Below are 140,065 nucleotides of genomic sequence, written 5' to 3'. Positions count from 1 at the left end.
TGTGGGCCTCTGGTGTCCAGCACGTATACCTGCCCCTTCTGAGCGGGGTCCCGATTCCTGGCTGAGCCCTGGGGGTGGGGGCACCGCACAGGCTGGATGCAGAGGCTACGCAGGCGAGGTGAGGGAGGCCCACGAGGGTGGCCAGGGCGCAGCATGTCTGGGCTGCTTACCCTGCCTCTCCCTCCACTGACGGGGCTGTGAGCTCCCCTCGGCCTCGGTTCTCCTGTCTGTAAAGTGGTGACAAGCGCCGCCTTGCAGAGCCGGAGAGGGATGTCAGTGAGGTGTCAGGCCTGGGCTCGGGGTGACCTCCCGGGCGACTCCTGCAACTGCCTCAGTCTGCTCAGCTCTCCTGGGCCTGTGGGGCCTTAGGGAGCCGGGTGGACCTCACAGCTGCTCCTTCACCATCCCCCTCAGGGGCCTGGAGCAGGCTCTCGGGGCCTGTGGGACAGCCGGTCTCCCCGGGTCACCTGGAGAGTGCCCTAGAGCTCGGGCAGCTAATCTGAAGTGGAAAGACGCCGGCCAAGAGGAGCCTCGGTGGGTCCTAAGCTTCGAGCAGGCACGGAAGTTGGCAGGCTCCCAGGAGCCCGTGTGTGGCTGAGGCGTCATGTCCTGGGCGCTGCTGCAGTCTATGGGCTGAGGTTCTGTTTTTAATGTATGTTCTGGCCGTTGCTCTTCTGTCTGTTCAGTCTCTCAGTGTGTGTGAGTGACAGAAAATTCTGAACATGTAACTGAACTCCTTGAGGACATGGACGTTTGATATCTCTCCATAGAGCCTTCTTGCAGAGAAGCCCAAAGCGTGACTTGAACTCAGCAGCTGTGTTCCCAGAAACGTACCTGAGAAGCAACAGCTGCTGCTATTTAAAAGCTTCCTTCAGACCCACTGCCCAGAAGGCCGAGCTGGTGGAGGTGCGGGTGCCCTGGCCCGGAGCCCGCGTCCCCGGGCACCCTCTGCTCCTTGCCTGCCGTCAGGCCCAAGATCACAGAACTGGAAGGGCCCCAAAAGCGACTCGTCCAGCCCCTGCCCCGGAAGAGCATTTGTAAACAGTTTTTTTAAATAAGTCCAGCTGAGATCGAGACACGATCATGTCACTTGGCAGTGGCTGAGCGTGGGATTATAACTTCCAGAAAGTCAAATGGAAAAAGCCGCCATGAAAGGAGGAGATGAGAGGCCATGACTCCGCGGGGAGGAGCGTGCGGCTGCCTGAGGCGGGCAGGCTTGTGGAGACAGTGCAGTTGTCGTGTGTTGCTGTGTAGTTGCTCCGTTGTGTCCGACTCTGCGACCCCACAGACTGTAGCCCCCCAGGCTCCTCGGTCCATGGGAGTCTCCAGGCCAGAATCCTGGAGTGGGTTGCCATTCCCTTCTCCAGGGGACCTTCCCAACCCAGGCATCGAACCCAGGCATCCTGCCTTGGCAGGCGGAGTCTTTACCGCTGAGCCTCCTGGGAAGTCCAGGCTGCACGGAGGGTGTTCACTCAGCACACCGCCCCTCACCAGCCAACTTTGCAGCCGCATTCACAGCCTCTTGGCTAAACACGTGCGTTCCTAACCCCTGTTTAAGCTTTCACTCCCTTCACTTCAGTTCACTTCAGGTCAGTTGCTCAGTAGTGTCCTTTAGCAGCAGGCAACTCCATTTATTTTTTTTTAATTAACAACAAAATAATCTTAAACTTACATAAAGAGTGCAGTAGTAGTACAATACAGCGTTTTTCCTGAAGCATTTGAGAGTGAGTTGCGGTTGTGATACTCCACCACTCTGAAGTGCTTCATTATGGTTTGTTTTTTTTTTACAAACAATGCCTACATGACTCTAAAATTCTATCAGAATCAGGAAAGTAGCATTGATGTGTTAAATGTTGTGCAGTAACACATTCCTTAAAATTACCACTATCTAATCTTCAACCCCATTTGCAATTAACCCTTAAACTTCAAGTTTATAATTGTAATAAAATCAGGTAAATAGCTTTTCTATATCTTAGTACCATTCAACTATAAGATGTGATAAAAATAGTCTTCACATAATAGCAAAAGCTATACCAGATGAGTGATGTCACCGTAAAACACCCAAGATATACAGAGTAATTTTGTATATACAAAAGATGTCTCTGTGGGGGGAATGTAATGAAGTGAGGTGTTTCCTTTTAATCACCCAGAAATGGGCCCAAAGTTGACAGGAGAATAAGAAACGGAAGCACAAACTCCATCACATCAAATATGAAGACATTGAAACGCTAACCCTTTGAACAGGAGAAAGCGCTACTTAAGGCAGTGATGATCTCATAGGTGTAGGGATCCAAGTGTGCAGTTAAAAAATAAATACAAACGGACGTTGCAGAGCTGTTTTTAACGTATCATTAAGTTTATGGGCTAAAAAAACCCACACAAAATGACACTCCATATTTGAATCTACTTTGCATTTTCTCCGAGCACGTATGCTTGCAAATGTATAAAAGATCTGAAAAAAGCACAGCAAGTTGATGAGACTAGCAGGGTGGGGGAGTAGGGGAGGGACACGGCTGTCGTTTATTATTACATTTTAGCTTTTTGGCACTGTTCAAAATGCACTTGAATTGCTCATATAGTTAAATTTTGATTAGAAAGATAATTCTAAAAATTACCAATTCTTTCTCCTGTTGTCAAACAATAGCAATCAGACCAGGCCAAATTCTTTTCCTTTTCTGGGTCTCCCATTGACTTGAACTTGCAGAAATGTAGCTAAAGATGGTCTGAAACGACTAAATAACTCTGGGAGAAATAGGAAATAACCCTCTTGTGACTGGAGAAGTAGTTACTCCAACCACATCCGTGGATAGAGATGTTCATGGCTCAAGTCAGGGTGAGACACAGGCTGGATGCAAAAGAACTTCAGTAACGATTTCAGACACAGCAGGCCGGTCTGGGCTTCCTCGGGGCGTGGTGGCTGGGTTCCCAGAGCAGGTGCCTCAGAAGAGCCCAGTCAAAATGCAGGACGTTTTTACAGCATCACCTAGCCTCGGAGGTCACCTCACATCAATCCAGCCACACTCTGCTGGTCAGCACCTCACAGAGTCGGCCCAGAGTCAAGTGCAGGAAACGGCTGACTCGAGAGAAGAGCGTTGAGGTCACACTGTTTGAAAAAAAAAAACAAAAACCTTGGGATGAGAGATACTGTGGCTATTCTTGGAAATTACAACCTGCTACTGAACCGTATGCAAAAGAGTGCTTGACAAAGATTCCAGACATCTGTGCTTCCCAGGGAGCAGGAAGCACGGACCATCCTTGTGAAGTGAGTTATGACAGTGAGGCATTTCGGTGTACACTTACTAGTTCGCTGACTATAGGCAGGCTTCCTTGGTGGCTCAGCAGTGAAAAATCTGCAATACAGAAGGATGCTAGTTCAGTCCCCAAGTTGGGAAGATCCCCTGCAGAAGGAAATGGCTACTTGCTCCAGTATCCTTGCCTGGGAGATCCCATGGACAGAGGAGCCCGGCATGTTGCAGTCCACGGGGTCACAAAAGGCCAGACACGACTTAGTGACTAAATAGCAACACCACTGATACAAAAACGAGATAAAACAAGAGAAGCCATCACAGTTCAGTGACTTTTTTGGATTCATAAAATGTGTAAAAAAGCTGTGGGGTGGTAAATAGAATCATTTTGTGCCTCTGCAGTTAGAACTTTGCAGGGCTTGGCTCCCTTTGCTCCCAGCCTGGGTGGTCTCTCTGAGGTTGTCAAGGGCTCCAGGGAGGGTCAACCTCAGCTTAAAGCATCCAGGCTCCTGCCCTTTAGAATCCAGCTTTGGTGGCAAGAATAAAGAAAATACCACCTTCTGAAACAAATACTGCGCCAGTATGTAACCAGTAAAGTAATGCTCAAAATTCTCCAAGCCAGGCTTCAGCAATATGTGAACCGTGAACTTCCTGATGATCAAGCTGGTTTTAGAAAAGGCAGAGGAACCAGAGATCAAATTTCCAACATCCGCTGGATCATGGAAAAAGCAAGAGAGTTCCAGAAAACCATCTATTTCTGCTTTATGGACTATGCCAAAGCCTTTGACTGTGTGGATCACAATAAACTGTGGAAAATTCTGAAAGAGATGGGAATACCAGACCACCCGATCTGCCTCCTGAGAAACCTGTATGCAGGTCAGGAAGCAACAGTTAGAACTGGACGTGGAACAACAGACTGGTTCCAAATAGGAAAAGGAGTTCATCAAGGCTGTATATTGTCACCCTGTTTATTTAACTTATATGCAGAGTACATCATGAGAAACGCTTAACTGGAAGAAACACAAGCTGGAATCAAGGTTGCCGGGAAAAATATCAATAACCTCAGATATGCAGATGACACCACCCTTATGGCAGAAAGTGAAGAGGAACTCAAAAGCCTCTTGATGAAGGTGAAAGTGGAGAGTGAAAAGGTTGGCTTAAAGCTCAACATTCAGAAAACGAAGATCATGGCATCCAGTCCCATCACTTCATGGGAAATAGATGGGGAAACAGTGGAAACAGTGTCAGACTTTATTTTTCTGGGCTCCAAAATCACTGCAGATGGTGACTGCAGCCATGAAATTAAAAGACGCTTACTCCTTGGAAGGAAAGTTATGACCAACCTAGATAGCATATTCAAAAGCAGAGACATTACTTTGCCAACAAAGGTCCGTCTAGTCAAGGCTATGGTTTTTCCTGTGGTCGTGTATGGATGTGAGAGTTGGACTGTGAAGAAGGCTGAGCGCCGAAGAATTGATGCTTTTGAACTGTGGTGTTGGAGAAGACTCTTGAGAGTCCCTTGGACTGCAAGGAGATCCAACCAGTCCATTGTGAAGGAGATCAGCCCTGGGATTTCTTTGGAAGGAATGACGCTAAAGCTGAAACTCCAGTACTTTGGCCACCTCATGGGAAGAGTTGACTCATTGGAAAAGACTCTGATGCTGGGAGGGATTGGGGGCAGAAGGAGAAGGGGACGACAGAGGATGAGATGGCTGGATGGCATCACCGACTCGATGGACGTGAGTCTGGGTGGACTCCGGGAGTTGGTGATGGACAGGGAGGCCTGGCGTGCTGCGATTCATGGGGTCGCAAAGAGTCGGACAGGACTGAGCAACGATCTGATCTGATGTAACCACGTGTGAGAGAATGGGCTCTCTGATACAGCTGGCTCAGGCTGGGGCAGGCGGGGGTGCGGGCTTTTCAGATCCGTGTCGACACTGCTGATCCCCACTCTTGCCCTTGCACCAGCTCAGTGTACACGGTCCGTCCCTCCACTGGCTCTGCCTGCTTCTCATCAAGGCTGTTCATTTTCTTTGACAAAGTGCTTTGGACCCGCTCTGCCGGCTCCCACCTTCCTGATCTAGAAGAAGTTGCTTTCCCATCTGTGCTCTGGAGGCCAGCTCAGTGAGGCTGTGTTTTTCTAGATGAAATTGGGGCTAGAGTCCTCCCGTGCTCCAGGGGTGTTGAGACCGCCGTCTTGATGCAGGCTCGGCGCCGCCTGGGTTCCTGCCACTGGCATCTCAGCCCAGCTGCCTCTAGCTGCTGGGATGGCCGCTCTGACTCCGGGGCTCCCTCCTTGCCTGACTCCCAGGGCACAGGGGTGACTGAGATTTCTGTGGGCACCGTGCCCTCTGGACAGAGTCCAGGCCACCGAGAGGACGTTTATGGGCCAGTGGCGCCCAGCACAGACCTGACTAGGTATCATCATCATTAGTCTCTGCTTCTCCCTTTCTGTGAGGGGTAGAAAAATGAGCCGACCCATCCCCCTGCCCGGACCCCCTTCAGAGCGCCACCCCGCCTCCAAAGGCTTTCTAGAGCGCCCTCAGATGCTGCTGCTGTAAGAATCGAGGCCTTCTTGCAGATGCTGCTTTGACATTCTTTGCATCTTACCCCTCGCCTTCCCCTGTAGACAGAGGACAACTGAGGCCCCAAGACAAAGTCGTGCTCTTCGTAAAGCGACTGATTTTGGCTTCTGGAGATGAACACAAGTCAGAACTCCAGAATTAGAATCACCGATTAGACCAAATGAATGTAAATCAATCACCTTTGACAGTACGTTCGATTGTTTTAAAGAATTTTCTTTATTTCCTCGCTGGCTGCACGGGGTCTTTGCTGCTCTGCAGGCTTCTCTGCAGTTGCAGCGAATGGGGGCTAGGCTCTGGTTGCGGCGGCTCCTCTTGCTTCAGGGCCTGTCGGCTCAGTAGTTGTGGCCCACAGGCTTAGCTTCTCCGCAGCACATGGGCTCTCTGCCAACCAAGGCTCGAGCCCTGTCTCCTGCATTGGCAGGTGGGTTATTTACCGCTGAGCCACCAGGGAAGCCTGGGTTTGATTTTCAGAGTGTTTAAGTTTAAACGTCTAGTCCTTTCTTGATGATCACTTTTTAAAGTTCTCTGCATCAAAGCTCTAACCCCAGAATGAGGACCTAGCTCTCGGGGCCTGCTCCCGAGACGCGCATCCTGTGCCCGGCATGCAGGTGACTCCTTAGTGGGGGCTGCGTGACATCACCGCCTCTCCCCCAGCCTCTCCCCCAGCCCTTGCCCTGCTTTTAACAGTTGTTTCTCTGGCAAGAGTCCGTTTGCTGAACGACAGACCCCCTGCCGTGCTCCTCGGCCTGGATAGAACCAGGCGTCGCCCCGTTGGAAAGGGCAGAGAGCTTGTTCCCGGAGGCCCAGCCTTCCTGGGTGAGCGGGCAGCCGGAGGGACACAGCTGGCCCACAGGAAGCGGCAGAAATCCCAGCTTGCTCACGGCTCACCCAGGCCCCACAGGCCCAGCTGTCCCCTGATCTGAACCAGTGACCTCGAAACCTGAGTATTCTCCCAGCAGGAACATCCCGTCACATGCTGTTCTATTTTAAACTCTGGCTTCCCTGCAGAGCCTTGTGCTCAGATGCCCCGCAGGGTCAGACGGTGACGGGTACCGCCTGCCCAGGGCCCCGTGGCCACGGTGGCCGGGGCCGCAGGCTCCTCACTAGCGCCTGGGGTGAGCCCCTGTCTCGCTCCGGGGGACGAGCACCCAGCGGGCCCTGCTCGGGACTGGCCCCGCCCCGCAGGCCCAGCCTGGCGAGTGTAGGAGGTCAAGAGTGGCTGCCCCTCGCCCCCCATATACCCAAAGTGGCTCCCCAGCCAGTCCCCCAACCCCGATCAACCTGGCCCTTCCCGCACACCCCCGACGGGACTTGAATGAGAACTCTTAGGACAGCGGAGACTGGAGAGGCTTCCAGCTTGCCCCCAGCCCCCGCCCATCGCTGGTCCTCCCCGCTCTGGGGGCCCCCCCGGGCCTCCCATTAGGATGGTGACTCAGGCCCTCGAGCCTGGTCACACCCTCAGGGCTCTGCTCCCTGGGGGATGGCATCCAAGGGTACGTCAGGCCTGCCTGGCTTCTGGAATTCTCTCCCTGGGGCCACAGCGTCCCGCCCGCTGGGCCGGCTGTGAGTCCCTGGAGCTTGCCCCGCTCCCTCCTACGAAGGCCACTGATGTTGGGGACGCTGGTGCAGAGGTCACATCCTCCCCCCAGGCCCTGTCTGAGACGGGTGCTCAGGAACTGGACAGATTGTATTATTGATCAAGCTGGACTTGAGACCAGAGCTTGGACCTGAGCGCCCAGCCTGCACCAAGACGGTGGGCTGAGTCACAGGCCGGCCAGACTGCCGCAGCTGGGTCCCGGGGAGGGAGGCGCCCGTGAGCCTGTCCTCTCTGGGGAGGGACGATCAGGGAGGGAGAGGAAGCCGTTTCCCCATTCGCCGCAAGGAGGCAGAACTCCGATTGCAGAACCGCCATGCGTTGAGCAGGGTCGCCCGGCTTCCCGTCCACCCCAAACCTCAGAATGTCCGAAATGGGGTCTGCGCTGAGGCTCTGGAGAGGAGATGGTCCTGGACTGGGGTGGGCCCTCAGTCCGGCGGCTGGTGTCCCTGTAAGAGGAGGAGGACATGTAGTCGCAGAGGGTGGGCGGCCGAGTGAAGCGGGCAGCAGAGCAGGGGTGACGCGGCCTCAGTCCTCGGAAGCCTGGGCCCGGGAGCTAGGGGAGCGAGAGGAACCCCCTGCCGAGACCGCAGGGGCGCGCAGCACACTGTGATCTGGGACTTCTGAGCTCCAGACCTGTCGGGGGACGCACCCCTGCCCTGTGTGGTCACCCGTGTCTGGCTCTTCGCCGTGGCGGCCTTTACTGCTGTTGCTCAGTCACTCACGAATGTCCAACTCTTTGCAGCTCCATGGCCTGCAGCAGCCAGGCCTCCCTGTCCTTCACCGCCTCCCAGAGTTTGCTCAAGTTCCACCGAGTTGGTGAAGCCATGCTGCCACCTCATCATGGCAGCCTTGGGTAACTAGTAAAGGAGCCAAGGCAGAAATAAGGAACGGTCAGCGGGCGGCTGTTCTCTGCGTAAAACCTCAGGGCCCACAGCCTTGGGCGTCAGGCCCAACCCCTCCAGCCACGGGGGCGCCCGCCTGTCGTGTGACCCTCAGTGGGCTGTTGGGTCTAGAGCTCCCTGCTACCCCTCTTGGGAACCTTGTCTTGCGGTGAGTCCTGCACGCAGGGTGGCTCTGCAGAGAGCCCTGGGCTGGTCACTGCAGCCTGAGGTGCCCCTCCTCAGGGACAGGGAAGAGGGGCACCCCTCCCCCGAGTCGCCCCCCCCGCCCCATTCTGTGTGAGGTCCTCATTCACGGATCCTCAGGGCCCACCCAGCCTCAGAACTGCTTCCAACAATCTGTTCCACAAGAATGCTTTCCCCATCAGGGGTGAGTCATAATACTGAGTCACAATCTGTATTAAAGCTGTGATTCCCGATTCCAACATACTTGGAAGTTTACTAATCCACCCTTAGAGTTGATTTAAGGTTTTTTCCACGGTAAGAATCTGGCTCCAAAGCCATCATGCTGGCATCTTGGAGGTGACTCATCTTGGTGGGAACAGGAAGAAGAAAAAAAACTCGGGCAGAGCACCGTCTGCCTGGAAGCGTTTCCTGGTCCCGGTCAGCTCTGGCCCCTGTCCTGAGCCAGTAGGAAGTGAGAGGCCAGCCCATGTGACTGAGTTAAGCGTGAGAACGTTCAAGAACATTCTTTCGTCCCCACACTAATCAGCACACATTCTTCCCAAGCCGTTTCACAGCGTCTGTAGACGAGTCTGACTCCTGTCCTCAACCCAACAGCTAGGAAACACCCCCATCACCCCTCAAGCTCTCCGGAAGATGTACAATTACTGGGTGATTTGGAGCTTTGTCCTTTGGGATCGTTTTGAACGAGGAGGATTTTCTTTGCTTGAGTTTTGCAGATGAGCTGTTTGCTTCAAGTTCTGGTGTAAATTATCTCTCAGCCTCTGAACTTTTGAAGACAGGGTCTTTTGACTGTGTTCTGCCAGGACGTTCTCCGTGGAGGGGCTGCCCTGGGCCGTGGGGCGTGTGGCGGCGTCGTTAGTCACTAATCACCACAGCAGAGGCCTAGCCCGCCTGGTGCAGCCTCGTCTGATTGTTGGGAAGCCTTCCTGCGGTTTCTCTACCCCTGAATCCCCTTTCGGGCCTCCCTGGTGGCTCGGTGGTAGAGAACCCGCCTGCCAACGCAGGAGATGCGGGTTTGATCCCTGGGTCGGGAAGATCCCTGGAGAAGGGCATGGCAACCCACTCCAGTAGTCTTGTCTGGGAAACCCCACGGACAGAGGAGCCTGGCGGGCTACAGTCCACCGGGTTGCAAAGAGTCGGACACAACTGAAGCAACTGGGCATGAACCCCTTTTGCCTGGAAGGGGCCAGCTTTGGTATACGTGGGCATCTTGCCAAAGCGACCTCTGAGCACTCTGTAAGCTCACCGGTCCGGGGCAGCTGCTGTAGACCCCACCCTCCTACTGCGCAGGTGAAGCTCCGTGGGCAGGTGCCCACCTCCACAGCACACCCGTGCTCTGCCTTGACCACCCAGCAAGGCAGCCGTGCGCCTGGCTCCACCCCTGTTGACTGTCCAGGACTCTCTGCCGCCTGAGGCAGTCCGGCTCATTTTCTGCCATTGAGGGCAAGTGCTGTAGCTGGACAGGGCAGCCGTGGGCCTGACGGGTCTCCACGCCTGTTTGCTTTCAGAATTCCTCGGAGACACCTTGCAGGGAAAACCGCAGCTTCTTGGCAGGTGTGATCACAGCTGATGACTGACATTCGCATCTGAACCTTGAGCTCTTCCGAGAAGGACAAGCGTATGTAAAACAACCAGCTACCTGGAGTCTAGATTGCTGGCCTCGGCTGGGACTCAGGTGTGTTTAGATCACATTGGCTGGTGAAGTGACTCCATCTTCTGGCAAAAATCGGCTTCACTTTGTGCCCTGAAGCAACTTTTGGCTGAAATACGCCACCCAGCCAAGCCCACCCAGCCAAGTGCGTTTGGAAGTGTGCATCTTGCCCTCGCCCACAGTCAGAAAAGCTTCCCGAGGAAAATGCGTTTACGAAAGCGGCTGAACTTCTGGTCAAGAGTGACCCGTCGTGGGGAGTGTTAATTCTGAGTCGAACAGGGGTAACGGGGGCTGAACAAAAGCCAAATCTGGGTGATTCGTGACGGCTTTCATGACAGCATGTGCGTGATACACCGTCTCACGGAAAGACTCTGCACACGCTTGCTGCTTGTTAGATGCTAGTCTAATGGGTTTTCTATTTTTAGAGACTAACTACGTCATCCAGTGGAAAAAGAAACCACACTCAGTAAATTCCACAGCTTTAAATATCTTATTTCCCAAAAGGGTTACGTTAAGACCTTCCGACCTCCTTAACTGTGGTTTAAAGTTTTCACAAGTGACTCTGTGTGACATTATCTGGCTCGTATTTTTATGTCTTTATCGCCAGTGCTGTGATGTGCTCAGTTATGTCCGACTCTCTGTGACCCCATGGACTGTAGCCCGCCAGGCTCCTCTGTCCACCGGATTCTCCAGGCAAGAGTACTGGAGTGGGTTGCCATTTCCTCCTCCAGGGGATCTGCCCCACCCAGGGATCGAAGCCGCATCTCCTGCGTCTCCTGCATGGGCAGTGGGTTCCTTACCACTGAGCCCACCTGGGAAGCCTGGATGGCCAGTATCTTGAGCAAAATATCTTAAAGTGTGGGTGACAAATTAGATGGTGAGGGGACAGAGATATACGAAATCAACAACGCTTAGACCAGGTTCTCTCAGACGAAATTTTGAAGGGAAACTGGTAGATTTGACTGTCTAGTCAAACAACTAGACATTTTAAAATAACTGATTAATGATTCATTCCATTTTCAAACTTGTTCAATACGTTTTAACATTTAAAAAGATTGGTTTGAATGATGTATACAAATGAATAAACACATCTCCGGGGAGACTGGAAACTCTCAGAGGAGCAGAAATAACGGAGTGAGAAGACCATCACTTACAACCATCACGGTAACCAGGCCAGGGGCTCAGCCTGCTGAGCTGTGGGCTCTTGACCGCCTCTCAAACTATCGGTCCATCCCCACAAAATACTGATTACAGAGAAGAGAAAGAATCTGGCAGACACCCTCCGGGAATCCTGCCTGGAGAATCCCATGGACAGAGGAGGCTGGCGAGCTATAGTCCGTGGGGTCACAGAGTTGGACACGACTGAGCGAGTAACACGCACACACGTTGAAGAGACACGCTCAGCCACTGGCAAACGGCCGGGGTGCACCTACCACGGGGCTGAGTGCGTCACCAGGGCTCAAAAAATCGTGGGGCCCTTCGCTGTTCACCCGAGACTGTCACAACATTGTTAATTGTAAAACAATACAAAATAAAAGCTTTTTTTTTTTTTAAATTTCAATCACGGGGCAGAAACGAATCGACAGAACGAGGCTGTGTTTGAAGCAGCTGAGAGCACAGGACCCACCACCCCGGGCTGTGCCTGCGACCTGTGGTTCCGTTTTGCACGTCGGCCCGGCTGCGGTCCCGCCCCGTCCGGCCTGACCCGGCGCCGGGCTCAGTGAGGTGTCCGCGAGGCCGGCGGGGCCGGGCCAGGCGGGCTTCCTTCCGAGAGCGGCAGCTGTCCCAGCTGCTGCCAGCGCCTCCGCACCTGCCCCTCTCATCCACGTCCTCGGACGCTTCACCGCGTCCCCAAACCACCCCTGAGCAGCTGGGCCGCCCGGCGCCTCTGCTGATCTTTCTCAGCCGCCTGGGGGCGGGGGGTGGGGTGGAGGGGGCGAGTTCTGGCTGTGCCCGCCCTGGGTTCCGCTCTCCGGCCCCGCTCCCTCTGTCCGGAGGTGGGGATGTCGCCCGCAACTTTGGGACACAGCCTCCCTGACAGCGACTCATGTCACTTTGAACTCCTCTGCGGTGGCACGGGGCTGCGACTGAGTTCTGTTTCACCTGAACACCTCGCAAAGAGCAAACAGCAGCTTTAAACTGAAAGATATAGGTTAGCTGTTTTTGTTCTTTTTAAATGTTTCTTGTCCCATAAAATGGAAACCATCACATTTTATCTCTTTATCACAGACACGCTTTGCCGATCTCCTATAAATATGTACACAACTTCAGTAAAAATCAAACATGGAACTCAGGTTGAGGGAGAAAAGTCTCCACGATGCTCTGGACTCTGCATCAGAGTGAGAGAGCCTGAGCCAGCTCTTGTTCCCAGTAAATTAAAACCAGAGACGCAGACATTCGCCAAGAGCACGTGAAGTGTGACATGACGTCATTGATTTTAAAGCACCCAGTTCACACGAGAAATGAGACGCTGAGGCCTGTAAATGGGGCCTGAGCCGCAGTGTCGGGGACACAGGGCACCCAGGGCGCAGACCGCAGCCGCCTGGTCGCCAGGTGCGCCCAGCTCCGGCACCAAGCCTGACGCATAGTGGGTGCTCAGGAAAGGCCCCTTAGACTGTCAGTAACTAGATGCGAGAGAACGGCCCGGTCACCACGGCGCTGCTTTTTCCAAGTGTTGACTCTACAAAATGGGAAATCATACTTCTCATCCACAAGAAAATGCCAATTTATGGCCATAATTGGTTATGAAATAGAAATATGAGCTGAGAAAATGCGGAGCTTGGCAAGATGAATCTGGAGCTCTTTGTGGGTATCTTCTGTCCTTTGCTGTTTAAAACATGTTTCTAAAGTCTGCAGCTTTCTCTCTCTCTTAGGAACACAATTCAGACCTCAAGACACCTACCAGGTGGGGAAACCTCACCCTCCAGACCAGTCACGTTGGCGCAGGGCCCTCCCTGCTCGGACACGAGCTTGTGTCACCTACAGAGGTTCTGGGGGTCGGGATGCGATCCTGTTCTTTTAGGGACACCACTGCTGTTAGTCACTCATCTGTGTTTGACTCTGTGACCCCAAGGACTGAAGCCCGCCAGGCTCCTCTGTCCATGGGATTCTCCAGGGAAGAATGCGGCAGTGGGTTGCCATGCCCTCCTCCAGGGGATCTTCCCAACCCAAGGATCGAACCCGGCTCTCCTGCGTCTCCTGCATTGGCAGGTGGATTCTTTACCACTGAGCCCCTGGAAAGCCTTTTCGGGGTGCAGTTCAGTCCATCACATGCATCCCTGGGGCCCCTTTCCCCTCCCTCTGGTCATGTAGGGACCCCAGAGCCTCCCGGCTCAGCGCAGCCCTGCCCTCTCTCAGGACTCAGGGCCCAGTCCTCCCCCGCCGCCTGTAAGCTGCCCCTCCTCACCTGCCAACTGTTGACTCAGGAACTCCTCGCTTCCTTAGAAGCCCGGGGGGGTCCCCGGGGCCCGGTCAGTCATCTTGTCTCCTTGGAGGATAAAAGATGCAGTGGTCCCGGTGGGGACACTTCACTTTGCTTAAGGCATGTCCACCCACTCCGTCCTGTTTTGTGGAAACACTAGAGATAACTACTCCCTGGGGCTCAGGGGGGCACCGGTGAGTGAACCCCACAGAGAGACCTGGCACTGACCGCCGGGCAGGCCACACACGACCGGCCGGGTTCTCCGAGAGTCATCCCTACCCGTGGCTCCTTAGAGGTCCCTTCCAGTGAGGCCATGGAACATGGGAGTAAGGCAGAAAACCAGGAGAGGGGGAATGAACTGCATTGGAGCAGCAGGCGGGAAGGACTAGGGAGCAACGGATTAAAGCAGAGAGGAAGACAGAAACATCACAAAGAGACAGGACGGGGGAGGGGTCACGAAACAAACACTACAGGAACAGGCAGAGTTTGTTAAAAGTTCCGGCCAGCCTTTCTTGTTAAAAATAAACATAAAACAACAAGCCAGTCACAAAAAGACAAATCTGTGTGACTCCACGTTTATGAGACCACGGAGTCGTCGCACTGAGCAGCTGATGCAGGAGCGGACTGCAGACTCGAGAAGGACGAGGTCCCTCTCTGGTGACTGCGTGCCGTGTCCAGTGTGGGAACCGAGGGGTTTGGACCGTGAGCGCCAGACGGTTAAATGAGAGACCCAGATGTTCTGAATCACAGATGCAGCTGTTACAGCTCTGTCCACTCATCAGAGAGCATTTTCACAGCCCCAACCTCTTCCCGCGTTCCTACTAAACTTTAATGCTGATTTGTAGCTCCTATGAGCAAAGGTGGTGTCAGGGCTCACAACCATTGGTGATCTCCTGTATTGATTCTACCTGCACTTACCACTGATGGCCAATAGGGGGTGTTAATCCACAGCTTTATTCCTATTCTGCTCAGTGATATCAATCAAAAAGCATACCAACGTGTCAAATTTCAACACATTTATTAAAACATAAATATTTAACTTCTTGAATCTCATAGGACTTTTATCATTCTCATTAACTTTACTTATGTAGTCTTAAGTCTCAAAGCTAATTCTCCTTAATGTCTACAAATGCACTTTAAAGGATATGGACGCATTTTAAAGTCAACATCTAAATGGAAACAGCTTATGTACAGAAAAGCTCAGAAATCCTAAATGTACCACTAGAAGAATTGTTTACACAGGTGCTGCGACTGTGGGGACACCGGGACAAGATCCAGGGTGCTCCCTCCTACCCCTGCCAGTCATCGCTGCTGGAGAGTAAGCGCTTCCTCGGTTGGCTTCGTTGCAGGGGTCTTGCTGTTCTTAAACATGGAAAAAACTACTATACTGTGTGTCCGAATTCTTCTCAGTATCATGTCCACGAGATTGTCCATATTTTGAGTGAAGCAGTGTTGCATGGTAGTATGCATGCAGCACACATGTGGTATATATGGAGCACGCACACAACACACATGTGGTATATGTTAGCATGTGTGCACTGCCATGCAGCACACACAAGGCAACATATGTGTGGTGTGTGACACACATGTACTATGCACGCGCCACACACGTGTGTAGAGCATGTGTGAAACACACATGTGGCATATGTGGGCTGTGTGTGCAGTACAAATGTAGTTTATATGTAGCGTGCATGCAGTGCACATATGCAGCGTGTTGTGGGTTCACAGATCATCACAGGATAACGTCTGCAGCCTGAATACACCGCGTTCATTTATCCCTCCTACTGCAAGCCGGCAACATGGCTGCTCCCAGCACTGGCTGTTACGAGTGATGTGGTTGTGAACATTTCATACTTGTGTTTTGGTGCACACTTGTAAGTATTTCTGAGAACTATATATTTAGGAGTAGAATTGCTGAACAGGTCTCCTGAGAGGTGGTATGAATTTACGCTCCCACCAGCTGCAATTTTTCTTGCTGCACATCCTTACCAACGTTTGATATCATAATCTATTTTTCATCGTATGACATTTTTGCTACTCGATATACAGTTTTCCCACGGTTTTCCAAACAGTATAACTTTAGCTGGATATGAGGAAAAGAGTGATGACGATCAGGAGCTGTGTAATTATGAGCACGGGGCTTCCCGGGTGGCTCAGTGGTAAAGAATCCACCTGTCAGTGCAGCAGACACAGCTTCCATCCCGGGGCTGGGAAGACCCCCTGCAGAAGGAATGGCAACCCACTCCAGTATTTTGCCTGGAGAATTCCACGGACAGAGGAGCCTGGTGGGCTACAGTCCACGGGGTCTCAAAGGGTCAGACTCTACTTGGTGACTAAACAGCCACAGTAACGCTTACGAGCTCTCAGAATTCTTATGCAGCAATAGAAAATTCTGACGGAACTCTCGGGACCTTGCTCGTTAGGGAGATGGGGGATGCTGTGGATACAGTCCTTTATCCATACTCATGTTAAGCCCGCGTTACATTTAAGTTGCTGCCGTGCTAACCCCCGGCCCTGAGGCCATCAGCACTGGGGTGGACCGAGAGCATCTAACACCAGTGGGAGAACGGCCCTTCCTCGCCCAAGCGGGCGTCACAAGCTCAGCCTCAGTCCCGTCACCAGTCACGGGCCCAGAGGTGACTTTCGTGTTAGGATGCCGACGTCTTTTCAGTGCCGCTTGCAGTTGAGGTCAGGAGGCGATGGGCTGCTGAGTGTCCAGTGTGTAAGCGAGTGGGGCTGGTTTTGTCTTTTCTTTGGACTTTTACTGTTTTCACAAGTGTGGATGCTGGGGTTCTGCCTGGGCCAGGTCTCTCCACGAGTGTGGACAAGTTAGAGAAGCTTCCAGAATCATGATGTTCACTTTTCTTAGCACAAACGATTGACTTCAACAGACAACGGGTTTCTTAGGCGTTCCATCTTTCTTGCAGACTTCTGTAGTTCTCTGAGCAGAGGTCAGCACATCTGCCCAATCTTTCAGTTGGCCCACCGCCTCTGGGTCACGGCCGCTTCCGGTCACGGCCGCCCCACCCTCCCACCTGCGGCTGTCCTGCCCGGCCCTTCCGGCGGGGGAGTGGACCCTGACGAAGGGGCCCAGCGGCACAGCCGACTCATCCGCGGCTGGGGCGGATTTCCAGGATAAGCGGCTCCTCTGATGCGCATCCGCGCCCGTCGTGTGTTTGCAGAACTCCCGGCTCAGGAGTCCAGAGGGGTCCTCTCTCCACAGCGGCGGCGCTGCTGGCCCCCCAGAAATCAGTCTTTCAGGACCAGGTTGGGCTTCCCTCGTAGCTCAGTCAGTAAAGAATCTGCCTGCAATGCAGGAGACCCTGGTTTGACCCCTGGGTTGGGAAGATCCTCTGGAGAAGGGAATGGCAACCCACTCCAGTGTTCTTGCCTGGAGAACCCCGGGGACGGAGGAGCCTGGTGGGCTGTAGTCCGTGGGGTCGCAGGAGTTGGCCACGACTTGGTGACTAAACCACCGCCACGGGACCAGGTTGTGCCAGGTTCTGCCTAAATGGGCTCATCAGACATAGAACACGCTTTTTGGAACCAAAATAAGGTTTTTTCCCCTGTGTTTAGAAAGTCAGTTGTAATGAATTTTTTTATTATAGTAAAATATTGTTGTTGTTTAGTCACTAAGCCATGTCCAACTTCTTGTGACTCCATGGACCACAGCACACAGCAAAATATACAAAATGTGAAATTTGGCATTTTAACCATTTAGGTGTACAGTTCAACGGCACTGAATACATCCACACTGCTGGGTGACCGTTACCACCGTCAGGTCCAGAACTGCCTCATCTTCCCAACCTGAAAATCTGCCCCTGTTAAACAGCGGCTCCCAGTGCCTCCCCCGGCAGGCAGCCACTGTCTACTTACTTCTCTGCTGACGTGACTCCTCTTGCTGCTGTTGTCCAGTCGCTAAGTCACGTCTGACTCATTGCGACCCCCTGGGCTGCAGCATGCCAGGCCTCCCTGGCCCTCACGATCTCCCTGAGTTTGCCCAAGTGGCACCTGTGATGCCATCCAACCACCTCGTCCTCTGCCGCCCTCCTCTAGAGACCTCGTCTTAGTGGATTAGGCAGTGTCTGTCCTCTCCTGTCTGGCCCGTTTCACTCAGCATCGTGTCTTCCAGGTTCATCCGTGTCAGGGCCTGTCTCAATCTTCTTTCTCTTTAAGGCTGGATGATATGCCCTTGTATAGATTTTGCTTATTCATCCAGCTGTTGATGGACACTTGAGTTGTTTCCGTCTCTCAGCTGTTGAGAATATTGCTGCTGTGAATGAGGGTGGACAAGTATCTGTCTGAGTTCTTGCTTTACAGTCTTTTGGGTCTATATACTAAGAAGGCTTCCCAAGTGGCACTTGTGATAAAAGACCCACCTACCAATGCAGGAGACTCAAGAGATGCACGTTTGATCCTGGGTCGGGAAGATTCCCCAGAAGAGGAAATGGGAGCCCACTCCAGTACTCTTGCCTGGAAAATCCCATGGACAGAGGAGCCTGGCGGGCTATGGTCCATAGGGTTGCAAAAGAGCCAGACAGCACTGAACGACTAAGCATGCGCACCAGGAAGTGGAACTGCTATGGTAATTCTGTTTACCTTTTTGAGGTAGCACCATGCTTTTTTCCACAGTGGCTGTACCATTTCACATTCCCGCGTTAAGAATTCTAATTGTGTTGCCAGGGCCTTTCTTTTCTTGTTCGAAGGTTTTTAATTATAAGTTCAGTTTATTTAATAGATATCAGGCTGTTCAGATGATCTCTTCTTGCACAGGCTCTGCTGTTGCAGCTTCCCACGTCACGCGTGTAGTGCACATTATCGCCGCGCAGAACTCGTTGCTGTTTCTTTCTGCGGACAAGGTCTCTCAGCACCTGCTCGGATAAACCTGGTGCCCGCAGTGCCCCCAGGGGGTCGGGTGGGGCCCGTGGACGCTCAGCCTCACGGGAGCACCAGGGGCCTCTCACAGAAGGACGGGGGCAGGCGCACATGGACTCCCAGCGCCCAGAGCAGAGTCAGGCTCCGTCCCCCGGGGGGAGTCCTCGCAGGGTCTGTAAAGCGGCTCGGGGACCCTTCCCCAGCCCCCAAGGCTCAGACCAAGGCGGGACGAGGAGCAACACAGACCCTGCATCCGACTGGCGGCCGGGAGCAGCCTTGGTGAGGGGTGGGGCGTCCAGGGCGTTCTCACGAGCTCCTGGTCGCCTACTGGGTTAGGAGAGGCCACCTGCCTGCACACCAGACGGCAGCCATGGTCAGCGATGCTCCCAGCGGTGGGAGGTGTGGAGGGGGGACAGAACACAGTCCTCAGGGCCACACAGGAGGGAGCAGAGGGAACTGGGGGCTGAGAGAGGCAGATGCTGCAATAAAGAGAGGGTGGGGCCCCAGGACACGACTGGGCTGGCAGGGAGGTTGAGGACAGGGGGTGGAGGGGAGCATGTGCAGCTCAGCCGCCGGGGATAGCCGTCAGGGCCCTTTCCTGTGCGTGAGGGGCTGGGGGCAGAGCTGCTGAGGCCGGGGGTTGCACAGTCAGGCCTCTAGGGCCCCGTGAGGCTCAGAGAGGCCAAGGTAGTTCGTGGAATTTCAAGTCTCACACACAGGGCGCTGACGTGCCCAGCTAGAGGTGGCCCCACCCCGGGGCCCCTCCCCATCCAGATGCAGGGAGGTCATTCCTGTCACCAGCACAGGTACCTGGGGACACAGGTGACACCTGGGTACCGCTTTCGGGGGCACAGCCGTGAAGTGAACCCAAGGTCGCGTTTCCAGAGTCAGGGAGAAACACGGACGCACACGCTGACCTGCGTCTCAGGCTGGCGATAGGCAATATTGACACGCAGACGCGTGGGTGAGTCGAAAACTGAGGCAGCGCCTCCGCCTCCGTCATCTCCAGAGTGACCTTTACACGTAACACTCAGGCGTACAAACTGGTGTGCCGCGCTGTCCTTATCAGCTGTGAACGGAAAAAACTACAACGATACAATCTAGAATAAACGCTTTTGACACCTACGGCTTTTTGATCACATCAAAAATATGTATTTCTATTTGTATGTGTATTTTGTATGCAGAGAAGTATGCCCGAGTGATTAGTAAAAGTCTCTAATATAAAAGGATAACACATTAAATTTAAAAGTAAGTTACACTAGACAAAGGGCAGTACCAGTGAATGCTACACTTTGTTGTACAATCTTCCTATTTCTCTTGTTTTCGGATATTTTATCCAGGCATTGGGACCCATTTCTTTTTTGTTTGTTTTTTTTTAGGACTCCGTAGAATTAATTGCTTCTAATATTTTGTCATTATAAATAATGCTGCAATAACTAAAGTCTTACAAATGTTATCTCACATTTGAAAGTTGAACTTAAATTCCTAGAAGTGGAATTACTGATTTAAAGAATAAATCCCTTTGTAATTGTGAGAGACTTGGCCATATTACATTTGGCAGACGTTGTGTCAATATATACACCACTTTCTGTGGAGAAAGTATATTAAAAATACAATTTTAAGGGAAAGAAGTAAAATGTAAATTTAGACCTTTGAAGAAGACCTTAGTGCATTTTAAAATGAATAAAAGTGGGTGTGAATTTTTATGGTTAGAGATGCCATTAAATACCAAGGAGGGACCTGATTTTATTGTTAAGCCAATGTTTACAATTCACTGAACATTACATTCTTAAACTTTTAGAAATCAACTTAAAAATTTGCAAGGCTACAGTAGTTTTTTTCACGAGTAAAAATACATGAAAACCACTGCTCTAAACCCCAGTTTATACCTGGTTTGGTGGCTGGATTTTGAGGTCTGACAGGGCTGATACCAAACACTTCAGCCATCAGCTGTTGTCCTGACGTGAGCCCTCGTTCTCTCCTTGAGCAGCTGACCCGAGGGGCTCCTAGCCCTGGATGGCTGTTTGTGCACCTGTGTCAGACACATCTATTATTTTATAACAGTAAACGTTAGCTTGAGGACAGACATTAAAATTATTAAGTTGTAAGACAGACAGGCGTGCTGCGATTCATGGGGTCGCAAGGAGTCGGACACGACTGAGTGACTGAATTGAACTGAAGATAGACAGGCACATGGAGAATAATTGTAAGGTGTCTGTGAGAATGAATTTCAAGTCTTATCTGTCAGTCTGGGTTTTAGACACCTGTGTGTGTTAGTCGTCCAGTCGTGTCCGACTCCTTGCGATCCCATGGACTGTAGCCCGCCAGGTTCCTCTGTCCATGGGATTCTCCAGGCAAGAATACTGGAGTGGGTTGCCATTTCCTTCTCCGACATCTGGGTTACTAAAACATTCTTTATGGAAAAACAGGTAGACATCTTAGCTTTGGTATATGCTCATGGTGAAAATTGTCCACGTAACTTGAGATTTCCTATATCACACTGAGCTGACCAGTAGGTCAGTCCAGTGCTCTTACCCGCCCTATCAGCTTGTTCAGGAGCTGCGGTCACTGCCTCTTGAGGAATAAGGTGAGATGCTGCTAAGACTGCTAAGCTTTCCCGCACCTGGGTCTGTGTTGAAACCTGCCCCCCGGCCTCTTTCCCTGAGACTGTCTTCCCTACCAGCCCCGCTGCCCCCGGACGTTACCCACCTGGAGGTGGGAGGTGGAGAGTTGCTGTACAGGTTCTGAGCTGCCCGGGACAGGTGTGCCGACCCTGGTTAGTGACAGACAGTGGAGAGAGGCCAGACCCGAGCGCACACCCCTCACCACCATGGCCTCAAGCCCACACCCGCGGCCAGGGCTGAACTCTTCCCGGGAGAGACAGGAGGACAGGCACGTTCTCAGCCCTGGGTGGGGCAGAGCTGTCTCGCCAGCAGGCGGCCACTTACCTGTGGAGACACTGAAGCCTGGGCCCGAACGTTCAGGACCAAGAAGCAGACCTTGGCCGTGGGCAGGAAGGGTGGCTCTGCATGCTCAGAACGCCAGCTTGTTCCCTAGGTTAGAAGGTGACTTGTGAGTGCACGGACCAGCGCTCAGGTCTTCTCGCCCGCAGGAGTACTCTCTCAGGAGGACGCCCAACCCCTGCTCCCCCATCCCAGGCCACGCCCCCGTCTTGGTCCCCCATCCCTCGCCACGCCCCCCTCTGTGGTCCCAGCGCCCCCTGCTCCCCATCCCAGGCCACGCCCCCGTCTTGGTCCCAGTGCCCCCTTGGTCCCCTATCCCTGGCCACGCCCTCCTCTGTGGTCCCAGCGCCCCCTGGCCCCCCATCCCAGGCCACGCCCCACTCTGTGGTCCCAGCGCCCCCTGGCCCCCCATCCCAGGCCACGCCCCACTCTGTGGTCCCAGCGCCCCCTGCTCCCCCATCCCAGGCCACGCCCCCGTCTTGGTCCCCCATCCCTCGCCACGCCCCACTCTGTGGTCCCAGCGCCCCCTGCTCCCCTGTCCCGGCCACGCCTTCCTCTGTGGTCCCCTGCCCAGGACAGCTTCCCACTCCTGGCCCATGCCCCGGCTTCACGCTGTGCTGTCAGAATGTTCTTTTTCATAGGAAAGTGTCTGCAGTGTATTAATAAGAGGGCTTCAGTAGGATGAGAACAGGAGTGCCCTTGCTCTTCCTGTCTGGCCCTGTCCTCACTGCAGGAGCTCGGGGGCAGAGGGCACCGCTTTTCTGGTCCTTGGCAGGTGTTAACAGAGAATCACATTTTTTTGGTATAAAAATTCCCCAGCCACTGTAATGTGAAGGCTTCCACGTCTCATTCAGATATAATCTGCCCTCCTCACCAGCCTGGTCCCAACCTTTAGCCAGATGTGGAGTGGGTGCTGGTGCCAGGCTTCCAGCAAACTCCCGCCTGGGGCTCCTCTCCGCCCCCTCCCCACTTGCAGTGGGCTTGGAGTCTCCTGCCGATGGGGTTGCCTGGGTGGGCCCTTCATGGCCCTTTGGGGGCTCCTGCCTACAGGCTCCAGGCATGCTCCTGAGCCTGCCCCCGCACCCCGAGACCTGGCCTTTGCCATCACCTCACTTCCCCCAAGTCTGCCGCAAGGGTGCCCTTTCAGAGGTGCTGAGTCTGGACACAGGGTTCCTGCCGGCCTGTCCCACCACTCAGGGGCATCAGCTGTGCTGGTCGCTGTCCCCCCAAGCTGGGGAGCTGGCAAAGCCTGAGTGGCCCCCAGCCCCCTCTCCTGTGGGGGTGAGGTGGCCCTGCCCTCTTCAGGGAGGGCGGAGAGAGCATGGGCCCCCTTTCCAGAGGAGCTCCTACTGCACTCTGCCCCGATTCCTGGACTCCCCTTTTGAGCCCAGACATGGTGATGGGTGAGGGGGGCTGGCAGGACACTCGTTTCCGGCACCCCAGCACCTCACTTTACAGACTGTGGGGTCCCTGCAAGCATGTCTCCGTGGAGCCCAGCTACTGCCCCATCCCCTCCTTTGGCCTAGTGACCACTCCAGCGGGCTGTTTATCCCATCCCACACACCCCTGCCTCCTGGTTTCACCTGGAATCATCCTCAGCCTCTCGCATCTCCCCTGACCTACTTCCAACTGGACTGGACGCCCCACTGCTCGGGATCCTGTGTCAGCCAGGGTCCCGGCAGGAGGGTGGAGGCCACACAGTTGTCCAAACCCAGAACACGTCTAAGGAGCGGGCTGGTGAGTGGGAGGTACTGGAGGACGGGGGATCAGGGATGCTGAGGGGAAGTGGGGAGAGGTTGAGGGAAGTGGACATGGGCCGGACTTCCGAGGGCAGGATGCTGGACTGCGGGCAGCCAGGCGCTCAGCCCTTGGGCCAGGGTCTGCAACCCCCGGCTGTCTCGGGATCTCAGGGATGATGGCGTGCAACCATGCAGGGTCTCTTGGGTCGAGGACCCCCTCCGGTTCCCGCCGGGCAGCAGTCACAGTGGCCACGCTCTGGCCTTACTTCTCACCCACTTCCTCCCCACTCATCACGAGACCCGCCTCGATCTCACAGCCAGCTCACTTGCCGAGCTCTTTCCCAACGACGTGCGCTTCCTGATCTCACGTCGGCAGATGCTGCTGCTATGAGAACACACGTGTGTGACTCCCCCTCACTGGACGTGTTGCCCTTTACTCCGAGGCCAGCTCCACTGTCCGGGGGGGCCACCTGTTCCCCACACCTACGTGTGACTGCAGTGTCCCTGCCCAGCCCATGTCCTTGGCCAGTCCCTCTGCCCTGCCGTCCTTCCTGGTTCTGTGACTGATCCCTCTTCTACCCGACAGTTCCATCCACGCTTTCTCAGCTCTTCTATGAGCCCACACGCTGCTTCACCCCTTCCTCTCTGCTCAGGGTCCTTGAGCTCAGAGGACCTCCTCCACCAGAAATGGTTCTATGGGGACTGAGACGTCTCATGCCAGGCTCATCTGCTCATGGTCCAGGCAGCACCAAAATGAAATTTAGTATCTGGGCAAGCACGAAGGCCTTGTTTCCTAAGGGACTTCTCTATTTCCAATTTTCAATAATTTATGGCTTCTAAAAACTGGGTTCCAATTAATTAAACCCATGATCCATTCAATATACTTTTTTCTGGAGTAAGTCAAAAGGACAGAAAACGGGGGCAATTAAAATGCTTCCTTTGGGAAACAGATTCTACATCTAAATGGATGAAGCCACTTATAAAGCAAAAGCATTTCATATGAGATGCATTCTGTTGCCCCTGTATAAAATATAACAGTGGCTACTTACTGAGTTTGAGCAAGCTCTGGGAGTTGGCAATGGACAGGGAAGCTTGGCGTGCTGCAGTCCATGGGGTTGCAAAGAGTTGGACACGACTGAGCTGAACTTATGTCAACAAATATTTGTCAGCATCTGCGGCTGTTCTTTTTCAAAAAGTACCCTAACGGAGAGATATTTTTAGGTTTTTCAGGAAATACAGATAAAATATCAATGGGTATTTTAAAATAACATTCAAGGCACTGCCTATATTTAGGGCCAATGTTTATGTCAGGCTTTGCAACAGATCTGTGAAATTAAAAGACACTTAAAAGAAAAGCTATTACAAACCTAGATAGTGTAATAAAAAGCAGAGACATCACTTTGCCAACAAAGTCCGCATAGTCTGTTTTTTCCAGCAGTCATGTATGGTTGTGAGGGTTGGACCATAAAGAAGGCTGAGTGCCAAAGAATTGATGCTTTTGAACTGTGGTGTTGGAGAAGACTCTTGAGAGTCCCTTGGACAGCAAGGCGATCAAACCAGTCAATCCTAAAGGAAATCAACCCTGAATATTCATTGGAAGGACTGATGCTGAAGCTGAAGCTCCAATACTTTGGCCACCTGATGTGAAGAGCCAACTGATTAGAAAAGACCCTGATGCTGGGAAAGATTGAGGGCAGGAGGAGAAGGGGGCAACAGAGGATGAGATGGTTGGATGGCATCACCGACTCAGTGGACATGAATCTGAGCAAACTCTGGGAGATAGAGAAGGACAGGGAAGCCTGGAGTGCGGCAGTCCAGGGGGTTGCAAAGAGTCGGACATGACTGGGCGACTAAACCCCAACGGCAGTGACAGCTCCCCAGGACCCCGCCCACAGTCGATCACACCTGTCTCTGGGGTTTTGTACGTTTTTGTTTTTGTTTTTGTTTTATGTAACTTCCAGGCAGAGGCATTGAGAATGACACTCTGTCCCCAGAGTAAACCACGTGTGGAGGAGACACACGTGTGAAACACTCTGCTTCCTAAAATGCTTGTCTACTGCAGCCTCATTACGGACCCCACAAACACAAACGATGGGGACCTTTTCACGATAGCGCCTGTTGCTCTTAAGTAGGTCCGCTCAGCCACAGGAGGCGTGGGCGTGTGTTTTCTGCTCGCATCTGCTCTCTATCCTGCACGGCCGTGACCCGAGGCCGGTGGAGACGCTCTGCCTCCGTCTCCATCAGCGCTCAAAGGGCTTCTTAACCCCCAGACCTTAAAGAGCCTTGTGAAGAGCCCGAGAACCTCGGATTTGTGCTCCTCACGGAGGTAAGGAAAGAGTGGGAGGCGTTCAGCCCCGGTGAGGATCCGATCCCAGCCAGGGGTTAACTCTGCCCAGCAAAACCCGGGCTTCGTTTCCACCAGCAGGGATGGAGACTCAGCACGGGTGCCTGGGGGAGGCGCCTGGGCAGGAAGGAGCCCACAGGACGGCGGGGCGAAGGGGGTCGGGGTGGTGGAGGGATCACTGCACGCTGGGGTGGGTGGGAAGGGCGGACAGGCCCGAGGACGAGTTAGCGAAGGATAGGAGGGGACCGGGGGAGGCGGAAGAGGACAAAGGGTGGGGAGGTCCGCAGAGCGCCCTCTAGAGGACGGGCACGAGCTCAGCATGAAGGACAGGCAGACTGCACCGAGCAGGCACCACCCGTGGGTTCCAGAGGGTCCAGACAGGAGGGAACCGGGACTCGAAGTGAGGCATTCACACAGGGCAGAAACACTGAGGGTGGTGATGAATGAGACAAGAAGCCGCACATTCCCTGCAAACCTCCCGAAGCCCCCTTACCTCTCTGCTTGGGCCGCAAGATGACGGAGTGAGCATTGTAACCACCAAGCGCTCAGTCGCTCAGTCGTGTCTGACTCTGCGACTCCACGGACTGTGGCCCACCAGGCTCCTCCGTCCATGGGATTTCCCAGGCAAGAATACTGGAGTGGGCTGCCATTTCCTTCTCCATTTAACCACCTTAAATCCCCTCAATTGTGGGATTATGTTTCCTATCGCTCTTCCTAAAATTATAAACGTGAGACAAAAACAGGCTTAAGGAGTTTCAGGTACAACACAAAAATGAGTTCCTGAAAATAAAAAAAAATATAAGTGCTGAATGGGAGGAGAACACCCACGATATTGGGCTGGCATATAAAATGGAGGCCATACCTCAGAGCAGAGAGTAAAAAGACAGAGCTAGAAATCAGGAGGGGAAAAAAGCAAGATTGAGAATCATAAAGAAGAGCTAACAGGAAGATAAGAGGGGTTCCAGGGTGTTAAAAAAAGAGACGAAGGAGAGGCAGTAAGTATAAGTGACTGAAGCACATTTCCCTAAACTGCAGAAAGATGGGAGTCAGCAGTTTGAAAGGCCATCAAGTCACAGGGAGCCATGAGGGTAAACACACGCGCATGTGCACACACACACACACGCACATATGCACACAGATCAGGTCCTTATGAAAACCCTGGTCTTCAACAATAAAGAGGAAAGTCCGACCAGTCTCTAGACCAAAAGATCAAGTTCCCTACATGGAGTAGGATCAGCCTCGCGTAGCACCCCCGTCTGCAACAGCAGAAGCTGCAGGACGATGGGAGAGCTTCCTGCCAGGTGCCCGTGAGCAGAGGGCTCGTCCGTGTGATTCTCCGCCCAGCCAAGACGCCTCGCTCTGTTGGGGGACACGTGCCCTTATACAAACATGGATCAATAACATAGTCTGTTACTCAGGTGCCCCACTAGAGCTGAACGTCTGAGACACGACACCATCAACACCCAAACCTCAGGATGCATGAAGAGAGCGGCAAAGTGGTGGTGAGCAGTGACACACAGACACAGGCACTCATGTGTGTAATACAAGGGCCCGCTAAAGGCTCCTGGAAAACAAGGTATACTGCAAGTGAAACTCTAATGTCGTGTCTGACTCCTTCATGACCCAGTGTCTTTTGGACCATTGCCCGCCTCTGTCCATGGGATTCTCCAGGCAAGAATACTGGAGTGGGTTGCCATTTCCTCCTCCAGGGGATCTTCCCAACCCAGGATGGAACCTGCATCTCTTGAGTCTCCTGCATTGCAGGAGGGTCTTTTACCATTAGGGCCACCTGGGAAGCCTAATGATAGACAAACGGATGGCAGACCATGGGCGCTGAGGGTATAGAAAGGGGAGAAGGCAAAGCTCTCCAGTGGTCTCTCTGGAAGTGTGGGGGTGAAGCTGATGAGCAGCGGGAGGTACAAGCCTTCTCCAAGCCTCGTCTCTCGGGGCAGGCGGTGAGCAGGAAGCAAAAAGCACACTGGTGGGAACAGTGAGTCCTGGCAGCTCACTTTAAAAAGCAGAGCTATACGAGTCTGACTATAAGCCAAGCAAGGAAAGATAACCATTTATTAAATGAAAAACTATGATGCAACTTTTGAATTAAAAAAGAAATGGACAAAAAATGGAACAAAGCCATTTGAACACACCAGCAAACACTCAGAAGAGGAAAATAGACCTCAGCAACGTAAGGTAAAAAGTAATTTATTTACAACAACAGGGGCAAAATGAAGCCTTACTGGTCAGTGCACTAGACGTGAATGGACTTATTATGAAAAAAAAAAAAAGACCCTGTCAAAGAGGCATAAAAAAAACCCATCTATGCTCTTGGCACAGTCTAACTTAAAGTGAGAAAGAAAGGTTGAAAATGAAAGGGAAAGAGTCATCAGGTAAGTATAAGTAAGAAGGAAACAGGAATGGAAACTGTGATCACGTCCATGGAAAATAAGCATAAAAGAAATAGGACAAAGGTGAACATTATGAACTGACTGAAGGCAGAATTTGTGAAAAGGAGATACGGTTTCAATTCACCCGTGCTTTGAACATCTCACATAAGATGTTTCAGTGATTTGAGACTTAGGGAAAATGTGATTTTAACGTCTATATCTTTCAGGATCGGACATATCTCACAGAAAGGGTTGGGGCAAGACGCAAAATCTCAGCGGGGCAGGGGTGACTCCCCAGGAACATCAGCGGGGACTCTGGCTGCAGTGACTGCTTGTCGGTTTCAGGCCCCCACTTTCAGCAAGACCAATGGAGAGCTTTGCCCTCTCCCCGTTCCAAACCCTGCAGACGGGCAGCTCTGCACCTGTCTGGGTGGGACGACGCCGCCTGCACACGAGGTGGGGCTGTGAGGCGCACACGCCAAGTACACGTGAACTTGTAGTTCAGCCAACAGTCTCGGAGAAGGCACTGGCACCGCACTCCAGTACTCTCGCCTGGAAAGTCCCATGGGCGGAGGAGCCTGGTAGGCTGCACTCCATGGGGTTGCTGAGCGTCAGACGCGACTGAGCGACTTCACTTTCACTTTTCACTTTCATGCATTGGAGAAGGAAATGGCAACCCACTCCAGTGTTCTTGCCTGGAGAATCCCATGGACAGAGAAGCCTGGTGGGCTGCTGTCTATGGGGTTGCACAGAGTCGGACACGACTGAAGCGACTTACCAACAGCAGCAAATAGTCTTGAACCAGCATCGACTCCCTTGCTTTGAGCTGTTCTCTGGTTGTGTGATACATTATCTTTGAAGGAAGCCAGGGGAAGCCTACCTGGGAGCCCTCTGTACTATTTTTGCAACCTATTGTAGGTCTAAAATTATTTTGGCATAAAAAGTTCTTTTAAAAAAAGCACAAAAACCTTACCTGGAAAATAGAAGTTTATTCTGTCTCGAACAGAGAAAACGGATCCTTTTATGTTCACGGCACATTTAAAATCTTAGCAAATTTTGAAAAGTAGAGATTTATAGGTTCAGTTGACTAAGAGTCAGTGGCCAACAAACTTTCAGTTTCTTGATAATTAGGAAACATATTCCTAGGAAAGATTTGCTCAAAGGGGAAATCAGAAGGGAAATTGCGAGTCCCCTTGGGAGCAATGAAAAAGAAAGTACCATCTAGTAAAACTCACGGGACACAGTGAAAGCCATATTCAGAGGGGAAAAAAGAAGGGCAATTGATCACTAATTTTGGGAAATGAGTAAAGGACCATGAAGAAGTATAAAGGATCTGAGATTTTAGCCATTTGAAAGCTAACGCAGTTAAGCCAAAGCTTCGTGGCTGCTAGGAGAAGACACGAGACTCCCAGGTCAGAGTGAGGAAGGGCCGTGTGACTCAGCACAGCCTCAAGTTCTCACCAGGACCCCGGATCCCAAGTCCAGGGCAAAGACGGGTGGGCTCAGCTGGGTGCCACACACGGGGCAGGGGGGCTTGTGTCACAGCTGAGAACCCCAGGCTGGCAAACCCTGATCTTCAAAGGGACTACAAGTGAACCGCCCAAACCTCGTCCCGGAGGAAACGTTATTTATAATCTGCTGATCAGCGAGAAAATTTGTCCTCTGCCCTGGAGGGAACCAACCACACATCTGCCTTCAAAGGGCTGCTCGGTCCAATATACTCTTGCTGCTGCTGCTGCTGCCAAGTTGCTTCAGTCGTGTCCCACTCTGTGCGACCCCACAGACGGCAGCCACCAGGCTCCCCCGGCCCTGGGATTCTCCAGGCAAGAACACTGGAGTGGGTTGCCATTTCCTTCTCCAATGCATGAAAGTGAAAAGTGAAAGTGAAGTCGCTCAGTTGTGTTCAACTCTTAGCAACCCCACAGACGGCAGCCCACCAGGCTCCCTCGGCCCTGGGATTCTCCAGGCAAGAACACTGCAGTGGGTTGCCGTTTCCCTCTCCAATGCATGAAAGTGAAAAGGGAAAGGGAAGTCGCTGTCGTGTCTGACTCTTTGCGACCCCATGGACTGCAGCCCACCAGGCTCCTCCATCCACTCTTGCAGGAGGGCAAATCAAAACGACAGTGAGCTAGCCCTCACACCAGTCAGAATGGCCATCATCAGAAAGTCTACAAACAATGGGGGAGGGAAGGGAGCCCTCCTGCACTGCTGGTGGGACTGTGAGCGGGCGCAGCTGCTATGGAAAGCGGTCTGTGGTCATGTCTTCCCTTCCTCGAGTGTCCTCCCTGGGGTCACTCCCCAAGTGAACTACTTGAATCCAAGCTGGTGCAGGATCTACTCTGGGGACCCAAACCAGGATGAGAGTCCTGTCGACATTAGGTATCACCATGACTGTAATTGTAAATGTCTTCCTGCCCTGAGTAACTGCTCAGCTCTATCTGCCCAGAAACTATATTTTCCTGCTTTGCGTCTTTGATTTTTAGCATTTGACCACATTTAAGCCAAATAAGTAGTATACTGTTTTAGTTACAGTGAGCTTCACAGAACTGCTTCCCACTGCGTGTTTCAGTCTAGATGACCGTCCAATTCAATAAAAGCGCTTCTACGGGGAGTGGTGGCTAGGTAAACAGCCATCTGTCTGTCTGGCTTCGGGCTGGGGTAGGTTTTAACATTGCTGTAACACCATCCTCCGAGCACCAAGCTAACAAATGGAGTTAGCACAGTTCAGCTGAGCTGTGGGAGCTCCAGGTTTGGGGCTATTTGTGGGGGAAGCTCTAACAGTGGGCTGTATGTGGCCATCGGATGAACAGACAGCCAAGCTGGGAATGAAGCTCAAGTCCTCATGAGAAACGAGGAAACCGAGGGGCCTGGGCCTGTGTGGAGAGCCTTTCCACAATCTTTCGGGGTACATCAAAGGGCATTCACAGACAAGGCCAAATCCTCAGCCAGCAATATTCTTAACTGGCACTAACCCAGAAGAGCAAAGAGTTCTCTGGCACAGGAGCTTGGAAAAATGTTAAGCTTAACCGGATGCCCACCTTGGATAGCCAGCACAATTATACCCTTAAAAACACGTAGGTCTGAGCAGTGTTACTTTCTGGAATGCTTTCCAAATAATCTTTTTTGAAACGAACGTACATCCAAAGTAACAGAATCCCTCTGGTTGCTATAGAGCATTTAAACATTCAGGGACTTCCGAGGTCAGTTAGAGTAGGTGGCCTCTGGGTCCCCCTTCTGATAATGCTTGCCTGCCAGTTCCGTGGCTACCTAAGGCCACTCCCTGGAGCCACCTTTCTGCAGGACCATTTGATTGAGTCAAGTTGACCCTTAAACCCGCTTTCCAGATTAAAAGCACCGGACGTCATTTAACGCATCTGGAATTGTAATGACTCTACTCTAAATCATGCGTCCAATTCAGCAGTAATGAGAGCAAACAGGAGCCTCAGTGAACAGCTACTCTTGGGTGAACACCCTTTTGTTGACAAAGTGTCCTTGTGCAGAAAACGTGACGGAGCTGGGAGCTGTCCTGTTTCGTAGAAACTGTAGACAGACGTGGTCTGGACAGCAGGTGCCGAGCGTGGACCCTGGAGCTGCAGAACCTAGGCTTGAGTCCGTCCCACCACTCGTGGGACGGAACCTTCCCAAGGCTGCCGCAGTGACTGTGCCACACAGAGCAGACGCCAGGAGCCCAGGAAGCGACCAAACACACGGCCCTTAAAATCCGGAATTCACGGTGCTGTCTGAGCCACTCTGTTCACATCTGGAAAGAAAACTTAACCACTTAACTCGAAGCTGGAAATAAATACAATTCACAGTTGCAAAAGAAGTGCTCTGGAAGAAGGAGGAAGAGGAAAGTCAAGCCTGTTATTTTTTTTTTATCTTCATGTTTTCTAATTTTTGTCACTAATGGGATTAATACATTCAATATGTGCCTGGCACAGAGTAAGCTCTTGTGTGCACGTGCACGCTCGGTCACTTCAGTCGTGTCGGTGGAATCTTCCAGGCAAGAATACTGGGGTGGGTTGCATTTCCTCCTCCAGGGCATATTCCCGACCAAGGGATTGAACCACCATCTCCTGCGGCTCTGCCACCGGGGAAGTGCGAGCTCTCTGTAGATGACACTTTTAAATTGCCAGGGGCAGTCACAACAAGCAAACAGGCAAAGCACTCAGGGTGCAGACGGACACATGGACACCTTCACGGTCCCTCTTTTAAGGAGAGGCTCGTTCCCTTCCGCAGCATGTACAGTGCACTGTCATTCCTGTTTGAAGAAGCATCTTCCTTAGAACAGTCAGATGGCTGCGTTCCTTAGGCCTGGCCCACTTGCTTCATAGCCGGGCCTTTGAGCATCTCTCAACCACATGTGACCTGGCCAAGTGGCCTGTTTGGACTTGAGCAGCTCTCAGTCCTTCCTTCCCAGTCATCTGTGCAGACCAGCTCTGGTTCTGCTGTTTTCTTGACCTTCCTCCCACAGTGTCTGGAACACCACCATCAATTTAACGTGCGGTGGCTCCAAGGTTTCTGGTCCCGGAGGGTGGGCCCGCGGCACCCCGGCCAGGGAGGTCACCCGAGCGGGGCAGACGGGCCTCCCGGCTGGGGCAGGCTTGCTACCAGCCACACGGCGCTCCGGCCAGCCATGTCCCCAAGGAGCCCAGCAGCAGGGAAATCAATTCCTCCCCGAAAGAGACCCATCTGGTTACAGATTTAATTATCATTGTGTTCTGTAATTATTGGCTTGCAAGGTAGCGCAGAGAAGGAAACCTCTCGTTTTCAGCTCCCTCCACCCCCGACCTCTTGAAATAAAACTGGCAAAAATAAAAAGAGCTTTCTGGGAAGCACTTAATCATTTAAACATTCATGAATCAGGAATACAAATAAAGGTCCCGCGTCTCCCGAGGAGCGAAGGAGGCAGCAGAAGGGCCAGGACAGCGAGAGGAGCCCGGCCCGGGTCTCCCCCTCCGAGGGGGCTGCCCCGGGCCCCTCCGGGCGCACCCGGGGAAGGGCGCGCGCGGCCCTCGGGCGGGGAGGCGCGGCGAGCTCTCGCGGCCGGCGGGCTGTCGCCTCCTGGAGGTCACCGGGCCCTTGGGGCGGGGGCCGTCCACCCGGCGGCGCAGGTGGGGACGCGCGCGCACCGCAGGCGGGGTGCGGAGGGCGCACGGCGGGGGCGCACGGCGGCGGGCCCGAACGCGGGGGCCGGCGCAGCCCGGGTTCGGTTCGGGTCGGGTCCGGGCGGCCCCGGGTCGGGGCGCGGGGCCCGCTCCGGCGCGGCGTCTTTCTTCTGCTCGCGGTGATGTCATCGGCGGCAGCGGCTGGGGGCCGGGAGGCGGCGGCGGGGGCGGCGCCGGGCGGCCGCCGCAGGTTCATGTGCCTCTAATGAAAAGGCGCTTGACAGTCGGCCAGGACGCACGCGAGGGAGCGCGAGCCGGCCGGACCGCGGCGCCGCCCGAGCCAATCGCCGTCGCCGGGCTCTCCATGGGCGAGCGGGAGGAGGGGGCGGTGGGCGCAGCCGGCCGGGCCGCGGCCGCTCCGAGGTGAACGGCGCCGAGACGCGCTCGCGGCGCGGGGAGGCCGGGCGCGCCGCCGCGATGAATTCCGCCGAGCAGACCGTTACGTGGCTCATTACCTTGGGCGTGCTGGAGTCGCCCAAGAAAACCATCTCGGACCCAGAGGGCTTCCTGCAGGCGTCTCTGAAGGATGGGGTGGTCCTCTGCAGGCTGCTGGAGCGCCTGCTGCCCGGCACCATCGAGAAAGTGAGTGCCCCCCCGGCCCGGCCCGCGCACGCACCCCCGGCGGACAGGCCCGGGGCGGAGGGAGGCCCGGGCGGCGGGAGGCCCCGCGCGTACGGAGGCCCCGCGCCCCACCTGGCCCCCGCCGCGGCCCGGGGTGCGCTGAGACGCGCGGGCGCGGGGTCGCCGGCGCCCGCACCTGGTGGCCGCGCGCGCGCGCGGAGGAGCCCACGCGCTTCCTTTGTGCGCGGGCCCGGGCGCGCGGGGGGCGCGCGGGCGGCGCGGGGAGTCGGCGGCGGGATCCCGCCCGGGCTCGGGGCGCCATTGTGTGCGGGGCCGGCGGGGACGGGGGGCCGTGTTCGAGGGGAGCGGCCCGGGGAGGCCGGGGGTCGCGGGAGCCCCGCCCGCAGGAGGAGGCGCCGCTCCGGGGCGACCTGAGCCGAAACCGGGCTGCGGCGCCCGCGGGCGTCCTCCCCGGCTTTGTTTGAACAGCTTTTGTTGCTGGTATCGTGTGAGACTTTCGGCCTCTGGTTCGCTGACCAGTTGCATTTTTAAAAGATCGTTTATCAGTCGCGGAGAGCTGGGCTGGGAGATGGTGTGCTGACCTCCCCAGGGAAGAATTCTCCTGTCTCCAAACCCGGAGGACCGCACACGGGGTCGGGAAGCCCTGGCGTTTCAGGGCCGGCCGCAAGTCCTAGGATGCGTTTTCAGGCTCATCCCTGGTTCGGAACAGAATCGCGAGTCCCGCAGACCCGCTGCCCTTCTCCGTGACTTGCGGTTTCCTCGCGGCTGGAGTGTGAACCTTGGCCGCAGCTCTGAGTGTTCAACTTTGCTTTCCCCTGGCTCATCTGACAAAGCAGGGCCGAGCCGATAGGGCGCTTTTAAACACGGTGAATCACCGTGTTGCAGAAACACTACAGTCTTACCCCAGTTTTTTTTCCCCCCAAATACATAATTTTAAGATCAACAGTTTCTTAAATGGTTTAAATGTAGAAATGAAAGTGCACCATAACTTGGAAAAAGTATTTAATTTTTTAAATAGGGTGTATTGGCCCCAACGGTACAGTTATTAGTTTGCTAACAATAAAATGTGAATTAGGTGACTTTAGAAAGTAAAGTGTTGAATCTTTTAAGTTCGTGCATGTTCTGGCACCACATTTTAAAGGTCAGAAAAGACTGTATTCGTCTGAATTGTGGACACATACTAACTAGTTTCAGGTATTTTCTTACTTGGAACGTATTTTTTTAAACTTTTTGTTTTATACTGGAATATAGCTGATAAACAATGCGGTGATAGTTTCAGCTGGACAGCAAAGGGACTCAGTCATACACACACATGTATCCTTTCTCCCCCAAACTCTCCTCCCATCCAGGCTCCCACATGGAACACATTTGTGCAAACAGAATCTGCATTTTAGAAAGGCTGTCCCCCTGTCTGTCCAGGGAGTAAAAATGTTGCTCCTCAGAGAACCTGGTGTCACAATAAAATTATGATTCAAGACAGGAATAAAGAGCAGACTAACTTCCAAGGCACTCAGAATACTTTGTTGTCATCTGGATATCAGGACCTCTGGTAATAAGAGACAGATGTTGAGAAGCATTGAAAATGCATGCTAAGTTAACCAAAACAGGCTTATATAAAAGACGGTTCCATTCCGAAGAGTAAAGCTTTAAGAGACTTCAGAGGCGGTTTGATTAAAAACATGTCATTATCAATGCATACGCTATTGGCATATTAACTGCATTCATATTGGCTGGCGGACTTCAGAAATCACTCTCTTTTAAATTGTAGAAAGTTTTTCTTAGAAAACCGTAGCAGTCCTTTTCTCTCGGAAGCAACAAGGAGAGGAATGACTAACGTTTAATTTGCAGAAGCCAAACGGAAACCAGCCAACATGCTCTGAAACCGTGGTCGTCTGGGAACTTCTTATAGGGCAGCCACCCTTTCATCACCGCCCCCCGCCCCGAGGCCCCGACTGGTTTGTTTTGAGGGACCCAGCCACAGTGCAAGTTCAACGTCAAAGTCGCAAATTATAGACATAGCGACCACTTCTCTGTGGTACAAAGGTAGGTTTGGGGAGTAAAATATTAGCCATTCTCTGCCCCTGGAAACCCTGGGTTTCAGAAGTTTCACGAGCATTTTCCATTTCCTGAGACAGTTATTTACTTGAACTTTCCCATGTTTGTGTGCACAGCAGAGAACTTTCCTGTTTGCCAGAAAGCACACACGCTGAGCACCCTTCACCCCAGTGTGGGAACGCCAGGCCGAGGACGTTGTTTTTCCTTAAAAAGGAACGTTTGGAAACTTCGCCGAGTATTCATATGGAATCGAAAGGCTCTTGACCCCAGTTTGCCACACGAACACATGGAAGACTGGTTAACAGAGTGTCAGCAGCCTGCAACTTAACTTTTTGCAAATTCACAAAATGTGAAAGGAGCCATCAGATGGAGGCGAGCGTGGCACAGAGTCGGGAAGAGTGCTGGGGCGCCTCGGCTTTCCCATGTGCCTTTCATTAAGAAAGCATGTCCCAGGGTGTTTCGTGCCCTCGGTAGCTCTGTTCTGTTTCAGGGCTGGCGAGAGGGTGAGGATAGAAAGGCGAGCTCATCTTGGTTCAGGCTGTTGTGCTCACTTTGCACAGCTTTCTGTTGAGGTTCTCTTCATGTGCCTGCTTTTCTTTAGGTGGAAGGTCAGACGGGGACAGGAGGGGCTCAGAAACCTTCCAGGAGCGGTTCAAGCGAGAGATGCAGTTTGTTACTGCCGAGGGGTCCTCTCTGCCGAAGGGGAGAACAGTGGGTGTTCTGAGGTTTCCTCGGTCTCCCTGGGTGAGCCCCTGCTGCTCTGATTCTGTCTGGTAACAGCCAGGATGGTTTTCTGCCCTGCCCACACTGTTTGCTTCCGTCATTCATTCCTCCCGTGATGAGAAACACACGGAGGGTGCAGGGTCCAGGGAGCCCTCTGGGCACCCAGCTCCTTGCTGCTGCTGCTGCTAAGTTGCTTCAGTCATGTCTGACTCTTAGCGACCCCATGGACTGCAGCCCACCAGGCTCCTCCATCCATGGGATTCTCCAGGCAAGAGTACTGGAGTGGGGTGCCACTGCCTTCTCCGCCCAGCTCCTTAGGTAACAGTGTAACCGACTCTGAACCATGTAGTCAGAGGGGCTGAAATTGAGAAGCCATCACGCCCCAACCTCTGAAACTCCTGTACCACCAGGAGACACACTCGGCTAACAGGAATCGTGAAAGGCTGCTTTACTTACTTACTTACCTGGTTATTGGATGCCCCTCGTGGCTGGTGGGGCCTTAGTTCCCCCACCAGGAAGTGAACCCTGGCCCTGGGCGGTGAGAGCATAGAGTCCTAACCACTGCACCACCAGGGACCTCCCCGGGCCGCTTCAGTGTCGCTTGTTACTGTCGCAGGTGACGTTCGATTCGAACACTTAGGGCCCCAGTTCCCCCTCTCTCTTCCCAGGAACACAGCACACACCGTAAGCCACCAAGTGTGGCCAGGAGACCCTCTCGCCACGCGTATCTGTGGAGTCACACACACTGCCCTGTGGCCCTGCCGGTGCCCGGGGTGTGGTGTGCATCCAGACTCGTGTGAGCCGCTGGGCTGTGTGTTAGCTTCCTGGGACTTTGCAGCAAAGACCCCCAGACCCGGCCTCACACACCAGGACTGCATGCTCTCTCACCCTGAGGACGTGGTGGGCAGGGCCGTGCCCTCTGCAGGGGCTGGGGTCTGTCCCCGCTCCCCGAGGTCTCTGCTGGCTCCCAGCTTATGGCAGCACAGGTCCAGTCTGCCCGCGGCAGCCCCTGGGGTCTCCACTGTGTCTGGACGCCCCTTTCATAAGGACTCGGGTCAGTGGGTGAGGGCCGCCATCCCAGGATAACACTGACTGTTTACATTGGCAATGACCTTGTTTCCAAATAAGGTCCCATTCTGCCCTGGGGCTTGGGGCTGGAACATACGAATTTCTGGGGTCATGACCCAAGCCATAACAAGTTGCGCAGTAAGTTTGACCAGATCAGCTTATTAAGTACCTATGTGCCTGCAGGTGCAAGGTGCTATGGGAGGCAAAAAAGACGGCATAACAAGTTCTTAAGGCTTTGAGTCCAGGAGAAGACATAATTCTAAAACCAAGAGCAGTGTGGGGCCGAGGGAAAAGTCAGAAAGAATGTCCGGTGTAGACAGAGAGGGGCTGGGGAATGAGGAGCTAGAAGGGACTCGCTCTGGGCTGTGCAGCCTCTACTGAGTTTTCCAAGGCGTGGGTTGGAGTATGGTGTTTATTTTCCCAAACTATGATCGGGGCTTTCCAGGTGGCTCAGCAGTAGAGAATCTGCCTGTCAATGCAGGAGATCCGGGTTCGATCCCTGAGTGGGGAAGATCCCCTGGAGGAGGAAATGGCAACCCACTCCAGTATTCTTGCCCGGAGAATCCCATGCACAGAGGAGCCTGGCGGCCTTCAGTCCATGGGGTTGCGGAAGAGTTGGACACGATTCAGCGACTCAACAGCAACAGCAAACTGATCTGGCAGTCCTGATTTTCCGCAGGCTTGCAGAGAATCCGTGAATTCTGATGCGGCAAGGCAGGAAGAAACTGCATTTTCCTAATTGATTCCTGACTTGCTTTCTGCTCATTCTTGAGATTCTGCGTTGGGATGGGGTAGAAGAAAAATATAGTCCTAGTGGCCATTGGACAGCCAGCGGTTCTGAGCATCCACCCGGAGAAGTGTGTCTTTTTTCTGGCCCCCGGAGAAGGATGTGGTCGGCAGTGTGGTGTGGTGTGGTGTGGTGTGGTGTGGTGTGGTGTGGTGTGGTGTGGTGTGGTGTGAGGGCCTTACTCCGGACCAGCTGGTTTGGAAGCCCGTGCCCTGTAGCTGCCACAAACACCTGCTCGTCGCAGGTGCAGCTCTCCGAGAGAAAGGTTCCAGAACGCATGACTTATTGTGTTTGTAAGGAGAAGACATCTTTAAAGTTTGCAGAGGGAATTACTGGCTGTATTGAGTTGCTTCTAATGAAACTGCTTGAGATTTCAGGATAGTTCCTTTTGTCGTAAGAAATATCTGCCTTTGAAGCAGAGATTTTCAGATACTACCCAGCACCAAAGAGAGGAGCCATAACTGCGCTTGCTGCTTCACTCAGAACAAAGCAGACACAACTAAATTCCATTCAACTGGGACTGCCTCCCGTCATCTCCAGAGAGGCACTCTGGAAGTGCTGGGGTGTCGATGCCGGCATTCCGGAGCGCGCGCCCGCACGCACGCACGCACAGGCACACGCGTGTGGAGTGACGGGTTTGCGGCGCTGGGGAAGGGCCACAGGCTGGTCTTTTGTCGGGGGAGCTGTCCTCGGGGCCCTGGGGCGGGAGGGCGCGGCCTGTGTTCTCCTGGGGCCTCGTGCTATGGATGGCAGTGGCACCGCGGTGGCCTTCTTCCCGCGTTTCTCTAAGCGCAGCCCACCTTCAGATGCGCCTCCTTTCCAGAAAGCACTGAGCGCCCCGAGTGGCTGAACTGCTGTGGCTCCACATGGCCCCCGCGTCACAGGGAGGACCCTGAGGCCCTGCAGGGTGCCGAGCCCAGGCCTCCCGCTGGCAGGGGCTGGGGGCGTCCCCCGGGGGTGCCCGCGGCCCCAGGCGGGACCTTCCAGGTGGCCTTGGTGAGCCCCGGCTGCGCCCCCGTCTGCTTCGGGGGTCACCAGACAGGGCGGGAAGGCCGCCGACCCGAGCGGCCGCAGCGGACGAGAGCGCAGGGTTAGGTCGGCCGCCGTCCGCGGGCGTCCCGGGAGGGAAGGGGCCGTGTGATGCCGTGTGCAGGCGCAGGTGGGTGGCCTGGGTGGATGGGAGCCGGGGGGCAACGGCGGGGAAGGGGGGCGCTAGAGCCGGCGCCGGGACGAGTCTTCTGAGAGAGGCGGCCCTGCAGAGGACGCCCCCACGGACGAGTGTTCAGCTGTCGTTCTGGCACCTGATAACCTCCGCTGGGGCTCCTGGGCCTTCGGACCCTGAGTTCACTCAGAATCCATCTAAGCTGCGATTTAAAACAATGCCGTGTGTGTGTGTGTGTGTGTGTGTGTGTGTGTGTGTGTGTATACACTTACTTGGTGGGACTGTCTCTAGACGTTCGGGCTGGCATTGCACGGGGCTCAGGAGAAGGTGGCCACGGCCCAGCACACCGTCTGGGAGCTCACCTCTGCCCAGGGCAGCGCCGGGTGCTGGGAGGCCCAGTGGTTCCCAAGACCCACCATGCCCCTGGGGCCTGTACCGTGGGGTGGTCCCAGGATGTGCTCCAGAATCGTCCATTTGCTGTGTGACTTTGGACAACCTGCCCGACTTCTCTGAGCCTGACTTTCTTCCTCCTAAAAACAAGATTAGGGCTTCCCCAGTGGCTCAATGGGTAAAGAATCCGCCTGCAATGCAGGAGACACAGGAGATGTGGGTTCGATCCCTGGGTCGGGAAGATCCCCTGGAGAAGGAAATAGCAACCCACTCCAGTATTCCTGCCTGGATTCCCATGGACAGAGGAGCCTGGCGGGCTACAGTCCATGGGGTTGCAAAGAGTCAGACACGATTGAGCGACAGAGAGAAGCTCAAGGTTAACCATTGCTGTCTGGAGGAAACGTCCTCATGGGCTGGGAGCGCTGTTCCTAGGGTGAGTGAGTGGACTTGAGGGGCCGTGTGCAGTGCTGGGTGCACACCCGGTCCTCGTAGGTGATGCTTTTATAGATCAACACCCGAACCTGTGCTACGTCCAGGACAACGCTAAGCCAGGACTTGGACTTACGGCCACCCACATCCGGGAGTACGTCCTTATTCTCACAACTGGACAGACTCTTGCCATCTCAGGGTGCTGGCGGCCCTTCCTTCTCACCCTCATGGATACCATTGTCTGGGGCGGTGGGACCACAGAATGTGTTCCTGGGTCCTCTGCTTAGCTGCAGATCCCCACGCAGCTGCTGAGCGCACGCAGCTGCTGGCCTGAGGGGCCAGAGGGCTGGCTGGGGGTTCGGGTTTCGTGCGTCTAGGGTTTCGTGCATGGGAAGGGCCCAGAGCCACAGATGGGCAGTGAGGCCTGCCAACCGCCTGTGTCTGGACTGGGAGGGCGTCCGGGCTGTCATGGGCGTGTGTGTCCTGGGTACGATTTCTGATGTTTCCTCTCCTCCTCAGTTCTACCAAGTTAGGGTCGGATCATTTGTTTCCTTACATTTTTTTGTCTAACTTTAGCTCTGTATTTCTCGTTTTATGAACCAAACTGGTAATTCTCAGTCTTGCTTTTGTGGGATACTTCTGTAATCCAGGAAGAGGGGTGGGATGTTTGTACATTTCCAACACATTTGTTCAAAATTATTTTAATCTTCATTCTAATGTCAACATATGTAACTGACGTGTTTGTTATGTTCCTACTGTGTGCATGCTAGTGTACCCATCATATACGTGGAAACACACACACACACACACGTGTGTTCTATACTGCCCTTTCAGGCAAGTCGTAAGAGAAACCGTAGGGTCTGAAGTGTAAAGCATTTGTGAATTCTCAGTGGAAGGCATTCTCAAGACACCACACGGCCCAGACTCATCATTTTACAGATGGGTTCGCTGAGGGCAGCACCGTATGGTTGAGTAAGTTGTGCACTGTACAGCCTGGGGGGAGTCATTCACACTGTAGTCTAAATGAATGGGGTCTCCAGGACTGTGCTGGGGCAATGGGCATAGAGGTCAGCCTCCACAGAGGTCAGCTTCGTAGGGCACACAATGGATTAGAGAAGGGCCGTGGTAGGTTATGGAGGAGGCCCCCCCCCGCTCCTCACTGCGCCCCTGCAGCCACGCCCCTCACCGGTTGTCAGGTCACACTGCAGCTCTTCCCATCGAGGGGTGGGTGGGGCCTGTTCCTCACTTCTTGCATCTGAGCTGACCTTGACTTGTTCTGGCAACGGATATGGCAGACAGGGGCAGGCAGCAGTTCCCAGGAGGCCTGGTGTCTTTCCACGCTCTGTCAGAGGCTGTCTGCACCCGGGCCCCAAATGCTGCGGGATGCAAGACCACAGGGCCAAGAGCTCAGCTGTGCCTGCTGAGCCCCCCTGGGCCCACCCGCAGCCCTCCGACCCCGTTCATGGGCCAGTCCAGGCGAGGTCAGCAGAGCTGCCACCTTGATCAGAGGTCCCCGCTGCCTCGTGAGCCCAGGCGAGCCGAGCGCGGCCCCACGCACAGAAGCACAAGCTCGCTTCAGCGGCCACTGAGGCTTCCTGGCTGCCTGTTCTGCAGCCTCCCGTGGCGGTGGGCGCGGTACAAGGCTTGAGAGCTCAAGTGGTGTTTTGTGCGAGACCGTAATTGCTGTTACACCGAGAGCAGCCTTTAAAAAGGAACTGATAAGGTTCCTATCTTTTCTCTAAAGAAGGTGCACATGATTCAGAACCAAAGAAAGTGCAGCATGGGAAGCCTCTCCTGCTTACATCTCGTGGTTTGTTTAACACGGGAGCCCTGGTGTCCGGGTTTGCTTGGAAGTCGCAGCTCCTGGCAGAAGTCGTGTTCTGGCAGCGTGGTTTTTTTAGCAGTCAAGCAGAAATCCTTAGAACAGCCTGGTTTGGATTATCTGCAAACCCTGTGGCCTGTGGTGGCCCTTTCCCCTCCATCCTGGGTGTCTGACTGCTAAGTCTCTGCCGGGAACACACTTTCCCACCGACTCCCTGAGCTTGAGATGGCTTAAGTTGTTCCTAAGAGACTTTTTTTGGGGGGACTTAAAATTTTTTTTATTACTTCAATTTAATCTAGCAAATTAATGTTCTAACTTTTGAAATATAATGTGTTTATGCTCAATGATGTCTTAGAGGAAAATACACTTTGAGTAACAAACGCATCTTAGTTGTTGAAAAGATCTGATTAAAACGTTCGACACACAATTGTTTATAAGTTCACAAGAGACTTTTAACTCCAGCTGAAGTTAGTAAACTTGTTCAGGAGTCTTTTGTTAGGAATATAGACTTTCTGAAGAAAGCCTGTTTCTGTGTGTGCCTGTGTGGTCAGTCGTGCCCGACTCTGTGTGACCCATGGACGTAGCCCACCAGGCTCCTCTGTCCGCGGGATTTCCCAGGCAAGAGTACTGGAGTGGGTAGCCATTCCCTTCTCCAGGGGATCTTCCTGATCCAGGAATGCATACCAAAAGGTTATGACTCTGTTCTTCACTCTGTGAAGAATGTTGTAGAAATTCTGACAGAAAGTTGGGCGCTGTGGAGGCCTTGTCCTGGCCCCCAGGCTGGGTTGCTGGCCTTCGGGAGGAGCCAGAGGCGTGGAACACACGCCCCCTCAGCCTCCACTTCTCTGGTGACCGCAGGGCCGTCTCTCTGCGGTGCTGGAGAACTGCCTTGTTCAGCGACGTGCATAACAGATTTCTCATGGAAACGTGAAGTTTTCTGGTTGTGGTTCTCCTATTTGTTAAAGCATTTTTGTTTCCTTTGAAAACAAGCCCCATAAATAGAACGGGGTTAGATTCTCAGCAGCCTCTTGGCAAAGGTTAAGCTTCCAGAGGGCAGCATGCTCTGAAACCACGCCTCTGAGTGGGGAGAGCCTGCAGCCGAGTGGCTCCCGGACTTCATCTCTGGAAGAGGAACGGGGAGGAAAGTTCTGTTTCTCCTTCCTCTGACCTCTGACCAAGCACGTTTATGTAGACTGAACCCGAGTAACTGCCTTGTCGGCGAGCCCAGGTTGGGTCTTCAGATAACTCACAGTAACTGTTTAATTGGGTGTGAGTCTTAGGCATCCTGTTTATAAATAGTTAGAATGATGTTCCGGGAATGAGAGGGCACTCACCCAGCACAGGCTTTAAGTCTTCTGTGGGGTGGAATACAGCTACCATCTTAAGAAGCTAGAACAATAAAGGCAAGTTAAACCCAAAGTAAGCAACAGACAGAACAGAATAATGAAGAACTCGAAGACCAACCGGTGACGTGGAAAGCAGAAAATTACCAGAGACAGCAAAACCCAAAGCTTATTCTCTGAGAAGAATCCGCAGAATTGATGACCCTCTTAGACTGATGAGGAAGAATGGGGGGAAGACCCAGAGCAGTCAGCCTAGTGGTCAGTGATGTTAACAAGGGCACCTGTGCCCGGGGAGGGGCTGAGCGTAGGGGCTTGGGGGTGTTGTCAGAACCGGGGCAGCGTGGACCCGGAGGTCGGGGAGCAGAGTGTGGGGCTGAGAGAGCGGGGGCCCACGGGATCCGAGGATGCGTGAACTTGGGGCGGGTTTTCATAGCCTGATGCTCATCAACTCTAAGAAATCTTATTAAGAGAACGTTGACCTTCAGCAATTTTTTTTCTTGATAAAGGAGATTTTAGAAAACACTATTCCTTTCAGTGGCTTCAGGGAAACACATCTGTGTGGTTTTTCCCTCACTTCCTACATGTTTTAACACGGGTTCAAGTCCGGCTAGTGTGTTGAGGCTGAGCAGTGGTCAGTCTGAGCCCCTCTGAGATTTACAACTTTTTTGTTTTAATTAATTTGTTTTATCTTTTTTTGAAAATCTCTTTTAAAGAATTTAACGTTTGTTTTTGGCTGGGCAGGGTCTTCGTTGCTATGCAGGCTTTCTCTAGTTGCGGCGAGCGGGGGCCACTCTGTAGTTTTGGTGCCCAGGCTTCTCACTGCAGCGGCTTCTCTTGTTTCAGGAGTTGTGACACGTGGGCTCAGGAGGTGCGGTCCCCAGTTCTAGGGCAAGGGCGTGGCCCCCGGGCTCGAGGGCGCGGGCTCAGGAGGTGTGGCCCTAGGGCGCGGGCTCAGGAGGTGCGGGCTCCCAAGCTCTAGGGCGCGGGCTCAGGAGGTGTGCCCCCCCCAAGCTTTAGGGCGCGGTCTCAGGAGGTGTGGCCCCCTGGCTCTAGGGCGCGGACTCAGGAGGCGTGGCCCCCTGGGATTAGTTGCTCCTCGGCATGTGGGCTCTTTCTCCATGTGGGATCTTGAACTCTTGTCTCTTGCATTGGTAGGTGGCTTCTTTACCATTGAACTGCCAGGGAAACCCCTGTCTTATCATAAATGAATTTATGTCAGGTGTTGAATCTCCCCGCTTTGATTCATTTTACAGTGAATGGCTTTTTAGGTAAAGATAGGGATGGTTGAGAACCTGCCACTCTAGGCCGTCTCTACGTGCTGCCGACATTTGAGAGTCCAGATCCATTGGAGGGAAGGCCTTTTAGGGATGTCAATGTACAGTTTTTAGGAAGTTCAGGTTCAAGTCAAAGACTATTTGTTTTATAATTTTATGAATATATGCACATCTCTCCTGGGCCTTGCTCTCTTTCTCATGTAGAAAACACTCCCATATATAATAATATATATATTATACATATTATAATAAATGAAGGGAGATAAAAGTAAATCAAGTTGTGTTTACTGGGAATACTGTCCCTAAACAACCACAATGAGTGTAAGCAATGTTTAGCTTTCGGGTGTTGTTTTTCCCACTCAAGGGCTGCCCTGATAGCTCAGTTGATAAAGAATCTGCCTACAATGCAGGAGACCCTGGTTTGATTCCTGGGTTGGGAAGATCTGCTGGAGAAGGAAGGTTACCCACTCTACTATTCTTGGGCTTCCTTTGTGGCTCAGCTGGTAAAGAATCCACCTGCAATGCAGGAGACTGGGTTCAATCCCTGCATTGGGAAGATCCCCTGGAGAAGGGAATGGCTACCCACTCCAGTATTCTTGCCTAGAGAATCCCATGGACTGTCCATGGGGTCACAAAGAGTTGGACACAGCTGGGCGACTTTCACTTCACTTCACTTTCCTGTTCAAAGCAATAAGCCCACACTCGCCCGTCTGTCTCCTTGTGTGGGGGATGGGGGCTCATCAGGTGTTTTTCCTCCTTAGTCTTTTTCCTTTGAGAGGATGAAGTGGCTTAGCGGTAAAGAATCCACCTGCCTCTGCAGGAGACTCAGGAGATGTGGGTTTTGTCCCTGGGTCAGGAAGATCCCCTGGAGGAGGAGATGGCAACTCACTCCAGTATTCTCGCCTGGAGAATCCCAGGGACGGGGGAGCCTTGTGGGCTGCCGTCCGTGGGGCCGCACAGAGTCGGACACGACCGAGTGTGCATGCACGTGGTGGGGACAGTATCGTTGATAAGGACGTTGGAGGAAGATGTCTCTTCCCTCTCTCCCCCACCTCTCACTTCCACTGAGGAGCCTATGCCTTGAAATTTCTGGCTTGGGATGGTTTCCTTTTCCTTTCTTAGAGCTGGAAGCATAGCTGCCCAACAACGAATTTTTGTATAAAAATGTTTACAATTTTACATCAAAGTTATGAGTGAAGCTGCTGACATCGCAGTTGGCAGTACCTGTGTTTCAGTGGTGGTTCCTCTCTTTGCACCTTTGGCATAGGTGGTTACATGGTTCTTACACGCGAGTGTGCCCAGAACCTCCTGGATGGCTTGTGAAGATACAGACTGCTGGGCTCCACCCAGAGTTTCTGATTTCACAGTCCAGGTTTCGGAGGGTGGGCATTTCTCACGGGTGCACAGGACGTGCTGATGCTGCTGGTCCAGGGGGCACATTTCAGGACCACTCACGGCCCCCGAGCTCATCAGCCCACCGGTGCTATAACCTGGGGCCAGCCTGATGACACGCACGGCGCTGCAAGGACAGGGGACCGAGGTGTGAGCCCCTGGCGGCTGCCCCACAGGGGAGCGTGGGCTGCTTGCTGACCTGGCGTGCTCCCCACCTCTGTGCTTGGGGAATGTCCTCACCTAGTGCTTCTTAGTTCAGGACAGAGCAGACCCCAGGCTGCTTCATGGTGGCTTTTGGAGCCTTGCAACGTGGAGGTAGAGCGCTTGGAAAGAAATCCTGCCTTGGATTGGAAGGGGCACTTGGAATTTATCTGCAAAATGGGATTCCTCACCTGTCTGTTTACTTCTAGAAATTCTTGTATAAAACAGAAGAGAAACACAATCTCCATTAAGAGACCAAGCTCAGGAGGCTTGCTTGTGATTTGATGACTGTTTTATTTAAGTCAGGGCACTTAAGGCAGGATCCTTGAAATATTCATATTAGCATTAGGAGGACCTGTAGCTCAATAAGAGGATGAGTCACTAAAAGCTACCAAAGGATATGGAGACACTTGTAGGTAAGGGCTCTGTCTAAAACTGAGGCTTTTAAGGGGAGAGGTAGATCAGCCGAGGTGTGGGCTTGGGGCTGGGCGGCGTCCGGGTCCATGTGAAAACACTCTTTGTGTGGGGGTCCGCAGGGCCGTGGCTTCTCCTGCTGCCTCCCACGGGGGGTGGGCCTGGGTCCTTAGGCTGGGGACCACTTCTCTCTGCAGGTCTGTAGGGGTCTGTGGCTTGTGCTGGCTTTCCACCACTACTGAGGAGTTTGTGCTTTTCAGTTCAGTAGCCAATTAAGAGGGCTTCCCTGGTGGCTTAGTGGTAAAGAATCTACTTGCCAGTGCAGGAGATGTGAGTTTGACCTCTGGGTCGGGAGGATCCCCCGGACAAGGAAATGTTCCCGTGTTCTTGCCTGGAAAATCCCATGGACAGAGGAGCCCGTTAGGCTCAGTCCATGGGGTTACAAGAGAGTCCCAACACAGCTTAGTGACTGCACAACAGAGGCCATTTAAAGTGCGCTTTGTCACTGAACACCGAGGAAAACGATTGATTTCTTGCAACCCCGCCACCCAAGTGCCGTCAGAGCACGCTGCTTTTCTAGATGATACTGTGCTGCCAAGGTGACCTTCAGGGGCCATCTCCTTCAGGTGAAGGGGGCTGGAATCGCCTCACGGGCAGGAGGTGAGGCCTGGGGGAGCTGGCCAGCTGGTTATGGGCCCTGCGTGGAGTCAGCGATCATCCTGAGTGACAGGGAGCCAGCCCTGAAGCCAGAGGCTGGTGCTTAGCGGTGCCCGGCTGACCGAGGCCTGGTGCTTACGGAGGGGAGCAGAGCCCGGACCCCGTGCTGGCCGCCCTTGGAGCGCTGGGTGGCAGCTGGCGGCTGGCCTTAGGCGGGGCCTTTGGTAACAGGATGCATCCGTCAGCCTCGACAGAAAGGGCTTACGGGTTTATGCTAAAACCCAGAGCATCTCTTACGTCTGTGTCGTTTAGTCTATGGATATTATATTTCCATGTGTGTGTGTTTTTTTAAAGCATGGTTCCTGTGTCAAATATTCAGTTCTCGTGTTACACCAGCTGCCTTACTTTTTGGTTCTAGGTGCTGTCAGCATCACTCACCTTCACTTTTGGAAGCTCTACCCAAGTGGTTCTGGTACCAATTCGAGTCACAGGCTCTGGTCCTTAGTGCCAGTGAAGTTGCTCAGCCATGTCCGACTCTTTGCGACCCCATGGACAGCAGCCTACCAGGCTCCTCCATCCATGGCATTTTCCAGGCAAGAGTATTGGAGTGGGTTGCCATTTTCTTCTCCAGGGGATCTTCCTGACCCAGGGCTCACACCCCGGTCTCCCACATTGCAGGCAGGCGCTGTACCATCTGAGCCACCAGGGAAGCCCTAAATAATGAGTAAACCATAGTGCCAGTGAAGTTGGAAACCATGACTCCACCTACCACGTAACACGCTCAGCGCCTCTATCTCTGTGCGCCAGGTGTTGAGACCCAGCTCTCATCACACAGACTGCGTGTGCAATGTGTGTTCCACGTGCAAGGAGGCGCTCTGGGCACGCACGAGATTGCACCGCATGTTTGTGCTGGAGCTATGGAGACATCGGGGGCAGGGGTGCCAGCAGCTAGGGTGATGCAGTTTCACATCTGGTCGGTAGGGAGGTGTACCAGGAAGTGACGTTTAAACAAAGACAATGTATAAGAGCAAAGGCGAGACCTGGATGTCGGGGAGAAGGGAGTTTCAGGCAATGGGAAGAGCCTCTGTGAAGGCCCTGAGGTGGGAGCCTGGCTGGCAAATTCCAGGAACAGCAGAGTTCACTGTGGGTTGGGGGAGAGTAGTGGCTGGCTGGTGAGGTCAGGGAGGGCATGGAAGAGCTGCCTGTGCAGGCCTGCTCAGCCATCTTAAGGTCACTGACTTAAAAACTCAGTAGACTTTATTTTCAGTCTTCAGTTCAGTTCAGTTGCTCAGTCGTGTCCGACTCTGCGACCCCATGAATCGCAGCACGCCAGGCCTCCCTGTCCATCACCAACTCCCGGAGTTCACTCAGACTCACGTCCTTCGAGTTAGCGATGCCATCCAGCCATCTCATCCTCTGTCGTCCCTTCTCCTGCCCCCAATCCCTCCCAGCATCAGAGTCTTTTTCAATGAGTCAACTCTTCACATGAGGTGGCCAAAGTACTGGAGCTTCAGCTTCAGCATCATTCCCTCCAAAGAAATCCCAGGGCTGATCTCCTTGCAGTCCAAGGGACTCTCAAGAATCTTCTCCAACACCACAGCTGAAAAACATCAATTCTTCGGCGCTCAGCCTTCTTCACAGTCCGACTCTCACATCCATACATGACCACTGGAAAAACCATAGCCTTGACTAGACGGACCTTTGTTGGCAAAGTAATGTCTCTGCTTTTCAATATGCTATCTAGGTTGGTCATAAATTTCCTTCCAAGGAGTAAGCATCTTTTAATTTCATGGCTGCAGTCACCATCTGCAGTGATTTTGGAGCCCCCAAAAATAAAGTCTGACACTGTTTCCACTGTTTCCCCATCTATTTCCCATGAAGTGATGGGACTGGATGCCATGATCTTCATTTTCTGAATGTTGAGCTTTAAGCCAACTTTTTCACTCTCCACTTTCACTTTCATCAAGAGGCATTTTAGTTCCTCTTCACTTTCTGCCATAAGGGTGGTGTCATCTGCATATCTGAGGTTATTGATATTTCTCCCGGCAATCTTGATTCCAGCTTGTGTTTGCAGTCTTATGTTTCTAGAAAAACTGAGCAGAGAGCACAGAGGATTCCATCCAGCCCTCCCCACTCTCCCCTGCTGTTGACGTTTTGCATCACCGTGTGTCAGCTGTTGCAGTGGATGAGGCGGTGCTGATATGCTGAGTAAAGTCCATGGTGGGCGTGAGGCTTCGCCCTGCTGTGCAGTCGTGCACTTGGACACCGCACGTGTCCATCATCGCTGTCACACGGGATGGTTCACGGCCCTAAGTCTTCTCTGCGCTCTGCCTGTCCATCCCACGCCCTCCCCTCATCCCTGCCAGTTTTGCCTCTTCCGGGATCATCGCGTAGGGTCACATGGTGTGTAGCCTTTTCAGATTGGCTTCCTTTACTCAGTCATGTGCATTGAGGTCTCTGATGTGCCTTCCTGTGGCTTGACTGCGCATTTCTTTTTATGACTGAGTGATCTCCCATTGTCTGCATGGACCACAGTCCGCTTACTCACTCACCTACGGAAAAGCATCTTGATTACGTCCAGCTTTTGGCAGTTATGGATAAAGCTGCTATAAACATTCGTATTCAGGTCTTTGCATGGACATGTTTCCAACTCATTTGGGTAAAGTGAATTTACCCAAGGAGAAAGACTGCTGGACTTTGGGTGGGAGCATGTTCAGTTTTGTAAGGAGCCGTCTCCGTGGTGTCTGGCTCGAGGTCCTGCCGGGCAGGGATGGGGCTGCTGTCGCCCCAGGCTGGCGAGGACCTCACGGGTGTGCAGGGGCGTCTCACTGCAGTGTTGAGCTGCCCTTCCCTGATGACAGCTGACGTGGGGCACCTTTTCATCTGTCCGTTGCGTTGCCACCTGTAGGGAAAGAGCGAATTAGCCAAGATGGTGGCGGTCAGGCTCTCTCCCCCCATGTCCTCACACTCTGGCCCCACGTTTCGTAAATACGTGGTCATATAACAGCCAAGATCGTTTACAGCACGGTACGTGCGCAATGACCTGTAAGATAAGCACCGCCTGAAAAGCTCCTGCGGGCGAGGCGAGTCAAGGACAGAATGACCTTGAGCTGAGTCGTAGTTGTCGCTACCGCTGTGTCGGCCGTTCGAGAGGAGAAGATGTCTGCCTCGCTGCTGCCAGTAAAGCGTGTCTGCGACTCCTACGGCTCCTGGCGTCTGCTCCCAGCTCTGCCTTCCCTGTCCTGGGTTCAGCGAACAGCGAGACACCGCGAGACACCGTCTTGTGCCCGCTTTGGTGAGGAGACTGGTCACGTCTTCTGCCCATTTTTTCACTGGGTCGTCTGTTTTCTTGTTGAGTGTTAGTACTTCTTTGTATGTTTTGCGTACAAGGCCTTGACTGGACGTGTGTTTTGCAAATGAGCTCTTCTTCCGGTCCGTGTCTAATCTTTTCCTTCTCTGAAAGTACTCTGGCTTTTACCCTTGAATGAATGGAGAGCTGCTGAGTGTTTTGAGCCGAGGGGTGAGGTGAGCGGCAAATCGTACGTGTACGGGACGTATCCAGCTCTAGTGGCATGGAGGATCCAGATCTCCGGAGTCTGCGACGGCAGCCTCGTCTTTGAGCTAGCAAGGTCTGTGACCGTTTGAAAACGTGTCTTCTAGCTACACGTCTGACAGCTACGGCCCTACATGACTCAGCCAGTGGTCTGCAGATACTCCAGCCTCTTGGCGATAACGATCTTTTATCACCTTTTTATTACTCGCCGTTAATATGAAGTCTCAGCTGGCTTCTTCCACTTGAGAGGCTTTTCCGAGACAGGAGTGTTCCGGCTGTGGCCGCCCCGCCCCTGGCCTGCCCTCCGGGGAGGGTCTCAGCTGCTATTTATGGAGAGGCGCACTTGCCAGCGGGTGTCTTCAGCTGTTTCCTATCCCTGTATTTAGGTTTCTTCCCCGGGTGAAGGCTGCTCTCTGCAAAGTCAGCCAGCACCCTCTGCATGCCTTCAAACCTCCCCCATGCTAACCTGTGGGTGAAAACAAAGCTTCTCCAAGGTGATCTCCAGAGTGTCCCGTCTTCTGGCCCAGAGGCTTCAGTGCAGCTTCTCAGGCTGTTTAAAAGTGATAGACGGGGTCTCGAGCTGGGAGGGCTGGTTGAGCAGGAGGCTGGTGCTGCTCCGAAGCCCCACTGCTGCCCCTGTTTCACTGTGTGGGGAGAGGCTGGAGGGGGCACAGCGGTAAACCAGGGCCACGGCAGGCGGCCCGGACCCCTCCCGGACACCTGAGGATAGGGGGGTGGACAGTGCAGTGGTTGCAGACACGGGACACCTTAACCTGAGGCATCTCAGTCGAAGGAAGGAGGCTGGGTTGTCCATGAGGCAAAGAGTACACCTGTGAGACCTGCCGCCCCCAGTGCCCCGTTCAGGCAGCAGGCAGCTCTGCTCCTGGGGGCTGGCTCCTGTTCGGGGACTCTAGCTCCTGCTGCTAAGTCGCTTCAGTTGTGTCCGACCCTGTGCGACCCCACAGACGGCAGCCCACTAGGCTCCCTCATCCCTGGGATTCTCCAGGCAAGAACACTGGAGTGGGTTGCCATTTCCTTCTCCAATGCATGAAAGTGAAAATTGAAAGGGAAGTCACTCAGTCGTGTCCAACTCCTAGCGACCCCATGGACTGCAGCCCACCAGGCTCCTCCATCCATGGGATTTTCCAGGCAAGAGCCCTGGGGTGGGGTGCCAGTGCCTTCTCCGGGGACTCTGTAGGGAGACAGCAAATTAGGCAAGATGGTGGTGGTCAGGCCCTCTCGCCCCACGTGTTGTAAATACGTGGTTATGTAGCAGCCGGGATCCCTTACAGCACTGCGCGTGCGTGTCACAATGTACCCGCTTGGCCACGGGCCACGTGTGTCCTGTAGGCACATGTAAGCTCCACGTGAAGCCTTGGGGCTGCGTTATGGTCCACGCTGTGGCCCGTGTCATGGCCCTGTTGCGGCTGTTTGCTGGGTCAACTACAGGAGAACACAGCATGTCTGCTGCTACGGCTGCGATGCCAATCAGGGGAGAATGAGCCTGTCTGCAGTTCCTGCGGCTCCTCTGGTTTTCTTCCAGCTCCCTGCTCGCACCTCACCTACCCTGGTTCAGTGAACAGTGAGATGGACTCTCAGCCCCAGCTGCTGCGTGGACACTGTGGGGGCGCACGGCGCCTCCCCTCGGGGACCACAGCCTCTGCGTGGACACTGTGGGGGCGCACGGCACCTCCCCTCGGGGACCACAGCCTCTGCGTGGACACTGTGGGGCGCACGGGGGACCACAGCCTCTGCGTGGACACTGTGGGGCGCCGCGGCACCTCCCCTCGGGACCACAGCCTCTGCGTGGATACTGTGGGGCGCACGGCACAGCCTCTGCGTGGACACTGTGGGGCGCGCCGGCGCCTCCCCGGGGGACCACAGCCTCTGCGTGGACACTGTGGGGCGACGGCGCCTCCTCGGGACCACAGCCTCTGCGTGGACACTGTGGGGGCGCACGGCACCCCCCCTCGGGGACCACAGCCTCTGCGTGGACACTGTGGGGGCGCACGGCCCCTCGGGACCACAGCCTCTGCGTGGACACTGTGGGGGCGCACGGCGCCTCGGGGACCACAGCCTCTGCGTGGACACTGTGGGGGCGCACGGCACCTCCCCTCGGGGACCACAGCCTCTGCGTGGACACTGTGGGGGCGCACGGCGCCTCCCCTCGGGGACCACAGCCTCTGCGTGGACACTGTGGGGGCGCACGGCGCCCCCCCTCGGGGACCACAGCCTCTGCGTGGACACTGTGGGGGCGCACGGCGCCCCTCGGGACCACAGCCTCTGCGGGACCTGTGGGGCGCCGGGCGCCCCTCGGGACCAGCCTCTGCGTGGACACTGTGGGGGCGCACGGCGCCCCCCTCGGGGACCACAGCCTCTGCGTGGACACTGTGGGGGCGCACGGCGCCCCCCCTCGGGGACCACAGCCTCTGCGTGGACACTGTGGGGGCGCACGGCACCTCCCCCTCGGGGACCACAGCCTCTGCACGGGCTCTCCCACCCGCGGGCACAGGCGTGGGCGTGGCCAGCCGTCCTGAAGTGTGTGCGGTGGGAGAGGAAACCAACAGGAAGGACCAGAAACAGTGCAGTGATGGAGCCGAAGAAAATCGGCAGCGGCTCTGGGTTCAGTTCAGCTCAGTTCAGTCGCTCAGTCGTCTCCGACTCTTTGTGACCCCGTAGACTGCAGCACGCCAGGCCTCCCTGTCCATCACCAGCTCCTGGAGTTTACTCAAACTCGTCCACTGAGTTGGTGATGCCGTCCAACCATCTCATCCTCTGTCATCCCCTTCTCTTGCCTTCAACCTTTCCCGCATCAGGGTTTTTGCCAGTGAGTCAGTTCTTCGCATCAGGTGGCCAAAGTACTGGAGTTTCAGCTTCAGCATCAGTCCTTCCAATGAATTTTCAGGACTGATTTCCTTTAGGATGGTCTGGTTGGATCTCCTTGCTGTCTGAGGGACTCTCAAGAGTCTTCTCCAACACCACAGTTCAAAAGCATCAGTTCTTCAGTGCTCAGCTTTCTTTATGGTCCAAAATGCCTGTTTCCATTGGGTTGAAAGCAGGAGAGTGAGAGGGGAAGAAAAAGGAAGCTAATCCATACGCACGTGTGAGACTTCAGAGTTAAGACAAACGTCTGAGTACAAGGCCTGGTTTAAGTTGCCTTGTGAGCTTGGTATGCCCAGTCGTGTCCGACTCTTTGTGACCCCATGGACTATAACCCACCAGGCTCCTCTGTCCATAGGAGTTCCCAGGCAAGACTACTGGAGCCGCTTGCCATTTCCTTCTCCAGGGGATCTTCCTGATCCAGCAGGGATTGAACCCACGTCTCTTGCGTCGCAGGCGGCTTCTTTACCACTGCGCCACCTGGGAAGCCCTTGTGAACTTGGGCTCCTGCTTTCCTGTGTTGGGAAGGAATGAGGCAGTACAGTGGCCTGGCTGTGCACCTCTGCCACGCTGTGTGTGGGTCACAGCCACACGGGGCAGGTGGCGTGCTGGTTTTCAGATTGCTCTTGTTTGGCTGTAACTGTACACCTGCCTGTCAATCTGACGTTCCTGCGAGGGTCAAATACAACTGTGGTGGAGGAGTTTAGCCCGGGTTATCTGGGGAATGTCTGTGCTCACATTGTAAAAAATCCATTTTTGGCATTGGTATGCATTTGGGATGGTCGCCACCATCTCTCAGGGACTTGAAATGTGCTTTTGGAGTCTGTGGGAAGTGAGCCTCGGGGGATACCCGAGCTAACTTAGGCTGTGCAGTCTGGCCGGTGCCCACCCGGCACCCCTCACGTCTGGGAAGGCTGCACTTGGTGCATTCATGTTTCTGGCCGCCCACTGGGCTTGGCCAGCTCCTCAGATGACCGTAGCATCCACTCGGAGTAGGGCTTGTGTTGAAGAAGGGAAGCAGAGGAAACCGTGTTTTATCAAAGGCTCCGATGGCTCCCCTAAATGACCTGCGACCCCAGGCTGTGTGCCCTGGGAGCTGTTTACTCTCTGGAACTCGCTGCCAGTTCCCAGGCGCTGCAGCGGCCTCACTGTCCTCCGTGGGACTGGAGGAAGGGCCCTGTGGCCTTCTGCTGGGCTCTGCTGACCTGTTTTCTCTCCCCTCAGCCTCTCTGGGTGCAGAATGAGCATGGCCCCTGAGCAGGAGACAGCCACACTCCAGTCAGAGTGAAGCAATGGCTACTGGGTTGTTACAAGTTAGACAAGCCCCTCAGTGCCCATTTGACTTCTGGGTGGGGAATTTAGGGTTTTAAGCATGGCCTTGTGTTTTGGCAGGGCAGGTCGAGATCTGCTTTATAAGGACCCCAGCGCACTGACAGCTGGGCTCTCTGTGGGCTGTTTTTTAATTGAAGGGCTACTTTATTTGTGGAGGACATGAGACTGGAGTGTTCTTCTTTTAAAAAATGTGTTTATTTAATAATACTTGTGTGTGGGACAGAATTGAAAGGGTGCGGAGAGGCACAGCGTGACAAGCAGGCCCCCACGCCTCGGTCCTGTGGGCCCCCGCTCCCCTCCCAGGCGGCAGCCCGTTACCTCCGTGTGCCTCCACCACAGGCTATGTGTTTCTGAACACCCGCACACGTTCCTCCTGCTTTTTCCTTTGAACGCAGAGGCAGCATGTGCCCCCAGGAGGACATGTCCTGTAACCAGGAGGCTGTGGCGTCAGGATCAAAGCCGCCTCTTTTTGAAAGCAGTGCGGTGGGCCGGCGCACTGGCCTGCGGCAGGTCTGTGGCTGACTCAGTCCTCTCCCTGAGTGGTTCTCGTCTTCTGCTGTGACACCGTGTTCTGTTTTTCACTGAACCACCAGGAGGCTCACTGGGGCTAGGCGCCCAGCGAAAAACAGATGACGCTAAACAGATGGTTGAAGAGTGTTTAACGAAGAGACTATTTACAAAGTGGGGGTGGGGGAAGGCCGTGGAGGCGCCCCAGGAAGCCACTCCCCCTGGGGACTGGGGTCCCAGGCAGCGGGGAAGGCCGTGGAGGCGCCCCAGGAAGCCACCGCTCCTGGGGACCGGGGTCCCAGGCAGCGGGGTGTCCCCCAGCTGTTAGTTTCCTGTACCCTCCATCTTAGCTGGAACCCATGCAATTCCTTGCTGGTAGGACGGCCTGTTCTTCCTGGTGGCAGTTTTGGAAACAAAGACTCTGGATGCCTTTAGAGTTGGAGAGGAGGCGCTGAGGCCGCCTTTATCCTGACTGCGAGTGGAACTGGCTGTGCTGGCTGTGGGGTGGGTGGTAGAAGTTGGGGAGGCGGGAGCCCAGCAGCTGGTGCTGAGGTCTGACTTCTGACCTCAGTGCTACCTTGGGATTTAGTTTGTAGCAGATTCTCAGAACATCACACACGCCCCTTATCAGACAGGGACTACAAAAGCAGTGTTTCAAAGGGAAATCACAATGCTTTTGGGACTGTACTCTTGCCTGGAAACTCCCATGGACGGAGGAGCCTGGTGGGCTGCAGTCCATGGGGTCGCTAAGAGTCGGACACGACTGAGCGACTTCACTTTCACTTTTCACTTTCATGCATTAGAGAAGGAAATGGCAACCCACTCCAGTGTTCTTGCCTGGAGAATCCCAGGGATGGGGGAGCCTGGTGGGCTGCTGTCTATGGGGTCGCACAGGGTCGGACACGACTGAAGCAAGTTAGCAGCAGCAGCAGCATGCCTCTGCCAGATTACAGCTTGTGGTGGAAAAGCCTGGAGTTTGTCGTGCTGGGAGGTTCGGGAGAGGACTGCTGGACAACGCACAGGGCAGCTGTTGGAGCGCCTCTCTGGACGCCTGGGGAGACGCACTCAGGGGAGCCCGCCTTCGGGTGGCTGCAAATGAAGCTGCTGGGAACATCCTCGAATGTGGCTTTTGGAGGGCGTGTTTCCATCCCACTTGGGTAAATGCCTCGGGGAGGAACTGCTGGGGCTCAGGCATGTCTGACTCTGAGAGACTGCAGTTCCCAGAGCGCCCCACCATCAGGCGTGGGGCTCCGACTGCTCCCCGTCTTCAGTGTGTGAGACTGCCAGCCTTTTCCATCTCGCCAGTCTGCCGGGTGGAGAGTGTTATCTGTGGTTTTAATTGCGTTTCGCCTATGACTAAGGACGCGCCACACTTTTTCATGTGCTCACTTACCATTCATACAGCTTCTTCAGCAAAATATGGGTGGGTGGTGGCTTTTAAGTATTGCCTTTTGTATCATCATGGAGAAGGAAATGGCAACCCGCTCCAGTATTCTTGCCTGGAGAATTCCATGGACAGAGGAGCCTGTGGGCGACAGTCCATGGGGTTACAAAGAGTCAGACACGACTTGACAACTAAAGCACCACCGTCACATTTCCAGTTCTAGGTCCTCAGCGTGCACCTGTGCTCGACTCTGACGAGCCGGGAAGCTGCCCGTGCACGAGGAGACCCTGGCGCTGGCCCAGCTGGCCCTTCCCCTTTCACGACGACGGCCCTCCCCCACTTCACCCTTGTCCCCAAGGTGCACGCTGCTGGGAGGGGGGCTTCCTGGCTGGGTCACAGAGAGCCCTGGTGCTAGGAGGGGTGTGACTCTGATGACCGTGGGCTGCAGCTCAGGGTTGTACTTCTTAAGCTTTCACAGAAATTGAAGGAGACCCTAATCAAGCTGTTAGCTGATGAGGTAAAGTTTTTATTTATGACCGATTGTATCAGGACTTTGGCTATGTAACTCAGAAGGTTTCAGAGAATCAAGTTACATCCTAACAAAACTCCATCCATTTCCATGCACTTAATTTATGAACAAGGTTTCTCAGTGTCTGCATAAGAAACCCCAGTAGAATAGAACTGGTGCTGGTCCATATCTCTTTCCAGCAGTAAGTGATCATCCATGGTAAATAAACCCATTAAAAAAACCTTCTTCCTAAGAAAACACTATTTCAATGACAGCATTATGTAATGTAGTCACCATAGGGTGACTGTTCTAAAAAGTACACATGTCCACTGCTCACACACACACACGCATACTGTGTACTGGACAGTACAGTGTAACATAGGAAAGAAAACCTTCAAAACAGGGTTAACTGAAGACTAAACATTTAAAACACATTGCCTTAAGAGATACATTTTCAAATAATAATTCGCATTTTGTAATTAATAATTTTTATGAAAAATATGTTTACATCATTTGTGAACTCAGAGAATTCGTAACAGATCCTTATGGATTAATAGTTTTAAATGTTGAGGCAATTCTCATTATTTGTGGTAACTGCATTCTACAAGGGCACCGTGACCACTGAATTAGCAACAACTGAACCACTGTTCCTGGGAAATACGGGGTTAGTTTCCTTTGAGACTATGGTCACAACATTTGGTCAACTAATCAATACCTAATCTTGTTTTGGGTATGTTTCTGTTTAAAGATGGCTTATTTAACATATATATGTATATTTACAAATAATTACATGCTGTGTATCTTCAAAAGAAAACACTATTTCAATGATAGCATTATCTAATGTCACCATAGGGTGACTGTTCTAAAAAGTACACATGTCCACTGCTCACACACACATACACATGCATACTGGACAGTACAGTGTAACACAAGGAAGAAAACCTCCAAAACAGCGTTAACTGAAGACTAAACATTTACAAATGTACAGAAACCACCTCACTGTTGATGGAGCTGTGCGACATGTGGCAGGGCAGTGCACAATGTAGTTAAGCCCCTCAATGTTGGCTTGCCCCTTGGAAACTTGTCCCTTGTGGCTCAGCTGATAAAGAATCCGCCTGCAATGCGGGAGACCTGGGTTCGATCCCTGGGTTGGGAATATCCCCTGGAGAAAGGAATGGCTATCCACTCCAGTATTCTGGCCTAGAGAATTCCATGGACTATGGGGTTGCAAAGATCGGACACAACTTCTTTTTACTTCACTGGAAACTCAGGAAAAGTGGTGAAGCTCCCTGGGCAGGAGAGGAAGACGTCAAGGAGAGTGGCCTGGCAGTCCTGCCCCAGGAGTTTGGCCTTCACAGCTTGCTGATGATGTCAACAACTTTCCCTCCCAATTGGACTTGAAATAATTGCTTCAGCTCTGTCTGCTTGGCTTTTTGCCTCATATCTTTACATGTTTTGGCATAAGAAATGAATGCAGTTGAGGCAAGGTGCTTAAATGTGAGGCAGCGTTTGGGCACAGGGTCCCCATTTTCCACGTCATTGAAAACTTCCAAGGCTGAAGGCCATCCTGCCACCTTGGCTGCTGTAAGAGGGACGGTTCTTGCAGTCTCAGGCTGACTTGCATTGCCGTCCTCATCATCACTGACTTCAAAGCCTCATTCTGCCGTCTCATCTGAGGCTTGGTTGGTGGGTTCTGCTGTTGTCTCTCTCCAAATTGCCTCCGTCACCTTCCTTCATGTTATGGAAACCCTCTCCACTCATTTGTTGTGCAATATGCATTATGTTTTTGACACTGTTCTTCATATTTTCTATGACATCTTCAAAACCTTCAAAAATTTTCAGTCTGGCCAAATGTTTCCCCAGCAATTGCTGATGGTAGCCTGTTTGACACTGTCCCAGGCTGTGCTGATATGCAATAATGTTGCGTATGGTGACTGACTTCCAAGTACTCCAGTATGGTGGTCTCCTTGTTGGTGCTGAGAGCCTCGAAAGCCTTGCTTAAAGCTCCCTGGCGTAATGTGCCTTGAAAGCTTTTATCATGCCCTGACTGAGGGCTTGGATGAGAGATGCCATGTTTGGAGGCATGAGGACAACTTCTGTGTCAGGGTGGGCATTTTTGAGCTCTTAACGGCAATGAACTGGGGCATTATCCAAGATTAATAAAACCGTGAAGGCAAGGTTCTTGCCATGGAGATAGTGTTCAGCTTTTGGGAAGCAGTTGTGGAACCTTCCCAGAAATATTTCAGATGCCATCCATGCTTTTTTGTTCTATCTCCAATGGACTGGCATATGGTTCAAGGTTTTCCCTCTGAATGCTCGTGGGCTTTGTGCTCTGTGTACCATGAGGGGTTTTCTCTTAGTCACCCTTGGCGACTGCACATAATAGCAAGGTTACCCACTCTGAATGATTTAAAGCCAGGAGCTTTGGAGGCCATTTGCATTTCACAGGCTCACTTGCCAGCATTCTTGTAAAATAAGCCAGTTTCATCAGCACTGAAAACCTGCTCTTCTGTATAACCTTTTTAATATATAACACTTAGCAGGTATTTTCTAAACTTTTCTGCTGCCTCCTGATCTGTAGAACCTGGCTTGCCTGCAAGTCTAACATTTTTCATGTGGTATCACCTTTTGAATTGTGCAAGCCAACCTTCACTAGTTGAGAAGGGTTTAACATTGTTTTGGCCCTGGGTAAGATAAGTGTGCATTTCTTTGGCTTTCAGCCTCACAACAATGCTGTCTACTATGCTCTTTTTATTGCTTGTCATCTCATGAATCCACAAATTTAGTTGCTATTCCATCTTTCCCACAGTTACATCATGCACTATAAAGGTTACTTTGGCACTTTCCAGAGTGGGTTCATGTTATCTCCGAATATCTTCTTCCTTTTTCTAGATGTACCGTATTGTTGACTCATTACCGTTGAATTCGGGGCCTGTAGCGCTATAATTCAGGCCTGAATGAAGTTTATCTATCACATGTATTTTCTCTGTAAGGCACATCACAACCTTCTTGTGCTTAGGAACACTGGACAGTGCTTTAACACTATGCTTGGGGGCCATTTAAAATAGTGAAATCACCAAGAAAAAGCAAAAAAAAAAAAACCCCAAAAACAGTGAAAAACGTAGCACCAGTAGATATCGGAAAGAACATTTGTTTCCATTATGAGCTAATGTAAGATGGCATAGCATGCTCTTGTTCAAATTCAGCTGGGAACGTGTGAATAAGGAAATTCAAATTTCTTGCTGCCCTGCACATGTATAAATGGCTGAGAAAGTACTGCAAATACGGATTTTGTGGTTACACATAAATTTTATCGAGTAGGCCAGTTTGCAAATACGGCATCCATGAATGAGGACTGACTGTGTGAGGGCGTGCGAGGAAGGAGTAGATGGGGCTAGAAGGCAGCTTTGGTTTTGCTGTTCCACTGGAAAAAACAAATCTGTTCAGTATTTGGAGGGAAACATGTTGGCACTTCTCTAGGAATTTTTAAACTTTAAGAGGAAAAAAAGAGTCTCATTTCCTCCATCTTTGCACTGCTTAACACCCTGGTTTTCTTTTGTAATTTTAGAAGCCCTGAGCACTTTGACAGGAAACTACAGTATTCCTGTGAGAGGCCTGATGCAATGTCGAGATTTCACCCTAGAGGACAGAAGGACAAAAATGTCTTGAGCGTCCTGAATGCTCGAATTCCCGATGACACTTCAGTTCATGTGTCGTTCAGAACAACAAAAAGCTCTTCTGAAGTCTCAGGCTTCTCCCTTGATTGTTCTGCGTAATTGGTGCTGTTCTTGGTGTCCTTCGTTTCTTGCCGTGGGAGGTTGTTAGTAACTCCTTACACGCGTGGCGGTGGCCTTTACAGCTCTGCCTTGGACCAAGCACCGAAGGTCTGTCTGCGGGAGCCCTCGCCGCTCGTCTCCTGTGATGGAGGCTGCAGTTGCCACCATTTATCTCCAGCAGCCTTCGCGCTGACAAGTAGCACATGGTCCATGTTTAGAAGAAAACACTGCGCTTTAATCCCAACATGCATAATTTACGTTGCTAATTAGTTTAAATCATCTACTAGAATTCTAGCCCCCTTCTCCCCTCGAGCCGGGGGCGGGGAAGAACTGAAGAAAAAACAGGTTCTCGCCAGCCCCTTCGTTGTTGCTTGAAGCGGCGGAGGCCAAGCTGTCCCGGGTCCCCGCTGGCCGGGCGGGCTGCGTCCGCGGGGCCGCGTCGGGGAAAAGCGCCAGCTTTCGGGGACGGAGGAGCGCTCGCGTGGCACGCGTCCGGTGGGCTGCATCCGAGGCTGAGGGCCAGGCGAGGGCGAGGAGGCCGCGCCAGCGAGGCGGAGGCCGGAAGGGGTCGCGTGAGGGGGGCTGGCCGGGGCGCGGTCTGAAGACGTCACTTCCGCCGCCGCTCCACTTCCTGGTGAGGGAAGGGGCCTGAGGAGATTGGTGCAGCCGGGAGGAAGGAAAAAGGGTGAGGAGAGGCGGCGGCCGGGCGCGCGGGCGCCGGGGGGCGGCCAGGGTCGCGCCGGGCCGCCAGGGCCGCCCGGCCTGGTTGCGCGAGGGGCGGGCGCGCCCGCGGGGGGCCGCGGCGGGCTCGCCTCGGGGCGCGCCCGGCCTGCGCGCGGCGCTCAGCGCCTGTGCTCTGTGTTGCAGGTCTACCCGGAGCCCCGGAGCGAGGGCGAGTGCCTGAGCAACATCCGCGAGTTCCTGCGAGGCTGCGGGGCGTCCCTGCGGCTGGAGGTGAGGCCGGGGCGCGGGGGGCGCGGGGGGGCGCGCGGGCGGCGCCCGGGGGCGCGAGCGGTGTCGGGGCGGGGACGAGCCCCGCGTTTCGCCCTGCGCGAAGGGGAGAGGGGCTCTGGTGGATCGCGGGGCAGGTGACAGGCGCTCGTTCGTCGGGGGCGCCTTAGGGTTCCTTGGTACCCGGCTCAGCGTCCTCTGTGCGCTGGGGATGCTCGGAGGACCCGCGTCCGGGTTCGCGAACCCAGGCCGGTGTCGGGCCGAGCCCGGAGAAAGAGAACGGGCCCCTCCTCGTCCTCGACGCGCTCCCAGTCTCCCTTGGGCAGTCGGTCGGCTGGCTCTCATTGACTGGGCGTTTAGGCTGGAGACGTTAGCCTGCGTCTCGGGGAGCCTGCTGGGCGGAGGTGTCGTTTCCACGTTGCTTAGGATTTAGTCTCTACGCTAAGTACCGTCTTTCAGCGGCGTCTCTCTGGAAATCCCTTTTTCATGTTACGTTCCCATATGTGGTTCCCCCCCACCCCCCAAGCCCTGGGGTAGTGCTTTAGATCAGAAATGCGGCTGCTTTGTGTGTGCTGGGGGGTTTAAATCTTGCCTCTTCTACCTGTGGCTTTAGCGCTCTCTGCCTCTGTTTCCTGATCTGAGTGCTGGGATGAATTCTGCCCAGCTCCTAGGCAGCAGTGAATGAGAGCATCTTCAGAGGAGCCGCGGCGGGTTCTCCTGAAAGGGCAGCCTCTTCTGTTTCTTGGGAGATAAATCTGGAAGCCGTCAAATCTGAGGAAGATTCTATGGAAAGCTTATCTGTTGGTACTGTTTTTATCACTAAGTTGATAGTGTTTGATATCTGTGAGGAAATCAGACCCTGAGGCGATTCCAGAGCAGAGATGTGGCGGTTCAGGAGTGGGAGAGACATTGTTTCAGAAGGGTCCTTTTCTCTGCTGGGTCCGCTTGGTCATTTTTCATCGAAGTTCCCTGTCATGCTGTGATAATGAATGTTTGTGGCAGTTTTTGCTTTTTCTTGGTTGTTGTGGAATTTTATTATCCTTTCCAAACTATGGAGGTTTTTTTTTTTAATCGTTAAATTTGAAACTCAGTTTGTACTTCGATATAATGTGACATTTCAGTGTAAGTTTTTAAGGAAAGAATTGTTTTTTTAAAAGTTGAATTAAAAAAACAAACCCATCCTTAGTTTTCCAAAGGTTACCGTTGAAATTTTATGTTTTTTATGTTTTTGTTGAAAAAAAAAATGTTTATGTTGAAATTTACTGTTTTTGAAAATTAAGAGCTTATTTAAAGACGTTAAAGACGTTCTAGAAGAGACATTGTTCACTAACGCACCCTAAGGGTCTAGAGCAGCGCTTGGTGTTTCGTAGGCCTTTTTTGTAGGCCTTCCGTAAATGCTTGTGACTGATTGACCTTGAAGTTGTAGTTGGTATCAGATGTTTCACTTTATGTAGAAAAATCAATTTTGACTTGTTTTGTGCAAATTTTTAAGAATATCTCTTCTAGTAAAGTTAATATAGAGACAAGTTTAGTTACCATTCTTTCAAGCTTAATTATAAGTCATACTTAAAACTTTCAATTAAATGAGAGGTAATAATAATAAAGCAGATCAGAAAGCCCGTGCACTGTTTAAGCACTCTGAAAAAGGAACCTGTGTGGTATGGACTCAAGGTAGGCTTCCAGACTTGTTCTCGTCCGTGATATGAAGGGACAGGCCTGTCTCCTGGAAGACAGCCTCACACATGCAACACAAGTGTGGCCATTTCCCAGGGTTTTTAAAGAAAAACATGTGGAAGGGAGTGAGCAGAGAAAGGCTTTGTTCTTCTGAAATACCTTGTAGCTCTATGCTTTGTTTTCACAAAGTCCTGGAAGATGAGAGATTGACAAAAAGCTTTTGAAATTACAAATCTGAAACCCAAAATTGATAGCTTGAATTCTGGATTAGCTTTTTCTTTATGTAAAGGGTCAAGGTGCTTTTTTCCAGAGGTTTAGACTGAATTGTGTTTGTAACAGACTGCTTATTTTTGGTGTATGTATTTTCTTGTTTACCACCATTATAAATTATCCACAGATTTCTTAAAGGAAAAGAGGAATGGAACATCATAATCACTTTTTCAGTTATTTTCATGTGTACACATCTTAATACAGTGTGGAAATCAAGTATTATCCCCCAGTGAGTGGTTCTGATCATGAAAGGAGTTTTAATTTTAAAGGACTATTGTACAGTTTGCATTTATTGTTAAGCTTTGAAAAACAATTTAGGTTTTAGGTTAGAAAACGTTTTGAAATTTGGAAAATGTAAAAACTTATTGGAAAACCATGTTTAGCAAAACAGCCTATGTGACTTCGATCTTTTCATTTTGCTTATGATTTTTTTTTGCTACCCAGTAAGCATCTTATTTGACTTTTTTTGTTTCCTTCAATAGTATGGAATTTAATACGAATTTAGATTTTTTTTCCTCATGTTTCTAATAGTGTAATAAGGATGTAAAGTAACGCTATTTAGAATTATGTATGCCTTGATAATGAAAGTGGGAACTTTCCTGGGAAAGTCGAGTTTGCTGACGAGAGGAGCCAGGCACTGTGAGCGTCTCCAGCTCGAGAATGTTGTGTCTGGAAGCCCCCATTCCCGGGTGCCTGTGGAGGGACAGAGCTTGCCCCGGCCGTTGTGACGTTGTGAGAACGCTGCTCATGCTGACCAGCCGTGTGTGTAGCTTTCCCGCCTCCACCTGCCCGATTTCAGGTGGTTTACATTCCTGAGGAACTCGCACGTGCTGCCTTAGTTTACTCCCTAGTCTGTTGAGTTAGCCGGTCTTCGTCCTCGTTTTATAGGAAGGAGCCACAGTCTGACGTCAGTTCTCACTATTAATCCTGTGAGTGTTCACCGTAAGGCTGCTGTTGGGCTTGGTAAGGGATACTCCAGAGGGGGTGGTTTGGCAGGTCGGGGGCTGGCAGGGCTGTGCGGGCCCTGGGGGACCGGGGCAGGGACCTGGGGCGCGGAGCTGGCGTTGGCCCTATGCGAGGCGCTTCGTTTTCTGAGCCTGGCGCCGGCCGGGGTGTTCCACGGCCGCTCTGTAAAGGGGGCGTTCTGGCTGGAAGCGAGTCTGGAGACTGTGTACCACGGTGCCCGTTTCCCGCTGTGTGAGTGATGGAGCTTTGATTTTCTCCCTGCAGAGAGAAGGGGAAGGCGTCAGTAGGGCCCTCCAGGGTTGTCATCGACTGGGTTGATGGGCTGATGAGGTGGGGAAAGAATGCGCCTCACGTCTTTCTAAAGTTCTCATCTTCCTTGTGTATTTCTGGAGGGCAGAGCCTTATTAAACTTCTTTGTCCTCATGCTCCGTTCTCGTCTAGATTTTTAGCGAGGTTATGACTGAGATTTTGTCCAAAACTATTGAAAAATACTATTGGAGGAACTAAAACACGCTCGTGTGAGAACTTGAAACTTGTTGATGTAGGCTTCAGAATTAATTGAAACAAAGACAAGTGTGTAGTCCTTTCCCTGGGAGTGAGGTACCCCACCCAGGTTTTAGCACCACCTTTGACCTGGATGCAGATGGGTGGTTAAGCTGTGTGCTGGCGCTTTGCACTGCAGGTGTGTTTGGGGTGACACGGTCTGTCGTCTTAGCTAGTCATCTGTTCTCCTGACTCTGTGGTGAGCTGGAGGTGGTAGGTAATGATGTGGTGTTTATTGACTGACTTACCGAATAAACTCTTCAAGTCAAATCATTCATGTTTTTGCCAGAACTTGTCTTTTAAAGAAGTTGAGAGACAGTGAGTAATTAAAAAGTCATTTGGTAGGTGAAATGCATAGCTGTTCTCTGACCATCTTGTAGGTGCTTATAAGTTCATTTTACTAGTCCACCGTCTTTAACCTTACAGTGTACCCACAATGTTCTTATCTTAAGGTGTAGTTGGCATGAAAATATTGTTGATGTTACTTTGTTTTTTCCCACTCAGTCTTTAAAATCTGAAGTGTATTTCTCTCACTGAAAGCGTCTCTCGCTCTGAATCGGCTGCACTGGAAGTGCTCAGCACCTCACGAGGCAGGTGGCACCCACATCGGACCCTGGAAGTCTCCCTCATTGAAGAGGCTGGAGACACACGTCAGCTTGAAGTTGAACAGGACTGACATGTTGAGTAGAGTGTGTGCCGAGCTGTTCTGCCCAGGTGCCCTGTGGAGAGGGTGGCCCTTTCCCCACTTTGCAGAGGAGGGGATGACAGGGTCTCAGGTCACAGCCCAGCGCAGGAGCGCCGGGATTTGAACTTGGTTCCTGTAGCTCCACTGTCTGCATCCTCTTGGGCACGCTGCACCTGGCCTGGACCAGCCAAGCTGGAATCGCAGCTTTTGCTGGTTTCTGTAGCTGCCCAAGAGACCACCACAAACATGGTGGAGTCTCTGCAGCTTCCTGCCTCTCGGCCCTGCAGGGAGGCCCGGCTCCCTTGCAGATCTTGACGGCATGGTGGCTGGCTGCGCTCTTGGCGGGAGATCGGGAGGGCATGGCTGTCCGTGGCTGCCGAGGTGGTGGGTGGATTCCAGGTCTTGTAGGGGACCATGGAGCAGGGGGACGGTCTGGGGGGACCGTGGAACTGGGGGGATGGCCTAGGGGAGATGGGGCAGGGGGGGCGTCTAGGGGGGTGGGGGCGGTCTAGAGGAGATGGAACAGGGGATTGTCTGGGGGACCCTGGAGCAGGGGGACGGTCTGGGGGGATGGAGCAGGGGGATGGAGCTGGGGGGATGGGTAGGGGGATGGAGCTGGGGGGATGGAGTAGGGGATGGAGCTGGGGGGATGGAGTAGGGGGGACAGTCTAGGGGGGATGGAGCAGGGGGGATGGAGCAGGGGGGATGGAGCAGGGGGACGGTCTAGGGGAGACGGAACAGGGGGGATTGTCTAGGGGGATGGAGCAGGGGGGATGGTCTGGGGGGACTGCAGAGCAGGGAGATGGTTTAAGGGGGACCACGGAACAGGGGGGATGGTCTGGGGGGTACCGCGGAGCAGGGGGACGGCTGCTGTCTGGTACTGTGTTCTGCGTGCTCGTGTATGGCCCCCCGTACTCACACTTGGCTGCCTGCTTCTCTGGGCACAAGAATTCTAGCCCCTCAGGGGCCTGTCTTTTGATCTCATTCCCCTCTTTTACTCCGTTTCCCCCTTTTTTCAAGTCCAGTAAAACAGACTACTTTGAATATCTTCTAGTTGTCACTTTTCTATTTTCATGTAAAAACAAATCAAGAAAATGCCTGTTGATCTTGAGGAAGGGACCCCCCCTCCTGACAGGCTTCTCCCCATTGGTCTGAGGAAGGCAAAGTGCCCCCCTTCTTTGCCCTGAGGCGGTTCGTGTCCCTGCGGAGCTCCTCTGAGTCCTGGGAACTAGCGAGAGGACAGGTTCCCAGGGAATCACTGCAAAGCGAGACAAATCCCGAGGCCTCTCAGACCATATTTAGATGTGAGATCTGCATTCAGTATGTTAAGAAAAAATTAACTTTCTAGCCAGAGTATGCATTTCTGAGCTAATTTGACCCAAATTTTGGACCCTATTCAGGTTGGTGTGTGTTGGGTGTTTTCCCTGGTAGTTGGGGGAGTGCCTGGTCCTCGAGCTGACTGGTGCCGGGTCTCCTGTCCACGACCGCTGGTGTCTCCCCCTGCACTGCGGGGTGACCGGCGCGCGCGCTCCTGCTCTAGGGAGAGAAGCAGGCAGGCGGGCTGGCATTCACGGGCTGCGGAGCTTCTGTATAGGACTGTGGTTCCAGCGTCCCCTGTGGAGTCTGCTGTAACTAGTTACCCCGTGGGTCCTTTAAGTTTTGTGTTTGCTTTTGGCTGTGCTGGGTCTTGTTGGCTGTGTCCACGCCTCCTCTAGCTGCGGCGAGCGGGAACCCTCTCTGCATGCGGTGCACAGGCCTCCTCTAGCTGCGGCGAGCGGGGACCCTCTTGTTGCAGTGCACAGGCTTCCCGTTGGGGCGTCTCCTCTTGTCATGGAGCCCGGGCTCCAGGCGCGTGAGTTGAGTTGTTCTGGGTTGTTTGGGATCTTCCCAGACCAGGGGTCGAACCCATGTCCCCTGCATTGGCAGGCAGATTCTTATCCCCTGGACACCAGGGAAGTCCTGGTGTGTGCTTGGCATGAGGGGTTGGTGACGTTGGGAGTGGTCTGGCCGGGAGAGGGGGCCACATGTTTCCCCCAAGCCTGCAGGAGAGCCAGGGAGCCTGCCTGGCGGAGGCGGCACAGAGGGAGCTGCTGTGCTTCTCCACTCTTCCCGGTGCAGGACGGGCTGGCCCAGCTGCGCTAGGACTCGCAGCATGTTGAGCGGCAGCGACCAAATGGACAGGCGGCCTGTGGGGTGGCCGGTTTGAGTCCTGCTCCCTGAAGCCTGTGGAGGAAGGCTCTGTGTGTGATGAGCGAAGTGCTCCCCTGTCTGCTGACGTGTGGAGCCGGGGGGCCGCTGAGGGGGTGCAAGAGAGAACCTTGTGATCAGCCCCTGTTTCATTTTGAAGAGTTTACAGTCAGCAGAACAATCGGGAGGCGAGGGTGAATGCCCTGTGTTTTCACACTGTCATCGTGTGGACGTTGCCTTGTTTGGTCGCTGAGTTGTGTGTGAACCCGTGGTTCCTTAGCTAACTATTTAACCCTCACGTGGGCTTCCCTGGTAGCTTAGCTGGTAAAGGATCCGCCTGCAGCGCAGGAGACCTGGGTTTGATCCCTGGGTCGGGGGATTCCCTGGAGGAGGCATGGCAACCCACTGCAGTATCCTTGCCTAGAGAACCCCATGGACAGAGGAGCCTGGCGGGCTGCAGTCCCTGGGGTCACAGAGGGTCGGACACGACTGAGCACAGCACAGCACCCCCCGGGATACTCCAGGATGTGCGCAGCACGCACGTCTTCAGAACGAGGCCCTCCTGTCGTTTTACGCTGTTCTGGCGATGCCGTCCCTGATGCGTCCCCGGGGTCTGCAGGGTGCCTCTGTAGCGTTTCTTTCAGCATAGGTGCCACCCAGGGGTCGTGCGCTGCGTTCACCAGGACGTGTGCCGTTAGTCTCCAGTTTCTCCACCGCTGTTCTTTGTGACTCCCTTGGTTTTGAAGACTCCGGGGTTGTTCCCCGTGGATCCCCCACAAGAATTCCCTGAGCCTCATCTTGACGGCTCGTGGCCCCTCTCTCCCGCCTTTAGCCCTGCAGTGGATTCTTTATTGCTGTTTTCTATTAGTAAAGTCTGCCCTTTCTGTCATCTCAGTGAAAAGCTTGGGAGGGATGGGAGTTGAAGTTTGCTGTCTTGACGTGTTTCTCACGGTTTGGGTTTTGGCACGACTTGATTTGAGTGTTAACACAGTGTGCTCCTTGCCCTTTTGGCTCTAAGCCTCCGCGCTTAAACCAGCCGTCAGCCTGAGTACTTGGCGTGCACCTGCTCAGACTCTCTGTCTGGCGCCGTGCGACTGTCCTCCGGACGTGGAGCCCTCGGCGGGCAGATGGGCCGTGGCCGAGCTGCCCTCCTCTGCAGGCGCTGCCCCGCTGACCTGTGTGTGGGTCGGGGGGCCCAGCGACTGATGCGGCTCAGCGCTCTGCTCCCGTCTGGAACCTCTGTCAGAAGGCCTCTTGGAGCCTCGGTCTCCCCTTTACGAGGTGAGGTTGGGGTGAAGTCCGCAGCGTAGCGCCTGGGGCTGCAGGGGCTGCAGAGGCTGCTCACGCGCGTCTTCACACCTGGAGGCGTCTGTCTGGGATGACTGCGCCTACTGGGGGCGGAGACAGCGCGGCCCTTTCACACGTGGGTCCTGCTGCCTCGCTCCTCAGGACTCTGTGCTCCCTTCTGCCCCAGCCCTTCCTGGAAATGCTTAAAATATTCGGTGGCTCTTTTCTTGAGTAAGTGGTCCCTGTCCTCGTCTTTTAGGTGTTGATACAGTGGAATCCGCAGAATTGAATATGATCTAATTGTCATTTAAGGGAGAAGAGACGGGGGCACGTAGGGTGAAAGTGCTGCGTATGGACAGAATCCATCACTGAACTTTAATTTTATCCCTAGGGTGTAGGAGTAGGTGGAATTAAGTGCAGAGTCTGCAGAAGCCGAGAAAGAGAACATTCTCTGCTGGATTTCTGCTTTGCACATATCCCCAGCAATATGGACCATTTGCATTAAACTTAAATAGCACAACTCATTCAAGATTCATTTTTTTACTCATCTTGTTCTAAAATCACAAATTCCACTTGACAATGTGATAGGGCAAGATTATATTTTTAAACTTCGAGAGCCACACTCCAGAGCTGTGCCAGAAGGAACAATTTCTTGTGTCAAAAATAACTTCCTCCTAAATTCATCAGTGGAGCTGACCTGGCTGGTTGCATTTGGAATGCTGAAGCTGCCTGCGTTGGGACGGAGCTGTGTCAGCCTTCTGCGGTGGGGGTCCTCTCCCTGAGGGCTGGTGGAAGGAGGGCTTCTCCGCATCGCCTGGTATTCTCTCTCTGGCACCTCAGCCGTGGTGGCGTCGTTGAGGTGTGAGTCGTCTGCTTTTGCAGCGGTGTGATCAGGCGGGTCAGAGTCTGCTATGGCTGTGGCGTCTCGTGAGACTGGGCGGGGGTGTGTGTGTGCAGCGATGGCGGGAGCAGCTCGCTGCTGCTGGGTTGCTCCTGGGTCTGGCGGTCAGTCCCGGGGCGACCTTTCCTGCCTTCTCTGAGCCACAGCTGCAGGCAGGTCTCCAGGAGGTGATTGCGTGTCATCACCTGGCCTTGCCTGGCTCTCTGCGCTGCCCTGCCTCTCTGGCCTCTCGGCTGTGACTCCGGCAGGGCCCACAGGTGTGGCCGAGGTGGCGGACTTGCTGGTTGTGGCCGGGGTCTCCTGGTGGCCTCGTGGCCTTGTGAGGAAGGACCTTCCTGATCTGCAGCCCATGCAGAGACAAGCCGAGTCAGGAGATGGCCAGAAGCTTCTGATTTCATGCCCGTGGTCCTTGCCATTCTCAACTCGTTACTTATGCAAACCGATAATTGTTTTTTTTTTGTTTACGCCAGTTTGAGTTGGGTTTCACTTGCTTACAGTTGGAAGGTTCCTGACTGACAAGATCTTTGTTGCATGAAGTATAACGTTATGTGAAGTTTGCTTTTCTGTTATTATATGGGAGACTCTCCTGGCTTTCATACCATCTGTGAGCCTGGAAGCTAAGGCAAAGCCGCTCGCTGGTGTTGGGGTGGGGAGAGCCTCTCGGATGGGTGAGCTGGGCACGGTGCCGTCACCCTGCGGGTGGGGTGCCCCCGGCCTCTGTCAGGCGTGCCAGCGCTCCACAGGCCCTGTTGGCAGGAGTGGCAGCTGGGTTTGAGGAGGAGAGAGTGGCCCAGGAGGTTGGAGCCCATGGTGGGCCTGGGGCGGGTTTCCCACAGGGACCCTCCCTCCTGAAGGCGGGGCCATGGCCCTTCCCCGGAGCATCTGGCAACTGGGGCCCGCCCGTGGGAGACCGAGCCACGTGCCCACCAGGCCGCGGGCTCCTGAGCACAGCTTGTGCTCAGGACTTGTTAGGTCGGCAGGTACCTGGACGTGGCCAGTGCCCTGCGCCCTGTCTCCCTTCATCTCCGGACCCCACCTTCCTTCCTGGCTCGCGTGGCCCCTGCAGAGGTGCTGACGCGCGGGGGAGAGGGGACGTCTCCTGAGAGAGCCCAAGCCCTCTGAGGGCTAGCCGGAGACCTGGGGTCTTTCTGAGAGATTCCTTGAGCAGGCCTGTGAAGCAGCTGTACTCTCTCTTCAGGAGCCAGCTCTGTTAGGGGAGACGTGGGTTTATGTCCCGCTCTCACCCAGAGGAGGCTTGCCCACCAGCAGCCCACACGACCCGTGGCTGACCACTCGGGAGGCGTGTCCTGCTGTTGTGCTGGCTGCGGAGACGGCGTGGCTGTACTGAGTGGCCTCTTTATCCTGGGGTTCAGGCTGGGGGAGCAGCTCCTGAGCGCCGTGCCCTGCTTATGCCGGAAGGTTCCTGAAGCTTCTGTTGGGACGTTAGGGCAGCGTCCTGCTCAGAGTGGCTGCTCGTGCTGACTCTCGTTGGCTGGCGGTGGGGCAGCGGTTGGGGGCGCCCACCCCACGTCTGGGGAGGGGCCGAGTAGAGGCTGGGAGACTGTGGTTAGACGGGAGCTGGAGGGCAGCGTGGTCATCCTCTGGCCGGGGGCCTCAGAGCTCCTGCTCTGGTGGGCGGGCCACCCTGCCCGCATCGCCCCGCTGTGGGTGCTGGTGGCGGCTGGCGTGTGGCGCCTCATCTCTTCCTTGGGGACGGGTGGGCCCTCCTGTGTCCGGTGTTAGTTCAGGGAACAAGCCTGAACCACGTGTGATGCTAAGTGTGAGGAAAGAGCGTGTCAGAGGGTGGTGTAGGGAGCAAGCGTGACGGCTGGGAGGTCGAGCTTGGCTCAGGCAAGTGATGGTCTGGCTTAGCCCTCCCGTGCAGCGTCATGGCCAGTGCGCTTGGCGGCTCCGGGTTCTGGGTGCTCGAGAACCTGCCTTCTCTGCTGCACAGGTGGGGCTGGGACGCTGGGCGGGTGGCCTTCTGTTTGGGAGCCTCGGGGCCCTGACGGACTGAGGTGGCCACCAGCAGAGGGCCCACGGGCAGGCGGGCTTGTCTCCGAAGCGTGAGTGCCCCGGGGTAGCTGTGTGAACCCTTATTCCCATTTTCTCTGAACCCTAAGGTTTTTTCTTTTGTTGAATAGACTCCTGTCTCAGGAAGTAGTTGGTTATCTTTCTCTAGAGGAGCCTTTTAGTCAAAACATCTGTTGACTCAGAATGTGCGTCTCCCTCTCGGTGGCAGGCGCTTGTCTGGTCTCATTGTGTAGCTTCCTGTTGAGAAGTGTGGCGTGTGTGTGAATTCACTTAAGTTCTGACATCACTTTGGAGCCCATTGGTGGGCTGCTTCAGCCAACCAGACGCTTCCTGGTGTCCAAGTAAGATATATAGTTCTGGAATAACAGGAAACTTCAGCTTTCAACATCCTGTTTTTCTGGGTTTTGTGACTCTCTGCCTCACCACGATGAAGGTTAGTAAATACTTTTATGTATATTTCTTCTTGCAGAATACTACAATTTGAATTTTCCAAGCTCCAGAATTAGGATTTGAGAGCTGAGACCGCCTCCTCCCACCTTTTCCAGGAGAAGGAACTTTTGTGTTCTGACAGAAGGGAGCGGAGGCCTGTTCAGGGCCCTCCTTTTAATAAAGAACTCAGCCAGCCCATTGCAGATGTAGCTGCACACGTCCGCCTGGGTCACGGCTCCTCTGACTTAACTATAGTCTGTCACACGGGGATTCCAGGGACTGTCCTAAGGGGTACTTGTTTTCACAGGTGGGCAGGATCTGGCATCACGAATGTTTTATCTCCTGCTCCATCCACGAGAAAGGCGTGAGCAGCGTCGCAGAGTGCTTGGGTGTCTGAGTTCACGACTCTCTTCCCCTCTCCCAGCTCTGTTCGCGTTCTTCTCTCAACTTGGGTTTAATGGCCTCCTTTCTGGAGCTGGTTGTTCAACTCTTGGGTTTTCTTTCTTTGGTTCATGTCTAAATAAGCACACCTCACGAGGATGTTTACTTATCTCAGAAGTTAAAGCAGGAGACGGGACCGGAGGCGGCAGTGACTATCGAGATTTGGAGCAGCCCTGTGTCCTGGGTCTGTCCTCACAGAGACATTCTGAGCTGTGGGGGGGGGGAGGTGGGGATGGTGGGAGCCGGGCGGGTCGGTGCCTTCTTACTGCGCGCGGGCTGTCCTCTGGATGTGGGGTGTGAGGTCTGCTGCGCGGGTTTCAGTTTCTGGGGCAGCCCGCACAGGGACCGTGCAGTGTGCCAGGGCCTCGCTGGCTGTGCTGAGTCCGCCGGGGGAGTAGGGCTGCGGGAGCCAGGCGAGTACGAGTTAGCTGTGCAGGGGTGGGAGGCAGGAAGAGGAGCCGGGCTTCCTGGCAGGATGTGAGACGCAGGAACCGTGAACCAGCTGGGGCAGAGGTGGCAGGCGGCCTGCAGAGGAAGCCATTCCTGGGGTGGCTGGCCACCGGAGTTCATCTTTGCCCAGTGAGAGAATCTCTGAAGCATGTAGCCCTAGTTTTCATTTTGGCACATGAACACATCTTTCTGTTAATTGCATCTCTGAAAGAATTTTCTTTCTCTATTTTCTCTGGCACAGAGTTGTGGATCATCTGATGGTTGAATTTCTTGGTGGGGAGGAGTTGTTATCTAGTGATCCAAAGCTGTGTGTGATCTTCAGACAGCGTTTGGGAGTGAGGCGTGTGTGTCTCAGCCCGTGGTGTTTGTGCACACGTCCGAGACCATGGGCTGCGTCTGGGCAGCCCGACGCGCGTTCTCTTCTGGCTCCTGGGCGGTCGTGTCCCTGGTCTCTGGGGTGGAGGCGCCCCTCTTTCTGGAGTCTGCCTCCCCGCTTCCTCTCCCTCGACCCTTGTGTCCACTCTGGTGTCTGGGCTTTCCTTTGGCTGCTCCTGACTTTGGCCTGGGCTGTGACCCGGAGAGGAAGTGTGTTGTAGGTGTGCCTGGCGGCCTTGGCCTCAGTCTAAGGAGAAGAGCCCTCTCTGAGTGCCAGGAGTGCCCCATGTCACTAGGAGGGTGGGGCAGGGTGGTTCAGAAATGGACTCAGCCCCAGGAGCAGAGTGGCCTGGCCTCCTGGAAGCTGAGCTCCTGGGGTGCCCCTGCCCGGGTCTCACCTGCAAAGCCCGCTGTCTTCCTCCCGCTGCACAGAACCGCCACGTCCCGCCCTGGTGCCGGGCTCGGCTAATCCTGCTTGTTCTCTTTCCCTTGCAGACGTTTGATGCAAACGATTTGTATCAGGGGCAGAATTTCAACAAGGTCCTCAGCTCCCTAGTGACGCTGAATAAAGTAACAGCAGGTAAGTGTCTTTCTACTGAACTTGAAAGGAGGGGAGCTGGGGTAGAGACCTTGCCCTTCTGTCACAGACAGGGTGAACGTTACCGAGCTTAGAAAGGATCTCGCTAAGTTCTTGATTGTGGCTTTGCTGTGATGGTATCCTTTTTCCTTGTTAGAGCAGCTCTTCCTCTTCGGGTCCTCGTGTGTCCGGTGCTTCCCCTCCTCTGCCTGAGCGAGCAGCAGAGGGGCCTCGTCCACGGGCGCACTCGTGGGCTGTCCTGGCCCTTCAGATGGGGGCGCTCTCCCCCTCACTGTGCAGGGAGGAATGGGCCCCAGGGACCACCCCCGGGGCCCTGGCGTCGCCTGCTTGCTAAGGGGGCTGCCCCGCCACCCAGAGCAGCCTGCGCCCCCACAGGTCCAGGCGGGGCTTCCGTGCTTGACCGTGGCCTGCAGTGGAGACTCTTGGCTGTTGCAGTGACAGCACCTCGGGTCACGCTGAATTAGGACCCAGGTGAGTGAGTGTAGACGAGGGTGAAAGTCTGGATCCTGAAGGAGAAGTGGGCTCCTAGACGGGCGTCAGCACTCCACCCAGAGGAGGCCTTGCAGGAGGAGGTCTGTGGCGTTTCGAGGAGGTTATCCGTCAGGCAGCATGCTGCCTCCTGGCCCCCCCCCCAGTGAAGGGGTGGGCTTGATGTGAGCACGCAGCAAGGGGGCGGCTGGCCGTGTGTGGCCAGGCTGGCTCTGATAGCAGTGCTTCCCCCGGGACTCCACGCCCCGGCCCACCTCGGTGCCCCCCGGCTGCCAGGGCCGCGGCTGACGTTCTGTCCTGGGGCTGGATGTGCGCTCGGGCCGCAGGCAGGAGCAGCTTCGGTAGATACAGACCTCATGCGAGGCTGGGGGAGAGACGGCAGGTCAGCTCTCGCCCTGGAGGTGTCCGTTTCCAGGGTCAGAAGGTGAGAAGAGGGCCCCGGAGGATGCTTCTGCTCCATCTGCCAGGTGGCGATGCTCAGTCATTGTGGCGGGAGTGCGGGGCTCGACACGGGCCGGGGCCGGGGCCGGGGCCGTGTCCGGGGCCGTGTCTCCAGGGCACCCGTGCCATCGCTCTCACCCCGTCAGGTGAAGACGTGTTTCTCGTGTGTTCTTGATGCCCCTGGGTGCAGAACGCAGAGCGCTGTTCTTTACAAAGAGCTGCTGGGACATTCTGGAGTGAACTCGGTGCTTCTCTCTTCAGCTCTTAAACAAGAGGCCAGAGCCTTGTCAAGTGAGAACTTTCTGCCTCTCGTTTGTTGGCTACTGCTCTTCATGTTTGATTTTGAAGTCAGTGTGACATATGGCCGTGCCTTTGCAGATGTCAGCCATAAGGGCCAACTCAGGTGTAAGAAGGGCTTCCCTGGGTGCTCAGTGGTAGGGAATCCACCTGCCAAACAGGAGACCTGGGTGCGATCCCTGGGTTGGGAAGATCCCCTGGAGGAGGAAATGGCAACCCACTCTGGTATTCTTGCCGGGAACATCCCATGGACGGAGGAGCCTGGTGGGCTGTAGCCCACTGGGTCGCAGAGAGTCGGGCGTGACTGAGCGACTAAACAGCGGCAGGTGTGAGACGCACGCTGCCCTTCAGGGTTGCTGTCGGCCTTGCTGAGAGAGGCCTGCCAGTGGCTCCCCTCTGCTCCTGGCACTCGAAGGAAGTGTTCTCGGGCATGTGGACGGATCCTTGCCTTTCTCTTGGACAGAGGAAAGGTTGGCGGTGGGGCAGGAAGGAGTCCTGAGTGTGCCCTGGGTATAGGGGTAGCTGCTGGGCAGCTTCCTCACGCGTGTCCTCTGGGCGCTGCTCTGCACTTGTAGTTGCCCAGGTCCCCGCCCCACGGTGGTGGTGAGCGCTGGCTGTTGCCGCCAGCGCTCATCTGGGCCTGAGAATTGGAGGGGCTTTCGGACTGAGTGTCCACGTGGTTTTAGGGCAGGAGCCCTAGATGCGTGGGCCCTGCTAGCTCTGGGCAGTCGGGGAGCGTGCACCATGTGGTACCCTCCTGGGCGCTGTGAGAGCAGCTGGAAAGCTCTGTTTCCCTGGGAAGTCCTCTGGCTCTCAGCTGTTGATGACTAAGTCCGCATTTCCTCAGACACTGTGCCAGCCAGTCCAGACAGACCTGCCAGAAAGAGCGGGCCCGGAGGCCCCCAGTTTCGGGATGTTTTCATGGAAGGCCCCCACGCAGCTTCAGGATGTTGCCAGGGCCTGCGTCTCAGGGCAGTGATTCCTTGGAAAGCCTTTTTGTGGCCTCGCTTTCACGATCCCGCTGCATCTGTGAAACAGGCTGCTGACCTACACGTGCTGGGTGGTGGTGGGTTATGTGGTCCTGACCGGACCCCCAGCAGGGACCGAGCCTTTGGTGCCCTTGACACCCTGGTCCTTCACAGCCCTGGGAGGTGAGGAAGGTGTGGCTGCCCTCGTGCAGGGGGACTTGCCCTCTGAGGGGCCGCTCTGGCCAGAAGGGCCAGGGGCTTCTCTTGCACGTCAGCGTCTTTCCTTCTCTGCACGGTCCCACAGGGGCTTGGAGCTCGCTGGGCCCGAGGGCAGGCGTGCGGCAGGGGTGCAGGGGGCGAGGCCTGGGCGGTGCTCGGAATTCACTGGGAGGCCTGTTTTTCCCCAGGTGAGAGGAAAGGATCAGAACAGACTGCCTGATGACAGAACTGTTACATGTCCTGTGCTGCTTGTTCCTGGGAAGGGCAATGGGGGTGCGTGCGGGTGGGTCCGGGACTCTGCTCTCTGCGAGGGGCGGGTGGGCAGCAGGGCACTCAGCCTGCCCCCTGACGACCTTGCAGACATCGGCCTGGGGAGTGACTCCGTGTGCGCCCGGCCCTCCTCACACCGGATCAAGTCCTTTGACTCCCTGGGACCACAGCCTGCGCACGGCCGGACTTCACAGTTGTTCCAGGGCCAGTACCGCAGTTTGGTAAGTGTGGGCAGGGGTCCCGGCGGTGGGAGTATGGTGGTGGGCCGGGGCTCGGGAGGCGCTTGGCACGGGGCAGGTGCCTGTGCTGCCTTGCCCCTGCTCTCGGGGCTGGCATTTGCTCATCGCCAGATTATCACAGGTCTCGCTTCATGTCGGCTTATTTCAAGATGTACCTCTGTTTATCTGGACGGATGTGGGCTTTGAAGTGTTTTCCTCATCACTTACATGGTGTTTTCTTTCCTGCTCTACACACGATTAGAAGTTGGGGCACAAGAATCCATGTCTCGTACTTAGATGATGAAGAAAAGGCTAACCGTGGAAGACCCTCGAGGTGGTTTTTCTCTTTATGGGCGTGTGACTGCACACTGCGGAGTCCGGCTGCAGCGTGTGAGAGGGGCCCCCTCGTGAGCGCTGGTGAAGGGGGGCCCTTGGGGTGGACAGACCCCAGGAGACAGGCTGTGAGCACAGACCCCGGGAATGAGGCCCGAGGGCCATGATGCGCAGGGCTGAGCGGAGCCTGTGGGGGCAGCCGCCCTGTCCGCTGACAAGGGGGAGTGTCCGCATGAGGACCACCGAGCCCCCCGGGGCAGACACCGGCCTGGCCCTTGGCTTCATCAGCCGCTGCTGTGACTCTGCTTCGTGCGACGCCCTAGCCATCATTTTGTGTTGGAGACTCAGCGAGCGCGCCACGCGAGTCTGAGGAGAGCCTGCTCTTCCAGTCCTGAGAGGCCAGGGCTTTCTGCTCACTGTGGGGGGTCGTTCTGTAAGCACGCGCGGGTCCTGGAGAGAGAGTTGGCCCGGTTGGAGCTGCGCCTTGTAGAGAGATGCATCTGAGTTAGGTCGCGAAGCACTGTTAAAAACGGAAAACTGTAGGAGGGGTATAATTTTCATGCCTCTTCTTGAACGGCTCGCGCTCAGGCTGACTCTTCCTGCTGTGCGTGCGTGGCTGCCTTCCCCTCAGAGAAGCCCCGGAGCCCTGTCTCTGACCTTGTGAACAGCACAGTGCCCCTCGGTGCGGTGTCTCGGTGCCGGCTGGTCAGCGCTTCACGGGGACTGACGCGTGTCACCGTCCACCCCTCCGGGGCTGGAGGGATTTAGAGGGCCCTGTTGGGAGCATCGTGATCCAGAGGAAGAAAGGAAGGTGTCCAGATCCCTTGAAAATAGCTGCTTCATGAAATACACGTGGAAGATGCAAGAAAAGTCACCAGGCTTTGGGCAGAGAAATCTGCCGCCTGACCCATTCACTGGTGGCGTGTGTCATCTGTTTGTTTTGTTTGCTTTGTTTTTGAGTAAATGAGGATTGGATTGCAATTGAAGAATTTTACTCAGTTAAATGTCCTTTATGATGAATGTTGCTGAGATCATAGTAAGTGTAGGACTAGTGTTTCATCAGAGAAGTTTTGTCACACCAGAAACGGAAAGCCCGCGCCCAGCTCGGCTGTGTGGTGGGCACAGTGAGCCGCTCGGAGGGAGCGTGGTGAGACTCCTCCTGACCTGAAGGGGAGGGTGAAACCCGAGGAGATGCTCCTGACTGAAGCCTCCCTTTGCCGCGGCCGGGCCAGCAGCGGTGGCCCCCAGGGAGGGCCGGGCTGGCGTGGCGTGGCCCACGTCGTCCTCCAGGGTGGGGGGTGCTCGACGGCTGAGAGCGCCTCAGGAGCGAAGGGTCCAGACCGCCTTGCCCTCCGCTGACACTGCCGTCTGGGCCTTCGCGGATGTCGCTGCCTGAAGCAGGAGGCGTCCTGGTGCTGGCCTGGCCGGCCTGTTGGGACGCTGTGGGCCATGTCTTCTGCCGCCTCCTGACGCTGCTGCCCCGTCCCACCCCGGTGCCGCCCATGTGTGCCCAGCAGGTGGGCAGGCAGAGGGCTCCGGGGCAGCTGGACGTCCTCACGGGCTGCTCTGCGCCTCACTTTGTTACGTGTCACGTTCCGTTGTTGGAAGCCCTCACCCCGACGGGCTCTGCAAAGCCAGGGGACATTGCAGAAAGGAGAGTGCTGTGATCAGAGTGGACGGCTGGGGGAGACGGCGCTGCTTCACAGCCTGAGGTGTGGCGGGCGGCTGCGTCTGACCAGGGCGAGGGCAGCCTCCCTGCGGGGTCCACACCTCTCAGGTGCCCCTCACCCCGAGCTTGAGGAGACAGCGCTCAGTCCGGGGTTTCTCCAAATGCTTATAAGAGATCCCTTTATTGAATACTTTCAGTTCAGTTCAGTTGCTCAGTCGTGTCTGACTCTTTGTGACCCCATGAATCGCAGCACGCCAGGCCTCCCTGTCCGTCACCAACTCCCAGAGTTCACTCAAACTCACATCCATCGAGTCGGTGGTGCCATCCAGCCATCTCATCCTCTGTTGTGCCCTTTTCCTCCTGCCCCCAATCCCTCCCAGCATCAGAGTCTTTTCCAATGGGTCAACTCTTCGCATGAGGTGGCCAAAGTACTGGAGTTTCAGCTTTAGCATCTTCTCCAACACCACAGTTCAAAAGCATCGATTCTTCAGCGCTCAGCTTTCTTCACAGTCCAACTCTCACATCCATACATGACCACTGGAAAAACCATAGCCTTGACTACACGGACCTTTGTTGGCAAAGTAATGTCTCTGCTTTTGAATATGCTATCTAGGTTGGTCATAACTTTCCTTCCAAGGAGTAAGCGTCTTTTAATTTCATGGCTGCAATCACCATCTGCAGTGATTTTGGAGCCCCAAAAGATAAAGTCTGACACTGTTTCCACTGTTTCCCCATCTATTTCCCATGAAGTGATGGGACCGGATGCCATGATATTCGGTTTCTGAATGTTGAGCTTTAAGCCAACTTTTTCACTCTCCACTTTCACTTTCATCAAGAGGCTTTTGAGTTCCTCTTCACTTTCTGCCATAAGGGTGGTGTCATCTGCATGTCTGAGGTTATTGCTATTTCTCCCGGCAGTCTTGATTCCAGCCTGTGCTTCTTCCAGCCCAGCGTTTCTCATGATGTAGTCTGCATATAAGTTAAATAAGCAGGGTGACAATATACAGCGTTGACGTACTCCTTTTCCTATTTGGAACCAGTCTGTTGTTCCATGTCCAGTTCTAACTGGATACAGTTCTAATCTGCATACAGATTTCTCAAGAGGCAGGTCAAGGTGGTCTGGTATTCCCATCTCTTTCAGAATTTTCCACAGTTTATTGTGATCCACACAGTCAGAGGCTTTGGCATAGTCAATAAAGCAGAAATAAATGTTTTTCTGGAACTCTCTTGCTTTTTCTATGATCCAGCGGATGTTGGCAATTTGATCTCTGGTTCCTCTGCCTTTTCTAAAACCAGCTTGAACATCTGGAAGTTCACAGTTCACATGTTGCTGAAGCCTGGCTTAGAGAATTTTGAGCATTATTTTAATAGCGTGTGAGATGAATGCAATTGTGCAGTAGTTTGAGCATTCTTTGGCATTGCCTTTCTGTGGGATTGGAATGAAAACTGACCATTTCCAGCCCTGCGGCCACTGCTGAGTTTTCCAAATTTGCTGGCATATTGAGTGCAGCACTTTCACAGCATTACCTTTCAATACTTTAGGTATTAAATATTAAGTTTACATTAAGTGTCTAATTCAGTAGATGAAGATTGATGCATTGATTTGAATTATTAAGTAAACACGATTTATGATAACCAGTGTATGTTTAAATAGGTAAATCCACGTGGACTCTGAGGCCTCACGTCAGCTCCTCCTGGAGCTCTGGGCACTGTCTGTCTCTCATCCTGTTTGGTGACACACGCACCCAGTGGAGAGTCAGGAGATTCTCTGGGACTTGCTCCTAGGGGAAAGTCAGTCAGACGCCACTTTCAGTTTCTCTGCAGGTTCCTTAGGTATCTGGCTGTGTCTCTAATAAACGCCCCGTGTAAAGCCTGTTGTTCAACAGCACAGCGTTGCGGCTGTGGACGCCTGCAGTGAGAACAGCGTCGAGCTCCCCGCCCCGGCCCCTCCCGAGGCCCCTGTGCTGGCGGCGGCTGCAGCGCGGCATCATTACGGCTCAGGCTCAGTGGGGCCTGGCCTTCCCGGACGGTGTTCTGTGTGCCTCTGGCAGATGGCAGTCTACTCTCCTGCCTTATCCGACTCTCCTCTTGGGCCTTCAGACGGCTCAGGGTGTCTCCGTTTCCTCTTCCCCGGGAGCGTGTGAGGCCTCAGGCCGCCCCCTCGGCCTCTCTGACCAGCACCTGTGGGCTCGCTGCGACCCGAGTCCACCCCTCCACTGCCTCCATCCTCATTTTCTCTCGGTTAGTCCCGTTTTGGCGGAGTGGTCTTACACTAATGTCTTGAGTAAGGGTGCTGTTCTTGCGTCTCTGCAATAACTAAACTCTTTGTCTTTAGTTTTCTGACGTTTAGGTATGACGTGAATTGGTCCAGATATCTTGTTTCCTGTTTGGGGTTCACTCAGCTTCTGGACGTGTGTGCTTGTGTCTTTTGTCACACCTGGGACACTCTGAGCTGTGCTTCTTAGACTCCTTTTTAGCAGTGTCCTTTCTCCTCCAAGACTTTGGTTCCAATGTCAGATCTTTGTCATTTCTCACAGGTCGCCGGGGATCTCATAGTTTTCTTTGTTTTTCACTATGTAAGTTTGAGTAAGTTTTGTAAGTTCTGCCCCATTTCTGAGGTTTCCTGTTTTATTCGTCTGTTTTGAGAGAGCTTCACTTCAGTGTTGGTATCTGTGTCTTCTCAGTCAAGCTCGAGTTTGTTTATTCGTGGAACAAGGGGCATCTTTGATTTTTAAGACACTATGAGAGCATGTTGGAAGATGCGGGATCCTGTTCACATCTGTGTCTTAGGCCGCGGTCCTGGCTGAGGGTCGTAGGCTGTGGTTCTGGGGCCAGGCTCGTTGACCGGGCGTCTGCGGGGTTCCTGCTGGACCCTGACTGTGGACGGGGGTCGGTGAGACTCAGGGCCTGGCTCCTGCCCCGAGGCTGTGGAGCGCAGGGGCCTGTGCATGTGTGTGGAGTGTTCGTGCGGGCAAACGTGGCCCGAGTAAGGCCTTGCCGCGGTTAACGGGGTTTCCTCCGGGCTGGGGCCTGGGTGGTGGTCGGGGCGCGCTGCGGGGCAGGGACTCCCGTGTCTCCAGCCGACCCCCGCGTGTGCCGAGCGGCTTTGCTGTGGTGCTGAGTTGCACCCGGTCTGACTGTAGCGACGGAGACGCCGTTGTCTTCATGACGTCTCCCTCCCTTCTCCCCCTGTAGGACATGACCGACAACAGCAACAATCAGCTGGTCGTCAGAGCCAAGTTTAACTTCCAGCAGACGAATGAAGACGAGCTGTCCTTCGCAAAAGGCGACGTCATCCACGTGACGCGGGTGGAGGAGGGGGGCTGGTGGGAGGGCACGCACAACGGCAGGACCGGCTGGTTCCCCAGCAACTACGTGCGCGAGGTCAAGCCCAGCGGTGAGTGGTCGGCGGGCGGGGCGGGGCCGGGGCGGGGGATGGAGGCGGGGCGGGGCCGGGGGCGGGGCCGGGGCGGGGATGGGCTTGGGACGCCCGGCTGGGCGTGGCCCGGCCCTGGCGGAGGGTGAGAGCCTGGCCACACGGGGGTGCTGGAGAAGGGGCTCCACACTCAGGCCAGCGTCTCCTGCCGTCGTGACACCAGCGGTTGAAAACAGACTCACTCTGTTCTTTACCGTTTGTGAGGAGAAACCTGTCACGTCTGTTAGTTTTTATTTTGTGGTTACACATTTATATAAGGTACATTTCATTAGAGGTGGCCAAAGTACTGGAGTTTCAGCTTCAGCATCATTCCTTCCAAAGAAATCCCAGGGCTGATCTCCTTCACAATGGACTGGTTGGATCTCCTTGCAGTCCAAGGGACTCTCAAGAGTCTTCTCCAACACCACAGTTCAAAACCATCAATTCTTCTGTGCTCAGCCTTCCTCACAGTCCAACTCTCACATCCATACATGACCACAGGAAAAACCATGGCCTTGACTAGACGGACCTTTGTTGGCAAAGTAATGTCTCTGCTTTTGAATATGCTATCTAGGTTGGTCATAACTTTCCTTCCAAGGAGTAAGCATCTTAATTTCATGGCTGCAGTCACCATCTGCAGTGATTTTGGAGCCCAGAAAAATAAAGTCTGACACCGTCTCCACTGTTTCCCCATCTATTTCCCATGAAGTGATAGGACCAGATGCCATGATCTTAGTTTTCTGAATGTTATCATTAGAATACAGTTAACAGTAATAGCCAAGCTTTTGTGTTCTGCTTCCTATATAAAGTCCTTTTTATATGTGACTTTCAGTCCTCACCACAGCCCCAGAAGACAGTGTTGTTGGAATATTCAGGAAATAGGGTGCAAATAATGCCCTCCTCTGAACACCCTCCGGTTAATCTGTCCCTGGGCAGAACCAGCCGAGGGTACGGCGCTGACGTCCAGCTGCCTGCATTACAGACACGGCTGCTGGGAAATGTGCCTTAGTCTGCAGCTTGGCTGGACTTGCCAGTCGCCGCCAGCCTGTCCGGGGGCAGCCCTGGCTCTGGCCCCTGGGCCTGAGTGCTGGGGAGGCCGAGCAGTCCTTCTGGGGCCAAGAGAGCGCTGGGCCCTTTGTGGGGCGAGGTTGAGAGTGACATGGTCTTTCCATTTACGAAGGGGATCCAGGAGGTCACAGAGCTGGTGATGGGCACGCTCTCAAGAGCCACAGAGCTGGCGGAGGGGCTTGCCCCAGGGGTCACAGAGGTGGTGATGGGCACACCCTCAAGAATCACAGTGCTGGCTGAGGGGCGTGTCCCGAGAGGGTCTCGGAGCTGGCAAAGGAACAAGCCGTAAAGAGTGGGTTCTGCTGATTGTGTAGACATCTGTTGGGTCTGGGCTTCTTGAATTCTACTGTGAACATCTCTTTTAAATGGAAATTCTGGTTTGATGTTGAGGCATCATAGTAAAAGTATGAATGAGTACAAATGTTTCCTTTCCAGGTATTTCTCTACCTGAAGTCTCCAGAGTTAATCTTTAGAAATGACACTGCAACGATGGGGTTGTTTTCAGGTGGACGTGCGTGTGGTCAGTGTCGTCTGTGGTGGCCTCTGGGTGTCCCGCAGCCTGGCAGGCGTGTTCTACTCTTACCCTATTTCTGGGGGAGCAGTTAGCACCGTGGGGAGTGGGCAGACACAGCTCTAAGAACCAGCCATCTCATTTTTATGAGGTACCTGTGTCAGGAGTCACCGCATCACTTTGTTCTGCCTGTAATTCCTGTTTCTCTGACTTAGTCGTGTGTGTGTGTGTGTGTGTGTGTGTGTGTGTGTGTGTGTGTGTGTTTGAGGCCCTTTTAGTTGTATGTGTGTAACTGCCTTGCTGTCACACAGCTCCTTGCAGGGCTCACATGGAATCCCTAGTTTTCAAGCCGCACTGAGACTCAAGTAACTGAAAACTTTCCTTGTTTTCCTGTTTAGTTTTAAAACGTAGAGAATGGCATGTTTGCTCAAGTGAGTCATCTGTTAGGCTGCTGCTGCTACTGCTGAGTCGCTTCAGTCGTGTCCGACTCTGTGCGACCCCATAGACGGCAGCCCACCAGGCTCCCCCGTCCCTGGGATTCTCCAGGCAAGAACGCTGGAGTGGATTGCCATTGCCTTCTCCGTCTGTTAGTCTGGGTGGTGTTTTATTTGATTGTCGAGCTAAAGGAATAACTGCTTTGAGGCGTAAGTTTCCGTTCCTAGTGTCCTCCGATTACTTGACTCTTTTCTGTGGAAAGCTGTGCCTGCCTGATTTTAAATGTGGGCGTTTGAGAAGGAGAGACGTGAAACCACGTTTTTACTGTTTCGCTTTGTAACAGTTAAGAATGAAAATCCAGCGTCATGGTAACACTTGTGTAATTGCATTTTTTTTTTTTTGGTAATTTGTATGACTTTGTGATTTTGGAATAGATTTCTCTGTTTTAAAGAACAGGTTTGACATAAAGGTTGTGATTTGCAGTGTAATTTATCCTTCATTTTCTGTGAACAAAATGTGCCAGGCCCCAGCATACAGACTCCTTCCTCTAAGTGGCCGTTGTGGCAGGAGTTTTTCTCTGTGTTAAGTTTTGATTTGGTTTACAGATATTTTTATTGAATACACAAAGCTGAGGTCTCCTTCTCTGTGATGTCCCCTGGGGTTGCGTGTCTCCAGGTGAGCTCTGTCTGGCTTCTCCGGCAAACGCGTGGCTGCGCTCTCCTGCCCCCTTGTGGCTGCAGACGGCAGTGCTCTGTTTGCGCCTGGGGCCCGAGTGTGGTTTCTGGTTTGAAATAGTCCCTGTGAAGACAGGAACGCTCCCTCAGAGATCGAGTTCCTCAGACCTCTTGCAGGGGTCTGCAGGAGGATATTTCAGAGTTCTCTGCGGACGCATTGGAGTCCTTCCTGAGTATGTGCTGTCTGACGGAAGGTGTATGTCAGCGTGGTGTATGTCAGCGTCCCCGAACATTTTCTCTGCAGACTCTTGGTATGTGAACTCATTTTATTCACGCAGTTAATGTGTGTTTTACACACACAGACACACGTGCGATGGTTTCTTGAATTTGCGGGGTGGAAGGCCGGCCGCCAGGAGGCTCGTCCTGGAGCGCTGGCGCTGCCCTCCAGCGGGTGGAACGTGGGCGCCGCGGGCTCGGGAGCCCCAAGTCCAGGGCCACGTGGGCCCGGTCGGGTTTCGTCTCTGACACGTTGACCCGATGTCCTGGCATTCCTCATGATGTATGGCCCACATTCACCTGCAGCCCGCTGCTCAGATCTCTCCCCACCCGCTTCCCTCCGCCCTGCCTGTCCACCAGGATTTCATCTTAGACCGCAGGGCTCATTTCTAGAGGCTGTTTCCCTCTTTTCCAGATGTCCTTCGTGTTCGTGGTGCCTTTTCACTCATTCGGGCCCCAGTTTCTTTGGAGGCGTTTTCAGCGCGCGTGTGATAAGCCTCCTAGATGGCCGTGTTATTTCTGCATCTCAGGACTGGTCCCCTTGTGTGTTTCCTGTTTACACTCGCTTGACGCCCGAGTTCTTGATGAGCTTGTTTTCTGTTTGGCTGTTCTCTGATGGCTGGTTGTTCAGTGGGTGCCTCCTTTCCCTGGGCCGCGGAAGTACTCCTGCAGAGACGGCTGACCTTGGCTTCTGGGTCCCTGAGAGCCTTCTCGCCCTTGGAAAACCCCAAGGGTCCTCAGGAGGTGTGGCTTTGGATCACACGCTGGGCGGGTTGCCTCCATTTGATCTCTCCCGGCTGTGTCCCCCACCTCAGAGTGGCTTCCCTGGCTGGCTTCCTTTGAGGAGGCGTGCGGGGCTCAGGGCCGGGCTGCTCGGCACCAGAACTGCCTGCAGCGTGGCCCCGGACAGCCCCATGTTGCCCTGCTCTGCAGCCCTCGGTCCTTTCTGCACCTGGTGGGAGGGTCCCCAGCCCCCTTTTGTCAGCACATCTGTGTCTACATTCTGTTATCAGTGCTTTGTAACGATTATTACGTGAAAGCGGGGACAGGCTGCCTGAGTTGCTCTGAAAGGTGCGCTGTTCCATCCTTGGGGTTCCCCTGCCCTCCTCACAGGGCGTGGAGTCTTGTCTTTAGATCTTGGATGGGCCGCAGAATGTTTTGTTTTCCTTAGGACGCTAGGAAAGCTGCGTGTTTTAAGATCTGTTTCCTGTGCGTTTTCCTCTGTTACGAGTGGAAACTGTTACGTGACTGGCCTCTGTCGTGTTGCGTTAACATGTCCAGATTCTCTCTAGAGGTGCTGCAGGCTTGCAGGTCTGTGGTTCTGCAGCCTGCACCTCCATGAACGCCTCTCCTGGAGCCTGTCCCTGCAGTGCCAGCCCATGCCCTCCCGGGTCTCCTGCAGGGGGCACCGAGCCTTCTGCAGAGGGCACGTTGGGGGCCCCTCCGTGTGACGGCTCAGGTAGCGCCTCACACAGTGTGTTCCTGACACCTCCCAGCCCAGGAGATTCTTCTGGCGCCCAACACATTGTATGCTCTCCTTTTTTTTTGAGTGAGAGAAGACAACCTCTTTGGACTTAAACCGTGATTTGTCTGGGTCTCTCCTGCCTCTTTCTTTTGTAGAACGTTAGCCTGTAGCTTGCTTTTGAAAAACGTCTTCTTTATAGTTCTCATAGTAGATTAAATTCTATTAACTGGGATGTTGAGAGGTATGTCTTAAACTTAAGTATTGATAAAATGAGGCAGTTGGCAGATGATTTGCTTTAAAGAAATTGAAAGCAGATTCAAGTCTCTCACGAATTAACCTTGCTTGACCTGTGTTGCTGTGTGCCTTCTGTGACTTTTTTTTGATCCCAGGGCTGTAGTTAGGCTCAGCTGTCTCCCCTTTACTGGTGTTGCATATGCTTTCTCCAGATGGCAGATTTTAAGGAGAAAAGGCATTTTTTTCCTTCAGATGGAAACATCAGGTTTTCTTGCACAGTTAAATGCTGAGATGCAGATATAAGAATTGAGAGGAAGTTTTCCTCGTGTCTCTCATGGCTTAAAAATCACTTGTTTCCCGTTGAGTTCTCTTTTCCATCCCGTGGATAGAGAGAGTCTTTCAGCTGGGAACAGCACCTTCTGTTTTGTTCTGTATTTTCACCTGTTTGGAAACCCTTATAGAGAGGTGTTGAAGGAAGACTCAGGTCAGCCGCTCCACAGGAGGAGGGGGACCCACAGCTAAAGATAGGCCTTTTGCTTTGGGCTTTTTATGGGTTTCTGGTGCTGAGAAGCTCATGGAAGTACTGAGCAGCTGGGATCTGGGACCTGGAGCTCGACGGTGTTTGGGATTGGAGGGCCATGCTGCCAGAAAGAGGTTCTGGACAGGTGTGCTCAGAGGCACCGCCAGCTGTCTGTGGCAGGGCCCTGTGGAGGAGGGCAGAGGGGGTGCGGGAGGACATGGGGGGCGGAAACCGAGCCCCCGAGGCCACGCCTGTCAGAATTTCCCCTCTCCCCTCGCCAGCCGTGGGCCGCTACCAGCCTCTGTAGCTGGAGATCCCGGGATAGACACCCCCCTGCAGAACCTCAGCTACAGACACACCTACCTCGCAGAACCAGTGCCTGGCAGACACACGGGCACACATATCTAGGGCCCCAGAAGCAGCTGCAGGCGCCCCCTCAGCACCCGTGACGAAGGAGTCTTGCTTGAGTGGCGTTGGGTGAAAGTCCTGTGATGTACTTGAATCCTTGCAGTGACGGTGGCCCTTTCCTTGGTTCTCGTCTGGAGGTCCTGAAGACAGTGGCTTTTCTCGCCGCCCTGCCTGGGGCTCTCCTTCTCTGTCGCCCGTCTGGGCGGGCCTTCTGCACTCTTGCGACCTGGGTCCCTCCAGACACGCTCAGACTGGGGGTCTTGGTGTCTTAATGCTGCTGGGTGTCTGCCCGCTTTCCTCTGATTTGCTGGGGTCGGACTTCCCCCGTACTGTGCCCTGAGCTGACGCGTGGCTCATGGGTTCTTTTGTGTGTTGACAGCAGCCGTGTGTAATCTGTGAGGGGTGCGTTGAGCTGGGAGGCTGGGCTGGGTGGGGAGGCCGGGTCGTGGGAATTTCTGAGCCCCGGGAGCTGACCGTGAGGAGGGGGTGGGGGCTGGGGCCTCCTGGCCGCATGCACTTCTGTCCCCCCTCCCTGTGGTCTGGGGCTCAGTCGGAGCCAGAGGCCGGGCCGTGCGGGCTGCTGCGCTCAGTGGTCTTGGCTGGAGCCGGGAGTGAACCTGCCCTCCGTCTTTATTTCAGAAAAGCCCGTGTCGCCCAAGTCCGGAACCTTGAAGAGCCCTCCCAAAGGGTTCGATACGACCGCCATTAACAAGAGCTACTACAATGTGGTGAGTGACTGAGGGGCGCTTCAAAGAATAACTGGTTTTTCAACGTCTCTGAAGCTTGCCGTGTAGAAGGGGGTCACCGGCCCCGTGGATTCCCGCTCCCGGGGTGGTTCTGTGGCACGCTCACGTGTTTGCGTTTGTGTGCGCAGCTGTGCCTGTTGCTGTTGCATGACCTGGTGCTGTGGTGAGTTCCCCATATGGTTTCCAGTCTTCAACTTGGGATTTTACAAAGGTGCATAATGTGACTGAAAGGTTTAAGTGCCCTTAGGCTCATATTCAGAGTAGGTTGTCAGTTCTCTAGATGAGTACAGTGTTTAGTTTATTTTGTGTGTTACCGTAGTCTTTCCTGGGATTGATGTGTGTATATATGTGAATAGCACGAAATTAGAGGTGAGCATCTGGACATTGTACATAGTGAAGACAGGTGTTTCAGAATCCTGAAACTTGCTGCCTTTTGAAACCTGAGCAGTTTGTGAGCTTGAGAAATGAGCGTGATAGTGAGCCTCACATCTGGCCAGTTGCCCTGTGCTCCTAGCTGCTCCATCTGCTGTGGACTCGTCGGCCCGCCTTCTCTTCCCCTTTCTTGGGTGAGACGCTGCTTTCTTTCCTGGGGAGGCTCCGGGGGCAAGGAGTGCCATTCTGATTCCCAGTGACGTCCCGGAGTGGGAGCCCCTTGCTTCTGTGTCCATCCGGGGGTTGCGTCGGAGGACTCCCACCTGCGTCCGTCCAAGGGTCGAGTTGGAGAATCCCCTGCCTGCGTTCCCCCTGGGGTCGCGTCGGAGGACTCTCGCCTGCGTCCGTCCGGGGGTCTCGTCAGAGGACCCCTGCCTGCATCCCCCAGGGGGTCACGTCAGAGGACCCCCTGCCCTCGTCCGTCCAGGGGTTGCGTTGGAGGACTCCCGCCCGCATCCCCCTGAGGGTCACGTCGGAGGGCTCCCGCTGCGGCCCGCGGCACCGTTCTCATCTCCAGGAGCCCATTCTCGCCGGGTGAGGTGTGGAACCAGGTGGCTGTGCTTTCTGGAGGTCCGGTCAGTGGCGTGTAGTCCTCTTCGGATTGAAGCGTGACCAGCGCCCTTCCAGAGGTCCATCCATCTCTAATCGCGCTCACACAGGGCGAGGAGCCCCGTGCACAGGGCCTGCTGACTCTGAATCGGGTGAGGGGACACCTTGACTTCAGTCTCACGTCCAAACTGTTGTTGACGTAGAGCTGTGAGCATGAACAGCACGCGTTAACCTGTGGTTGTTAGGACACCAGGTGCAGTGTTGGTGGACCGTCTCTCGTTTTACAAAAGTGAACAATCTAGTTAGTGACGAAGCCAGGACTCAGTTTCAGCTTGCCTGGATTCCATGTTTATAAATCACACGGAAAAGTAAATGTGGGGCACACAGCACGCGTAGGCCGAACAGAAGAGACAGTGTGTGCAACTTTTCACACTCCTTCGTGTCGTGTCTTCATGGACAGCTGCACAAGTTACAGGTGTTTTAACCCCCCTGAGAGATGAGCAGCGTTCAGGAGTGAGGCCAGTGTGGGCTGATGTCACGGGAGAGACTTGGGGTCAGTGACAGGGGAGTGTCGGCGGTGGGGGAGAGCCTTGGGTGGGGGAGTGTCGGAGGTAGGGGGTGCCATGGGTGGGGGAATGACAGGTGGGGGGGTGCTCTGGTTGGGGGGTGTCAGAAGTAGGGGGGTGCCGGAGTGGGGGAGTGTCGGAGGCGGGGGAGAGCCGTGGGTGGGGGAATGTCAGGTGGGGGGGTGCCGTGGGTGGGGGGTGTCAGAGGTTTGGGGGTGCCGGGGTGGGCGAGTGTCGGAGGTGGGGGGCTGCCGTGGGTGGGGGAATGTCAGAGGTGGGGGGCTGCCGTGGGTGGGGGAATGTCAGAGGTGGGGGGCTGCCGTGGGTGGGGGAGTGTCGGAGGTGGGGGGTTACTGTGGGCGGGGTAATGTTAGAGGTGGAGGGGCGCCATGGCTGGGGGAGAGCCATGGGTGGGGGAGTGTTAGAGGTGGGGGAGAGCTGGGGTGGGGGAGTGTCGGCGGTGGAGGCATCAATGCAGAGCTTTGGAGGTTGAGGCGTGCGTGGGGAGGCTGTGTGTCCCCTGCTGCTGTGCTCTGGTCCAGACCAGCCACGACAGCCCTGGGGAGAGGACAAGGTCTTCGTGGCTCACCGCTGTCCTCGGGCTGCTCCCTGCCCCTGCTTCTGGGACACCCACTGAACATGTGTTGGCAAGCACTGGGTGTCACCCAGGTCTCCGAGGTGCTGTTCATTTTTCTTCTTCTTTTTTTTTTTCCCCTATTCTAGGGAGTGTAAAATCTCTGTGGGTCTTTCTGTGTTTGCACAGTTTTCTGACCTTGAGCCCCTCTAGTGAAGTTTTATTTTATTTATTGTACCTTTCAGTTCATAATTTCCATTTGTTTTATGGGTCAGTATATTCTGTATTTGAGTCATTGTTCTCATACTTTAAAAAAATTTTTTAAGCATAGTTTTCTTTAGTTCTTTGGACACGTTGTCAAACTGGACTTTATTATTCAGCGCAGTTTAAGTTGACCGTGCCCTTGAGAGGGAGCTAGCCCCCTGTAGCCCCTGCCCCACACAGGTGAGAACCCCTCCTCCTCAGCACCACTCAGCAGGCGGGACACAGTTTACCAGGAGAGCCTGGCTGACACGGCCATCCGGAGTCCAGGGGTCACTGCAGCGTTCCCTGAACCTGCTGTGGATCCGTCATTATAGCATCAGCTGTTTCACCCCTGAAAATCCTCTGTGCCTGTTCATTCCTTGCCACCCTGAGCCCTACCCCCGACCCCTGGGAACCCCGATCTTCCCAGTGTCTCAGAGTTGGAATCATCCGGGTTGACTTTTCTCTGATACTCACTTGGGGTGCCTGGTTGAGCTGCTAGAGGTAAATTGCCCCAGACTGGGTAGGGGGGGATTCCCACCTGACTCTGTGCCCCCAGGGATCTGAATGCCTCGGCGGGCACAGTCGCAGCGTCCCCTGGGGCGTGGCCTTGCCGCCCCCGGTGGGTCTGGGAGGCGCTGTCGGCTCCCGGTCTCTGGATTCGCCTGCTGTTGATGGACGGCCACCCTCATGCTCCTCACCTGCAGAACCAGAGAGCTTCTCAAAAGAGAAACTGTTGGTAGAATGCTGAAGACACTCAAGCCTTTAGTGTAGTATTTCTGCTTCTTGAAATCCACCCCAGAAACATTACCTGAGATGATTTCAGAGATGTTTGTGCGAGGATATTTTCATAGGATGTTTTATTTAGCAGTAAGCCGCAAGCAGCCTAAGTGTGTAGCCGTGCACCGACACCTCAGACGCCAGTGGTGGGTCCGTTTCTAATTCTTACAGGCGCACAGGGGGCTTTAAACAATGTCAGCTCATTTTTTCATGTTAAGTACAGTGAACAGAATATAAGATTATGCAGGTAGTGTGATCTGCTGTGTAACAGTGTTGTCCCTGAGGGCAGAAGGCAGTGTGCAGGGAATGTGGCGGAACCGTGCTCCTCGGTAACGCTGGTAACGGGGGTGGGGGCTGCTCTGGCCCAGAGCTCAGGCTGGGTTGGAATGTCATAGGCAGTCGAGACCTCAGGTGGTGGAGTCGGGGCTCAGACACAGAGGGTCTCAGTGGAAGAAGAAACCCTGTGACTGTACTTCACACGGAGGGCTGACCCATTTTTGGTGACAGAGCCCGGCAGCACAGTTTATTTTTGCTGTGAGACGTGTTTCAGCCTCCAGCCACTGAATGGTCAGGAGTGCCCTTCTTTGGGTGACTGGCGGGGGTCCGGCCCCGTGTGCGGTGCTGGACGCCCTGCTGTGGGCTGCCTGGGGGAGCCCCCGCTGCTTGCATGGCTGTCTCTGCAACAGAACGTTGGTAATGCTGGCCTTGGCCTTGTAGCATTAAGGGCGTTAGCGGTTGGCCTTAAGGTGCCTCGTAAGTGTTGGCCTTAAGAAGTTTTCATGGTTATTTTGTTGCTCAGTCGCTCAGTCGTGTCCGACTCTCTGTGACCCCACGGACTGCAGCACGCCAGGTTGCCCTGTCCTTCACTGTTTCCTGCAGCTTGCTCTAAGTCCTGTCCATCGAGTCGGTGATGCCATCCAGCCATCTCATCCTCTCTCGTCCCCTTCTCCTCCCGCCTTCAGTCTTTCCCAGCATCAGGGTCTTTTCCAATGAGTCAGCTCTTCACATCAGGTGGCCAAGGTATTGGAACTTCAGCTTCAGCGTCAGTCCTCCCAATGACTATTCAGGGTTGATTTCCTTTAGGGTGAACCGGTTGGATCTGCTTGCAGTCCTAGGGACCCATGGTTATCAGGAAGTGTGTTCAGAAGCATTTGAGGCCACCGTACCATTCAGTTTGCAGACGGGCATCCCATTTGAGGATTAATTACCCAGGGCGGTAGTCAAGGGTGACGGGATCATGTAATTAAAGGGAGCGAGTGTGTGACCTTTCTGAGCTTGGTGGGTGTGACAGTGAAAGGAGTCGACTGCTTTCCGCCTGGTGACAGACCCCTGGCCAGGGGAAGTAAGGGGAAGCCCTTCTCTTGGAGAAGCCACATGCCCACTCCTTAGGGGGTGGACAGTCTTCCAGCACCTCTTCTAGGGGACAGGAGTCTCCCCGTCAGCATCAGAGAACGAGCTTTCCTGACTGTGTCCATCTGGGAAGAGAGCAGGCTGTCATGACCCTCCGTGTCGTGTGGCATAGTGGCTTTGTCTTCAGGGCCGTGTCAGTAGTAGTAGTAGTATAGTGCATGCTAGAGTCGACATCCATCGCCCGTCGTGCTCTAGCAGACTTCCACAGACCCTTCCTGTGCTCCAGATGGACCTGCCCCCACGCGTTCCCTTGGCTCCTGGGGTTGCCCAGAGCCTCTGCCTGCTTGTCCGGGAGAACCCAGGCCTGGTGGCCGGAGGCTCACGTGGAGCCACAGCTGAGCCAGCCCAGCCTTGGCTGCTCTCGTTCCTCATGGCCTCTGCCTCTTCCACCTTGCCCAGGACTGGTCAGTGTCTCCCCACGGCCCGTACGGGTTCAGGCCGTTGGCGCACCGCCCAGGACGGGGCCGCCTGCTCCATGTGCGCCCGGGGCTGCCCCTCCTCTCCTGGCCCCTCGCGGACACTGACCCCTGCTCCTGGGCCCTGGTCCACACTGACCGCCTGCTGCTCGGACAGGCTCTGCTCCCCGCTTCCTGTGGATGAAGACCAAGGTGAAGCTTTTCTGGTGGTGGCCAGGACTGGGCCTGTGAGTGGAGGGAGAGCGAGCTGTGCCACGTGGGGATGGCTGGGCAGGCTGTCTGTGAGGCTCCTTCCTGCCTTGAGTCAGGGAGCTGACTCTCTGCGCCTCTGCCACAGGCCAGGAAGAGCCCCTTTTGTGAAGAAAGCAGGCAGACCCACACATGTGTGCCGTCCAGGGAGGACACGCAGGGCTGGGGTTCAGGCCGGGGTCTGCTGGCTCTGGGGTTGCTGGGGTCCTGCCCCGGCTGATCCAGGGTATTCGAAGCGGGGACGGCGTCGGCGACCTATTTATTTAAATATTTTATCAAAGATATAAAGAGTAATAGGATGAGGATAGCTCAGTAGGAAAATTCAGTGGAGAAAAGAGGCTGAGTAGCTTGGTTTACGCGGGAGACCAATAAAACTTCAAGACAAGAAGTTTTCACCACTTACGTAGGCACATGGCGTCCTTTCCGTTCTCCCGAAGGAGAGGAGACACTGAGGCCTCCCGGTCGGATCTTAGAAGCCCGGCATAATTAGTAAGCATGGTGGGTTCAGCTCCAGATGGAGACTCAACCAGAGTGAGAGAGAGAGCGACATGGGGAGACCAGTATTTGAAACTGATCCCAATTCTTTATTTTCCAGAGTCTGTTTTTATACACTGAGATGTTGTACAAAAGTCACGTGGGGACAGCAGTCCTGACTTTTATTAAAATCAGGTGCTTCAGACAAATGTATACAGAGGTCTTAGGGGTGTTACATCATCTTCTGGCCAGGGGGGCCTGCTGACAATTTACGACCCTCTCCTTGTGACAGCGGTCAGTCAATCAGGACACTTATTTCTCCAGGGCTGATTATTCTCAAAACAGACGCCACCCAAATAAAGTTACATTCCTACAGGGTGAGGGTGTAGTGGGTTTTAGTTAAGGAAAGAATTTACTTAGCCTAAGGTCTAACGTGATTAATATCAAAGGTTAATACTTATTCCTTTTATATATTCATTAATGTGTGTAAGGGCAGGGGATGTGGAGACTTAGCAACAAACGTTGGCTCAACAAATGAAAAACCCTTCACCAATACAATTTCTAATTAGCCCACTATACTTATAGTTTTCTAACTTCTCTAAAGAACCTGTTTTTAGAGGGTTTAAAGCATCTCGTGCCTCTCACGGTTGGGAGGCTGTGAGCAATCACATGTGCCCCGACGAGCCTGTCAGGCAGGCTAGAGAACCTTCAGAGGAGTTTGTAGGTTAAAACACTCTTGTCACACCCAAGAGTTTTTATTGACTGGAGCTCTAGGTTAACTCCTTCTCCGAAAGAGGTGGTGGGGGACAGCCCCCCGTAAAGTCAGAGGTGTAGGTAAGAGCACAAAGTAGTAGAGTTGGCAGGCTCTGGTTATGGGGGTAGACGCTCGAGGATTTCCAGGGGGACTCCTGAGGCTCGATCCCGCCTTTGTGTATGTCGAGCCTCCTTCCTCATGACCTTTGCCATGGGCGGAGTACCTCACTCTGGCCCCCAACATGGGGTGACACAGAGCAGAGTGGGCCCACAGCTTCTTGCTGAGCTCTTGCACAGTAGATCTTCAGCATCCCACAGCCTCGTGAATCCCCAAGTTTAGAAATACTGTAAGAACGTAGCTCCTTTTCAATGGCATAATAATATAAACATTTTATATCCACCCCCGACTCTTCTTGAGACTTAACGTCATGAAGCGTTGAGGACGCAGAAATCAGGACGCCGCCCTGGTCATTGACGGCCGGGGGGGGCCCGAGGCCTCTGCTCCGTGCGCGGGGGGCTGCAGGAATGGCGCCTCAGCGGTACTGCTGCCCTCCTCCTCTCCTCTCCTCCAGGCTCTAGTTCATTAACCGCGGGGTCCTGTCTAGTAATTTACCTTTTGAAATTTGAAGTACTAACAGTTTAAATAGAGTGGGCTGGAAGAGTATGTGCGATGGTGAATCCCCCTTGTGGTGTGGGGGTTACAGTTAGGTGGCAGAGAGGGTAAGAACAGCTCTGCCGGTCTTGAGTTCAACCGGGGATCGAATTCAGGCCCCTGCATTGGGAGCACAGGGCGGAGCACAGCGACAGCAGTCCCTGGGTGTAGTTTGTGATGGGAATGTTTTGCTGTGTCTGGATCACATCTTGAAAAGTTTCCTTCATGTTACATGTGCTGTTACGTGTAAATCAGTTATTTTCAGAGGACTGTCAACGACACACGGAACATAGGGCGCCCACGGAATTTGCAGTGGCAGTTGGGACTCACTTGTAAGGCGAGTGGCGCCCGAGCTCCTTTCCCGGCAGGGGTGAAGGGGCTTCTGTGGGCTGCAGGGCATGAGTCGGTCCTTTGTTTGGCTCTGCTGCCGCGGCTGACAGCCAGGGATTGTCTGTGAGCTGCCCGATGCGGTCCCCCTGTGGGCACCATTGTTGGCCAGCCCACCCCACGCCTCCCGCCCCGGGGGGAGCTCGTGCCTCTCGGCCCGCCCTCCTCGTGGTGCCCGGTGACGGCTGCTCTTCCCGGCCCTCTCTGGACCCGCCTGCATGCGATGGAGCCTTGGCGGCTGGGCCGTGACGTCCCATGGGGTCCTGCAGCAGCCAGAGCGTGCAGCAGTCCAGGAAGGGGAGACAGGTGATGGCTGGAGCCCCCGGCATGCTGCGAGCTCGGAAAGGGGTGTGCCGAGGACGCCGGCGCTGGTGGGGGTCCCTCGGCGTCTGCGGAAGCCAAGGAGCGTGGCCTGGGTGGTTTGGGCGGGGTTGCTCTAGAGCCTGTTTTGAGCACTTAACTGAAGGTCGTGTTTGCAGCCAGTACATGCGGTTACCAGCTGGGTCGTCTCAGGAGAGGCAGTTGGGCAGCGCGCTCTGTGTGGGTCCTGGTGTGCTCTCGGGGCACTCCGTGTCTGCTCGCCTCGTGCGGCGCCGCGGCTGAGGAGGGTCATCCAACTGCGTCGCGCTCACGCTCCTGACACCGCTGTCGCGTGGGAGCTGTTTGTGTTTGTAAAGCGGGTGTGTCGGGTTCCACGCTGTTCTTAGCAGTGTTGCTAATAGTTCCTGGTATTTGCTCTTAGACGTGGAGTCTGAGCTGAGCCTTTGTTTTCACGTTAAGTAGGGGCTTTTTGTCTTACTTGTCTGTGACACATTTAAATTTTTTTTTAGTTCAGGGACCCACTCGTGGTACTTGGTTTGCTTCGGGCCATTTTGTAAGGAGAAGATGTGGATAATATGGATGAAGCGTACCCCCTGGTGACACAGAGGCAGGGTCACACGGTGCCCCCATCCTCCAGTCCCCTGACACTCGGGTCCACTGGGTGTTCTCGGAGGGGCGGCGTCGTAACTGTGAGAGCGGCACCCACATTTCCCCACAAGGCAGGGTCTCCCAGAGCGGCCCCTCCCCGTCTGCTGGCATCCGTGAATAGGTCCATTCAGGGGCGAAACTGAGCGGAGCCCAGAGCTGCCGCAGCGTGGGAGAGCCTGGTCCCTTCCCGTCGGCTGCGGTGGCGCCTCAGGCCCTGCACTCCCGAATGGCCCTGCTCCCCTCTGGAACGGGGAGGCCCCCATTGAGCACACAGCGACTCCGGTTGCTTGTGTCAATGCCGAAATCTAAATTTAGCTCATGATTACTTTTTTCTTAAATGTTTAAACATACCTTTTGATTATCGAAAATCAGGGGAGAAAACCGAGCATATTTGGAGTCTTTATTCTGTCTAATTTCTTCTTCGGGATTAGTTTAGGATGCTGTGTTAGTTTTGGGAGACAGCGCGTTTAGTGCAGGTAGTAGCTCCTCAGAAAATGCACGTGGCATGACATCATGACTGGAGAAGGCGTTGGCTCTGACAGTGGGTGGAGCAGATGGCTGAGGAGGGCTCATTGCTCCCAGGCAGCCCTCAGCCTGAGGCTGGAGAGGGGTTCAGAGGGGTTCACCTCTCCCCGCTCTCCTCTTCCTGTGTAGAGGAGGGTTTTCTCTGGATAGGAGGTGCTGTGGGTGGGGCACTGGCTCAGCCTTCCAGGCTCCATCCATCCATCAGGCTCCCCCTGCAGACCTGAGCTGCCCGCCCAGCCCCACCCCAGGGGCCGGTGCTCCTGCCATTGACTGCGGTGGAAAGGGGCTCCTGTTTGAGCTCAGCTGTTTTACACTTAGATTTCTTTCTCGGTTTTTAGCAGTTGTTAACTACTTTTGTCTGTATTTACTGCAGGCTGTCAGGAAACATGTTAATTTTAAGGTTGATTCATAGTTTTTCTCCCATCTCTGCATACAGTGGTGGTTTTATGCTGGTGGACTTTTACTCTGTAACATGTATAGGATGGTCTGAGACGGTCATCGTCTCTGGTGAAGGTCTGCAGTGCCCAGAAAGTGACCTAGAATGACCAGACGCCTCTAAGGGTGAGCTTCGTGTTTGTTTTTTAGTGGGTACACTTTCCGTGCGTCACAGTGCACAGATGCTCAGGGTGCGAGTCGGCGAGCTGTAGCCGGTGTGTATGTCTGTGTAACAACCACCCAAATCATGAGGCAGAACTTGTCCGTTATACCAGAAATTGATCTCATGTCCCTTTCCCTGTTGTCCCCCCACCCCCCGTCCCTGCCCTCACAGGTCAGTTTGGCCCGTCCTTGGGTTTCCCATAGATGGGGTATATGAACGGCTTCTCTTGCACGGCGCGTGTTGTGGAGACTCATCCACGCCTCCATGCTGTCGAGACTGTCAGTGGTTCCTTCTTTCTGTCTAAACAGACTTAGCATTACTATCTGAGGATGGAATGCATTCAGGCCTCTTTCTAGGTGTACCTGTGTTAAATGTGCTTGGCAGGAAGATGAAGTCAGTTGGATAGCCTCGATAATAACTCATTACCTGAATTTACTAGTTAATCACAGGGAGTGATGATATTAAACAAGCCAGGGTTACATAGAAGCAGCAGTGTGAACTGAACAGGAGTGATGAAGTTTCCAAAGCTTATACATCTTAATGTCAAGTAATACTTACGTTTATTGTAGGTGCTACAGAATATTTTGGAAACAGAAAATGAATATTCTAAAGAACTTCAGACTGTGCTTTCAACCTATCTGCGGCCCCTGCAGACCAGCGAGAAGTAAGTTAGATGGTAATTGTGTCAAGCGTTGGAACAGTGGTCCCCTGGGCTGTTGCCTCGTGTTTTCAGAGAACAGCAGCTGAAACGCTGGGACAGAATGCAGCTGAAGACACAAGAAAGCTCCTTGTGTATTAGGGGCGGGGCGGGGCGGGCGCGCGTGTAAGACCGCTCACACGTGTCTCCTGTTGTTTTTCTCGGCTCTAGGTTGAGTTCAGCAAACACGTCACATTTAATGGGAAATCTAGAAGAAATATGTTCTTTCCAGCAAATGCTTGTACAGTCTTTAGAAGAATGCACCAAGTAAGTAAGAGGCTAATAATGTAAAATTCAGATGGATATAACTGGTATTTGAAGGGTCAGGATTAACTTACCTTCAGGTTTCACATTTCCAAAGGTGGATACTGGGTTATTTCGAATGTTTGGGGTATATCAACCTTTATAGTAAAGTGTATTTCAGACTCTCTCCCTCAGTGGGATCTACTGACTGCTTGGAGCCGGGAGAGAGGTTTCCTGTGAGCGGTGGCCCTTTGGGGTGGCGGCTGCGGAATGGAGGGAGCCCGCAAGGGAGCAGTGCGGCTCGGTGCCGGCCCTGCCGAGGTGGGGGCCACGGCGCGCTGCTCACAGGCGCGCGTCTGTCTCTGTCCGCGCCAGCTCTTCTTACGCGGGCTTTAGGTCGGTTCAGGGCCGGACGCACGGCCAGCTTTCTCTGGCTCTTTTCTCACTCGTCTTCTGCTTACTCAGGTGGCAGCCAGCGCGCCGGACACGTGTTAACGAGACAGAAGTGACCCCTGGCCTAGCGGAGCTGTAGGCGGGGAGGGAGGCAGCTGGTTATGGCGGTGGAGGCAATTCAGACGGTAGCGTGGAAACGCTGTGAGGAAAGCTGAAGGTGGATTTCAGGGGAGCACGGCCAAGCGCTGCGGTGACGGGAGTACGGCAGGCAGAGGCCGCGGCGGCCGCCCTGCCCCAGAGCCCGTGCCGCTTGAGCCGGCCCCGCTCGTCGGGGCCCAGCCTCTCCATCACTTACTGTGCGGTCGGTCATCCACTCGTTCACTCACTCTCCTGGCCCCCGCCCTCGCAGGTCACCCTGCGCCCAGCACTCAACCTGGCGCACTTTCCCGCGTGTTCTTCTGTCCTGGAAGAGTGCTGGTTCCTGTGGCAGCCACTGCCCTGCCCTTGCGCTGCCCCCGCCCTGGCTCAGGCCGGCCTCTCCTCCTGTGTCCTGCACGGGCCTCCTGATGGGGCCCTGACTTCCGGGTGGCCCTCTGCCCGTCCATCTCCCCAGCAGCATCTAGCCTCAGCTCTGCTCAGAAGCTGGGGGGTGCCTGCTTATTCCTGTGCTTGTTCCCAGCTGTGTTTCACAGGCTGGCCTCGAGGGCCACAGGGATGGCCTGAGGGTGGGGAAGCTAAGGTAGGAAGGAGGTCGGTCCCCGCGTGGCGGCCGTCTGTGGAGCACTGCCCACACCCGGCTCCCGCCCGCTCTGCTGCTCGGGCCTTGGCTCAGTCGGCAGGCCCGCTCCGTCGGGGGCGCCTGGGAGGCGGTGTGCGCCAGCCCTCCCCGCCCTCCCCTCCACCCGGTCCGCTTCCTGCTGCTGCCTGCCTGCAGTCCTGCTGGTCGCTCCACCCCAGGGGCGTGGGCCGTGCTGGCACAGCCCGTCTCCCTGGCGCCTTTGCCACACATGGTGTGTGTGCTGCCCTGCTCGCTTGTACTCGGCTTAGGTGCAGACTCCTCTGTGTACTGTAGGCTGAGTTCCCGTTAGTTGTCTTGTATTCTGTAGGGCTTCAGGTTATTGAAGAAAATACTGAAATAAACATTTGAAATAATTGCTACTGGTTAAACAAACATTGTGTATTTAGTTCAAAGTTATTTATAGGGCGTGTCTTAAGATATAAATAAATTCATCTTTGTAGACAGTACACCATTACTGTAACATTTTCACAGTAAAACAGTATTTGTTTTAGATTATTATCAAAATACAAATTTGAACTAGAGAATAGAGTTTATTTTGTTTGAAAGTTGTATTTTGAACCATCCAAATAATAGAAACATGGGGGATCCAGAGATGATATTTACCCTTGTAGAATGGGCTGGCTGAGATGCAGAGCACCCTCTGGTTCTGCTGGGCCGTCCGTACTGAGCTGGCGAGGAGGCGACTGGGGCGGCAAGTGTGGTCGTCGCCTCCGACCCCAGCGGGGCCTCTGCACAGTGGGCCCCGCGTCAGGATCGGCCCCCGCGTGTCAGCTGGGAGGTCCCGAGTGGCTCTTGCTGGAACCTCTTGACTTGTTGAATGAGACCGTGTGATTCCACGGAAACGTTTCCAGCTCTAGAACCTTGCACGTCTAGGAAGTTTGGAAGGGAAGGCACTCCAGTGGCACATGGGGATGTGAGTGGATGGCTTGAGGCAGGGGCTGGAGCTGCTGGCTGCTTGATGGGGGCTCCTCTGGCGGAGCCTCAGGTGCTGCCACCTTCCCGGGCCTCTGGCATCCTTGAGGAAGTCGTCCGTGTTCAGGGTTTGGGGTCCAGGCGCTGCCAGTGCCCTGAGGCTCCAGTGTGGAGGCACTCGTGTCCCCTCACGGGGATGCCTCTCTCAGTCCTTAGTGGACAGACTCAGGTGGGATGCAGAGGCTCACTCAGGTCACGGCCACACCCTCGTGCTGCCCTTGGTCTCCCCGGGAAGTCGGTGGCTGCTGGACCCTGAACCTTTCTCTGCAGTTAGCAGTGCCACCGGGAGTAAACGTGCCATGAGGGGCCATCGTGCGGCAGCTCTGCTTGCTCAGGGCTCTCCTGGAGCTCACCCCTCTCTGCTCTGGGGAAGGAGGAGGGCCCTGGGCGTCCCCGCCCGCCTTGTAGTGGGGGTCTCCCTGGGGAGGCTGCGGGGCACTGCCTGTGTTGCCGCCGGGCACCAGGCCACTGCCACTCACCTGTGTCAGACCACTGATAGCTCACCTGTATCAGACCATCGATAACTCACCTGTGTCAGACCATGGACTGCTCACCTGTGTCAGACCACAGACCACTCACCTGTGTCAGACCACTGACTACTCACCTGTATCAGACCATCGATAACTCACCCATATCAGACCATTGATAACTCCTCCCCTGTTATCTGACTATTCATAACTCACCTGTATCAGACCAGTGGTAACCCTTCACTTGTTATCTGACCATTGATAACTCCTCACCTGTTACTTGACCTTTCATAACTCACCTGTATCAGACCATTGATAACTCTTCACCTGTTCAGTTCAGTCACTCAGTCATGTCTGACTCTTTGTGATCCCATGGACTGCAGCACACCAGGCTTCCCTGTCCATCACCAACTCCCGGAGCTTGCTGGAACTCATGTCCACTGAGTCGATGATGCTATCCAACCATCTCATCCTCTGTCCGTCCCCCTGTCCTTCCCCCTTCAATCTTTCCCAGCATCAGGGTCTTTTCCATTGTCAGTTCTTCGCATCAAGCGGCCAAAGTATTGGAGCTTCAGCATCAGTCCCTCCAATGAATATTCAGAACTGATTTCATTTAGGATTGACTGATTGGATCTCCTTGCTGTTCAAGGGACTCTCAAGAGTCTTCTCCAACACCACAGTTCAAAGCATCAATTCTTTGGCTCTCAGCTTTCTTTAGAGTCCAGTTCTCACATCCATACATGACCACTGGAAAAACTATAGCCTTGACTAGATGGACCTTTGTTGGCAAAGTGATGTCTCTGCTTTTTAATTTGCTATCTAGGTTGGTCATAGCTTTTCTTCCAAGGAGCAAGTGTCTTTTAATTTCATGGCTGCAATCACCATCTGCAGTGATTTTGGAACCCAAGAAAATAGTCTCTCACTGTTTGCATTGTTTCCCCATCTATTTGCCATGAAGTGATGGGACCAGATGCCATGATCTTAGTTTTTGGAATGTTGAGTTCTAAGCCATCTTTTTCATTCTCCTCTTTCACTTTCATCAAGAGTCTCTTTAGTTCCTCTTCGCTTTCTGCCATAAGGGTGGTGTCATCTCTGTATCTGAGGTTATTGACATTTCTCTGGCAGTCTTTATTCCAGCTTGTGCTTCATCCGGCCCAGTATTTTGCATAATGTACCGTGCATGCTAGTTATATAAGCAGGGTGACAATATACAGCCTTGACGTACTCCTTTCCCAGTTTGGAACCAGTCCATTGTTCCATATCCGGTTCTAATTGTTGCTTCTTGACCTGCATACAGAATTCTCAGGAGGCAGGTAAGGTGGTCTGGGATTTAAGAATTTTCCACAGTTTGTTGCGATCCACACAGTCAAAGGCTTTGGCATAGTCAATAAAGCAGAAATAGATGTTTTTCTGGAACTCTCTTTCTTTTTTCATGATCCAGTGGATGTTGGCAATTTGATCTCTGGTTCCTCTGCCTTTTCTAAATCCAGCTTGAACATCTGGAAGTTCTTGTTTCACATACTGTTGAAGCCTCGCTTGGAGAATTTTGAGCATTACTTTGCTAGTGTGTGAGATGAGTGCAATTGTGCAGTAGTTTGAACTTTCTTTGGCATTGCCTTTGGGATTGGAATGAAAACTGACCTTTTCCAGTCTGTGGCCACTGCTGAGTTTTCCAAATTTGCTGGCATATTGAGTGCAGCACTTTCACAGCATCATCTTTCAGGATTTGAAATAGCTCAACTGGAATGCTATCACCTCCACTAGCTTTGTTTGTAGTGATGCTTTCTAAGGCCCACTTGACTTCACATTCCAGGATGTCTGGCTCTAGGTGAGTGATCACACCATCATGATTATCTTGGTCATGAAGATCTTTTTGTACAGTTCTTCTGTGTATTCCTGCCACCTCTTCTTCATAACCTCTGGTTCTGTTAGGTCCATACCATTTCTGTCCTTTATTGAGCCCATCTTTGCATGAAATGTTCCATTGGTATCTCTAATTTTCTTGAAGAGATCTCTGGTCTTTCCCATCATATTGTTTTCCTCTATTTCTTTGCATTGATCTCTGAGGAAGGCTTTCTTATCTCTCCTTGCTATTCTTTGGAACTCTGTATTCAGATGAATATCTCTCCTTTTCTCCTTTGCCTTTAGCTTCTTTTCTTTCCTCAGCTATTTGTAAGGCCTCCTCAGACAACCATTTTGCCTTTTTGCATTTCTTTTTCTTGGGGATGGTCTTGATCACTGCCTCCTGTACAATGTCATGAACTTCTGTCTACAGTTCGTCAGGCACTCTGTCTATCAAATCTAGTCCCCTAGATCTGTTTGTCACTCCCACTAGATAATCGTAAGGGATTTGATTTAGGTCATAGCTGAATGGACTAGTGGTTTTACCTATTTCCTTCACCTGTTAGCAGACCATCTATAACTCCTCACCTGGTATCTGACCACTGATAACTCTTTGCCTGTTAGCAGGTCCTTGATTGATGACGCTTCCTACCAGACCCGCCCCCCCGCCTCCCCCCATCATCAGATCAATGATAGAACCGCAGTAGCAGGCCTTTCTGACCCGGCACTAATTGTCACAGCTTGGTGTGGGGCCACCAGAAGGCTGCAGGAGGTGCGGGACAGCCCTGCGCTCTGCCGCACGTTTGTGTGCTCCCAAACCCGCCTCTGGAAGCACAAGAGAGAACCACGATGAAAATCCTCTCTCAATTCTTAGGTCACGTTCTGCCTGGATGATCTTTGTGAGTGTCATATGTTCCATTATTTCGGTGATCCACACGGCGTTACGTGTGAGATGTATTGGCATAATACCTAGACTCCAATTAAGACCACTCACGTAACCTTTCTGAGCTCCGGCTGCTAGTTCAGGTTGGCGAGTTGATGAGCTATGAAGGTTTCATAAACGGATGGTGGTGAGTGTAGTGATTTCTTGCACAGTTGGGTTGAGAGAGGTAGTAAAACTCTAGAGCCAAGCTTGATGGGAAGAAAGAAAGAAAAGCTTATATACTGAAGTCATTGTCCGTATGTAGTTCATGGACATGTAGCAGATTAAAGCCCCTTGACCCAGCTTGCAGTGTGAGTGCGTGGCGCTGTGGTCTGGCCCAGGCAGGCGAGGCCGTCCCAGCAGCTCCTGACCCGCGCTGAGCAGGGCGTGCGGCCCCGTCATCTCGTCAGGTAGACAGCGTGTCTGCAGGCTTCCCGTGCCCCGCCGCGGCAGTGGTTTGCTCCTCTCGGCCAGAGCGTGGCGTCCCGTCACTGCTGGCGCCTTCAGCCGCACAGCCAGGCACTGGGGGCCCTGCTGGGTCTGTCGCGGGAGAAGGCGGCCTCTGCCTGTTTCTGGCGTCCCAGCGTGACCATTGCCTGCTGAGATGTCAGTGTCTCGGGGTGGGTGTGTCTCGGGTGTCCGGGTCCTGGTAGATAGCAGTTGGTCTCAGAACCTTTGGGGAGGGAGCCCTTGGCAGCATGTGATGCCTGCTTCCTGGTGACTGGGGGTGCTGCTCCCCATCTGGGGTGTGCCCTCTCCCCTCTGGGGTGCGCCCTCTCCTCTCAGGTGCGCTCTGTCCCCTCTGGGGTGTGCCCTGTCCCCTCTGGGGTGCGCCCTTTTCCCCTCTGGGGTGCGCCCTTTTCCCCTCTGGGGTGCGCCTTTTCCCCTCTGGGGTGTGCCCTGTGCCCCTCTGGGGTTCACCCTTTTCCCCTCTGGGGTGTACCCTGTGCCCCTCTGGGGTGCACCCTGTCTCCTTCCCGGACTGTGCCCTCTCCCCTCTGGGGTGTGCCCTGTCCCCTCAGGTGCGCTCTGTCCCCTCTGGGATGCGCCCTTTTCCCCTCTGGGGTGCTCCTTGTGCCCCTCTGGGGTGCGCCCTCTCCCCTCTGGGGTGCGCTCTGTCCCCTCTGGGGTCCTTGTGCCCCTCTGGGGTGAGCCCTCTCCCCTCTGGGGTGCGCTCTATCTCCTCTGGGGTGCACCCTTTTCCCCTCTGGGGTGCGCCTTGTGCCCCTCTGGGGTGCGCCCTGTCCCCTCTGGGTGCGCCCCTGCAGTGGGTGCACCCCCTCCCTATGGGTGATTGAGGCCCCTGTTCCCTCTGGGGCTCCTGCCGGCCTTATATTCAGCTTAGTTTTGAACTGGGTTTGTATCTCCCCAAAGATTGCAGTCACCCTTAAGGTAGAGATTCGCTCCTTCTCTGTTTTTAATGTGTTCCCAGTGCCTGACTGAATGGTTGAAGTTAATTTATTGAGTCAGTGACTGTTTATCCTGCAGATATGCGAAACTGTGACTAATCTCTGAGGGCTGTTAAAAGCCACTTGGGGGTTCACGCTTGGGAAGCAGTCTGCCACCAGTGTGGACGCCCGCTTGCTTTGACCCCAGTCCCAGTGAATGAGCGGAGCGCTGGCGCTCGCGTACACGCAGGGCCTGCTCAGGAGCAGGCTATAGGGTCCTGCGGCCCCCGATGCTCGGGACCGTCTCCCTCGCCCGGTAGGGTGCCCGCCCCGCTCTGCGGGCCACTCGTCTCTCCTCCCACCTGGGAAGCCGGTTGTGGGGCTTCTCCTGCGCTCATCTCGTGGCTACTTCAGCAGGAAACCTTACCGACCAAGTAACTACACGTTATGTTTCTCCTTATTTAACACACGACATAACGCTCCTGGACATCTGTTTTGCTTGGTGCCCGAGGAAGGGGCTGGCGTGCAGGTCCTGGCGTCTGGATGCTGGAGGAGGGGATAGCCTGCTTTCCGCCGCATGGCTCCCCGGGGGCTGGGTGCCAGGCGCGCTGTCTGGGGCTGCCCCACGCGCTGGGGCCCGCTCTGCGATGCTCACTCAGTGCGGCTCCGTGTCGCTGTCCGCAGGATGCCGGAGGCCCAGCAGAGGGTCGGGGGCTGCTTCCTCAGCCTGATGCCGCAGATGAAGACCCTGTACCTGACATACTGTGCCAACCACCCGTCGGCGGTCAGCGTCCTCACGGAGCACAGGTGCGTCTCATGGACTTCTTCCCAGGTCGGGGGTGGCCGTGTCCTGGGGTTCCCTCCGGGCAGCTCATTTCTGTCAAATGTTACTTGGAACGCGGTGCAGGCATTGAGTGTTTTTCAAGAACGGTAAGTTTAATTATCCTCCAAGTGAGTGTCTGGGGAGGACTGATGTCAGGCTTTAAAAATCTAGTTAGCGCTTTTAATAGAAACGGGCGTGTTTTGAAGTCTCCTCTTCAGCCTGGACGCTTTGAACGGAGGTCAGGGGAGCTGGTGGGAGCTCTGGAGGGTGGCCGTGGGCTGGTCCGGGCTGCCGGCATCACCTCCGCTCAGTGCGTGAGATTGGAGCGTGTGTGACAGAGCTGGCTTTGCTGCGGGAGACGGCGTCCGTCTCTGTAGGGCGTGCCGAGCCAGAGGCCGTGCGCTCCCGCTCTGCAGCCGGGAAACCAGGGAAGCAGCAGCGGGCCGCTCTGTGCTCATCTGAGCAGGCACGGCCGGTGCGTCCTGGGCAGTACGGAGCCCGTGCTCCTGAGCGGCAGGGAGGACCGCGGGGCTTGACCTGCACACGGGGTGGGCACCGAGGCTCTGCTTCTGCTCCCAGAGGAGCACGCATCTGTGTTAAAGATTCAAAAAACTTTATGGTTCCTTCTGAAAACAGTAGTTCAGCCATAAGTAGCAGTTCAGTCATTTTTTAAACCATAAATGAAGAAATTGTGTGAGTCGCAGCAAGGTAAACGCCACCGTGCTCCTGATTTAAATATTTAACCTCAAGTTACTCCTAACTTAATATTTCAGTTTGAAGCTTAGAGGCTGTGGTGGGAAGCAGGCGTTGTTGGGCTGTTTGTAACTGAATGAGACTCTGGCGAGGCGGCCTGTGGCCGGGTTGTGTGGGCCTTCGGGAGGGCCTGTGGCCCTCGGAGATCACCCCTCTTCTCTGGAAGCGCCTGGTCCTGTTGGTGGGAAGCAGAATCCCTGAGTAGCTGAGCGTCTACTCCTGGGAACAATGATTTATATGCGTTTCCTCCTGAGCGAGATGCAGGGATTGAAATGTGAAATTTCTGAAACTTCCTCAGGAATTGCTGACGCAGTCCTGGGAGAGATGAATAGCAGATAGAAGGCTGGGGTGAATTCAGGGCATTTTAAATGTGTTCTCTCCTTCCACCGTTTCGGTCAGGGGCCGGCCCCCTGGGGGTTAAGCTGTGTCCTGAAGGTCACATTTAAAACCGTTCAGACGTTCAGGGCAACGCTTGTGAGCATGTGTTGTGTTCCTCTCTGTATAATTGCTTTAATGACTGCTTGTGTCATGGCTGAAACCTCAGGGCAGCTTTTCCCAGAAGAGCAGGAGGGCGTCCAGGCGGGACGCCTGGGGTCCCCTGTGCTCAGGGACCCCTGCCTGCCTCCACGTGGCGTGTCCCAGGCGGGAGGCAGGAGAGGTGGGCAGTCAGGCCCTGGGACTGTGCCGAGGATGGGCGAGCGAGGCGGCTGGCAGGATGCGCTGCCCACGTGCCGTCCTGAGGCCCCTGGGCGGCGGTGCCCACCCTGCCCGCAGCTCAGACCGGCCTCCGGAGCGTGAGTCGGGGTTGAGAGCTGGCTGCCTGGGCTGGTGCCCTCCGCCAGCCCTCCCTCCCTTCCCTTCTGTCCTGGTCCTGCTTGTGGCCTCTGTCCTCTCATTGAGGTCGTGAAACCACCACTTAGGGGTGGATCAATCTGTTTTTCTGCTTGAATATACTTTCTCAGGGATTGATTTAAACACAGTGTTTTGCAGTTTTTAAGTCTTACTTTTAGTCTTAGGATCCTTGTGTTGTGTTAGTTTGAATTTTGAGTGTGAATCTGGAAAACATATCTATGAAACCTCCACTCCTGTTGAATTATAACGGATATCTGCCTTTTGCATTATCGTTTGATAGTCGACGCCATAGGCCTGTGGCTGCCTGTTGCGAATGCATTAGGGGTGTCATGATTTGGTGTGTAGAACGTCCCCTTTTCTCCAGCACAGTGGTTGGTACTCTCTGCTGCGCTGACCTGAGATGGCCTCTGTGCTCCTCCGGCACCGTCTCGCAGCCCACAGTGTCGTTTGAGTAAATACAGAGGCTGAAGCGCTGTGTGAGGGTTGCTGGCATCAGTAGAAGTTAAGCTGAAAGGGCCTTTGTTTTGTCAGAAAAGCTATAACCTGCTGTTTTATCACGGTACTAAAGTTTTTAAAACCTGAGAAATGAAGCAAGTGTGTGCTGAGTCGCTTCCGTCGTGTCCGACTCTTCGCGGACCCCGTGGACTGTAGCCTGCCAGGCCCCTCTGTCCATGGGATTCTCCAGGCAAGAATTCTGGAGTGCCCTCCTGGAGGGGGTTTTCCCGACTCACAGATCCAACCCAAGTCTCCTACGTCTCCTGCATTGGCAGGGGGTTCTTTGCCACTAGTGTCTCCTGGGAAGCCCATACAGTGATCGGTAAAGATTTAGAAAAGGTTTTGTTTCATTTCTTAACGACGTACCTGTCTGGCATTTTAAGGCTGTCATATGGATATTAAAAGAAGTTACTTTTGCTTGCAAAAATTCACGTAAATTTTTAGTTGTAGGGAATTTTAGGAGTAGGTGGGTGGGTGATAAGAATAATTTCTTAGTTTTATTAATTATTGTCTGCCATAACTATAGTTATAAAATGTCATGTAATACTAAACTATCAAAAATGGCCCAAAGAGACGTTTTTTGTTATTTTTCTTGTGGTAGAAAAGGCCCCTGATTGGATTGTACTTACAGGAGTCAAACTTTCTCTTAGCGCCACTAATGGGGAGGGGTGACGCGAGGCGGGTCCAGGTGGCCCGCACCGATGGGCCGGGGCTTCAGGATTTTCGTATTTACTTTATGGCCTCGTTCATAGTGCTCCTCCCAGTGGGAGACGTGGGGACCCAGAGGGGTGCGGCCTCTGCCGCCCGCCCTCAGCCCAGGCGTCCTTCGCTCCATGTCTGGAGGGACACCTCTCGTCAGCAGTGCGGGCCACAGACGGCGTCCTCCCAGGGACCCCAGGTGTCATCTGCCCCGTGAGAAGCAGAAACGCAGAGTTCCCATCACAGACGTGAGCCACAGACGTGTGGGTGACGGAGCTTGGGCCTCCCTGGGTGCTCGTGTGAAGCGGAGTCAGGGCGGCCCGGGCTCAAGGCTGGGGCCCGGGAACGCGCCCCATGGAGCTTGGTACTGGGAGGTGGGGTGCGAGAGGAGGAGTGAACGGGAAGGCTTGCTCGGCAGCTGCCTTGTTTCTGGATATGCACTCGGTTTCCTCGTCCACAAACGCAGACGACTTTCACGTGTTGTTAGGGTTAAGTGAAACGAGGCTGTGAAAGTGCTTCTGGAGGTTGTGCGCCTGCGTGCGTGCCAGGGAGTGAAACGAGGCTGCGAAAGTGCTTCTGGAGGTTGTGCGCCCGCGTGCCAGGGGCAGTGGCTCTGCCTCGTGCCGCTGCTGCTCAGGGGCTGCGGCGCCTGGTGGGCCAGCACCGTGAGTCGGGTGGTTGTCTTCATGACACGCCTCCTTAAGGTTTTACCGTCTTGAAGGACCGCTGACCGGGCTCTGTTCTTGCCCTACAAGGACCGCCCACTTTCAGACCTCTCTGTGTTCAGGTGGCTCGCTGAGGGGGCTTTCCTGAATGGTTTGCTGGGAGACCATGGCTGTTTGTGTAGTGCACACGGGGCTTTGCTCAGGTTGAGGGCCCTGATGTGAACTGTGGCGGGGGGGGGTCTTCCCTTTGCTGTTTAGAAATAAGCGGCACACGTTTGGCTGTAAAGCCTGTGGCCTCTAAGTGGTCAAGGGCACCGCGTGGTCCGTCGTCGTCCTGGGGGCTGGGGGCAGGCGCGCGGCCCTCCTGGGCTCTGACGGTGGCCTCTGCTCTCTCTGCTCACACTTAGTGAGGAGCTGGGAGAGTTCATGGAGCTGAAGGGCGCCAGCAGCCCGGGGATTCTCGTGCTGACCACCGGCCTCAGCAAGCCGTTCATGCGCCTGGACAAGTACCCCGCGCTGCTCAAGGAGCTGGAGAGACACATGGAGGTACGTCTGCCCCGCTGGCCACGCCAGGAAGAGCAGTCAGGAGCCAGCCCTGGAGAGGGTATTACCACCGGCCTGTATCTTCGGAGAGTTTCACAGGGACTTGTTGGTTGTGAAGTTGTTTCCCCGTATCCCAGCTCTGTAGAGAGGCGTCTGCTCCAACCCCTGCTGGCGGGGAGATTTCCAGTAGCTAGGAAACGTCCGTGGTGTTGAGGGGTCACATCAGGAGCATGTGCCTACAGTGTTAAGTGTATACGTTATGGAGAGATAATAGGAAAAGAATCAGCGAATGATGTGTACTTATTTTATTTTCGGAACACAGGCTGTGGGCCCGGCAGAAGTTGGGGCTCAGGCTGCTGGCTTAGTTAGGCTGTGGTGAGCCACTCCCCAGGGCAGGTGGTCTGCTGCTGCGTTGCTCCCCTCTGCCCTCTGGTGTCCGAGCAGCAGGGCGGGTTGGGGTGGGCGAGGCTGGGCCTGCCTCCTCCAGGGCAGAGTCTAGAAGACTGTCCGCCGCTCTGTGGTCCCCTCAGAGACCAAGCAGAGGCACTTCAGCGCTGAGACAGAGGGGCAGGCTGCAGGCTGGAAATGCAGGGAAGGCCCAAGCCAGCCTCCAGAGAGAGCCTGTCGAAGAGCAAGCGTTCATTATGGAAGCTCACAGTGTGTTTCTTTTATTCAAAGGATTATCACCCAGACAGACAAGATATTCAGAAATCCATGACTGCCTTCAAAAACCTTTCAGTAAGTGATAAGTGTGTGATGGTTTTTTTCCTTCAGACTTTATTATGGCAAATGAATGCAGGAAATTAGTTGTGAACTATAATTTGGATTTATTCTGGAGAAATGAGAAATAACATAGTTATTCCACGGCTGGTACACGTAATATTCCTGCATTACGGCCCTGTGGACATCAGAGAGATGAAAGGATCGGTGTTTATGTTTACACGGCACCACATGATGCCGTCGTGCACGTCAGTGATTTAGAACATGGTTTAGCCTCATCTCAGTGTCTCTACTGATGTGTGAAATGGAGCGCGGGGCCTCTTCCTTACCTGCTGTCAAGCTGTCTTAATGACTGAGTTTCTGGAGGACGTGTCTTATTTACAGCGCAAGTGGAACTCACCCTTTTTTCCCTCTTCCAGGTCTTCTGGCACTCACTAGTAAAACCAGAGGATATTTTTCTTGTCCAGTCCACATGTCATCTTCTAAAAGCGACAGGATTTGCTGTATTTTTCTAAACCAGTGTTTCTCATTCTAGAGCTGTTGTGTTGTTGTGGGTCTCTCTTGACTTGGTTCCGCACTCGTGAAGTAAGCGAGTTGTTCACTAGCTGGTCTGTCTGAAGAAGCAGCCGGGGACGCAGCAGTAGAGCCAGGAGCCCGGCCGGGAGCCTGTCTCCCTGACGGGCCCCCTGTGCCCCCAGGCGCAGTGTCAGGAGGTACGGAAGAGGAAGGAGCTGGAGCTGCAGATCCTGACGGAGGCCATCCGCAGCTGGGAGGGCGAGGACATCAAGACCCTGGGCAGCGTCCTCTACATGTCGCAGGTCCTGATCCAGTGCGCCGGCAGTGAGGTACCGCCTCCAGCGCTCCCTGCGTTTTTCTACTGGGGGACCCCTCTCCAGGGCTCCTGTACCTGCCGGCTCCCCCGAGTTCCTTCACTGCTATGGGCGGTGTTTTTCTCTTGAGTCTCCTTTTAGATTCTTGGGCATCTTTGTGCTTCACTTGTGGTCTTTCTGGGGCTTTTCTTAACCGATTGCAGCAAATGAGATTTAATACATAAGCAGTGCTCGTTGGCCTTTCATGTAAATTGGGCAGAGCTCACGGGGGGATGGCGACAGCGGATGTGTTGGGCTCTCGGTTGGTTAGTGCCAGGATCCGCCGGTGGGCCAGAGGCGATCTCCCTGCTCTGTCCTCCCCGCCTTCAGCCTGAAGGTCCCACCTGATCTCCCACTGCCACTGAAAGGTCACAAGTTCTTTTCTTCGGTTTTCTGTCAACCACAGAAAAAATTTGTTTTTCTAACTCCTGCCTAATGAGGAGTTAACGGAAGAGCTAAACTCAGATTTTTAAAAAAAGATGTTTCGTGGGCTACTTGTGAGTCTTACAGATTTCTCATAGTTTTGTTTCCATTTAATTTAAATTTGGTAAAAAGAAACACCTAAACGTGAAGTGTGACACACTGTTTCATAAAGTGGAGTCGCTCAGTCCGGTCCGACTCTTTGCGACCCCGTGGACTGTAGCCTATCAGGCTCCTCCTTCCATGGGATTTTCCAGGCAAGAGTGCTGGAGTGGATTGCCATTTCCTTCTCCAGGGGATCTTCCCAACCTAGGAATCGAACCCGGGTCTCTTGCATTGCAGGCAGACGCTTTACTGTCTGAGCCACCAGGGAAGCTACTGTTTCATAAGACCTAATGTAAATATTTGTTCTCATCATTGTAAATATGTGTTTTTAATACAGTTATTTAAATTTGTTCTTTTACATTAGGAAAAGAATGAAAGATATCTTCTACTCTTTCCAAATATTTTGCTAATGTTGTCTGCCAGTCCTAGGATGAGTGGTTTTATATATCAGGTAAAGCACATTTTAAATTTATATCTGTGTATTGTGGACCTGAGAGCTGTTTTAAGGCTCGTTTTGAGTTTTGTATTAAATACTACGTGTGTCTGTCCGTGTGCTGTGTGTAGTGTCCTACATACAGTGTTACGTTCACGTCCGCACACGCGGCTCCGTCTGTGTGTTTCGATGTGACTGTGCAAATTAGGATCTTTGTGTTAATCCAAAGCAAACAGAGGAGGAACCTGGTGTCTGTACAGCTGACCCTGAGGACTCAGACTGCTGGGGTGCAGGCCAGCTGGTCCCCTCCAGGTCATTCTGCTGCTTTCCTGCCACCAGGGCAGGTGGCCGCACCGCGAGCCGGCTGGGGGCGCAGCGCGTGTGGCTGAGGTGGTCTGTGGGCCCCCACTCGACTCAGCAGTCACGGGCACACGCCTGGGGCGTTACTTAGCTTTTTTATTGCTCGTCGCTTTTTTGATTTTCTTCGCGAAGATGTGAGACTGCTTTAAGAAGAACAGGGCAGGGCTCTTGCGTTTCTGTCTGTTGCGTGTGGTGCTGCCCTGCCCTCCTCCGGGGACCTTCCCAGCCCAGGGATGAGCCCCGGCCTCCCGCAGTGCGGCGGCCTCTTTACCATCCGAGCCTCCAGGGAAGCCCATTACGTGCCTTAGCTTTTCTCTGTGTCTAGGAGGGGCTTCTGGCAAAGTTGACTGCTTTTTTCCTGTGTGGTTATTGAAGCTGCGGCCCTTCCATCGATGCCTCAAGGCCTGGCTGGTCACCAGGAACCATTCCCACAGCAGTCAGCCTGGGTTTGCTCGGAGCTGCATTTCTGCACACGTGGCATGCTGTTTGTCTTGTCCCCAGCAAGCGCTCTGGTGGGTCCTGAGTCCGGAGCGTTCATGGCTGGCTTGTACCTGCTCCGAAAGCTTTGCAGCCCAGAGAGGAGTTGACATCACACACTTGTTCTGAAAGGAGCACTTTAGGTGCGAGAAAGCAGATAGACATGGGCCAGCCTAGGAAAGGACTGCCTCCTGATTTTCTAAGCCTGTGGTTGAGCCAATGCCTGGCTGGGGGAGCACCTGCTCGGGCTCCCCAAGCTGGTCGCTGCTGCTTTAGACCTCGGTCCTTTCCGGCTGCGTTCCCTGGCTTCGAAGGTCCCCCCACCCAAGGCCCAGGGCCCTGTGGTGACCTGTGGGGCTGCGGTGGTGTCCGGGGTGGCCTCAGGCCCCAGGATGCTGGTATCAGCGTGCTGCCGCAGGGCCCTGTTTTCCCCCTGGGTGGACCGTCTTGGGGGCTTCTCTCCTAGTGCTGTGATCCCCAGTGCACGCATGTCAGTGTTCCCTTCTGGCTTTGCCCCACATCCGGCCACAGTGAGCTTGTCCCGTCCTCCGTGGCTGTTGCTGCAGGTTGGTCAGGGACACGCAGCTGTGTTTCCTGTCGGGCTTCTCTGAGCTCTTGGTCACCCCGGTGCCATTGGCCCCTCGGCAGGGTGTCTGCAGTGCCCACACTTGTCCGCATGGTGCCCGCCCAACTGCAGGACAGGCTCCTGACTGTGTGATGGTCTCGGCGCTCGGCCTCTGCCCGGGTGTCGGGAGTCTGGAGCCCTGTGGTCTTAGAGCCGCCCCCCTGCTCAGGGTCCTGCTTCTCGGGACTCTGGCCCTGACCCGAGAGACGCTCCCTGCGGACTCGCTTGGCCTCCACAGCTCTGGTGGCTGTTATTTGAGGTGGTCCCTCCGAGGTCCAGTTCTGGTTCCGCTCCCTGCCTCACGCCCTCTGTCCCAGAGCGGGCGGGCTGGCGCTCTGCTCTGCGTTGTGGGCAGCGCTCGGCGTAGCTGCTGACGGACCGTCCTGTGGCGGATGACCAGGCGCGGCCCTCACACGGTTCCTCCGGCTCCAGTTGCCTTTGTTTTGCCTTCAGACGTGGAGCTTCCCCTGTGTTTCTCTAAGGCGTATCTCTGCTTCCTTTCTATAAACAACATCATTTAAAATAGCCACCGTGGACCCTAGTTTTTTTCTTTTTTAATCATAGTGTATAATGTTTTTGTGTCTTGCTGTTTATATTTAGAGTAACTCATCAGATGAAATGTTTTTGTTCTGGTTTGCAGCCCTGTACCTTTTTGCTGGCTCATTTCTTGGTTATAGTATTATAATTTCTTATTCAAGGGAGAGGTTTTTGTATTATACATGCTTTTGGTACAAACAAGAGAGTTTGCTTTACAAAGACAGTTCCTCTGTCTTTTCTAAAATCGTTTAATATTTACTTTAATAACGGTACCTCCTTCACTAGAAAAGCACTGACTGTTTCTTTTTGTGGGGGGGGGTCTTTTTTAGGGAAAGCTACCAACGACAGGAATGACAATCACAAAGCTTGAGGACAGTGAAAACCATAGAAACGCGTTTGAAATATCAGGTGATAGGCACAGACTGTGGGTGTTCTCTGTTTGGGCGCCGAGGCAGCGGCCCTCGTGTGCAGGCCCCACGGAGCCCCCGGGGGCTGCATGGGCGTGCTGTTGGGCCTCCTTGGGGTGCGCGTGTGTGCACTCTGCCCCCCTCCCCCGCCTCCAGCCAGTGTCTCTCTCTTCCAGGGAGCATGATCGAGCGGATCTTGGTGTCCTGCAGCAACCAGCAGGACCTCCACGAGTGGGTGGACCGCCTGCAGAAGCAGACGAAGGCCGCCTCGGTGGGGAACCCCAGCAGCAAGCCTCACTCGGTGCCGTCACACACCGTAAGGGCCCCGCCCCGGCCCCGCCCGCAGACCCCGGCCAGGAGAGCGCAGCTGGGCCTCAGGCCTCTCTGCAGACGCGTCCTCATCCCCCGTGGGCTGTGGCCGCCTCACAGGGACCCACTTGTGAGCCAGGCCTGCCCATCTGCCTCCGGAGAGTTCGCACACATGCACGCACACGGCTCGCTGGTTAGGCGCCCAGTGGCACCCGGTTAGGCAGCGGCCCTGCCCAGGGTGGCCGTGAACACTAACCTCGGGGCTCTCAATCAAAACCCTGAGAACCACCGGCCCACAGAGGGCTTTTCTGAGCATTTTAATTGCATTTATTATGTTTCATCAAAAACAAAAATGAAAACCAAACAATACTTATGACAAAAAGGACCAGATTCATGCTGAAGGCATTAAAGTGTAATTTTTAACTCATCATTTTAAGAAATCTGAATTTTCTACTTTTAGAAAATTTCAGCAGGTCTGCGAGTTTTTAGATACTTAAACATTACAAAATATATCAGTACTGAAGCGTCAGTGCTTAAAGCTAGTCTTTACTGGTATTGCATGTTTAAGATACTGGTATTGAGTCATCTGAACACCTGTCATCTTTCCCAGCGAGTACTGACGAACGAGGGGCCCTCTTCATGATGACGTAGGACCTCACAGCACGGCCGGCTTGTGAGGGTCTCTCCTGGGGCTTTTACCACGTGGCTCACCCTGTGGTTGCTGTCCTTTGGCTTGAAGGACCGTCTCAGGGATTGTGGCCATGGCATAGTGTACTGATCACCGGTGCAGCTTCTTACTCCATTTCTCAGCAGTTTGGGGGTAAAAACTATTCATTGGCTTCAGCTATCATTTTGAATGGTTTTGCCATGACAACTTTTCCATATTGTAAACGTATGCTAGAGATGCTTAGCTTTCACGGGACTAAATTTATCCCGAGGGCATAGATGTGTACATGTGTGTACATCAAAAGGGAGTGCCTTCTCACTCAGGTTAACAGCCTGAAACTAACCTCTGTAAAGTCCCACTTCAGGTAGCCCTGTGCCGGGACCCTGGCCTCTCTGGTCCCAGGGCAGCTATGTGGTCATGGCAGAGTCCACTGCTTCTGTCCTCGAGCCCCAGGCCTCAGCTTGAGCCCAGGCTCCCCTTTAAAGCCTGTGTTTCAAATATTATTCATTTCTTCTGAATAATGACCTTGAACAACTTGACTATTTCTCCTGTTAAGCATAGCGTATTGTTTTGGGTTAATTCGAGGTCACCGGCTAATTGTGAATTGTTTAACATTTTCTTATTTGTCAGTGTGATGAAATATTTTTGGAGTTTCTAGGAGTATAAACCCCATTAATAAGGTCCTTCTGAGAAATTAGATTTATGTAACTTTGTCTTGATTAAAGCTGATTTTTCTGAGAAAATGTTTTACCCAAGGGATTTAAAATTTTTCTTCAAAAAGGCAGTAAATATTTTTTTGGTTTTTAAGCAGTACGGTCTCTGTTGCAATTGTATTTTGCTTTTATAATATAAAAGCAACCATTGACACGAATGGGCCTGACTGTGTCCCAGGTTTAAACAAAAACAGGGATTAGGCCCTACTTTTGCTGGTGAGGTAATAATTACCCTTCCCCAGTCACATTCCCAGTGCAGAGAATGCCCATTCTTTTATAAAATCCTGATATCTGTGTTAAATGAAATGCCTTTTTTGCAAATGTGACTGCATGACAGTTAAAGGCGGTTGATGGATTTCTGGGTCTGGACCCAGCAACCTGCTGCTTCCTGCTCTGAGCTCAGCGGGCCTCATGCAGGGTGTGGGGGATGCTCGGCCTGGCGGCCAGTAACCCAGCGTCTAGAGGTTCAGGATGCACGCTAGCAAGTGGGCGCTGCTGTGCTGGGAGGGCTGGGCTGGCCTTAGGTCCTCGGTGAACACGCTGTGCTCTCTCCCTCTGTCCCCGGCAGCTCCCCTCCCACTCCATCACCCCGTCCAGCAAGCATGCGGACAGCAAGCCCGCGCCACTGACACCCGCCTACCACACGCTGCCCCACCCCTCCCACCATGGCACTCCACACACCACCATCAACTGGGGGCCCCTGGAGCCTCCGAAGACCCCCAAGCCCTGGAGCCTGAGCTGCCTGCGACCTGCACCCCCACTGCGGCCCTCGGCTGCCCTCTGCTACAAGGAGGTGAGCCCTAGTGAGTGTGGAAATGTGACAGCCCCGTGTTTGTGTCTGTGATGTGGAGCTGATGAGCCTCTTCAGAATGGAAGGTTCTGCCTTCAATCCTTAGTTACGCTTCCTGTGCTCCAGGGTCCTGGGAGTCCTGGGGAGACCCCTGCTGGGGTCCCCTCTGTGCTCATCACAGAGGGAGAGGGACAGGCTCGGGGCAGTGTTTGCGCTTTGAGGAAGCCGGTTGACAAGTGTGGTGATCACACATGCGAGCTTGAGTGTGAGCCGAGTTCAGTTACTCTAGTGTGGATGTGGCTATGAGTGGGGGGGTGTGGCTCATGCGGTGGGCGGGGTGGGGATGTGGGTGTGGCTGTGAGCATGGTGGGTGGGACAATGCGCTTGGTGGGCGGGGCCGGTTTGTGAGCCTGGTGAAGCACCTTTGCGCGGGTTTGCATCTCCACGAGGTGTCATTTGCCGAAGGACCTGGGGCAGACCCTGCCTCCATCCTTGCTGGAGGAATTTTAAGGTACATAGAAGAGCACAACATAAGTTACAGTTAATCCTTTATGGGTTTTGCTAGTGAACTTTGGTTCTTAGGACATGTATCTTCCTGGTGGCCCATTTTGGCATCCTCATTGCCTAGCTGAGTGTTGCAGGGTGTGGCCACGCCCTGCTGCGGGTTCATTACAGGGGAGGGGGAGTAGGGTAGAGGAGAGAGACGCTTGGCGGGTGTGGCCGTGGACATGTCCAGTGTGCTGAGCACACAGGCCGCCTGGTCACAGTGCAAGGGTCGTGGGGCAAGGCCGGCACTCAGCACCGCCTGCAGGCAGTGCTTCCGGGCCTCCCTCCGCCCCCGGTGCCCCAGGACACCGGCTGCATTCACTTCTTTGGGGACTTTTCACTTTGAGATTTGGAGAGATGCCTTTGGAACACAGGCTATTCTTTTGGTGCTTGTCAGCCTGATCCCTCCCATGGCCCTAGTCCCGTTCTCAGCCTCCGATTGGCCTCGGGAGGTTCACCAGCGGCGAATGTGACTCAGTGATGCAGAAGTTAGCCTTTCTGACATTCGTGTTCAGTATGTGCTTGACAGTCAAAACCTTGCCGGCCGTATGGGCTTGTTCTTGCTGTTCCTCCTGCCTCGCTGAGGGTCCAGATGTGTTGTGGACGGAGGGACGGACTCTGGGGCTGTGAACATAGCTCTGCCGGCGGAGGGGGGCGCCAGTGCTGCCCGTGGGCTGATTCTGCTCCATTTTCTTCTCCCTCGAGGCTTCGGATCCGTCCCTAAAGGAACTGTTTTCCCTCACCTTTCATTTAGAAATCGACGGTTTCCTCCTTTCTTTCTGGTTGGCTGCATCAGGGGGGGTCTGCCCCAGAGTGGGCAGCGCACGTGGCGCCCTGCCCAGGTGTCAGCCAGCTGCCCTCTCCTCCCCGCACCGCCGGCTGCCGCGCCTCCCTGGGGGTGGTCCCGGCGTCCCGGCGGGTCCAGGTGGAGGAGGGCCGTCAGAGCCTGTGCCTCAGGATGTCAGCGCTCCGCAGCTGGCAGAGCGCGGCCAGCGTGTGCGGGGCGGTCGCTGGAGTGTTCCTGGTTTCCCCCTCCACTGCGGCCGTGCCGCACTCCAGACTAGGGTCTGCCAGCCTTTTCCTCTCCTTCCCCAGGACCTGAGTAAGAGTCCCAAGACCATGAAGAAGCTGCTGCCCAAGCGCAAGCCGGAGAGGAAGCCCTCGGACGAGGAGTTCGCGCTGAGAAAAAGTGAGTGCCTGCGAGGACACACCTGGCTTCGGGGTGGGAGGCGGGGCCACGAGGGCGCGGAGGCGGGGCCTCGAGGGTGGGGGGCAGGGCTTTCCAGAGCCACAGAGGGGAGCCAGTGCCCAGCCTCAGGTCCGCTCTCGAGGACGTCAGAACGGGGCAGCACAGCCCCCTCAGTGCCGGCTGCATTAGCGGCGCTGGCAGCATCCCCCGTGAGCGTGCCCTGCCGTGGACACTGACTCCCAGCGGATCCTTCAGGGAGTTAAACATTGTTCTCACAGAAGCCTGTTAAACGACTGGTCCAGTTGGTGACAGTTTCTTGGTGGCTCCTAAGCCCTCTGTGTGACGCTGACTCTTAGGAGGGAGCACCTGGCCTTCCTTGCGTGTGTCAATCTTAATATCATGAGATGCTGTCCAAGCATTTTTGGTACAGCTTATAAGTGGCTCAGTCCTCCATTCTTCCCATCTTTTAAAAATTAGTTGAGCCTTTAAGAATATATATCTAATATTCTAGAAAATATAGAAAAATTTAGAACAATAGCAGAATTTAACCATACAGCTGTATGAAGCACGCGGGGTGTGAGGGCAGCCTGGTACCAGCAGCGTCAGACGCTGCTGCTCCGCAGGCTCTGTCCTCCACCAGGTGGCCTCCGGGTGCAGGTGAGGCCAGTCTGGAGGGGCCCCAGCTCAGGCCAAGCTCTGGAGCCATGCCTGCACTCTTTGGGCTACACTCTGTGAATTTCCCAGATTAACTCTCTGGTGGGAATCTGTGGCTCAGGGAAGTGCTTGTAAATAGGGTCGAATGGCCTTTCAGGGGCTGTCCTGTCTTCACTGCGGCCCGCGTGTGGGTGCAGGAAGCTCCTTCTGATATCTGCATCCACACGGAGAATCATGGTTTCTGATTTTCTCAGGCGATACGTGAAAACACCATCCCTGGTTTTAATTTTCACTTCTTTTCTTGGTGACGAACATTTTTCTTTCTGTGATCTCTTGTGAATTGTTTCTGCTTCTTTTTTCATGTTCAGGATGGGGGGGGGATACTCTTTTTCCTATGGATTAGTAAGACAATACATATGTATAAGTGTACATACATACACACACACAGACATATATATACGTGTGTATATATATGTGTGTGTGTGTGTGTGTATGTGTGTGTATATATATGTTTGGATATTAGCTCTTTGCCAGATATGCTGTAGATAAAAAGTACATAGAAGTAAACGTCCTTTGGAATATAAATATTCTGTGAATATTGAGAAATGTTTCAGTTCAGATCAGTCACTCAGTTGTGTCCGACTCTTTGCGACTCCATGAATCGCAGCACGCCAGGCCTCCCTGTCCATCACCAACTCCCGGAGTTCACTCAAACTCATGTCCATCGAGTCAGTGATGCCATCCAGCCATCTCATCCTCTGTCGTCCCCTTCTCCTCCTGCCCCTAGTCCCTCCCAGCATCAGAGTCTTTTCCAATGAGTCAAGTCTTTACATGAGGTGGCCAAAGTACTGGAGTTTATCTGGCGGCAAGTCCACGGGAGGGGCCGTCAGTTAGCACTGCTGGCGGAGTGGCTGGCCTGGCTGTGCTGGTGACTGGGCGGTGACGGCCATGTGTCCCTCGCAGGCACGGCTGCGCTGGAGGAGGATGCCCAGATCCTGAAGGTCATCGAGGCTTACTGCACCAGCGCCAAGACGCGGCAGACGCTCAACTCAAGTAAGTGCCGCGGCGCTGCTGCTTCGTTGTGCTAAGATCACGCCCCGAAGGACACGGCTACGGCTGTGCAGGCTCTCGGCGTGACCCCTAGCGAGGCTGCTTCTGCGGCCTGGCCCGCGTCCCTCAGTCGTGAGAAGGGGTCTGAGTGGTCAGTGACAACAGCCCCGCTGGGGAACCTTGGCGTGGAGGGAGCTGCCAGGTGTGGAAGTTCTGGGGCCTGGAGAGGACGGCTGTGATGGGCACTGCGACGCGCGCTCAGCTCAGTTGGTCAAGCTGCCTAAACCACTGGTGTGGAGGTGGTTTGAGGGAAGAGTTTCTTAGAGTTATTGTCAAAAACACAAGCCTAGAGTAAGACTTGTTTTTGTTTCTGTTTTTTAATAGCAACTCACTGCCCCCCCCCCCAAATGATTGCATTTAGGATTGTTGCTGTAGACACCAGTGAGTTTACTGGGTAAATTTCAGTACCTCTCAGTGTACCTGCATTTTATTTATAATGTCTTATGTGAAAAAATCTTAATCTGTTGTGTGAACAGGAAAAAAGTGGATTTTTTTTTTCCCCAAATTCCTGAGCATTTGAGAGTTGGAGTGCAGGGTGGATATAGTCAGGTGTGGTCTGTTCAGGAGGAGAAGGGGCTGAGCTCCCCGCCTCGGACTGGACGTCGCGGATTCCGGCGTGAAGGCCGGCCTTTATCAGACGTCGTGTTTCTGGTCCCGTCTCCGTCCCGACTCGTGAATCGCTCGTCACCTCATTTGTGCTGCCTGCGCTGTAAGCTGGTGGTTCCGAGCGGTGTCACGTCTGTTGTAAAAAAAAAAAACGCTGGAAAGAAAAGAAGAGGTGGAAAAAGGAGCTGCCCGGTGCTTTAACTTAGCTTTTGTTCAACGTGACTGCAGGCCTGAGGCTAGGGCCACCAGGATTAGCCCCTGGTACAGCTGCAGATGATCCGGAACCTTCCTTCTGGCTCGTAGTTTCCACGTCCTGCCGGTGATGTTGGGACGTCTGTTCTGCACCCCGTCTGGTGAGAACGCCTGTCCGTAGTGACCAGTGCCCAGAGCAGGTGAGGAAGAGCAGGGTGTGCGTGTGAAGGGAGTCTGCAGGTGACAGGGCTGGAGTCTGTGAGTGCAGACCATCGTCCCTGAGGACAGGACGGCTTCCTATTTGAGACTGTATTTTGGGTGATAGGCTGTTTGTGCCTGTAGTTTTTTGGGTTTTGAGTTTGAGATTTTTTAAAAATTACTCATCTCCACATCAGCTGTATGAAGTGCAGCTTTAGCTTGGCCATCTCAGGTGCACGGGCCTAGTGGTGTGAGCTTTGTGTGTTCGTGTGGGCCTCGATCTGCCCCCGGGGACAGGGCCCTGGCATGTGTAGGTCCCTCCACGTTGCCTGTGTGTCCACTTCTGCCGTGTGGGCAGAGCACTGGACGTTGGCCAGCACAGTGGTTTTTGATTTTAGTTGATGTTACGGCCTAACTGCCCTAAGGCCCGGGACTGGCCTTCATTCAGGGTTGTCAGGAACAGGGGGCTCGGGAGTTGTGTCCTTCGTGCCGGCTGGGTGGTGCGCTGCAGAGCCTGGGGCCTGGCATGCAGGGCGGCTCTGTCCCCGTGGAGCAGAGATCATGGGCGTGCGCACCCCGCCTTGGCTCAGTTGGGTGCGGCGCGCCTGGCCGCTGGACGCCCGCGTCGCCCACATGGCCTCAGTGTCACTGCCGCCCTCCCGGCCGGGCCCGCCGCTCGCGGCTCCCCTCGCATCAGGGGGATGGTCAGCATGAGGGTTGATGGCGTGCGGCCAGACGTGTCTTCCCGCGCGACCACTGCCCTGGATGCATGTGGGTGGGCACTCCCGGCTGGCCCTGCGTGCTCTGCAGGGTGGGGGGAGCAGGGGCGGGGCCCGGGCCCGTGTCAGACCGTCTCTGTCCGAAGTTCTCGCAGTCGTTAAAGTTGCACAAGGTAAGTTTAGACCCCCATCGTTGAGGTGGTTTCTAGTCTGGCTGAAGAAGTGAGTCAGAATCCTGGGGAAGTGTTTTGCATTCAGTATATGCACGTTAACCACTTTACTTTTACAAATAGTGTCCTAAATGAGACTATTTGTTAATTGAATGCGCAGCGGAATTGGTTATTTTTCAAATGTCTTTAGAATTTTCTTGTGATTGTGGGCTTAATTCGTAAAAGATTTCATAAATGAGGGCCTAATAGCAGTAAGCTTAAAAAGGAGCAGTTTGGAAATGGTATCGTGATATAGGATTATTTAAATAATCATCAGCCTAGCTGTGTTCTAAGGGCGGTGCTAATGAGTAAGTCAGTAGGTGAGACCCAGCCGTAAATCAGGAGATGCGCGCGTTGCTGCCGTGTTCTAACGCTCTTTTCTCTCTCCCTTCTCTTCCCGTCTCCTTTTGCGTTTGTTCCATGTTTTGGTTGTGGCTCTTCCTGCCGTCTTCCTGCTCGCCCCTCCTCTGCCTGCCCCTCCTCCCCGTCCCCCCCACCCCCACCCGTCTTAGCATGGCAAGGCACTGACCTGATGCATAATCACGTCTTGGCTGACGACGACCAGTCAAGTCTAGACTCCTTGGGTCGTCGCAGCAGCCTCTCCCGTGTGGAGCCTTCAGACTTCTCGGAAGACTCTGACTATGACAGTATATGGACAGCCCATAGTTACAGGATGGGTTCTACATCTCGTAAGAGCTGTTGCTCATATATCTCTCACCAGAACTAACGCACTTCTCAGCTTTTCTTAACGATGCTTGTTGTACCGCAGCCTGCTTTTCTTAGATGTTTTCTTGCTGTTTCTTGTCTCTTTTATGTGATATTTTAACAACTTTGGGGAGCGTTTCTGATATTTCCCATTGTACTTTGTGGGGCTTACTGGCCACGTGGAGTGTCCACTCAAGCGACTGACTGTTGAAAGCAGTGGTGTGTGCACACAGCAACACCGAGGGTCCTCTGTCCACGGGCAGCGGTGGTCTCACAGCTCCACGTGATATGGTTAGGGTTTTTATTCTCAGTGTAGCGACTGTCTTGTTTCTTTTTAGGTACAGCTGTATGAACGCTTTTGTATTTTATACTGAAACCACACAGGCTTGTGCTCTAAGTGCCAGCGACGTGGAGGAGACTCTGGCCTCCGTACAGGGCCGTAATTGTGTGTGCGGGACGCGGCGGCCTAGTAGTTGTGGAGAGATGAGAAGAGCCCTGTCTCCAGAGCTGAGTCCAGACCGGACGGCCGAGTGCTCGGCTGCCCTGGGTGCCCGGGAGGAGCCTCCGTCAGCGCGGCGGGTGTGAGCTCCGGGCCTGCGCAGGCGCGCGAGGGGCACGTCCACACCCCGCAGACGGCCAGCTCCGGGCCCCGCTTCCCTGCAGGCCAGACTCCTGCACGTCACCCCCCAGGCTTCTGTTAGTTGGAGGAGTTTCTCTTAGAAGGCACTTGGCAAGCCGGTGCCCCTGAAGTGCAGGGCGGGAGTCCAGCCTCCGAGCGCGTAGGTCAGGCTGTGTGCGTACCCAGGAAGCCTGGCCGCCCTGACTCCCAGGTCTGAGCCCGCGGCCTCTGGGCACACTTGCTTGTTTTCAGATGCAGGGACACTCCCTTCACAGCCCCAGTGGAACATGGCCCTCACTCTCGGTTGTCAGGGCGATGCAAGTCCCCAGGAGTTTACCAAGGTGCCGTGTAGCACGCTTATGAGAATATCTCAGATCTGGGGGTGCCCCTGCTTCCCTGGGGTTTGTTGTGGGAGCTTCTCACTGCCCTCCCTTGGATTGGTTCCTGCTTCACGAAAAACTGACTGTGCCCCATGGCACGCGCTTGTGGCACCAGGGCACACGTGGTCCACGCTGGGCGGGAGGGCGAGGCCCCTCCCCTCACACTCAGCTGTGCGTTAGGGACGCCCGAAGCCAGCCTCGGAAAGCAAGATGCTGCGACAGTGGGGGTGGCGCCCCTTCCCCGTGGGGCGGCTGTGGCGCTGTGCCCTCAGCGCCCGCCTCTGCCGGCACCAGGTGTGCAGAGTTCCCATCTTGTTTGCACGGAGTGGCCGTGAGCCGGTGCCCTGTGCCCCGTGCCCCGTGCCCGGGCAGCTGGTCCCCTGTGCACGGTGCTGGTCCCTGCGGCCCTCCCGGGGTCCCGGCAGGGGCTGTGCTGGAGGGCCAGTGCCACAGGCAGGGGCTCGTTAGGAAAACCAGGAGTCGCACACGTCCGTCTGGCCCCGAGTGTCTACTGAACTGCTTAGGCCACCTGGAGAGTTCATATTTTTGTATCAGTTAGTGTAAATAAGAAAGTTGAGGAGCAGACTTTTAGAATTAGTCGGAGCCCAGTATTCATCCGTGGGAAAGAGGAGATTATATACCTTCAGCCAAGTAGCAAATGGAGTTATGGGAGAAGTACGGTCACTGCGAGGCTCACATGCTTTGTGTCGTGCAGTGAACTCAGAAGCGCCTGTTTTCCTGCACGTCACATCAGGCGACGTCACAGCTCTCCAGACGCTCACAGTGCAGGTCTTCTCTCTGCTCAGAGCCTGTGAGTGGGGCGGGCCGGGCTCGGAGCACCCGGGTTTGCAGGCTGTGTGCTCTGTGCGCCTGGGTTTCTCTTGAACGCCAAATGGGTTGTCCTGACATTGATGTTCCAAACACCAAAGTTTTCCTATTTCCCATAATTCCTCTTTGTGCCAATTAAAGCCATTTTGACAATGATTTTCTGTTGATTCTAACTAAGATCACTACAGAATGACCACCTGGCTGTCTGTCTGTCTGGGTTTATTCTGAAGTCTGGCACCATTTGCCCTTGTGACGTAGTTGGAAGTATTCGTACCACTGGCTTGAAAGCCATTCTCACGGGGCTGAGGCGAAGGAGTGCCATGGCCAGTGTTTCCACGTTTTGCGAACTTTAGTCGTGCTGAACCAGTACCTGTGTTTCTGCCATTCTGTAATATCTCTGTGTACAGCTAGTATTATAATGAAAGGGGGAAGAATCTGAGCTAGAAGGTAGGTTTAAGCCATTCCCAGACCCTTGGCCAGCGGCTCGAATGGTGTTCCCACTGAACTGATGCCACGAGTCTATGAGCTGTATCATGTGTTCTGCGTAAAACTGCCAAAACACAGGGGTGTGTATAGCGGTGAAGACCTTGGAGAAAGTCTGCGTGCTGTGCTCACTCTGTGAGCGGGAGGGCCGCTCTCCGTGGGCGCCTGCCGCGCTGGACCCAGTCGGACGTGTACCTGAGTGTTCATTGTACAGTATGCATACTCCTGTTTGTGGCTGCATATGGCAACGAAGTGTTTGTTTTATATTCAAAAAGAAACGTCTGTTATGTACAGTTGAAATAAATTTTGCATTTGCTAGCCTCTGGCTTTTAATATCTGTTACATGGGGGGGGTTGGGGTCGGGGAGCAGGATTTGCAGTTTACTGTGGTTTGGCTGTTTGGAACTAGCACGTTCCGCAGGACGGCGGGGCGGTGCTCGCCTCGTACCTGCCTTGGTGGCAAAGCCTGCACTTTCTCAGGGTAAAAATGTTCTAGATGATGCACGACGACTCTTCTCATGTTTATGTCATCTATTTCCCTCTAATTCTTTTCGTAAAGAAATTTTCGCTCACTGGGAGGTTTGTCTTCAGAAAGAAGAGTTCTCTCTTTCCTCTCTTTTGGTGGAGTCAGGGGTGCGCATAAATGGAAAAAAGCCCACCCTTCAGTGTTTTTTTTCCGTAGACTAAGGTCTCAGGTTTTAAGTTTTTATTTGTAGAGTGCATGTCTAGCTGACCAGGAAAAGCAGAACAGGAGGAAAAGAACTGCCTGTGGCAGGTCTGGGACCAGGCCAGGGTGCAGATGGTGCATGGGTGTGCATCCTTCTCTGAAGAGGGGCCTTGTGTTTTTCTTTTGTGTTTTCCTAAGAAAAACGAATTGGAACCTGATCACAGCCAGAAATAACAGAGTGGCCTGATGGAGAGATCTTACTAAGTAGAATTTTTTAAATGTTCGCATTTTGTCTTATGCTGGAAGTTACTTCGGTTTCTGTGAGTTATAAGAAGTCATGTGAACCGTGCTGTAAAGGTACTCCACCCCTGGCCAGAGAAGCGGACGCTTGCTTCTGAAAGACCCTCCACGGTCTTCAGGGTCTCCAGGCAGCCGACCCCCAGCCTGGACCCACGTGCACAACGCAGCCCCTGGGTTTGGAACTGCAGGCCATCGGGGGTGCCACTGGGGGTGGCCTGCCAGCCATGACAGCGCCCGGGTCAAGGCCCTCTGCTTGCTGTCCGGGCAAGCCCTCTGTCCACGAGGTGGGGTGCTGCACCCGTCTGTGTTCTCAAGCTGAGCTCCATGGCCCCCTGGGGACCTGTGACAAACTCAGGGGACAGGTGCTCAGTGGGTCTCCAGCTTCCAGGTCACCCGTCCCAGGGAGTTCTCGGGTCCCCAGCACCTGCTCCACCCCCAGCTGAGGGCGCAGAGCGACCCCTGCTGGCGGCAGTGCTTGTCGGCCGGGTTTGCCCTGAGGAAAGACCCCTGTGCTGAGCCACAGCAAATCCACGCAGTGCGTGTGTGTGTGTACTCACAGACACGTGCAGGGTCGTGTGCTGGCTCACACTCCTCAGAATGTTAGCCAGAAAGCTGCAAAATGTTCCTCTTGATGATGGAGGAAGTATTCAGCACTCAGATTTAGGGAGTGCTGAATTCAGGTTAAATGGGTATTTTTGCTGGAAATCTTAAGCACTGTGAACCTCCAGGAAGTGGCTACAGCTTTCAGCATCTTCCACAGTGAGGCGCTGCAGAATCCTGGTGGTCTCCTGGAAACACAGAGCCTGTGTTGAGCACAGAGTTGGGGAGACACAGGCCCTGTGTGCTGGCGCCTCCGGGAGCACACGCTCCTGTGTCTCAGCCTCCGTGAGCACACGCTCCTGTGGCTCAGCCCCCAGTGGGGGCTTTCACAGTGGCAGCCATCTCTGAAGGCTCTGCCATGGAATTCTTTTTCCAGCCTAACTAATTCAGAGAATTGCTGTGATGCCTTTAAACATACTGAACTGATCTTGGAGAAAGCTTGTTAAATCTGCCTACTTTCTAGAGCTTTGTTCTTGTAGAAACAGTTGACTCACTTATAAGCTTGGCTGGAGAATATTCTTTTGTTGTTTTGCTGAAAGACTTGCAATTTTTTTTCAGTTGTTTCACAAGAGTATGTTCAAACCAGGCAGCCCGTGGAGCTCCGTGCAGGCTGAGGGGTAATCTCCACGCACAAGCCTCCTGGCGCACCACGCACGGCCTCAGTGGCCTTCTCATGTCGGTGCGTTTCAGGAACCCAGCCACTGACACTCCTGTCCATCACGTAGCCTTCTCCCGCTCTCACGCGCTTTCAGCGCATTTGCCGAAATGCGAACGGGGTCCTTCTTGCACGTGCAGCTCTTGGATCAGGTCTCACAGTCACCTCACATCGTGGAGGGTGTGGTTACGAAGTCATCTGGCAGAAGATAGCTGTCAAAGTGGCCTCTGTGGAGGCGGTGGGCCTTGCTCTCTTTTTGCGGCTGATGGAGTTGAGGCTCCGAGCTTCGGTGTCAGGCTGGAGTTTCCCGAGGCCCGCAGCCCCAGCCCCTGCACAGCCCTGCTCCTCAGAGTGGACACCGCCACCCCCTCCACCGCGCTCCTGTTCTGCGTATCATTGGAAGACTTCATTGCTGCCAACGCGCAATGTAAATAGGTTGCCTAGGCTTCGAAGCTAGAAGGTGGAAAAATAATTGAGAAACATAGAATTTAATCTTCCTAAAGCACTTACGTGAGAAAACACGTTCAGCCTGTGGTCTCATTAGCTAGTTCTGGTGAAGAAACGTGTTACAGGCTGCCCGTGACCGGCCCACCCTAGTGGCCCTTGGCCCGACTGCAGCACACAGCTTCCGGGGCAGAGCAGGTAACAGTGGGGACCCACGGGGGCGCCGGGGTCCCAGGTCACCCACCTGCTTCTGTTTACAGGGAAACCGAGCGGAGCCCTTTGCTCCCTGACGTGTGGTCCACACAGCAGAGTCCTTAGGAATACTTGCCTGTTTCCAGGGTAAATCGCACGCTCTCCCTCCTCCTAGCAGGAGCGTGGCCAGCGCTGGCGTTGGTGTCGGAAGTCCGGGCACCTGGCCCTTCAGAGTCTTAACCCAGCGGCCTCTGTGCCTCAGTCGTGTTTCCCGTGTGCGTTTCCTCCCTAAGCAGTACTTCTGCATGTGGCCCAGACATCCCAGAAGTGTGTGCTGAGAAAGGCCCGGAAGACAGCGTGGCCGCAGCCCCGCACAAGGCCCCTGGAGCCGGTCATCGCCATCAGCAGGACGAAGCCTTTCAGGACGTGTCCCTCCCCGGGCCCAGGGCTTGGAGGACCTGAAAAGCCTGCAGGCCGGTCGCTGTGCCGGGCGGGGTGTGAGCTGGGCGCTGCCCGCCCCCGCCCTCCCTTGGAGCTGTCACTGCGGGACCCGCGTCTCGGTGTGAGCACAGAGTCACTAGTGGAGGGTCGTCTTGAACAGCAGCTGACAAGTTCACATACAGACGTGCTGTGGCACAGGAGCTCCTTCCGGCCGTGGCAGGGTTCCGAGCAGTCCCCGTGGTTATAACACCGACATCCTAGGCCATGTAGACGCCGTGCCTTGGCTGGTGTAGGAGACTCTCTGTCCCAACGTTGGCTCTGTAAAGTGGTGCTGTCCCTCCCCGGGCCGGGTGGCCTCCTCCCTCTCAGGCCAGATGCTGTGGTTTAGCTTGGCCTTCCTGTCTGCAGGACGGGGCTGGAGCCGGGCTTTGTAGACGCCCACACGGCAGCCAGCGGGGGCACCCGGCCCAGTGAACCAGACCCTCCTCCCTGTCGCTGGCCTCCCCGGGAGTGAAGGGGATGCTTGGTCCCCACATCAGGAGCGTCGTGGGAGCCCCGTGTCAGCAGCATCGACAGCCGCCACGAGCCCTGTTCTTTCAGAGGAGGGAGAGCTTGCGGTAGATGAGATGCTGGTGGACCGTTAAGTCCCATCCTGAAAGCATGTGTTGTACCGAACGCTCCTGCCACGTGAGGATGCCTGGGGCCCTCGTCCAGTGTGACGGACCTTTGGGAAGGCGAACAGAGGGTCAAGCAGGGAAGACGAGGTCGGGCGCGCCGAAGCGCCATCTCCGTGGTTAAAGCGTGTGCACCAAACAGCCAGGTGGATGGTATTGGCGAGAAAGCTGCGTTTATCACAGTGACCACCAGCAGGGGCCACGGTGGGTTGCGTCCTGCCTTGGATGTGCATCTGACGTCATTTTCAAAACGCGGAATGATGCACGTCAGTGCTGTGTAACTTTAGAAAGGTGGTTTTCTTCCCTGCACCCTTAAATGAGGTTTGATTCTCATTAATTTCTGAAGAGCCTGTTTTGCAGTAATGGTTTCTCTGGCCACTGTCCTGGGTAAGCTTTTGTGCTGGGTCTTGGTTAAATGACATAAATATTCCTCTAATATTGTAAACAGTGTTCCTCCTTTTGGTGGAAAAATGCTTATATTCCAGGGAATGTAAATGCAGTTTTCATAAGATCAGTAATAAACTTTTTCTTAACCATGTGCTATATAACACTTTTAGCTGTTGCTCTGGAGTTAAATGTTTTAAGGACCAGTTCACTGACTTGATAAATATAGGAATATGTCTTCTGCGTGATCTGATGGTTCTTCCTAAGATTCTTGGGAAAAATGGCACAAAATTTGATTGATTTGAATATCCCCCAGTAGTTTATTTCCTCCAAAATGCCCAAGTCAATATGGTCAGAATCTTCAACTTTACTACGTGTTGAAAATTTTTAAAACATCCATAATCCAGATCCAAAAACTGAAGCTCAATAAATTGCAAAAAACCCCAAAAAACAAAAAAAAAACCCGCTAACCTTTTCTTCGCCCTGTCGTGCTATGGGGCTTGAAGAAGGCTTGGCTTCAGTCTACAGAGGGAGAGGAAGTTGGTAAAGGTTACCCATCCCCATTTTATCTAGAGTATGTATTTCTTAACATACTGGAATTAACACCTGGAATTTAATATTAATAATCAAGTAGTGTTGTATAGTCAAGTTCTTTTAGTTCTGCCGTGGTATTTACCTGTGGGTTTTTTTTTTTTTTTTTAACGATGACAGGTTCACGCAAAGAATCTGCTCCGCAAGTTTTGCTTCCAGAAGAAGAGAAAATTATAGTTGAAGAGACTAAAAGTAATGGTCAGACAGTGATAGAAGAAAAGTAAGCTGTGTCTCAGTGTTTTAAAGTGTCTGTGGCGGGAGGGCTTCCTGGCTGAGGTCCATACCCCGTGCGTGGCATCGGGCGTTGCTGGAGCTGGGCCCAGGTGTGCGGGCCGAGGAGGGCGGGCAGGGCGGGCGGCGGGCGCGGGACGAAGTGGGGTGCTCGCAACCCTCGCTCAGGGTGCCCCCTCTCTGTCTAGGAGTCTCGTCGACACTGTGTACGCACTAAAAGATGAAGTCCAGGAGCTACGACAGGTGCGTTGCCATCCATCTGTAATCATTTTAACGGGGCCGACGAGGAAACCACAGCGTTAGACCTGAAGCCAGCTGTCCACGAGTACCATGAGGCCAGCACAGGAGCCTCCTCCCGGGGACTGGATCTCAGCAGCAGATCAGCAGGGGGTCTGTGAACCTGAGCGACAGGACGTGCGTCTTTAAGGCGACTTGTTAAGCATTCTCTCCACTGCCCTGGTGTTAGGTGCCAGCAGAGACTGTTCTCTGTCACCAGGTGTAGCATGGTCCAGGTTCTTGAGAAGACCCGTCAAAAAGCCGGTTAGACTAGGCTGCCTCGCCAAGCAGGCTTGTGTGAGCGGCATTGTTTGTGCCAGTGGCTTCCGTGTGCGAGACTCAGCTCGCGGCCGGCCCGGGCTGGACGGACGGCAGGGGACCGGCCATGCACCCAGAGCTGCCCCCGGCCGGCTGCCTGCCATTCTGCCCGCCCAGGGGCCGCGCTGGCATTGGCCGTGGTGGGGGTGACGGGGCCCCTGACTCACCGGGCTCTGTGCCCCCTTCTTGGTGCCGTGGAGACTGTCGCGGGTGTGGGAGAGTGGGAGGGACTTGAGCCCTGCCTCGTTCCTTGCGGCCGCTCTCGCGCTGTGTTCTGTAGATTCTCTGGTTCACAGTGGTAAGCGGAGCGCCGGGCCTGCTCCATCTGCCAGGAGCTGCCCTGCGTCTGAGACCCTTGGGGGCCCCATCAGCCGTGCCCCTGGCCGTGGTGCAGGGCGGGCTCCTTCAGCAGGGCCCCATCTCCTTGGGGAGGGGTCCCTTTTGGTGCCAATGGCGGTTAACCTCCTACGGTCTGCTTCACCCGCAGGACAACAAGAAGATGAAGAAGTCTCTGGAGGAGGAGCAGAGAGCCCGCAAAGACCTGGAGAAGCTGGTGAGGAAGGTTCTCAAGAACATGAACGACCCTGCTTGGGATGAGACGAACCTCTGAGGGGCGTCCTGGTGCTTCGTTAAGACCGGTTCCGAGACTGAGCCGGAGCCCCTCGACCCCCGCCCCTGACGCTCAGGCTGCGGGCGGGGCCGTGCGTGGAGACTGCAGCCAGGCGGCCGTGAGCTCCAGGCCGAGCCCAGACCACGTCCCCCCCACACCCAGCACCTCGTTCTGCAGTAAGCGCAGTGACGGTGTCTGGACTTGCGGGCTCCGAGTGAACACGTGTCAATGTTAGGTGTGCGTTCCCTGTAAATGCCCCGTTCTGAACGCAGAGAGGTGGTTCCGTCTGGGCTGACTGCTGGGCCGCAGGCCCTTTGCACTCAACCTCTCTGCTCCCGTGCCCTGGGGCTCACTGCTCGTGGGGACCATAGGCTGCAGACACATAGGTGTTTCTGGGGGTGCCTGCTGGGCTGCGGTGCTCCAGAAACACCGCCCGCTGTGTCTGCCTGTGGCTCACCTGCTTAGACCTGCAGGGGCCCCGTCTACCCTCCAGGCTCCCAGTCGAGCGGGGTCGCGGTCCACGTGCAGCACTGGGGCTGAACCCGGGGCCTGGCCTCAGCCCCGAACCCGGGAACCACGTCTGCTGCCCCTGGGCCCCGTGACAGCTGTGTGTACGCCCACCTCGTGTGAGCACGTGCATGGCGGAGGGTGCCTGGCTGGGGCTGGCCTGGTAACTGGGCCAGGTGCATGGTCCCGTCCTCCCAGAAGGAGCAGCTCCCTGAAGCCTGTAAATAAAGTGTGTTATTTATTGCACGTTGCTGCAGCCCGTGAGGACGCACTGCTGGGCGCAGGTGGCCTCTCTGCGTGAGGCCACTCTGACCCCAAAACCTGTCTTCCCGTCGGGCACGGGCAGGCCTTCCGTGCTCACTGAGGAGGCAGTGTCTGAACTGTTTATGCACAAATCAAGCAATAGAACACGCGAGACTCCCCAAGGAGTGGGGGTCAAGACCAGGCCCCCCACGCCAAGTCCAGATGGCCAGGGCCCGTAGGAGGGGCCCAGTCCTCGTGCCTAGAGCCCCGCCCGGGGTCCAGCCAGTTCACGGGACCTGCTCCTCCACCCCGCTCTTCTGAAGAGGTCATTTGTAAAGTGAGATGAACTTGGAGAGGACAAGTGTCGTGTCCCTAAAAGCCCAAGCCCCAGCCCCTGGATCAGGGGTGTCTCAGAAATGCCTGTGTGGCATCAGACGCGACTGTGACGTGCGCTCCTGTGTCTGCGTCGGCCGGACGCCCCTGAGCTGGAGCAGCTGCTCATCTGGGCGCCCGGTCCGCCTCGGCCCCGCCCTCAGCCTCCCCTGCTCGGGGGAGGCCGGGGCCTTGACGGCCTTGACCTTGTAACGGGAGCTGCCGGCTGCCTGTGCTTGCGTTTTGTTTTCTTGGTTAGCGGCAGGGCTGGGGAAGGTGGCCCTGGGAGTGTTTGGTGAGCCCCGTTCTCAAAGCAGGCCCTCTGGTGAGGCGTGAGACCTCGTGGTGGGAAACAATCCGATCGCGTGTGCTGGAGTTTGCTGTCTCAAGCGAATTCTCACTCAGGAACCACGTCCTCACCTGACTCTCCAGCGCTTGCTGCGGGTGGTGCCGCCGCCCTCAGCCCGACGGGGCGCCCGCAGAACCTGCCTTAACTGCTGACTTGAGCCTCGAGGGGGCACACATGTGTTCTCAGCCCTCCTCCCGAGGGGTGGCCGTTGACATGCTTGTGTGACGCATCCTTCCCGGGCCCCAGGGTTTTTACTAAGCTTTCTAGGGAGCAGAGACGATGCATCTGAGCAGTTCTTCCTACAGACCTGCCCTGTTGTCAGTGGACTGCCCCCGTGTCTTGGGGTACCCTCGAGGAGCTGGGGGTCCCAGGGGACGTCAGGAAGGGGCCGTCTGCCTGCTGGAGTCGCCTCTGCCCCACCTTCCACGGACGAGGAGACGGAGCCACGTCCTTGCCCGGGCGGGAGGGGACGGACCAGAGCTGTTGTGGAGGCGTGCTCTGCAGCAGGTTGAGCGATCCTCGCGGACTCCCCACGGGCCCCAGCGCCCGCACCCGTGTTTCCGTAGGACGCGCAGGGCCCCTTTTCACAGCCGTGGGGGTGGTCCACGAACGACCCCCGGTGTCCTGGTCTTGACTACTCACGCTCTGTTGTAATTATTATTAAACTGACTATTTTTCTTATGTTACAAACACATCACTTCATTGGCTGTGGTTTTTTTTTTTTTTTGCTTGTGTGTGTGTTACCTTTATCCTTCTGGATTTGTTTGTTTGGTTGGTTTTTTTTTTGTATTTTAAAATTCTGGTGTGAATTTTTGATGCTGGAAAATATCACATTTATGTTTAAAATCTAGAGTTTGGGAATATTTGAAGATAAGTTAGAAAACAAAGTCTGGGAAAAGGGCTTCCCAGGTGGCACTGGGGGTAAAGAACCTGCCTGCCGATGCAGGAGACGAAAGAGATGGAGGCTCCATCCGCGGGTCGGGGAGGTCCCCTGGAGGAGGGCACGGCAGCCCACTCCAGTGCTCTTGCCTGGAGAGTCCCGTGGACAGAGGAGCCTGGTGGGTATGGTCCATGGGGTCACAGAGTCGGATACGACTGAAGCGATGTAGCACCCATGAAAAATGAGAACAAGTCTGGGGGAAGGAAACGGGAAAGAAAGACTGCCGTCTGGGGGCTGAAGGCTCTCACCCCAGGAGGTCCAGGTCGACCCCGTGTGGGGCTTGATGGACGGCAGACGCCTTTCCTTGGACCCTGTGGGCCCCTCAGAGTCGCATGGCAGGAGGAGGTGGCCTCGCCCTTCCCTCCACTCCGTCCTGCTGGAGGAGGCAGGTGTTTGGGGAGCAGCCAGGCCAGGTTGGGGGGCAGTGTTCCCAGGACGTCTGCCCCTCTCCCCTCCCGGAGCTTCTGCCACAGAGGACGGAGCTGACGGCGTGGGGGTCATGGCCCGGGGCTCCGCGTTCGAGGGCGTGTTCTGTCAGACGGCCCAGGCGCCCCTGTCGTCATCTCTGGGTCAGACCTTAGGGAGGCACGTGGCGGTGCGTCTGCCCTTGGGAAGGCTTCCTCGAGTGCAGGTGGTGCCAACACGCCTCTGGCTCAGTTTTAAAATTTTTTTTTGTTTGGTCACGCCATGCTGTGTGCGGGCGCTTAGTTCCCTGACCAGGGATCGAACCCATCCCCCTGCATTTTGGGAGCATGGAGTCTTGGCCACTGGACCTCCAGGGACGACTGAGACGCCTTTTCCTCACACCGTTGGGCGCTGGTCTGGGCTCCGTCGGGGCTGCGGTCACCCCATTTAAGTTTCTGTCTTAGATGCAGTATTTAACTTGATTTTACTTGTGAACGAACATGGCACCGAAGTGGAAGAGGGGTGAAGTTGCGATGCCCCTGCGCCTGGCGCCCCTGCAGGAGTGGATGCTGGGGGGTCCCTGTGGTCAGCCGTGGGACTGCTGTCCTGGGCTGGGAGGGTGGGGTGCACGAGGGCACCCAGGCCCCCCACCTCTAACCCCCTGCCCTTGGGTTTGTCTTCTCCTGTAAGAGCCGGGTTAGAGTCTGCCAGAGTCTGAGGCTCCCTTCCCTGGTTCCTGTCCAGCAAAACGGATGACGGCGCTGGTTTCCTGAGGCCGCTGTGGCAGGGGCGGCGAACTGGGTGGGTTCTGACAGCAGAGCCTCATCTCAGGGTCCCAGGGCCTGAAAGCTGGAGCCCACGTGTCTGCAGCATGTCCCTCTGGAGGCCTGGCCCTGGGGGTCCGCTTCCAGCCCCCGTGGTGGCATGTCCCGGGGCCTCGGGCTCAGCCTGTTGGCATGAGTCCGTTTGTTCACTCTGGGCCCTCCTCCTGTGGTTCTGTTTCCTCTCCCTGGAGGGATGCCTGTCACATTGGGCTAGACTTCAAACCAACGGCGTCTGCAAAGGCCCAGCTTCAATCGGGGGCACGTGCACGGGTACTCGAGGTCAGGACTGGAATGGACTTTCCAGGAGATACCGTTCGACCTGTCCCCGGGGGATGTGGACTCAGCTCCAGCACTGGCATGTCCCCTCGCTGGCCTGGGGCACCTCCCCTCGCAGAGGCCACCTGCATGTGGATAGGTTCCCAGCTACCCATCCTCCCCTCCCTGGCACTGACCAGGGAGGAGCGTCTTCTGTTTGAGAGAAGCCAGGGCGGCTCCCACGGTTCCCAAGGGAAGACCTCTGGGTCCAGGACAGACCACATCTTCTTCTCGGCTAAAATCGTGTCACAAAGGAAAAGGCTCGGCCAATAACAGGAGATGCCAGCCCAGGCCCGCGTGAGCTCCCTGTGGACCCCTGCAGGCCAGCCTGGCCGGTCAGGAAAGTGGGCAACAGACCCTGGGATCCCGGGGCAGAGGGGGAAGATGGTCTGTCTGCTCTTTTTGGGTCCTGCCAGCGCTGTGGTGACCCCACCCCCTGCCCCACCCACCTGAGCCAGCACTTTGGCCCTGCCCTGGCGGTCTCTCCTGAGCGCCCTCACCTCCCCGGCTTCCCTGTGCTGACCCAGCCCTCACATGGCTGCATGTGACCTTGCCCACTGCTTCCCGGGAAGCTGGTCCATCGGTGAACTTGAACCTGCTGCACGGTGGTGTGAAGTCAGTTCCCAGGAGGGTACCTGGCTGCCAGCACTCCTGGCAGCAGTGTGAACTGGCGTGGCCGCTCTGGGGACAGCCCGGCCGCTCAGAATCTGAGCCTGGAGCCACTGCCTGACCCAGGGAGGCCCTGGCGAGGGAGGTGGGAACCCACGTGCACACAAAACCCACACGTGGACGTCCACAGCGGTGTTACACGTAGCGGGCAAAGAAGTGGGACAGCCCGGATGTCCATCAGTGGACGGACGGATCAGCAGAAGGTCTGCCACGTGGAGGGCTGTCGTGGGGCCGTGAAGGGGGTGGTCTGGCACCCATGCCCCCTGGAAGCATCCTGAACGCGGCAGGTGGGAGACACCAGACCGAAGTCTGCGTGTTGTGAGATTCCATGGACGGGACGTGTCCAGAGGCAAATTTGGGCTTGGGGTGGCTTAGAGACCCCTCTGGGAGGGTGGGGGTGCCTGCTCATGGTGCCAGGGGTCTCCCTGGGTTGATGGCATGCTGTGGACCCTGGACCATACACTCCAGATGCCTGAGCTACACCCAGTGGATGGCAGCGTGGCCCTGGGCGCCACTGGACATAAGGGATTGCCTGGCCCCGGGCGCTGCCGGATGCCCAGCCTGACCCTCCGAGCCCCTGGACGTGGGCTCATTGCTGGGCACCCAGCACGGGACAGTCTCGTGCCTGTGTGTGTATCATCACCTTGCTTTCAGGTGAGGAAACCGGGGTGAGAGAGGCTGGGTCTCATGGTTAGGGGGGTGGGGGAGCAAAGCCTCTTCATCTCACAACAGCGGGGGCGAGCTCGGTGCTCCGCCAGGCGCTGGTCAAGGTGGTCCCGCCCCAGAGGCCCTGACCCGGCCCCGGCCGACCAACTGCCTGCTCCCCTCCCCGGGGCTCCCTGCGCCTCGTCACATCTGGCCCTGACCTCCAGTGACCTCAGCTTCCTTGGACTCGGCACCTGCTCCCCGAGGGCTGCGGCTCCCCGCGTGAGCCTCCCGTCCACCCTCAGCCTGCCTTCCTGCTCCCTCCTGTCCTCACCCGCTGGGCCGGAGCTGCTCTTTATCCTCCGACCGTTCCCTCCTCTCTGTCCTCCTCTGGGTCACCCTCCCCTCTGTCCCCCCCTCCCCTCGACACTGACACCCCCTCTCCCACCCGCACCCCCTGTTACCCACGCACCGAGGCCGCTCCATCCAGGGCCCGCCCTGCAGCTTCTTGGGGACTGCAGCCCCAGCCGGACTGCACCTGTGCTAGCCTGCCTGTCCACTCGGAGCCCAGGGCCCACCCCTCCAGCCTGGTTTCCCCTCCTGCCAAGTCCTGTCGGGCTACCAGTCACCGACTGTAATTAAAACAACACGAAACGTGTTTGGTCGTGGCC

General features: G+C 54.5%; 1 protein-coding gene across 5 annotated transcripts; it reads left to right on the top strand.

Moving 5' to 3' along the window:
- Window positions 1-33,179: 33,179 nt before the first annotated feature.
- On the top strand, window positions 33,180-136,290 carry ARHGEF7 (Rho guanine nucleotide exchange factor 7). 5 transcript variants are annotated; one of them, XM_070380724.1, is made up of 22 exons: window positions 33,186-33,639; window positions 62,164-62,250; window positions 74,985-75,069; window positions 77,862-77,992; window positions 83,187-83,388; window positions 89,637-89,725; window positions 99,890-99,984; window positions 100,189-100,284; window positions 107,728-107,850; window positions 111,738-111,876; window positions 112,552-112,611; window positions 113,292-113,438; window positions 114,352-114,438; window positions 116,749-116,827; window positions 117,003-117,142; window positions 119,084-119,308; window positions 120,947-121,040; window positions 122,658-122,747; window positions 125,241-125,417; window positions 132,811-132,910; window positions 133,110-133,164; window positions 134,003-136,290. In XM_070380724.1, the coding sequence occupies exons 1-22, from the start codon at window positions 33,475-33,477 to the stop codon at window positions 134,123-134,125; spliced, it is 2,589 nt and encodes an 862-aa protein (XP_070236825.1). In that variant the 5' UTR covers window positions 33,186-33,474; the 3' UTR covers window positions 134,126-136,290. The 5 variants fall into 5 exon arrangements, with proteins under 5 accessions (XP_070236826.1, XP_070236825.1, XP_070236822.1 ...); XM_070380721.1 differs by lacking the exon at window positions 125,241-125,417 and having other exon boundaries at window positions 33,201-33,639; XM_070380722.1 differs by lacking the exons at window positions 62,164-62,250; window positions 125,241-125,417 and having other exon boundaries at window positions 33,202-33,639.
- The last annotated feature ends 3,775 nt before the right edge of the window (window positions 136,291-140,065 follow it).

Source organism: Bos mutus, chromosome 12, assembly GCF_027580195.1.
Source record: "Bos mutus isolate GX-2022 chromosome 12, NWIPB_WYAK_1.1, whole genome shotgun sequence".
NCBI classification, from domain to species: domain Eukaryota; kingdom Metazoa; phylum Chordata; class Mammalia; order Artiodactyla; family Bovidae; genus Bos; species Bos mutus.
Note: the sequence above shows the minus strand (reverse complement) of the source record. Positions and strands in the feature narration are given on the sequence as shown.

Bases quoted from the DNA above. Each gene is read 5' to 3' on its own strand.
- ARHGEF7 (XM_070380724.1), top strand. From the start codon at position 33,475: ATGAATTCCGCCGAGCAGACCGTTACGTGGCTCATTACCTTGGGCGTG. The intron at 99,985-100,188 runs GTAAGTTAGATG...TCTCGGCTCTAG, and splicing joins CCCCTGCAGACCAGCGAGAA to GTTGAGTTCAGCAAACACGT. The intron at 111,877-112,551 runs GTACGTCTGCCC...TTTTATTCAAAG, and splicing joins AGCTGGAGAGACACATGGAG to GATTATCACCCAGACAGACA.